This window comes from Chiloscyllium plagiosum, unplaced genomic scaffold (assembly GCF_037043375.1).
Source record: "Chiloscyllium plagiosum isolate Xiang-an unplaced genomic scaffold, Cpla_swu_hap1 HiC_scaffold_53X, whole genome shotgun sequence".
NCBI lineage: Eukaryota > Metazoa > Chordata > Chondrichthyes > Orectolobiformes > Hemiscylliidae > Chiloscyllium > Chiloscyllium plagiosum.
The window spans coordinates 21,262,787-21,389,167 of NW_028270191.1; the positions used below are offsets into that span (position 1 = coordinate 21,262,787).

At 42.9% G+C, this 126,381-nt stretch overlaps 3 protein-coding genes across 7 annotated transcripts; 1 reads left to right on the forward strand and 2 right to left on the reverse strand.

Moving 5' to 3' along the window:
* Positions 1–15,714: 15,714 nt before the first annotated feature.
* Positions 15,715–21,406, reverse strand: bcdin3d (BCDIN3 domain containing). The gene is made up of 2 exons (XM_087985465.1): positions 21,186–21,406; positions 15,715–16,376 (listed from the first exon to the last, which is right to left on the reverse strand). Exons 1-2 carry the CDS (start codon positions 21,393–21,395, stop codon positions 15,795–15,797), a joined length of 792 nt encoding a protein of 263 aa, XP_087841591.1. The 5' UTR covers positions 21,396–21,406; the 3' UTR covers positions 15,715–15,794.
* A 5,533-nt stretch (positions 21,407–26,939) lies between these two features.
* Positions 26,940–78,156, reverse strand: LOC122543297 (protein lifeguard 2-like). 4 transcript variants are annotated; one of them, XM_087985612.1, is made up of 12 exons: positions 77,694–78,146; positions 71,199–71,376; positions 60,504–60,607; positions 59,137–59,201; positions 53,474–53,527; positions 53,093–53,143; positions 50,373–50,412; positions 49,449–49,486; positions 46,723–46,810; positions 42,925–43,020; positions 42,327–42,380; positions 26,940–41,499 (listed from the first exon to the last, which is right to left on the reverse strand). In XM_087985612.1, the coding sequence occupies exons 1-12, from the start codon at positions 77,922–77,924 to the stop codon at positions 41,350–41,352; spliced, it is 1,149 nt and encodes a 382-aa protein (XP_087841738.1). In that variant the 5' UTR covers positions 77,925–78,146; the 3' UTR covers positions 26,940–41,349. The 4 variants fall into 4 exon arrangements, with proteins under 4 accessions (XP_087841738.1, XP_087841737.1, XP_087841740.1 ...); XM_087985611.1 differs by lacking the exon at positions 49,449–49,486 and adding an exon at positions 49,576–49,613 and having other exon boundaries at positions 77,694–78,145; XM_087985614.1 differs by lacking the exons at positions 49,449–49,486; positions 77,694–78,146 and adding exons at positions 49,576–49,613; positions 71,672–71,766.
* A 25,853-nt stretch (positions 78,157–104,009) lies between these two features.
* LOC122543419 (uncharacterized) lies at positions 104,010–120,625 on the forward strand. Of its 2 annotated transcripts, none has more exons than XM_087985635.1 (5): positions 104,010–104,148; positions 106,569–106,674; positions 108,190–108,296; positions 116,130–116,182; positions 117,565–120,625. In XM_087985635.1, exons 1-5 carry the CDS (start codon positions 104,043–104,045, stop codon positions 117,838–117,840), a joined length of 648 nt encoding a protein of 215 aa, XP_087841761.1. In that variant the 5' UTR covers positions 104,010–104,042; the 3' UTR covers positions 117,841–120,625. The 2 variants fall into 2 exon arrangements, with proteins under 2 accessions (XP_087841761.1, XP_087841760.1); XM_087985634.1 differs by having other exon boundaries at positions 116,010–116,182; positions 117,565–119,061.
* The last annotated feature ends 5,756 nt before the right edge of the window (positions 120,626–126,381 follow it).

The window sequence follows — 126,381 nt, forward strand, 5'->3', positions numbered from 1 at the left end:
TTCCAATCCAGGTGAAAGGAACACCATAAGAAATAACCTTGAGGCAGAGAGAGAACTCAAGCTTTTTGTTGCAGCAGAGTGCAAGCTTTGTATCTATCAACTTCAACAGCCAACTCCAAACTCCAACTAAATGCAAAGCTAAAATCCTGGGTCTGTTTGAGCCTGACTCCACCCAGACATGCTTCTTTTGTCTAATTTTTAAAAAACTCTTAAGGAGCTTAAAGCTGTTTACCCACTGCAGACATTCCAGCACCACTGGGCCAACACCTCTCTGCTAGAGAAACAACACAGAACAAATCACTTTTAAAGACACATCACACCTTCCCTCTTAAAAAAAGAAACATCAATATACAAAGATGGCTTTATTTTCAAAGACTTAGTCTCACACTATAAGTACTCTACATTACGTATTTACATTACACTAAACCTAAGCATGCAAACATTTAATACTATAGTCAATCTCAGTCCATTTCTTCTGCCACCGAACACTTCTGTCTTCCTTCATTAAAGTTGTGACAATGTGTCGCCAATTATGTTCTCTCCTACTGCCACATCTGTAATTTTCAAATTGAATGACTATAACAGTCCTTCTTAACTGTCATGTATTTTTATCCTTAAATTTATCCAGATATGTTTAGGGGTTATGATCTGAGAAATTGCCTCAGATACATTACTGGCAACATAAATGTTGAAATGTTGCAACGCCACCACCAAACTCAAGGTCTCTTTCTCAATGGTGAAACATTTCTTTTGATGAATATTCAACTTTCTGTAAAAATATCCAATAGGTCTCTCAATACTGTTGTTGTTTTCTTGCAAGGAACAGCATTGACCACCAAATACTCGTAGCAATAGCCACCTTGAACAACCTTGCATAAATAATTGTTAACACTGGAGCAGTGGTCAACACAGTTTTCAGTCTGTCAAATGCTTTCTGACACTGTTCCATTCACTGAAATTTTCTGCATTGTTTCAACAGGTCAGTCAGTGGAGTAACTGCCTTGTTAAAAGTCAGTATGCATTTTTGATAAAAACCATTCAGTCCCTGGAATTGTACGACTTCTCTCTTCGTTGACAGTACAGGAAATTCCTTAATAACCTTTATTTTCACATCCCATGGGACCATCTGTCAATATCCAATGGTATGGCCTAGGAATATGACTTGGACTTTTGCACACTCACTCTTAGCCAGGTTTATGATCAAGCCCACCTCCTGAAGTCGATTGAACAATTGCACTTGTTCTTCAAATGTTCCTTCCGTGTGTGGCTAAAAAATCAGCAGATCGTCTATGTGCACTGCAAAATTGGGTAGATTAGATTCCCTAGTGTGGAAACAGGCCCTTTGGCCTAACAAATCCACACCGGCCCTCCAAAGAGTAACCCACCCAGACCCATTTCCCTCTAACTAATGCACCAAACACTTTGGGCAATTTAGAATGGCCAATTCACCTGACACATCTTTGGACTGTGGGAGGAAACGAGAGCACCCAGAGGAAATCAACACAGACACAGGGAGAATGTGCAAACTCCACACAGACAGTCGCCCAAAGCTGGAATTGAACCTGGGTCTCTGGCACTGTGAGGCAGCAGTGCTAACCACCAAGCCACTGTGCCACCCCCCACACAGGGTAATGCAACTGTCGCATTAGAGCAGAATGACCTGTACAAATTTTTGATCTATCTGCTTCCTGTTTCATAATATGCTGTGCTACTTTTAAATGCTGTCTGAGCCAACTCACCCGCTCTATTTAATCTCTCCTTAACATTGACACATAGTCCAAATATGGACTCTGTGAACTCTACTCACCAATTTTTCTACAATTTATTTAAGTGGTCTTCTCTCCTCATGCCCAAAAACTCAGTCAAATGTACTAAATTTAGTTGTTTCACCCCTAATTGCAAAAAGTACAAATGGAATCCCTTTGTTCCAATCCTCTGGATACTCTTGACTGAAGATATAGAATGTAGGGATAGACAGTCACCTGAGGCTGGAATTGAACCTGGGTCCCTGGTGCTGTGAGGCAGCAGTGCTAACCACTGAGCCACTGTGCCACCCCAAGGCCACTGTGTGACCTTGTTACCACAAAGTCAGGAAAATGTCCCAGGGTATACTTCTTGTGACACCTCAGTTGTCTGATTTTCCACTGGCTTTTCAACCACAATAAGCATCACTCCCACCTGTGATCCAGCTATGTCATTCCCAAGGATAAATTCTATCTCCAGAACGGTAAATTTTTTTGTTACTCCTACTACTATTACATCACTTTTCATCAGACTCGCCAACCTCACTTTATATAATGGAACACTGCTCTTCTCACTTTCAATTCAACATATTCTCATCTTTTCTAGCAATACTCGTTCCGAAATATATATCTCCTCATCACTCACCAAATAAATTATTTAAAGAGAACTGGCACTTTCTTCTCAACCAACTCCTGACCAGGCTGTACATTCTTTTGCAGCTTTTTAGCTTCCACTGTGCTTTCCTTTACCACTTGAACAAAACTCACTGCTTATCCTGTTTTCTGACATGCATCTTCCCATGCTTTTTCTAAACCACCAACATTGCGACTTTGTGTGGCCTACATTATTATAGTGAAAACACCTAAAGTTTTTTTACTTCTCTTCCCCTCCCCCATTGATTTTTTAAAAATTTGTGGTAAACTATCTTTACTATCTTGAATGAGATCTCCTTTTATTTTACTACCTGAGGATTTCGCTTTTCCCTAATTTCTATCCCTCACAGATGGAAATTGGTGCTAGAAGCCAAACTTTGATTTATGAACTAACTCAAAATCATCTGCCATTTCTACTGCTAATCTTGCAGTTTGAACTCTCTGCTCTTCTCATAGAATTCTTACAGTATGAAAGCAGGACATTCGGCCCAACAAGTCCACACCAATGCTCCAAACAGCATCCCACCCAGACTCACACACCCCCCCCCACCTCACTGTAACCCCACGTTTCCCATAGCTAACCCAACTAACCTACACATCCTTGGACTTTATAGGCAATTTGGCATGGCCAATCCACCCAACCTGCACATCTTTGTGACTGTGGGAGGAAACCGGAGCACCCAGAGGAAATCCACGCAGACACAGGGAGAACATGTAAACTCCACACAGTCGCCCAAAGGTAGAATCAAAACTGGATCCCTGACGCTGAGAGGCAGCAGTGCTAACCACTGAGCCATCATGCTACATGAGTTCTCACTATTTCAGGAAGTGAATTTTTGAACTCCTCCAAAATAAGTCTCTCCACAACCGTCTGATCTATTTTCAATGTGCTTATCCAGCTATCAAAGTTACTTTGTTTGATCTTTTCAAATTCTTTGTATGTTTGATCAGGTTCCCTCCTTAGATTCCTGAAATGTTGTCTGTAGGTTTCTGGCACTAGTTCATAGATATTTAAGATGGCATTTTTCGCTCCATCATATTCCCTGGATACCTCCTCTGATAGTGACACCAACACCTCATTAGCTCTACCTGTCAACTTTGTTTCAATATCTACATGGCCAATGGCAATTTAATTTGTCTAGCCACTTTCTCAAACAAAATAAAAAAGGTTTCTACATCCTTCTTGTCGAACCTTGGCAATGCTTTGACATATTTAAACAGATCTCCACTAGGCCTTTGGCTGCGATGCGTTTGCTCTTCATCACTGTCCTCATCACCACTCCCACCTTCTACTTTTACTTCTGCCATTTTAAGTCGATTTTCACTTTTCACTTCTAACTTCTGAAGTTAAAAGTTCTCTCTTTATCCCTTTATTCTGCTAGGACTATTCTTTCCTTTTCTTTTGCCTCTAATGCAAGCTGCTCCATTTGCAGTTGAATTTTAGCCATTTCCAATGATTCTAATTGTATCCTGGCGATTGTAGATGCTGAGCTATTGCTACAATTACCTCCTCTTTTGTCATTGACATAGGCAACCTCAACTTCAGCTTGTCTGCCAATTCCGAAAGCTTTGCCCCAAATGAATTCTTCCATTCCCAGGAAACTCTTAGTGACTGAAAAAGCCATTACTACACAAGGCACACATTGTTTCAACCAACCAAATTCAACCAAAAAGAGAGCACCAACACTCACCACTCACTGTCTTCAAGTCCAATAATCCTAAACCCAACCTAGAATTAGAGATTTTTATCACAGATGGGCCCCCAGTTTGTTATTAATCAGACCAAATCCTCTCAAAATATATCAAGGAGATGGCCTAGATCCTAATGTTTTATTTTATTTATAGGCAAGTGTAAAGTGCTGTATTCCAGATATGATTTGATTGGTTCACCCCTAGGCTTTAAGCAAAACACACCTTATTCTTACAACACAGTTAAAGTACAAACAAAAAGAAGAATTGGCATAACTTTAACTCTGTTGAAATAGTTAATAAAATAATGTTATTTAACTACTAATCACCAACTGTTTCAATATAGCAGCATCCAATAAACACACCCTTGGCAAAGGCAAATTCAGCAACAGATTTTCCTCATATGCTATCTCCCTTCCAGTTCAGGAGGAAGCAACACCAAACTAAACAACCTATCAGCAGAGACAGAACTCAAGTATTTTGCTACAGCAGGGAAAGAGCTGTATCCATAAGCTTCAACAGCCAACTCCAAAACCCCAACTGAAGCAAAACTAAAACCCTGGGTCTGTATGAACCCACCCACTCATGCTTCTTTTGTCTCATTTAAAAACACTCAGGATGCTTAAAGCTGCAAGGTTTGTGAAGGTCTGTAGCTCAGGTTGAGATTTCGGGTGTAGGTTTGCTCGCTGAGCTGTAGGTTTGATATCCAGACGTTTCATTACCTGGCTAGGTAACATCATCAGTGGCGACTCGGAATCCTAGTAGTACACAAACCCACCAACACTCTCAAACAAAAACTAACAAACTTAAAAGACCCAGTACAACCCATGGACAAAACCAACGTCATCTACAAAATTCCATGCAAGGACTGCCACAAACACTAAGTAGGACAAATAGGAAGAAAGTTAGCCACCAGGATACACGAACACCAGCTAGCCACAAAAGGACGACCTTCTCTCCCTCGTAGCCCTACACACGGATTGAAAAAAACCACCAATTCGACTGGGACAACACATCTATCCTGGGACAGGCTAAACAAAGACATGCCAGAGAATTCCTAGAGGCCTGGCACTCCAACTACAACGCTATAAACAAACACATAGATCTAGATACCATCTATCAAACCCTCAGAAAACGAACAGGAAATGACATCACCACAAACCCCAGGAACCTCATCCAGGACAAACATATAAATAGAAAGCAGGAGACAACAGCTTCGCTTCACTTAGAGGTCGCCACTGATGATGTTACCTAGCCAGGTAATGAAACGTCTGGATATCAAACCTACAGCTCAGCGAGCAAACCTACACCCTAAATGCTTAAAGCTGTTTGCCCACTGCTTATGAAGCAGACATTCCATCTCCTATGGCAACACTTCTGCAAGAGAAACAGCACAGAACAAATCTCTCTTAAGGGCAAAATATTGTTACACCTAGCCATCAAGATTATGGAGCCAGAGGGTGAATCAGGTGATCAAAGGGATAAAATGATTTCAATACATGTTAAGAGTTAGATACTTCAATATACATTGTATTCTGAAACCAGAACAAAAAAGTGTGCAAATAAAAACAGAGATTGCTGGAAAAGCTCAGCAGGTCTGGCAGCATCTGTGAAGAAAAATCAGAGTTAACGTTTTAGGTCCGGTCACCAGACCTGAAATGTAACTCTTGATTTCTCTCCACAGATGCTGCCAGACCTACTGAGCTTTTCCAGCAATTTCTGTTTGTGTTTCTAATTTAGAGCATCCGCAATTCTTCAGTTTTTTAAAAAAAAAGTAAGCCTTGCTCCAAGTGAGTGCTAATGTCTTGATTACCTTTTCCAAGCGATACGATAGAAACAACCAGGGTGTGTGACTCAGGTCTTTTACCATAGCTGCCACAACAGCAGTGACAAGAGGGGAACTCAGAATACAGCAAAGGCGTGATACCTCTTGTGCCCCTATCAAGAATAGTCTGGCATTTTAATCTAATTCCTGCTTTCAGTGTGAAGAGGATTGAGAATCTTACACCTGAGGTTTGTCCAAAGGTGGCAGCTCTGACATTTTGTATCATTTTAAATGGAATTTAAAGAGCATTACAGAGTGAAAGAGGCCTTTGAGTTAAATCATCGTTCTAAAAGCTAAATCCTATTCAAAGATAGAGTACATCAGAACACTGCCAGTAAATCGAAATATACATTCTATGAGATAATATTTACTTTCCATTGAACTCTAAACATTACACAGGGATGTAAGAGATTATATAAACAAGGGTTGTATTGTCTGGAATTTAAAAGATGTTCTGATTGGCGACTTCAAGAACTAAAAGGAACTGATAGGGTAGATAGAGAGAAACTATCACTGCTAGTTTGGGAGTCTCAGACAAAATCTAAAAATAAGAACCATATTTTCGAGGAGCAAAATTCAGAAATATTTCTACATACAAAGGACACTCAAAGTTTGGAATTCTTTTCTGCAAACAAAATTAATGCGAGATCAATTGCTAATTAAAAAAAAGAATAGTTTTTTGTGAACTGCAGCTCTTAAGGGATAGGGAGTTGATCCCTGCATCTCAGACAAAATTGAGATTTTCATTCGAGGAGCACATCAGAATAAGATACAGGACTAACGCTGTTGAGGTGATGGAAGTGACATTGAGTCTAAAGTTTTTTTGTGTGTGAGAAATGATGGGGCCATTCCTTTTAATCCAACACTTCCTTTGCAACAACTCGATACCAAGAATGAGAATGAAAATTGAAAATGTTTCCAATGTAAATCTTATTCACTTTAAGGAACACCAAAATTTTATAGACTTAGCTGACAGTACATACCACACAGACTTTGGACAGGGTGGAACAAATTTATTTTTATCCAATGAAAGATTTGAAATTGTTTGAAAAATAAAAGAACTGTGTCTGCATCTTTCAGAATCAAGAATGAGGCAGGAATTGAACCAAGAGCCTTCTGATGTGTATGGTTAGTATCATTTTGCATCTCTTGTTGAAAATATTGAACTGGTTTAATTCATATTTCCCATCTCTATATAATTAAAATGGATCATGAAGATTGCTGATACAGATGTATATTAGAACTTTTAATCACTGTTTGAACCACATCAAATACTTGACTTGTGCCTAAACAATTACTGGCATATAAAATTTTAAGCTTGTCACTGATTATTATTTAGATTAAGGGCTGGCATTGTGTAGATTGTCCAAAATTTCACTCTGATACAATACAAAGTACTCCTCTAAATTTGGGATTTAGGGAGATTATTGGAATGGGATTACGGAACTGGAAATGAAAGGATAATGCTGTACAAGAAAAGCTGCTCTGATTCTGAGTAGACATAGAAAATTACCAGAATGCCTGATGGTGTACTGAGTATCAGGAAAAGTTGGCCCTGAAAGAGGCCATCATTGAATGCCAGTGAAGACTTGAGCTCATTTGGTAGCATTTTAGTTTCTGTGCTGTTCCTGCAAATATTTAGGTAATGATGATGCAGGGGCATCAATTTGGCAAAATACACTGTTTGGTCTATCTGAAGCTACCAGCGCAAATAGCTGGCGACAAGTGAATGCTACAGACTGGCAAGGTCAACAACTACATGCTACGGGATGCACTGAAGCTTGGGACATTTGCCATAAAGGCTCACTCAAAGGACCTTCTCGCCATAGTGCACTAAGGGGCTGTATACACCAGAGAACGTGTGACATGAAATGTATGTTATAAATATACCCTATAATTGTAATTGGTTGTAAAGTACTCTAGGACATCCTATGGTCATGAAAAGTTTTTCTCTTTAAAGCAAGAGACAGAGAGAAAGAGATTTGGAAAAGCAAAGGAGTTCCAGAGTTGACAGCCTAAGCAGTTGGGAGGCACATCTGCTAATCTCCCCTGTTCTCATTTGTCTCTATTCTTCCTCTCCAGCAATACTTTCATTTCAAAATATTTGTGTTAGTAGTGTTGTACTATTTTGAAATAACAGTTTGTATATAGTATTCACTTATAATTTCCATACAGAATACCAGATGAAGCTGTAACAGAAGCAAACAGAATATGTGGTGTAATTATTAATGAAAGTAGCCATTGTTCTTGTTTCTTTGTAGCTGTTTGTGTCCCAGGAACCTCGCAGTCCTCATGCAAACTTTGAATAGCCTCACAAGTGCCATCCACCTGTAACTCTCTTTTCCTCTGATTAGCACCTCGTGTGCATGCCCCTCTCTCCTCCACACCAACACAGGCAGCTGTGACTTCAGCCTCCTGGGCATCGTACTCTGATTTCTATTCTCATGTCTTTGGAGTGGGTCTAGAACCTATACCTTACCAAACCAAGACATCATATCCATTGAGCCATGCCTAACTTGGCAGCACAGTGCTCCTAATTAATGCTGAGCTGTTCCTCAGTTCATGCTGGCACACTTACTGAGTAATTTCTTCCAACTAATACAAGCACTCTCGGCATACACATGAAGAAAAGCCAAATTGGTCAGTTTAGGGAGAAAACAAGAGAACAGCAGCATATGACAAGATTTTGAGGCAGTGAAAAAAAATTAGTGGTGAAGAAGGAGAAGTAGATTAAAAAGTTAATGGCAATCTTTTTCTCTTTAACTCACTGGCCAGGACTTATTCCTATGAAATCCCACTAAAAATTAGTTAGGCGTGGGTTGAAAAGACCTTCCAAAAGCAGCCATAAGTCTGTCAAACAAAAAATAAATTAACAACCACTCCCCAGACTCCTGACAGACATCTCCTGACAGTTTCCTTGTTGTCACTGCAAAAGCTGTACACCTGTTTCAACAAATCAACAAAAGGTATTGCCTGTGATCAGCAAAAAACGCTGATCACAAATCTTGAAAAAGAAAATTAGTTTATGGATTAAGGGTGGCAACGAGAGAAAAGGCAAAAGCAGCAAAATCAAATTGAATGTTGAATCTAACAATAGTTTCCCATGTGAATAGCGAAGACAGTATCACATTTAGTCATCAATTATTCGATAACAAAGAGGTTGTGCATAAGATCTGACAGGTTGGTTTGGTGAAATTTGGCAGTGAACAAAGGCTTTGTGACAAGGATCTTTCCATGTATGACTCACCTTTTGAGACAAAAATGGCACATTGGTGACACCTTGTGGTGAGTAGTGGCTGCAGTTTTTGTATATATAGACTCCAGCATTGAGACGAAGTTGGGTCCAAATCATTTCATGAGATTGAATTTCTTGGTGTGCAGCAAAGTGATTGCATTAACCACTGCTCTTGAAGGAAGCTGCTTCCAAAAATCAAGCTACCTCTGCTACATGGTTTTCCCCTTGCCTGACATCAAGGGAATTTCTAAGCTTCTGATAGCAGGGTTAGCACTAGGCAGGGTAAGCAGCCAGTCACATTTATGTTTTCTTATAGAGAGCAAACCTGAAAGTTAAAAACTGACAAATTCTTCACATTTCATTTTTGAATTTTACACATTTTACAGTAAATTGAAACATACACAATGGAGTAAGGTGGAATCTAAAATATCAGGAACTTTAAAAAGATTAAAAATCACACAACACCAGGTTATTGTCCAATAGGTTTAATTGGAAGCACTAGCTTTCGGAGCGACGCTCCTTCATCAGGTGTGACAACCACCTAATGAAGGAGCGGCGCTCTGAAAGCTAGTGCTTCCAATTAAACCTGTTGGACTATAACTTGGTGTTGTGTGATTTTTAACTTTGTACACCCCAGTCCAACACCAGCATCTCCAAATCTTAAAAAAAGATTACTTTTATTCAATGTAATGCAGAAGTTTCATAAATATAAAATTAGTTTTGTGGGGTCAGTGAAGATATTTAGCAGTACTAATGCTGTTGAAATCCCAGTTACATCTCATTCGACAAGGTATAACTTTTTCAAGGGTGTTTACAGCGACAGTATGCAATTTCTAATTGATTGCAGTCTGGTGGACAATCTCAAAACTGCAGAGTGAAGCATAGAATCACTGGCAGCAATTTCTGGATTTGCCCATTTACTTGCACGTCAGAAATTCCGGACGTTACTGTCAATTTCAGACAGGTAAGGACAGCAAATGCTGACAGTTTGAATCTTTGCCACTCCAGAGTCCGGTGTTGTTGATGTGGACAAGAAGCTACAATTTTGATGAATAAAGACAGAACTGATCAGTTAAGCAAATACTACAATTATATTACTAGACCTTGGGTGGTTGTGAGGTGCCTTGGGACATTGCGCTATGTTAAAGTGTTATATAAATGTACGTTTTTTCTTTCAACTCAGTCAAACATCTTGATTCTCAAGCAACTTGCATTTAAAAATAAACTGACACATGGGAGAGACATGCTAGGGTAATGTAAACAAAACAAAAATCAGACATAGCCTGAGTAGGTCTATGGAAGTTTCAATTCTTACTAAGAATCAAATTTGGAATGTACAGACACTTAACAACAGAGCTAGGTCACCACTCTCAACAGCCGTTGTTAGGACTTTGACAGTCCAGTCTCCACAGCTGGTTTGTCCTCAAGGACATAGTTGCTAGAAAGGGTCCACAGCAGTTGCTGAGGGAAAAAAAAATACTTGACCTCACCTTTACCAATCTGCCAGCAGCAGATTGAAGCATTCTCAACAATTTTCAGCCAGAAATGCTCAGTGGATGATCTATCTCTGCCTCTTCCAGTGGTCCCCAGCATTACAGATACCAGTCTTCAGCCACTTTGATTCACTCCACATGATATCAAGAAATGGTTGGAGACACTGGATACCACAAAGGGTGCTGAGAACATTCCAGTAATAGGACTGAAGATTTGTGCTCCAGAACTTGTCACTCCCCTGGCCAATCTCTTCCAGTACAGTTACATTTCCATCTACCTGACAATGTGGAAAATTGTCCATGTATGCCTTGTACACGAAAAAAGTGCAGGACAAATCAAACCCGGCCAATTATCACCCTGTCAGTCTACCCTTGATCATGAGTAATGTGATGGAAGGTGTCATCCACAGTGCTATTAAGCAGCACCTGCTCAGCAATAACCTGCTCAGTGACACCCAGTTTGGGTTCCACCAGGGTCACTCAGCTCCTGACCTCATTACAGCCTTGGTTCAAACATGGACAAAAGAGCTGAATTCCAGAGGGGAGGGGAGTGACAGCCCTTGGCATCAAGGCTGCATTGACCAAGTGTGACATCAAGGAACCCGAGCAAAACTGGAATCAATGGGTATCAGGGGCAAGCTCTCCAGTGGTTGGAGTCATACCTGACACATACGAAGATGACTGTGGTTGTTGAAGGTCAGTCATCTCAGCTCCAGGACATCTCTGCAGGAGTTCCTCAGGGTAGTGTCCTAGGCCCAACCATCTTCAGCTGCTTCATCAATAACCTTCCCTCTATCATAAGGTCGGAAGTGGGGATGTTCGCTATTGATTGCACAATGTTCAGTACCATTCACAACTGCATAGATACTGAAGCAGTCCATGTTCAAATGCAACAAGATCTGGACAATATCCAGGCTTGGGCTGACAGTGGCAATTAACATTTGTGTCACATAAATGCTAGGCTATGAGTATCACCAATAAGACAGAATCTAAGCACTGCTCTATGAATTCAATGATGTTACATCACTGAATCCCGCACTATTAACATCTAGAAGTTACCCTTGACCAGAAGCTCAGCTGAACTTGCCATATAAACACAAGAGCTGGTCAGAAGCTAGGAATACTACAAGTAACTCACCTCTTGACTCCCTCAACTCATCCAAACCTTTGCTGTTTACATCCCAATTTGCAACAAGCCCCAGTCACACATTTATTTTTCCCTTGCTTGCTGACTAATATTGGCTCCTTGTCCACCAACACCTCAAATTTAAAATTCCCATCCCGTCTTCAAAGTCTTCCTGGCCTCATCAATCTCTCCTCTAGCTCTATAACCTATCAGGGAATGGGTAAGTTTGTCCTGTCAAACATCCAAAGTATACTTTACCCCACCACCGATAATCTTCAGCTGACTTAGGTCCCAAATTCTGGAACTCCCTTACTAAACCAGTCCACTGCTCTCTCCTCTTTTCAGATGCTCCTTAAAATCTCTTTGACCGAACCTATGGTATTCTAATGTCGCTTTTGTAAAGCTTTGTCCTATTAAGCATCTTAGAATGTTTTACTACATTGACAGTGTGATACAAGTGAAGTTGTTACCCCACAAACAGCAACATGTAAACTGAACAGGTAATCGGTTTCTATCCAACTCTAATTGGAGAAAAAACATTGCTCAGAACACCTGAAGCTTTTGCCAATCTTTGATTTTAACTTAAGTTCCCATCCAAAAGGGCAGATAGAGCCTCAGTTTAACATCTCTTTCAAAAGATGGCATCTTCAACAGTGCAGCTCTCCTTTACGGCACAGCAGTGACAACACAGATTTCTGTGCTGAACGGGTTTCAGTGAGACTCGAATCTATAAATCATCTGACTTAGAGAGAAGTGCCAATTATAGAAAAGATGTACACTAAAGAGATCAAAAGGTACAAAGAGATGGTTAGTCTAGTTGGGATTGTTCAAGAGCCATAGATTATGGGTGGGAAATTTGGATACAAATCAAGAGGAGTTGAAATATTATTGTTCTGAAAGATTTTAATTATCTGTTCATTGGTCGGGATTGGGAGTAAAGAGGGAAAAGGTAGCATGATTTCTAAAATTTGTGGAGGACAATTTCTTCCTCAGGCTTGCATCCACAAGCTCACAACAGATGTTGCTAGATTCAACCCTCACCAAGAGGTGTTGCTCACCCCCCAACAAGAAGTGACTAATTTAGAGAGTGACCCATGTACATCAGATCTAAGATGACACACAACTGCAGTCAAGTGCCTCGGTGGACCCCTGTGGTGTTAACTGATAAAATGTTTATACTGTTCAGTTTATCACAAGAAGAGCAAACAGAACAAATGATTTGGAGATGCCGGTGTTGGACTGGGGTGTACAAACTTAAAAATCATACAACACCAGGTTATAGTCTAACAGGTTTAATTGGAAGCACACTAGCTTTCGGAGCGCCGCTCCTTCATCAGTTGATAGTGGAGGACACAATTGTAAGGCACAGAATTTATAGCAAGAATTTACAGTGTGATGTAACTGAAATTACACATTGAAAAATACCTTGATTGTCTGTGGAGTCTTTCATCTGTTCGAATACCATGATAGTTTCACTTCTTTCATGTGTAAATCACAAAACTCTTTTTTTAAAAGTTGCATTCTCAGGTTAGTTGTAACAATTGATGTTAGCTAGACAATATGTTGAAGGTGTTAGCCCCCTGTGTTCTCTGTCTATGCCATGATGTTTAGATTGATTCTAATCTAAAAAGTGCGATTACAGAGTTGTACATAAATTCTTGCAGTTTTTGAGCAAAGTACAATGTAACTCTGCAAGTACAAATTCACCCCACGAAATATATGTTTGCATGTGGGTCTTTGTGTGTGTCTGTGTGTGTGTCTGTCTGTCTGGGTTGGGGGTTGTGAGTGTGAAAGAGTGTATATGTGTGTGTAGTGAGTGTACAGTATCTTAAGTCTGTGAGGGGGTGCATGTGAGAGTGTGGGAGTGTGTGTGTCGGTGTGGGTGTCTGTGTATAGGAGTGCCTATGTGTGAGTGTGTGTGTGTAGGAGTTTCTGTGTGGTCACCTGTAATGTGACATGAACCCAAGGTCCCGGTTGAGGCCCTCCCTATGGGTATCGAACTTAGCTATCAGCCTCTGCTCGGCCACTTTTCGCTACTGCCTGTCCCAAAGTCCACCTTGGAGGATGGTCACCCGAAGGTCCGAAGTCAAATATCCTGGACCACTGAAGTGTTCCCCAACTGAGGGGGAACACTCCTGTCTGTTGGTTGTTGTGCGGTGCTCATTCATCCGTTGTCGTAGCCTTTGCTCGGTTTCCCCAATGTACCATACCTCAGAGCATCCTCGCCTGCAACGTATAAGATAGACAACGTTGGCTGAGTCACATGAGTACCACCACGTACAAGGTGGGAGGTGTCCCCACGTGTAATGGTGGTATCCATGTCTCCACTCTGACACGTCTTGCAGCGCCTACCGTGACAGGGTTGTATGGAGTTGTCCTGAGAGCTGGGCAGCTTGCTATGAACAATGATCTGTTTGAGGTTTGGCAGTTGTTTAAAGGCAGGCAGTGGAGGTGTGGGGAAGGTCTTGGCGAGGTGCTTATCTTCATTGATAATGTGTTGCAGGTCACAAAGAACATGGCGTAGTTTTTCAGCTCCTGGGAAGTACTGAACAACGAAGGGTACCCTGTTGGTTGCAGCGCGTCTGTCTCCTAAGGTGGTCATTACGGTTCCTTGCTGTGTCATGTCGGAACTGGCAGTCGATGAGTTGAGCATTGTACCCTGTTCTTGTGAGGGCATCCCTGAGTACTTCCAGGTGCCCATCACGTTCCTCCTCATCTGAGCAGATGAGGAGGAACAGAACAAAGGTAGCTTTGTTTTTACCTACTAATAGCAGAGGAATCAAGTTTCTTCCAGTTCAGTTCAGTTTAGGAGATCCTAGCACTTCAGCAGAAGTGGTTTCTATTCTGTGGACGTTGTAAGCCAGGAGGGCTTAGATAGATAGTTCAAGTTGTTAGAACTGAAAATGTTTAGGCCTCAGAATTGTGAACTGTTTATGCCCGCAGACTGAGAAAGCAATCGTAAAATTATTCCTGCATTCCATGGAAGAGAAACTGGAAGGAGTCAGTACAGTAGATACTTTAAAGAGTCGAGATAACAATTTAGTTTTTCTGGACTGAAGTCTCTGTAATGGATTATGTTGTAAAACAGATTGAAACTTTATACTGAGATCTTTCGAAATTGCTTTATCTTTTGGTGTACTTTCTATTCTGTGTCATTAACTTATATTCTGATGTTAAAGAACATCTGCAAGCATCATGTGAATATGTTTCAGTAACTACCCACCATGCCAACTAACTAAAAAAAATTAAATATGTGACCTATCAAACCAGTTTCCAATCTGGGATCTGATTTGTCCAGTATTACTAACAGCTAGAATGAAAACAATAGGCACAAATACCAAAAGATAAAATTACTCTATATACTGAAGAGATCAGAGCCCCAACCAAATTAAATTAAAAAGAGAATAAGGGATGGGGAAAGAAGAGGTGACATGGGTCACACATTAACATAAAATGGACTGGTTGAGCCAAACACCCTGTTTCTGTAATTCCAATCTGCATTGCAGTGTCACACGCACACAGGTTGGTCAGCAAAACAAGAACAACACTGATGCAAGGAAGATAAATTGTGAAAATGACCAGGAGTCGGGCTGAGAGAAGTTAATTTTATGGGTTAATGCAGGAAAAACATTGTTATCCAGCCATACTGCACTATCACTAACCTGGAAATTGTGACACTTGAACCAGTGAGAATGAAGTAAATCAAGTTTTGCAGAAATTCAACAGTTCTTGCAACATCTGCAGAGAGAAACAGAGTTAACATTCAGTCTAATATGACTGTTTTGAACCAAGAAGTCTTGATGGGCTCAAAACATTAACTGCTTCTTTCGCCACTGATGCCAGGACTTTGTTTACATTTCAGATTTCCAACATCTGTGTACTTTACATACCAATGACAATGCTTAGCTTCATCGATAACAAATTCAGCCAAGACCATTAAAAACAGACTGTTTAGTGTAGTTTTATAAAAGATTTTAATTTTAAATGCAAAATAAAATGCTTCGTCAACTACTAGAAATATTTGGTTTATTCATTCTTGGCTCAAGGAACGTTTTTTAAAAAGCAGTAAACTCCTGTCCCAATTGGTGCTCCCAAAACACCTGACTAATTCCATATTGCAGTCAGTTGTCAGGAACTGCTGAATCTTGTGGGCCATATCCCCTTTAATAGAGAGTGTACTGAAGTGGTTAAATCTGCTTTTGCCCAGCTTGCGCAGCCTGCGGGCTGCAGTTCGGTAGCACTTCCAGGGTTGTGGTTCAATCAGTAAAGCTTTGCAAAGTCCTGAAACATACAGGAGGAAATCCAGTAGCCCCTGGTCACCGTGATTGAGATGGATCCACATTGTCACGGACATACAAAAGCAAATATCAAAAGAAGTACGGTCTAATTTCTCCAAGTAAGACTTTAATACGGCCTCGCGGGAAGCAGAATCCATGACATCCAGAGTAGCATACGAAATGGATTCAGGAAAGGAATTGGATTCAGTGGCTCTTCGAATCAGGTCAGGATCAATGTCACAACCAAGTAGCTTCAGGTCCAGTCTATCTGGGGAAATCCACATCCGGTTTTCCGTTAGATCATAAAGATGTTTGTACACGGCAACGCTGAAATCCTGAGGAAGACATTTGGACAGAGTTTGAAAAAACTTATAGATCTTAAAGCAAGAACGTCCACAAAAGGGCAACATTTAAAACTGAGTTTATGACTTATGAGCAAGTTGAATTTTAGTTACCTTCTTGGTGTCTCACATTACAAACAAGCACCGTTCACATAATAAAATGTTGCAGGCACTTCACAGGGGATATCAAACAATATTTAACACTAATGGAAATTGGTCAGAGTACAGGAGTCGGGATGTCATGTTACGGCTGTACAGGACGTCGGTTAGGTCGTTGGAATATTGCATGCAATTCTGGTCTTCTTCCTATCGGCAGGATGTTGTGAAACTTGAAAGGGCTCAGAAAACATTAACAAGGATGTTGCCAGGGTTGGAGGGTTTGAGCTATAGGGAGAGGCTGAATAGGCTGGGGCTGTTTTCCCTGGAATGTCGGAGGCTGAGGGGTGACCTTATAGAGGTTTACAAAATTATGAGGGGCATGGATAGGATAAATAGACAAGGTCTTTTCCCTGGGCTGGGGGAGTCCAGAACTAGAGGGCATAGGTTTAGGGTGAGGGGGAAAGATATAAAAGAGACCTAAGGGGCAACATTTTCATGCAGAGGGTGGTACATATATGGAATGAGCTGCCAGAGGAAGTGGTGGAGGCTGGTACAATTGCAACATTTAAAAGGCATCTGGATGGGTATATGATTAGGAAGGGTTGAGAGAGATATGGACCAAGTACTGGCAAATGGGACTCGATTAGTTTGGGATATCTGGTCGGCATGGACGAGTTGAACGTCTGGGTCTGTTTCCATGCTGTATATTTCTATGACTCTAAATGAAGAGATCATAAGATGGTGACCAAAAGTTTGGTTAATGAGATAGATCTAAAAAAGGTGAAAGGTGGAGAGGTTTAGAAAGGAAATGCACGTGCATATTGGCTGGTTTGCTGAAGACAGGCACTAATTAGATTAGATTACATTATTAGATTAGATTACATTACAGTGTGGAAACAGGCCCTTCGGCCCAACAAGTCCACACCGACCCGCCGAAGCGTAACCCACCCATACATTTACCCCTTACCTAACACTACGGGCAATTTAGCATGGCCAATTCACCTGACCTGCACATCTTTGGACTGTGGGAGGAAACCGGAGCACCCGGAGGAAACCCACGCAGACACGGGGAGAACATACAAACTCCACACAGTCAGTCGCCTGAGGCGGGAATTGAACCCGGGTCTCTGGCGCTGTGAGGCAGCAGTGCTAACCACTGTGCCACCATGCCGCCCACTAATGATGGAGCAGTTGAAATCAGAGGATGTGCAAAAGGCAAAAATAGAGAAGCGCAGAGATCTTGGAAAGTTGCAGGGCCACACAAGGTTAGAGAGAGATTTGACAACTAAAACAGAAGATTGCAGCAAGGACCAAAGACAATGACTTCAGAGTTCTCTAGTGTTGCATACGAAAGAAAATTCTGCTCATTCAGTGCAATCCAAGAGGTAGGACAAATCAGAAATAGTCGATGGACTGAGGAAAGTGATGGTGAAGTACAGGTAGGAGAAACATTGCAGTATAGCTGGATAGCCCTGGAGATGCATGGAGCCAACAGTGTTTTCAAATGTGGTTGAAGGGTGGCATGTAGCTTAAAAACAAAAGGAACTTAAAGGATAAATCCTTGGGGGACAGCAGAGAAAATGGTGCAGAAAGAGAAGCCATTGTAGATGATTGTCTGGCTATACCTAGATAACAGAATGGAACAAAGAAAAATTAATTCTACCTCAGGACAAAAAATGAATGTTGGAGCAGATGTTGTGGTTAGCTATGTCAAGTAGAGGCCAAGAGGAATGAGTGCATCAAGGTCTCATAAGTTGTCATTTGTGACTTTGATAACCATAGTTTCATAGCTGCAGAGTGGGCTGAAACCTGACTGAAAGATGCAAGTTGCAAGAAAGAAGGCATTAATTTCAGAGTAAACAGCACGTTCAGGGACTTGGCAGAAGAAAGGAAAGTTGGAGATGGGGTGATAAATTGCAAGGACAGAGGGGTTAATGCCAGCTCATGTGAAGAGAGGGGAGAGAATAGTTGAGGAGAGATAATGGCAGCTAACAAACGGGTGCGAGGACAAGAATCTGAGTGTTCAGCAATGTTTCTCCTTAGATGGACAGCAACTCCCCTCCCCCAATCCCACTTGCAGTGCCTTCTCTTTCCAGTCTGGCAGTTAGACACACCATTGTTCTGCCATTCTCACATTCTGATCACAAACTGAACTATCAAAATCTTTTCTCCACCACCGCCACCCCCCAACTATTGCATAAATGCTGCCCCCTCCACACTTCACTTCAACTCTGTTGAAGAGTCATCTACACTCGAAACGTTAGCTTGATCTCTCTCTCCAGGGAGGCTGCCTGACCTGCTGTGATCTCCAGTGTTTGTTGTTTTCAGTAAAAATTCCAGCATCTGTAGTAATTTACTCCTCCAATAGGTGTTTTAGGTGGTCAACCAAATCTGGCAGTGAATGGTTAAATCAATTGTCCACTATTAACCCTCAAATCTGAGCCCTCTGGATTTAAGTGAACTGTAACGGAAGATGTATCATGTGAACAATCAGTGCAAGAGAGCTAAAAGAAAAGTTGCTGGAAAAGCTCAGCAGGTCTGACAGCATCTGTGAAGAGCAATCAAAGTTAACATTTCAGGTCTGGGACCTTTTTCACGCAGAGGGTAGTTCTTGTATGGAATGAGCTGCCAGAGGAAGTGGTGGAGGCTGATACAATTACAACATTTAAAAGGCATCTGGATGTGTATATGAATAGGAAGGGTTTAGAGGGATATGGGCCAAGTGCTGGCAGGTGCGACTAGATTGGGTTGGGATATTCTGGTTGGCATGGACAAGTTGGACCAAAGGGTCTGCTTCCATGCTGTACATCTCCATGACTCTATGCTGCCAGGCCTACTGAACTTTTCCAGCAACTTCTGTTTTTGTTTTTGATTTACAGCATCTGTAATTCTTTTGGTTTTTATAGAGCAAGAGAGCTAATGGTTTTAATGGCTACTGAGACAAAAGATGAAGGAGTGAGAGATGAGCAGACTGGTAGCTACAGAAATGTTGCGGTGAATAATAGCACTGGAGCTAAAGTTAACTGCAAAATAGCAAACCTTCAGGAGAAAAGAAAATCCTAATATTTAAATGAAGGGAAAAGTACATCAGATGTCAGTGGCACTGAGATCATAGTGGGGCCTAATTTGGAACTCCAGTGGGCAAGGATGCCATGCCCTTAAATCAGTTAGAGACAAAAAAAAACTGCAGATGCTGGAATCCAAGGTAGACAAGCAGGAGGCTGGAAGAACACAGCAAGTCAGGCAGCATCAGGAGGTAAAGAAGTCAACGTTTCGGAAGTAACCCTTCTTCAGGACTGAAGAACGGTTACGCCTGAAACGTTGACTTCTCCACCTCCTGATGCTGCCTAGCTTGCTGTGTTCTTCCAGCCTCCTGCTTGTCTACCTTTGATGCCCTAAATCAGCAGTTTCATTCAGTTTATAGTAATCATGGAAGGAGCTGATTAGCTTGGGTATTGGAATTGGTAGTGGTTGGTTTTTTTTTCAGCATGAAGAATAACACATGCTTGCGACAGAGCAAGGGAATACTCTGCATTGATTTGTAATCCGGTATACCAGCACCTGATTCAAATAGTGTAAAACATTGACTAAGCAGTCTGCTTCCCAGAGTTGGCATTCTGCACCTGCAAAGGGGGAAAATAATAGTAAAATAAAGAAAACCTTTTTAAACACAATGAGTGTTTGGATTTGGAATGAACAGTCTGATTAAAAAAAAGGGAATTGGATTGAAACAGAAAAGCTCAAAGGGATGTCGGGAAAGAGTGGGAGAGCAGGACTAACTGGATTGAACTTCCTAAGAACGAGCATAGACTTTAACCAAATGGTCTCCATCTGTGCTGTATTATGCCCAATGGCATTAAACATCATTGAAATCTGCATTAAGTGCAGCCATATGAAAGTCATTTTGGAAACTAACACAACTTGCCAAATTTCCAGTAGAGCTAGACATGCTAGAATCTACGACAAAAACTTGAACTCCACTGTTATGTACAAAGTCTGTGTTCAAGCTTGACACTTTTACTGCCACTGAAGGATTAGTTAATTTTACCCAGAGCTCCTTCTGTACTTCGACAAATCCGATGTCAGTTTGCTACACTAAACATAGTACTGCTGCCAGGCTTTCAATGAAATATTGTACCAATTGTGGTGGTGAAGTTGTCCCACTTTTCCACTTGAAGTGCAAACATCCATCAGTACCCTAAAATGTGTTATTTGTAAAGTACAAGTCACTGATTGATAAAAGGATGGGAGTTGCGATGAATTATGCCAACACAACGTGGAAAGATTAAGAAAGGTAGAAATTATTGAAGAAACTCAGCAGGTCTGAAGAAGGGTCACTGGACCCGAAACGTTAACTTTGCTTTCTCTCTCTACAAATACTGCCAGACCTCTGAGTTTTGCCTACAATTTCTGTTTTCATTTCAAACTTCCAACATCTGGTTTATTCTGGAAGGATTAACCTCTGGGACACGAAATGGATCTGGCAACAGTATTAAAATGCAGAAAACATTAGTGAGTGCCTGTAACATTAGAAAATCAATCGTAGGAACAAGGGCTGAATAGCATTTTTAAAGCATATTGAAACTATCAAATGAGACAAAAGTCGACTTTTCATATTATGTGACATTATTTGAAGCAGTATGCTGGTGTCATTGCTGACTAGATTAAAACGAAACACTCAGGCCTATTAGAGTAGGCTCCTACCCCACAGTTACAGCCCACGTCCAGCGCCACCACTCTTCCTCCCGGGAACACTTCCAATAAATCGACGGCCGGAATGAGTCGTAGCCGCTCGCCTGGAGGGTTAAAACGATAATAGTTAGTGAAATTCCCATATAGTGCTGCTCCGGGTTCACACTGATAATTTTCCACCTTCACTTGTTCATGCCTCTCCTCGCGGGTGGAGGCTGCCATTTCTGTCCATCACAGAAACATGCTCTTCGCAACCAAAGCGGCCACGACGAAAGGTTCCGGGTCCGTTCCAACACAAATTAATTGATTTTGCCAGATAACTCTTGTTGTATTGAGAAATTATGGGAAGTGTTTGATTACAAGTTTGACAAAATTGGTTTCTACTAAAGTAAACTAATATAACTCTTCTGTTATTTTACGTTATAAAGTGCAAGAATTTCAATCTTACAGAAAACTATACGGCCACCCGTTTTAAAATGATTCCTCTCAGTTTTTACCTCAGTAAATAATGACAGAATTAATTAAATATCGATTCATTAACTTTATTCAGTAGACGTTGAAAATGCTAGCATTTAGTCAATTTCTCTAATAATTTGCTTTATAAATCATAATTTAGCTGTACATCAATGTTCTTCTCTCTTAACTGTCACACCATATTTCATGACAGTCCAATCCCTCACACAGTGACCGTTGACTGACTGACTGTTTAGTAGTTGCAGGATTCACAGCCAAATCCAATGTTATTCTGAATTAGTTGGAATCCTGACTGACCTATTTTGGGCCAAATATCAGAACCAATTCAAATGAGCTGTTGTGATATGGTGGCAGTGCCCCTACCTCTAGATCAGAAGACCCGGGTTCCAGTCTCACTTACTCCAGAGGTATTTCTGAAAAGGTTGGTTAAAAACATCAAGAAACAATTTAAGCACCAAGTATCTACATATATCATTTGTCATCCAGTATTAAATACACTTAAGTCATCAACCAAGTTATATTCATTTATTTACAGTAAACTTTGCATCAAACACTTTTCCCCTTGCTGGTTTTATTTCAATTCAATCATCTATTGATAATATATCTTAAAATAAAAGAAATTCCAGACCTTAAAACATAAACAGATACATTTCAAAAAATTACAAGCATTCAATTTAATAAACCATCCAGATAGTCTTCTCTGCAGTAGTGAAAATATTTCCCCATAAGTTTCATTTTGCACCAGCAAAAAACTTTGAAAAAGGTCAATGTGGGGAATATTGAATTTTCAGCAAATATAACACTGAATATTCAATGAATATGATATCTGAACAGGTTGATTAAAAATACTTCTTAAGCAGACCTCTGAGCCAGGAGACTTGGGTTCAAGTCCCACTTACTCCAGAGATGTGTAATAACATCTTTGAACAGGTTGATTAGAAGATATTTGTTTAGGGTTCTTGTGGTGCATTGGATCAGGACTCCTGTGTTCAAATCCTTCCTGCTCCGCAGCTGTATGATAACATCTCTGAACAGGTTTGTTAAGTAATAATTATAAAACAGACTTCTACCTCTAAGCCAGGAGGCCTGAGTTTGAGTCCTGCTGCTCCAATTGCATGTCATAGTGTCCATAAACAGGTTGATTAAAAATACCTTATAAAGTCGTCCCAGAGTTGGGTCTGCAGAACTGTCTGCCTTGGGCTGGGACTAGCCTATGTACACCATGAGTAGTGGCTCTATTTTGGTGTTCAGCAATAAACAATATTCCTTTCCAGTCAGGTTTCCTCAGTTATGACAATGGGATCAAACCATCAACATTTGGAGAGTTGAAACGTCAATAATTATAGTCATTATGGCACAGAAGGAGACCATTTAGCCCATTAAGTCCACGACAGTCACTATAGAACAACATATTCAGTCCCATTCACCATTTCGTCCTCGTGGCCTTGCAAGTTTATTTCTGTCAAGTAGTCATCCAAATTCTTTTTGAAGTCATTCATTGGCTCCATTTCCACCACCAGAGGTAGCAAATTCCATTAAAGTCCTAAATCGTCAATTGTATCTTCAATGGATACATTATGCATTGTCAACTGATATGAGTCCTGGATGGATATTATATTGGATTCTTTAATATTGAATCTTCAACAATCTGAATTTATAAAGCCTCTTTCGCATTGAAAAAAATTGACTCGAGCCACTTCACAGGAATGTTATTAAACAAAATTTGACACTGATCTGCACATTGATATATTTGGATAGGTGAACAAAAGATTAGTCAAAGCAGCAGGTATACGGAGTCTCTTAAATGAGGATGAGTAGATAGAGAGAAAGAATGTGGGACAAAAAAGAGGATTTACTTATAAAGACAGAAAGCATGGCTGATGTGTTAAACAAGTATGTTACAACTGTCTTTATCAATGAAGAAGATGGTACTCAGCCCATGGTGAAAGAGGAAGTAGTACAGACACTTGAAGGGTTTAAAATCAATGAAGAGGTGCTTCTGAATGGATGGTCTGTAATTGAAGTTGATAAGGTATCAGGATCAGATGAGATACATGACATGAGAAAGTGATGAAAATAAACCCAGCAATCAGTTAGGTTAATCTCAGTGGTTGGGAAACTTCTAGAAATTATAAGGTGGGACAAAATTAATATGTTAGATTGTCAAATGTGGATTAGGATTAGTTAACAAAAAAGCATGGATATCCTAAGGGAAAATCATATTTAACTAAGTTTTTGGAGTCTTTTGAAGTGAAAACCACGAGGGTTTAAGAGAGTAATGCTGTTAACATAGACTTCAAAAATGCATTTAATACAGTGCTAAAAGACACACTTGCAAGCATAGTTAGAGCTCATGGCATAAAAGGGACCATGGCAACAGGAGTACAAAATTGGCAGATCGTTAGGTAATGGATAATGGATTTTTCTTGGGCTGGAGGAAGGTTTGTAGTAGAGTTCCCCACGAGTCAGTGATGGGACTCTTGCTTTTCCTGATATGTATTATTGGAGTCATAGAGTCATACAGCACAGAAACAGACCCTTTGGTCCAACCAGTCCATGCCAAACATAATCTCAAACTAAACTAGTCCCACTTGTCTGCTGCTGGCCCATATATCTGCAAACCTTTCCTATTCAGGCACTTATAAAAATTTTGAGAAGATTTGTAGCTCAAATTAAGGTTCTGTATGTAAGTTTGCTCACTGAGCTGGAAAGTTCGTTTTCAGACGTTTCATCACCATACTAGGTAACATCATCAGTGAGCCTCTGATGAAGCACTGATAATAGTGACCCACTTTCTATTTATGTGTTTAGGTTTCCATGGGTTGGTAATGTTATTTCCTGTGGTGATGTCAGTTCCTGTTCTTTTTTTCAGAGGGTGGCAAATGGAGTTCAGGTCAATGTGTTTGTTGATAGAGTTCCAATTGGAATGCCATTCTTCTCGGAATTCTTGTAAGTAAGGATACATACAGATGAGGAAGGACACCACTTCAACTGGGACAACACATCCATCCTAGGGCAAGCCAAACAGAGACACACGAGAATTCCTAGAAGCATGGCATTCTAACTGTAACTCTATCAGCAAACATTTCAACTTGGACCCCATTTACCACCCTCTGAGAAAAAGAACAGGAACTGACATCACCACAGAAAATGACATTACCAACCCAAGGAAACCTAAACACATAAATAGAAAGCGGGTCACTAACACCAGTGCTTCGCCAGAGGCTCACTGAAGATGTTACTTAGTATGATGACGAAACATCTGAAAATGAACTTTCCAGCTCAGTGAGCAAACATACATACAATGTTTAAAACACATTTTGATAAGTGTGATTGTACCCACATCCACCACTTTCTCAGGAAGTTCAATCCACACTTGAATGTTACACCCTCTGTGTAAAAAAGGTGCCCCCCATGTCTTTTTTAAATCTCTCTCCTCTCACCTTAAATATCTGCCCCCTAGTCTGACCTAGACTTTGGTATACAGGGCACAATTTAAAAGTTTGCAGATGATACAAACCTTGGAAACATTGTAAACCATAAGGATTATGAAAAACTTCAAAAGGACATAGACAAACTGGTGGAATGGGCAAACAAGTGGCAGATGAGATTTAATCCACAGAAATATGAGGTGATACATTTTTGTAGGAAGAACATGGAGCCAATACAAAATAAAGGTGTAACTGTAAAGGAAAAGCAGGAGCAAAGGGACTTGGTGTGTATGTGCATTAGTCATTAAAGGTGATAGAACAGTTTGAGAGAGCAGTTAACTAAAAAAAAATGTAATATCCTAGGTTTTAATAACGGCATCATGTACAAGAACAAGCAGTTACTTGTATAGGATATTAATTTGATTTCAGTCCAACTGTGGGAATGACACTTCAGGAAAAATGTGAAGGCATGGGAGAGAGTACAGAGAAGATTCGTATGAATGGCTCAGGGATGAGTTACTTCAGTCATGAAGATAGATTAAATAAGTTAGCTCTGTTTTCCTTGGAGCTGAGAAAACAGAGAGATTTAATAGAAGCTTTGAAAATCATGGAGGGGTCTGGACAGAGAAGATTGGAAGAAACTGTTCCCACTCACAAAATGATCGAGAATCAAAGGACATAGATTTGAAATAATTGGCAAAAGAAGAAATGGAAAAAAAAACAATTTCTCATGCAGCTACTGGTTTAGTACTGGAATGCACTGCTTGAGAGTGTGCGGAGGCAGCTTGATTCAAAGCATTCAAAAGGGAATGAGACTGTTATCTGAAAAGAAAGAATGTTCAAGGTTACGGGGAGATGGCAGGAGAATGACACAAAGTGATTTGCACATTTGGAGAGCTGACACAGACACAATTGGCTGAATGGCTTCTGTCTGTAATTTCCCACAAACAGCAAAATGACCAGATTATCTGTTTTTGTGATGTCAATTGGAGGATAAATATTAATGAAGACACCAAGGATAGCTCCCCTGCTCTTCTTCAAAACAGTGCCTTAGGATTTTTTACAAATCACCCAAGAGGGCAGATAAATTCCATTTTGTTCAAAAAGCACACAATCTGTAGGCAGACAGTCCATGTGGTATTTTATAAATTCCAACTTTGGAAATAGAACCAGTCTGACTCAACATTGGGATACAGACAAACTGTAATCTCATACCTTTAATGCATTGTCTGAGCTGAGATGTCACCTTTGTTTTTATACTGATAAAGCCTTAAGTTGTCTCGAGAATGTGACTTGAAAGAAATCCTGGGATTTACATATTAATTAATCGAAGCCTGCATACCCATTCTAAGTGATTAAAGACTTAACAGCACTCTAGGTTTGTTCAATACATCACATCAGTTGTATGACACTTTGATCTTTTACTATAAATTATGTTCTATGATCCTGCCCCACTAGTTGCCTGACAAAGGAACAGCGCTCTAAAGGCTTGTACAGTACTTTCAAATAAACCTGTTGGACTATAACTTGGTGTTGTGTGATTGTTAACTCTCATTAAAAAGACAGCACCTTCAACAATGCAGCACTCCCTCGCTGTTCCAGTGTCAGCCTTGATTTTAATGCTGTTGCCCTGGAGGGAAACCTGAATCCAGAGTTTTTTTTAATACAACAGCAACCAAATTAGCCACAGCTGACATTGAAAGTGAGCTTCATTCTGCAACTGAAGCAGTATTCTATTCTCCCATAGAGACATGCTTCATTTTGATTAGTACGAAGTTTAGCTATTTCTGTTCTTTGTTTTACATCTCACAATCCAAAAATAATGAAACTATCACGACACTAAATAAATGCACCAGTTGCGATGAGTTTTGTTTGGTTCTTTATTAGCAATATGGAAATACAAAGTTTACAACAAAAAAGCCACAACATTCAAGCAAAGTAACAAAGTACACAGTCAAAACATAGCTAAGCAGGTGATAAAACCTATTACAGAAAAATATAATCTATATACCTCTCCTTAATTTAAAACAGTTCATTAGGCCACAGAATTGACCTTCCACAAGTAATGATTTGATACCACGTTAGGTGAAAAGATAACGAGTCAAGCTATGTTATTAAGAGATAGTGTAAATGCAGAGAAATTGAAATAAAACAAAACTGCTTGTATCACAGCACAAGTCTATCAGCATCTGAAGGGAAGAATGAAAAATAAATACTCTGGATAGGACTTTCCATAATAGAAAATAAATCAAATTATCAAAAAGATTTAGGTTAAAAATGTAGAATAAGAATACTTGTTTTTAAGCGCCAATGAGATGTTTCTGAAGTGTAGACATTTTAATAATGTAAGAAACATGGCAGTTTGCACACAGCAAGCTCCCACACACAGCAATTTGATAATAACCAGGTAATGCTTTTGCAGTGTTGATTGAGGAATAAATATTGGCCAAGTCACTGGACATAACTGCCCTGCTCTGCTTCAGAATACTGCTTCAGAATAGTGCCACTAGATTTTTTTCATGCTCACCTGAGAGGATAGACAAAGCCTATTTCAAATCTCGTTCAAAAGGTGGTACCTCAGGCAATGCAGCATTCCTTCAGAATGTCACTGGACTGTCAGTGTTGAATTGCGTGTTCAAATCTTGAGAATGGAACTTGAACCCACAACCTTTTGACCTTTGAACCTTTTAAAACAGTTTCTCCCTGTTTACTCTTATGATTTTGAACATGTCTGTCAAATCACCTCTCAATGTTCTTTTCTCCATGATATCAACCCAGCTGCTCTAATCCAGGGACATGACTAAAGTCTCTCATCCCTGGTGCCATTCTTGTTAAGGTGTTTTGTACCCTCTTGAAATCACATCTTTCCTAAATTGTTGGGTCCTGAATTGGACATAATACTCTAACTGAGGCCAAACCAATGTTTTATAGAAAACGGTTCACCATAACTCTCTTGCCTTTGTACTCTATGCCTCTATTTACAAAGCCTAGAATCCCATATGCTTTATTAACCATTTTTTCAATCTATCCTGGCACCTTCAATGATTTGGGCTCCTTCACCTACTTTAGAATTGTGCCATTTATTTTGTTGATATCTCTACTGACATCAATGATTGTATTTCAATGCTCACTTCCAATTTTTTATGTGCATGCACAGTATGAAACAGATTATTAAAAGTTTCGTATAATCCTACTTTCTTTAACTGTTCTTTTTCTATTCATCTATGTACATTTTCATTTTGTTTTAGTTTTCAGGTGTTTGTCAGGTTTTTAAATCACTCTATTTAAATATCTTTGAAAGATTTTGCCACAAGTGCACGTGGCTGGCAGCAACCACAGCCTTATTTTCTACGGCCTCTCTTCATTTCTCCTACCAAATATTATCACTTAATGCTTCTCTACAGTCATGTGTCTGCTATTCCATCAGCCCAAGTCCTCTTGATGCCATCACTATCCTTCCCAGCATTTGCAATACTCCCAATATAATATATGTGTGACAGACATATCAGAACAGACAATTACAGGTCAGAGACAATTAGCGTAAAGCATCGCTGCTTTAATAAATCTCAAAACTGAAGTTTCTGAGTAAATTGGGGAAGATCTCCAATTGTTTTTACTCGAGATTTTGCTGCAAATTGAAAACAGACACAAAACTCCAAGACTTAGCCAGGGCATTCATTATTCATTCCAACAGACATAATCCTAATGATACTTAAAGAAATAAGCCATTTTAACGCATATCTTGACAGCAGATTCTATTACTTTACACTTATTGTTTGGAGCTCAGAAATGTGGAACTCTTTACTTCTGCCAGACAATCCTCTCCTCCTAACATCAGTAAGCTTTCAAAACCCAAATTTGGTGTCATCTAAGTCTCAAATCAACCTAAACTTTTTTTTTCCCAACGTTGCTGGTGTAAGCCTTGGTTCTTCATGTAGTCTTTTCATTTTGATTATTCAGTCAGAAAGAGATTTTGAAAGGATAGGAGTGCAATGTCCAATTTCCATTACATCAACTTCAAGGACACAGGTCATTCGTTGCTCGTTACATAGTTGTGTTGTGCACTTGCAAACAAGTAACAGAAGGTTGGTGACCCACTCTAAGTAAAGTAATGCTGATTTAAGACTGTATTCAAGCTATTGGGTCAAGGTCACTAAAACCTCTTAAAAGGGGACCATGTTTCTTTTGTTCAACTATGAAGGCTGCAATGTAAATCAATTTAAATTAATGCACAGCAATTTCCTGTCTCAACAAGGTGCCCACCCATACAGATCTTTGAATACAGGGTAAAAACAATGACTGCAGATGCTGGAAACCAGATTCTGGATTAGTGGTGATGGAAGAGCACAGCAGTTCAGGCAGCATCCGAGGAGCAGTAAAATCGACGTTTCAGGCAAAAGCCCTTCTTCAGGAATACATCAGGATCTTTGAATATACTCAATCCAAGAAAATAATACCAGTATCAAAGAAACTCAAACCATTTGTTTACCCTAAGTTATATTACACAATCTGGCAATGGAAAAATACAATAAGGTCCCAGATCATTACTGAATTACTCCTCTGAATTATGGAGGCTCTTCTCTTACTCTCTCTCTCTCTCTTCCTCTTTTCATGATAGTAATTGTTTGAGTCGTGCTAATATTTCAGACCATACAATACTTAGCATAACTTAATTGTGAATCATTATTTTAAGTTTTCAATGCAACAAAAAAGCAGAATGACACCCATAGACTACCACCCTTAGCTTTACAATTATGCCAAAGATTTCATTTTTCCACTGCTTTTGGGCATGGCTGTGGCAGATAATGTGCACAAAAGGGGCATGGTTTCATTGAAAGTAAGAAGTTTTTCAGCTTGTAGGATATCAGGCAATGACAGACAAGCCAGAAGAAGAATCAGTCCATTAACATTTTAAAGAGTGTGGTTGAGGCTTTTGCAGTAGGCATGAGTTGAAAAATCCCACTCCAAACTGTAAAGGAAGGGGGAATTCTTTTAACTACACTGTGCGAGGCAATGCTGATGAAGAACAGAATGCTAAGGTATTTGGTATCACACTGATCTGAAACAGTGAGTGTTGCAATGGCCTAATAGGTGGAGATCGATGCACAAAATCACAAAGGCGGTGAATCAAATAGAAGAAAGAGAGGTAATTCAATCCTTCGACAGTTTGCTAGCTCTTTGAAAGTGTTATCTAATTAAAAGCGCTCTTTGTTTTCTCTTTCTACCACTACCCCAATACAATCTTAGCTTGTTTATCTTATTTTAGCTTCTATAAGCTTGAGGTCATCCAAAATTCTGTTGTTCACAGTTTAACTCGCACCAAGTTCTGTTCCCCTATCACCTATGTGCTCACAGGCCTACACAATGGCTCCTACATTGGCTCTTGTCATTAAATTTCATGTTCTGTATTTTTAAATCCCTCCTTGACCCCCAATCTCTGTCATGCCCATCAGGCCCATAACCCTCTGAGAGTTCTGCACTCCCCTAATTCTGGCCTCCTCAGTATCTCTGATTTTAATCCCTCCACTATTGGCAGCTGTGACCTCAGTTGCCTGGAATCCCAAATTCTGGAGTTCTCTCCTTCCACATCTTATTCTCATTCTCCTCATTAAATGCTCCTTAAAACTGACCAATGGGTGAAACATTGCTTCAATATGTTCCTGTGAAGCACCTTAGGACATTTCATTACGTAAAGCTATACAAATTATTGTATAGAGTTGCAAATCTTCCTCATAGTTCACCCAGAACTTGCATTCACTTAGCTAAATGAGCGGAGAGATTCGTGGTGCTGTCAGTCTCCAAGGTTCCCACTTTCAGAGTATGTTATATTGCACATATTATCACGACTACAATGAGGTCAAATCCAAGAGGAAAATGCAGTCATTTCTTCTATAGCACAATATTCGCATTCCTGTGCAACCCTGTGCTATATAAGAATCGCACATTACAAATAACACTGAAAGTGTTGGCGATATAATCGCATTATAGCCAACATACGTTTTAAAAGTTCACGCTTTAGAAACAGCTTCCCCAATTCATCAATCACTTTACAGCGAATTTGCATTGACAAAACATGGGTTATAGCAGAACGACCTGTACACAGTAAAATGACAGGATCCCTAGGAGCACTGATAGACAGAAGGATCTGAGGCTGCTGGTTCATAGCTCCTGAAAGCAGCAACGAAATGGATAAGGTGATAAAGAAGGCTTACGGCATGCATGCCTTCATCAGTCAGGGGATTGAGTATAAAATGTGGTAAATCATGTTGCACCTGTATAAAACTTTAGTTAGGTCACATTTGGAGTATTGCATGCAGTTTTGGTCCTCACACTATAGGAAGGATGTGGAGAGGGTATAAATTAGGTTTACCAGGAAGTTGCCTGGATTGGAGTGTATTCGCTATAAGGAGAAGTTGGACAAACTTGATTGTCGGAGCCTAAGGGGTGACCTGATAGCAGTATATAAAATTATGAGAGGCATGGATAGGGTGGATAGTTGGAGTCTTTTTCCCAGGGTGTAAACGTCAAAGACTAGGGGGCATAGGTTTAAGGTGAGAGGGGGAAAGTTTAAAGTAGATGTGCAAGGCATCACATGGTTTCCACAGACACAGTGGGCCAAAGGGCCTGTTTTGTTCTAATAATCATAGAACTCATGCAGTGCAGAAAGAATCCATTTGGCCCAACGAGTCCACAGCAACCCTCCAAAGAGCATCCCACCCAAACCCAACCCCCCACCGTATCCCATAATTCCACATTTCCCATGGCCAATCCACCTAACCTGCACATTTTTGGACTGTGGGAAGAAACTGGAGCACCCGGAGGAAACCCACAAAGACAGAGGGAGAACATGCAAACTCCACACAGACAGTCATTCAAGGCTGGAATCGAACCCGGGTTCTTGGTGCTGTGAGGCAGCAGTGCCATCTGCTGCGTAATAGGCCGATTAGTATCACAGCTAGTCAACCTAAATCCTAAGTCAAGAATATTCAGCAAACTGAACTGTTCAGAAAGAAAACAAATGTAAAAATGACTGAGCACTTGTTAAATAATCAAGGGGTTAACTGCAGTCATCCTAGCAACCTTTATCAAATGCAATTCACTCTGGTGCCGATTAGAGAATTGAAACATATACTTTAGACTGCTTTACCTCATCCTCCACATACAGGAATGCAAATGTTGCAACTGCTACAGACCTTAAGGCATTTTTGTTATCCACTTGTGGGATGGGTGTTGCTGGTTGGCCAGCATTTATTGCCCACCCCTAGCCGCCCTTGAACTGAGTGTCTTGCTCGGCCATTTCAGAGAGAAGTTAAGAGTGAACCACATTGCTGTTGGCCTGGAGTCACATGTAGGCCAGACCAGGTGAGGATGGCAGATTTCCTTCCCTAAAGGACAACAGTGAACCAGATAGTATTCCCAACAATCAACAATGATTTCATGGTCATCTGTAGAGTCTTAATTCTTTTAGCAGTGTCGCAATCTAAACTTTTTTAAGAGACTGATTACTTCATATCTCTAATTTGGTTTCACAGCCATTTGAGCATAGTTTAGGGCCATTTCATACATGATTAAACAAAGACAGATAAAATTCCCATGCGGATCTTCATCATTCGTGCCCTAATTTACTTTTCAAATTATCCATCATCTTCACTTGCACCACCATGATAGGCAGTGGGCTCCAGGTCATTGCCACTTGCTGTACGAAAGAAAGTTCTTTTGCACATCCCCTCTGCATCACTTGCCTAAAACCTTAAATCTATGTTCCCTAGTCCTTGCACAATCAGTTAATGGGAACAGCTTTTCTTTGCCTGTCTTATCTAAGCCTGTCATATTCTTGTTCACTGCTATTATATCTCCCCTCCTTTTTTGCAATCACAATCCCAGCTTCACCAATCTACTCAGAGTTAGTATTCATCATCTCTGGAATCAATATGACAAATCCTCTCTGCATCCAATTTAAGGACCATCATGTCCTTCTAAAGTGTAGTGATCACGGTGTCCCAAACACAAAATCTTTGAACTAGATTTTCATGGAGTTGGGAAGGCTCTGTGGAGTTTTAAAGATGGTGGATGGGTGGCTGGACACACATATGCTCCCCTTATTGTTGCTGGTAGGGAAACAAGGAGTAGTGAGATTCACACTGGAGGGAAGCCAAAACTCCAAGGGCCATTTCAACTTAGTGCTGAATTCAAACGTACCCTTTTTAGGCTGTTACAAGGGTGTTAACCGGCATTGTGGGAGTCACAAATGTATTGAGTAAACACAAAAGCTTGTAAAGGGCTGAGGTCTGTTTAACTGTCGTGAGCTGAAGTTGTTTTTAAATCTCCTTAAACTGTAAAAGGTAACTGCCTTAAGTTGTTTGTGAAACCTCTGGTGGAATGCTCTGATTGACAAGCCAGCTAGCGATATAAGAAAGCTTTTTTGTTAAAAGCAAACTGTTCGGACAGATCATGAGCTGCTTTTGTGGTGGGTGGGACTTCAACCAAAATCCTTTGGTTATTTGGTTATCCCTTTTGCAGGGATATTACCGCTGCATCACAGTATTCTTTCAATAGAGGTCTTTGTTGACATTTCTACAGCAGCTATTCATTATGAAGACTTGACTATTTTTCAAAGCTACAATTATATCAGCAGTGGGTTTTGAGTTCACCATTTGATTGACTACTTAAAAGAGGCTAGGGATATGAACACATATTTATTTGCTTTTATAAGAGATTAATCATAAGTAAATTTAAAAAGTTTGATGCTTTCAAGAATGAGTGTTTATTCTCACAATCAAGTATGTATTGCAGGATCTGGATTAGATTTTTTTTTAAGAGTACAGTATTTTTCCATCTCCACATGGCTCCTGAAGTCTGCCTATGATGGAAGCTGGGTGGGTTTGTGTTGAATTGGCATAGGGGTATGAGGGACTGTGTGGCGAGGTGGGAAAGGCATGCATTGGCATGGAGGAATTAATGTTGGGGGATAGTGGGATGGGGTTGAAGGCTAGAGAGCCTAAAATGTACTAAATCAACCATGACCATCCTTCGTCATTTGGAAAAGTGCAGGAACCAAAAGTAAAGGTATAATAAAAGCAAAGTTAAAACAGCAATGCAGATTTATAGACGGAAATAGTTTTCTTTTCAAAGTATAAATTTCTGAGCCAAGGGGCCTTTAAATAAGAAATATTGGAGGAGCAAATGACTGTGATGGTCCCATTGTTTTCCACTCCTTTTGTTGCCAAATTTCTCAGAAGAAGAAGATTTGTGCAAGATCTCATTGCAAAACTTCCGAAATGATCTTGATATTATCTCCCTTTTTGGAGAATAAAACAAAATTATTTTGTTATTTATTTTATAAAACTTAATAGCACTTGGTCCATGTGATCTCATTGACTGAGTCCTATTGTACAAAGATGTCAAAGAGGAATTTTCCAGAGTATTTGTTTCCTTGATTGACCCTGGGTTTTTACATGGCTTTAGGGGTTAAGGATGTGTTTAGTTGTAATGTTCTATCCAGCATCGTTTGTGGCAGGCTTAATAGCATCTAATCAAATCCTGTCCCTCAGTCTCTGAAATGTATATGTTTCCTTTCCATAGTCATTTTGATTCTTGGGTCAAGGATCGTTGTATAACTTGAAATTATGTGCTAATCTCCATTATCAAGACAAATCCTGAAATAACTCCACAAGTGACCCTTTATTTACACATGGAGAGTCCTTCAAACTGATCCAGCTCCCTCAGAGCCAGCTCTCAGAGTGAACAGAAGCTCTAATCCTCCTGTTTATATCTGTCAGCCAGGGCACCCTGATTGAGGCTGTTGATCTGGTCCAATCACGGAACTCATTCTATGAGGTCCACCAGGCTGACCTCGTTACAATCACGACATCCCCCTCCAAGTCCAGGGATGTAGGCCTGTTCTTTGTCTTGTAGCCTCTCCTGAGGCGTTTTTACACTGGGTCTGGTTCTTCTGACTCGGCCTTGGATATAGGCAGCATGTATCAGACCAGAGCCCGCCTCTTGTGCTCAGAGCATCTCGGAAGGAATTCATCCTCTTCTTCAGGTAGTAAAGGCATTGAGGCTGTGCCATCACTGTGTCCATTTCAGATTCCGAGGTCTCTTTGACGCTGGGCAGAGGGGGAGAACCCATGGTTATCAACAGCTTTCCAGGTGTTCTGAGGGGCCGGGTATGTTTTGCCCCTGTCCCGTTTGCAAATTTGCAGCTTTCAGGCAGTCCACATGCTTGTTCAGGATTACTTACTTTGTAGGTCACGGGACCTTACTTCATGTCGGCCATGCCCCTTACCCAGTCAGGCTATTTCCATGTTTTTGCCACCAGAGTTTGTCCCATGAAGTAAACTATCTCTCTCACTTAGCAGAGTCTTATGTCTGGCATTGGCGTTCCTGGTGCTGTTTCACCCTCACCTCCATCCCCCTCCCCCCAGGTCCGGGAAGATCAGACTTAACCTGGTGTGGAGTCTTCTCCCCATTAGCAACTGTGCTGGAGATATCTTTGTAGCTGCATGGGGGATGGTCCAATAATCAAATAGGAACTGGGACAGTTTGGTATCAAGTGAAGCTGTCGGCTGTTTCTTTAAGCCTGCTTTCAAAGTTTGAACTGCTCTTTCGGCCAGACCATTGGACAGTAAGAACTAGGAGCAGGAGTAGGCTGCCTGGCCCTTCAAGCCTGCTCTGCCATTCAATAAGATCATGGCTGATCTGTTTGTGGACTCAGATCCACTTACCCGCAAACTCACCATATCCATTAATTCCTTTATTGTTCAAAAAAAATCTATCTTAGCTTTAAAAACGTTGACTGAAGTAGCATCAACTACTTCACTGGGCAAGGAATTCCATAGATTCCTAGGTGAAGGAGTTCATTCTCAATTCAGTCCGCAATCTGCTCCCTCTAATCTTGAGGCTATGCCCTCTTGTCCTAGTTTCACCTGCCAGGTGAAATCTGGCAGGTGAATATCTTATCTATTCCCTTCATAATTGTATATGTTTCTATAAGATACACCCCTCATTCTTCTGAATTCCAATTAATATAATCCCAGTCTACTCAGTCCCTCCTCATGAGCCAACCCCTCAACTCCGGAAGCGACCTAGTGAACCTCCTCTGCACCCCCTCCAGTGCCAGTACATCCTTTCTCAAGTAAGGAGACCAGAACTGCACACATTACTCCAGGTGTGGACTCATCAGCACGCTATCCAGTTACAACATAACCTCCCTGTGTTTTTAAAATCAATCCCTTTCGCAAGGAAGGACAAAATTCCATTTGCCTTCCTAATTACTTGTTGTACCTGCAGACCAACCCTCTGTGATTCATGCACAAGGACACCCAGGTCCCTCTGATAGTAGCATGCTGCAACTTTTTACCATTCAAGTAATAATCCTTTTTACTGTTACTCCTACCAAAATGGATTTTACATTTATTAATATTGTATTCCATCTGCCAGACCTTTGCCCATTCACTCAAAGTATCTCCGTTCCTCTGCAAAGTTTCCCAGTCCTCTGCATACTTTGCTCTGCCACTTATTTTAGTCTCATCTGCAGACTTTGACACACTAGATGTGGTTCCCAACTCCCAAATCATTGCAATAAATTGTGAATGGATGGTATGGAGCTGTCAAATACCAACTGACTTCAGGAAATACTCCAATCCCCTGCTGGTAAATGTTCTGTTTTCTGTGACCAGCATGAGTCTGTATATTGCAAAAGATACTCGCAGCTTTTTTATTGTTGTCCCTGTTTGGCGAATGAATTCTATGCACATCCAACCACTGACTAAGAGCAATGAATCCAAGAAAGGACCAGCATGGTCAATGTGTAACCGAGTGCAGGGGTTACCCAGCCACTCCTACAAATGTGGGGGATCTGCTGGTGGTAATTCTTGTCCTTGTTGGCACTTTGGGTATTGCCCCACCAACGCAGCTATGTCTGCATCTAATCCTGGCCACCAGACATCACCAGACCCATCCAGGAGTGTCCAAACTGAAGATGTTGGCAAGAGGTTGGGTTCAGTCAGTATCTGGCAGTGAGCTTTACTCAGGACAATCACTCTTGTTCCCCATAATAATATGCTGTCCCCTACGGTGATCTGGTCTCTCTGGGTCCAGAAAAGCTTCAGTTCTGGTTGTTTTGACCCTTCTGTTTCCCCCATCAGCACCAGCTGTTTTAGTTTTGCCAGGACTGGATCTTTTTGTGTCCACAGTCTGATATTGTCAGTGGTGACGAGAAGGGTGTCCAGAAAGTTTAAAACCAGAATGGACTCTTACAGTGGCAGCACTACCGTTGGAGTATCTGCCAATGGGAGGCTGCTCAATGCATTCCCATTTGCTACTTGTCCTCCTGGATGGAGTTCCAATGTGTAATTGTATGCGCAGAGAATGAGAGCCCACTGCTGAATTCAACCTGAAGCAATGGGCAGCACGGCCTTGTCCTCTTTGAGTCACCCTCGCGGGTTTGTGGTCTGTTACTGTTACAAATTTATATCTGTAAGGGTATTGGTGGAACTTTCTCACAACAAAGATGAACATCAAATCTTCCTTTTCTATTTGGTTGTATTTGTGTTTTACATCAGCCAAAGTCCAGGAAGCATATAGTATTGGGCGTTCTTCTCCAGTGGGTCATCTGTGAGCCAGCACTATCCTGATACCGTATGGGGAGGCATCGCATGTCATAGTATGCTAACACCTTAAAGAATGACAGCTGCTTTTGTATTTCCCTGAAGGCTACATCTTGGCTACGAGACCATTTCCAAGGCTGAACTGTCTCAATAGCAGATGTAAGGCTTCCAGGGTGGAGGGAATGTTACATATGAACTTTCTGTAATAATTCATCAGCCCAAGGAAAGACTTAAGCTCTGGTACAGACATGGGAGCCGGGGCATCTTTGATAATCTTTATCTTCCAATGGGTGTAATCTGGTCTTGTTGACTCTTGAGCCCAAGAAGGTCATTTGGGGTGCCTGGAACACACATTTTCCACTTCTAAGGCAAACATCCGCCTGGGAGAAACATCTAAGGATTATGTCTAAGTTCTCCAAGTGCTCTTTGTTTTCTGTTATTAGCATGCCATCCAGATAAATGATGACATAGGGTACACCTTGTAAAGTGCTCTCCATCATCTGCTGAAAAATGGCACAGGCTGATGATACCACAAGTGGCAATCTCTTATATTGCTACAAACCCTTACAGGTACTTTGGGAATCTAACTGCAATTGCAGATACACATGGCTCATGTTCAGTTTTGTGAAGGACAGACCCCCCCTCGCCAGTTTTACGTACAAGTCATCGATGCAGTTTACCGTTTTTTAAAAATTCCCACAAAGGTGAACTGATCCATTAGGCTTCACAATCAGTAGGTCACTTGGTGTGTCCGGAACATGCAAGTTTCCCTTCTTAGGTGTGCGACCACCTGGGAGAGACATCTGAAGACTATGTCCAAGTTCTCTAAGTGCTCCTTATTGGTGTTCCCTGTTATTCGCACATCATCTAGATAAATGGTAACCTGAGGTAGACCTTGTAAAATGCTCTCCATCGTCCGCTGAAAAATTGCACAGGCTGATGTTACCCTAAATGGCAGTCTTGTATATTGGCACAAGCCCTTATGAGCATTTAGTTGTAGCATACCGCTGGGAATCCTCATCTAACTGCAATTGCAGGTACACATGGCTCATGTCCAGCTCTGTGAAGGACAGCTGCCCCCGCCCCCACTCCACCGGTTTTGTGTACAAACCCTCTATGTGAGGGATTGGATATTTATCCAGTTGTGATAAGTGGTTTACTGTTTGTATAAAATCCTCACAAAGGTGAACCAACCCATCGGGCTTCACAATCAGTACGCCTGGTGCTGCCCATTCCATAACCTGGACTGGTTTGATGATTCCTTCCCTTTCCAGCCTCCTGATTTCTGCCTCTGTTTTTGCCCATAAGGCATATGGCACTGGGTGGGCCTTAGAGAATCATGGAACTGTGTCCTGGTCAACATGCAAGGTAGCCTTGGCTCCTTTAACAATCTCTAGACCTTCCTGAAAATCTTCTGGGTATTTAATTAGGAGCTCACTCAGGCAGCCATTTTCTATTTGGAAAATGTTGAGCCAATCACCGTGAAACAGTTTCACCCCATCAAGCTTGGGCCCTGGTGGACTTTCCAGGGTGTGCACTCTCCTGGATTCTGGCCGATGTGTACTTTTACTCCATTTAGATCTGGTAGGACTCTTTAGTTGTCATGAATCTGCATACCAGCAGTAAATACAATGACTTGCTGGCCAGGATCTTGGAGATAATTTTAACCGTTTGGCCGAGGCTTGGCTTTGTTTTGGGGTTTTGCTGTGGGCTGGCCTCCAGTTCCTCTGTTCAGGATCTATCCTCAGTGAGGTTGTGCAATTGCCTTCACTCAAATGGTATTCCCCAAGCTCAGTTGGCCTGGTGTCAGTGTCCACGTCCATCGGAATACCCTATAACTCGTGTTCCATTTGCTGCATTTTTAGATTAGATTAGATTAGTCAGTTACAGTGTGGAAACAAGCCCTTCGGCCCAACAAGTCCACACCGATCCTCTGAAGAGTCCAAGGGGCACTGGAACCTATGAATCATGGCACCATTCCTCAAACTGGATTTTAAAAATTTTTGAATATAATTTTGGGACTGTGGGCATCACCGGCATTACATTTATTGCCCAACCCCAATTGTCCTTTTGCAAGTGGATAGTGAGTAAACTTCTTGAGTATGACTCAGTGGCTTGCTTGGCCATTGCAGGGGGCAATTAAGAGCCCACCACATTGCTGTGAGCTTGGAATCACGTATTGGCTAAACTGGGTAAGGATAGCAGATTTCCTTCCCTAAAAGACATTAGTGAATCAGGTGTGTTTTGTGTTCACTATTCCTGATACTAGTATTTTTAAAATTTCCAATTATTCATCTGAATTTATATTCCCAAACTATCACTGTGAGGTTTGAACTTATTTCTCAAGACCTTTAGACTAAGTCTAAATTACCGATCCAGTAGTATAACCAATATGCTACTTTTCCATTTATTTTACTAATTTCTTTATCTTTAATCTTAGTCCAGGTTTAGAATATGCAGCTCAAAACTTTTTAAACTGAATCTTGCATGTTACAGTACAGAGGGAAAGAAAGAATTTGCATTTATATTGTACATTTTACATGCCCCCCCCCATGCTTAAAATCTTTACTTTTCAAGTCACGTAGGCAAATGCAGCTAATTTGCGCACAGCAAGCTTCCACACAGAGGAAATGAAATAAATGATCTGACAATTCACTATTAAAATTGTGTTTGAGAGTTCACCTTTGGAACAGTACCATGGGAACATTTAACATCTGCTGTCTTTGGTCTTGGTTTTTCAGTCTCAACCAAAAAAAACCTGGCTAAGACAGCCAGTATTACCTCAGTCCAGGTCCAGGAGTATCATCCTAGACTTTGGAGTCAAATCTTGGTCTTGAACCTACAACCTCCTGAATCAGGAGCAAGAGTGCTGCCCAGTGAGCCACTAATACTGATGCTTAAAAGTGTGCAAAAATAAGATTAAAAGCAACTTTTCCCTTAACCCAAGTTGTGGAGAACATATCCCCCAGACTCCACGCACGTCTCAAAGGCTAGTTACAAAGCAGCCTCAGTCTCAAGAGAATTCTCAAAATGGGTAGCCAATGAATATTTGAAAATCCTTTGCAAGACATTTATAGATATTGTTTCTTCTTCAACTTTCTGCCTAGCGTCAAGTCTTTACTGATTATTTGCTGAACTACAGCAAAGTGCTGTGATTTTCCACCATGGGTAGGGCAAGGAAGCAGGCCAGAATCTACTTCAACTCAAAAGGGGAAATCAAACACCATGCTGTTGCTAATCCACATGCCCAGGAGCCTAGCCAACTGAGCTACTGGCTTCCCAGATAGCACTAGATGTCTGTCAAAAATTGATACAAATTTGACAAAAGGACAGGAAGCTAAGCTTAGATCACTGGTTAACTGACTTTAATACAAGGAAGCTCATAATTCGAGTGGAGGAAGTATGCACAGAGAAAGCTCAAAATGTGCAAGTATATGTATTGTGGTTATGCTTCTACTTATAAGCTTGTGCAGTTCCACCTTATACTAGATTGACACTATGTTAACACAAAAGAATTCTAATATCAATGAGTTACTGGACAAGATGGAGTGAATGGATTCTCTCAGCAACTCTACTTGCTTGTAACTTTAGGTGCTCCTGTGGCTGATATTCTTGCGGCTGGTGGTCTTTGTTGAACAGAGACCATTCATTCTGACTGACTTATTCTCTGTTGGAGCCAAAAATCTGCAGCATGAAGGTGAAGATGTAAATGATGTCCAGGTAGATATTCAGTGCCCCGAAGATGTACTCCTCAGGGCTGATTGCGTACCGGCGATTCCCTATTAGCAGCTGTGTGTCAAAGGCCAGGAACTGGAGGAGAATAAGCACAATGCACGTGGTATTTGAATGGGCTTTCTCCATGGAGTTAAAGTTATTACAGGTTTGCATGCAGATTATATTGAAGAAAATGGAAGATTTGCGTTCACAACTATAGGCTGTCTCAAAGCATTTTATGGCCAATGACGTAATTTTGGAATGTGTGTAGTCACTGCTCTAATGGAGGAAATGCAGCTGCCAATTTGCGCACAGCAAGATCCCACAAACAGCAATTGATGACAATTGGGTCATCTTGATGCATAAATATTTGCCTGCTCTCATTGGAGGAGTGTCAGGAGATATTTTACTCAGAGGGGCTTTAATGTCATATCCAAAAGAGAGCACAGTCAGTACTGCACTGGTAGCATCAGCGTCCATTTTGGGCACCAATCTTTAGAGTAGATGGTGAACCCACAACCTTCCAACTCAGAGGCAAGAATGCTATCCACTGAACCACAGCTGACACTTAACAGGTCAGTCCAGCACTTCCAGTCAATAGTCTACCTGACCTTAAAACTGATGGTGTACTCTTGGAGAAGATGCCCAGGATAACGTTTTAAAAACTGCAGCCAGCAACACACACAGGCCATTCCGTGATCATCAGCTGCACTGGAAGGTGAAAACACTAAACTTACCTTGTAGCAGCAGTAAGGGAGACCCACTTTTCTTAAACCCTGGGAAACATGTCAAATTTCCCAATGGAAACAGCACCAAATGGGAATTTTGCAGTGACAGAAGAGTGGTAGGACAGTCAGTGAGCGAGAATGGGCTTGCATCCAAAATCTTAATAGCAAACTAAAAATGCTCCGTGAACCACTCACCATTGTAAAAATGATTGCGCCAAGCACTGCATACACAGCATGAAGCCAAGGAACCTGAAACACAAGACAAGAACAGTATCAACCATGACCTCTTGCTTTCTAAAATAGGTGCATTTTGTGACAGTGACAGCGGCTACTGCCATTTGCCCACATTATCAACAATGGTAACACCTATTGACCCATATTGTCAATAATAGTGGCAACCACTGGCCAACACTTTCAATAATAGTGGCAGCTATTGGTCCATATAGTCAAATCATCTCAATCATTTCCGTGTTGTCAGTATTTCTTTTGCCATTGGCAAATGAGTGTTGTAGTGGCACCTACAAAGTTGAAAGCTCAGATCTCACGCAATAGAAATTAATAATACCCATATTTCTGAAACCCTAACCCCTTCCAACAGCAATTCCTAACCTTTGCACATTAGCTCAACTCTCAGGTCTGTAATAGAGGACAACTGCGATGTCAGCTCCACTCTGTTTTGAAATATCTCATTTCTGTGAGGCTTAGACAGAGTTGATTGTGGATTACGTCATGGGCCCTCAGTTAAAAGGTGTGTTTGAAAGAATTAATGGAAATGGTGGAGAAGTTTACGTACATACTGAAATGGTAACACAATCGCCAGGACCAAGCCACTGATGCAAAGGACTATCAGCAGCACAAACAGAACCCCATGGCACGAAGTAAAGTCAAACTGAAAAAAAAAGAGAAAAGTTGGTCATCAGATCTGTGGTTAGATTCAGAGCAAAGTAAAATTAACTTGAAGAAGCAACATAAAAAAGAACTTAAGTTTATTTCTCTTCCACCCCCACTATGTAATATTTGTCCACCATGCAACATTTCTGGGCAATATCTAAACTAGTCTCAAGCCTCTGCTGTTCACTCAGTTAACACTGAGTGGCACCCTGGAATGGAAAAGCAAACATGGCATGGTGACTCAGTGGTCAGCACTGTTGCCTCACAGCGCCAGCAACCTGGATTCAATTACAGCCTCGAGTGACTATCTGTGTGCCTCCCACAGTCCAAAGAGGTTAGGTAGATGGGTAATTTAGCATGGCCATAGTGTCCAGGGGTGTGCAGGCTGGGTGGATTAGCCATGGGAAATGCAGGGTTATAAGGATAGAGTAGGGGGCGTGGGTCTGGGTGGGATGTACTTTGGAGGATCGGTTTAATGCCCTGCTTCCTCACTGTAGGGATTCTATTATTCTCTCTAATTTTCATTTCCCCTGTATGGAAATGCCTGGCTTCCATAATGACAAAGTTCAGCACCTGTTCAGGTGTACAATCCCATTGTAGCAAAAGTGAAGTATTTTGGGTTATACATTATTTATTATAGGATTCACTTTTCTAACCTTTACAAGATTAAACAACACTAACTTCCATTTGTAAACACTTTAATGAAAAACAATCAGTCGATCAGTTTGATGCCAAATAATGTAAGAGGATATCAGACCAAATGGTCTAACATCTGTCAACAAGAATTGCAGGAATACAGAGACCTTGCACGGTCTTGGAACTGGGGGTCGTTGCAGGGACAGGTAGACAAAATGGCTTTGAAAACAAGGCTGAAAATTTTAACTGCAAGATTCAATTCAAGTAATGGCTCAGTCTGGTTGATAGGGAAGAACAGAGATGATAGTGACTGTTGGTATAGTTTTGATATATAAACATTCATTACTACTTTTGGAGGTTTAGATGAGGTTACACCTGATAATTCATCCAAAAGGTTATGCCCAGGAAGAGACTTTGCTGTTCAGCTTAAACACAAGCAGCTTCTACATTGATTGAGAGATACAGTTCTTATCTCATTTGTTTCAGTCAAAGAATTTTCAAAGTAGATCTCAGGGAATCTCAGGCTTCTTTCTCGTTTTTTTGAAGTTGTCAGGTTAGAGAGAAAAGGAGATCCTTCTAAGGCTTGGCAGTGAACTTCCAGGTGAGGCTACAGGTAGGAAGCACAGTTCAACTCCAGTTCTACACAGACGTTTAGACAGCTCTTTGCTATTTTCTATATTCAAATGAATGATGTTTGTATGTTATTGTAAATATGCTGTCCACCTTTGCTGAAGTTTATTGATCTATTCAGTGTTTTCAAACTCTTTGGTAATAAATAGATGAAGTCACTGTCTCCTAAAGCCAAGGAAATCATGTGTGGTCTGTAATATATCCAATGTCAAGAGTTCAGTTTCAAGGAGCAGATCAAAAAGAGTCAACACAGACAGGAAGGGTCATGCTGTCCTGCGTCGCAAAAAGTCCAAAAACCATAGCTCACACTCTCAACCAGTCTGTAATCCAGCATCTCAAACTCAGATACAATTTGCAACAAGTGTCATTTTATGGCAGGCACATTGTGTTATACCCTTCCCCACACAGAAAAGGTGAAACAATGTAAGCTGAGCTTACATTAGCCACAGTACATGTAGTGTCAAGATGCAATTCCATTCCACATTTAGCAATGGTTTATTAATGGTGAGATATGGAAAGATTGGTCTTCAAAAAACCAGAAGAGGTGCAGAAGGCTAGGAGTTGACAGATCTCACCAAATGGACCATCAATGAAAATCTGCCATGTTGCATTCAATGGTGGTGGGGTGTACACATGTGTGTGTGTGCATGTGCATGTGAGATTGCGACTAGATGGGACAGGCAAGGACTTTTGCAGCACTGCTTGTGTCCAGGTGGAGCTTTCTGCTGGCTCCCCAAGCAAACCTGTTTCCCATTTTGTATGATTGAATATGTCCCTCCTTACTTTAGGACACCCACAATTGTCAACACCATCTTTGCCTATTTCTCCATCTCACCCCAACACCCCCTGTGATTCAGCCCAGTTCTCCAAACCACACTGTAACGATGCACAATCTTTAAACAGAGCAGAACCATCTTGCCTGTTCCTATCCTTCAGTCTCTTCTGTCGTATTCCTTGCTTGACAGGGAGTTAAGCAGGGAACCCATTAAAAAAAAATAAATGTATGCCATGAAGTTAGCACTCAACTAGAACTCTATCCCTCTCCCAGTTTGGAAACTCCAGCTTAGTAAGTATCAGAGCCAACATCTTGCTAGCTCATTCACATTCAGGATACTGGAGAAACTGACCTACCTGGATTACACCTCTTCCCATCCTACCTCCTGCAAAAACGCCATCCCGTATTCCCAATTCCACCGTCTCCGCCGTATCTGCTCCCAGGAGGACCAGTTCCACCACAGAACACACCAGATGGCCTCCTTCTTTCGAGACCGCAATTTCCCTTCCCACGTGCTTAAAGATGCCCTCCAATGCATCTTGTCCACATCCCGCACCTCCGCCCTCAGACTCCACCCCTCCAACAGTAACAAGGACAGAACCCCCCTGGTGCTCACCCTACCAACCTTCGCATAAACCAAATCATCTGCCGACATTTCCGCCACCTCCAAACAGACCCCACCACCAGGGATATATTTCCCTCCCCACCCCTTTCCGCCTTCCGCAAAGACCGTTCCCTCCGTGACTACCTGGTCAGGTCCACGCCCCCCAACAACCCACCCTCCTGTCCTGGCACCTTCCCCTGCCACCGCAGGAATTGCAAAACCTGCACCCACACCTCCTCCCTCACCTCCATCCAAGGCCCTAAAGGAGCCTTCCACATCCATCAAAGTTTTACCTGCACATCCACCAATATCAGTTATTGTATCCGTTGCTCCCGATGCAGTCTCCTCTACACTGGGGAGACTGGGCGCCTCCTAGCAGAGCGCTTTAGGGAATATCTCCGGGACACCCGCACCAATCAACCACACCGCTCTGTGGCCCAACATTTCAACTCCCCCTCCCACTCAGCCAAGGACATGGAGGTCCTGGGCCTCCTTCACTGCCGCTCCCTCACCACCCGACACCTGGAGGAAGAACGCCTCATCTTCCGCCTCGGAACACTTCAACCCCAGGGCATCAATGTGGATTTCACCAGTTTCCTCATTTCCCCTTCCCCCACCTCACCCTAGTTCCAAGCTTCCAGCTCAGCACTGTCCCAATGACCTGTCCTACCTGTCTATCTTCTTTTCCACCGATCCACTCCACCCTCCTCTCCAACCTATCACCTTCATCCCACCCCCATCCACCCATTGTACTCTTTGCTACGTTCCCCCACCCTCTCCTCCCTGACCTATCACCTTCATCCCCACCCCCACTCACCTATTGTACTCTATGCTACTTTCTCCCCACCCCCACCCTCCTCTCATTTATCTCTCCACCCTGCAGGCACTCTGCCTGTATTCCTGATGAAGGGCTTTTGCCCAAAACGTTGATTTTCCTGCTCCTTGGATGCTGCCTGAACTGCTGTGCTTTTCCAGCACCGCTCTACTCCAGAATCTAGTTTCCAGCATCTGCAGTCATTGTTTTTACCTACCATGGTCCAATGAGCCCAGCTTACCTTGGTTTGAAAGCTGAATATTGTAACTGCCAAACACACAAGTGCCGTAATGGTGAAGCAAAGCAGAACCGATTTCGTATTGTAGAAGCTGGAGATTTGAAGATAAAAAATAATCAGGACTGTTTTTTTTATTGTGGCCAATGACTCTTGTTTTACACTTCTTTCAATAAAACATCCATTTGAAGTGGTAGTTTTGCATTTTGACCATTGCTTGAGCGAATAGCCTTAGAAATAATCTCCATAGCCCTTCCCTACCATTCATTCAGAAACTCAAATTGAAAGATCAAGGAGCCACATATGAAACAGGAAATGAGGAAGCAGAAGTAAGGTGTGGATTTTAAAAGCCTGAGCATTGTTTAAGGGACAAAGGCCAAGGGAGGACAGGATTCCATAGCACATAAGCTGCAGGATGGTGTGAAGGAGGGAGGGCAGGACCCACAGAGGAAGAAAAGAAAACTGGTCAACTAGCAGACAGACAATCTGGAGGGATTGAAGAACAATATGGAACAGAAAGATGCAATTTCCAAAATGGTGATCGTAAAATACAAGATAGTAGAAGTTAGTACTGAGAACAGGATGACCACTGCTGGTACCTTGTGGTATTTGCCATTTTTATCAGTGTGAACTACTAGGTAAGGACTGTTTGATGTAGGTCACTGTCACCAATCCTTCTTTGTCTTTCCTTCATCTCAGGCCTATCTAGTGATTAGTGCTACTAAGGCGGACATTTCTAACATCAGACCCAGCTCAGTAGGAAGTGCAGTGTCAGGCTGAGTTTCCACTGTTGTGTGGGCCAGTGTGGGGCAGAATCGGGCCTGCCACCCCAGAAGAAGTTTGGAGGAGGACACAGGATGGCCAAGTGCTGAGGCAAGCTGTTTAAAAGACCCGCATTACTTCTCTGGACATTTGTCCCAGTTGCTTGCTTATATATTAAGTTCTATAGCACTCATTCACACTCCCACCTACTGCCCATGCCACCTCCCTGTCAATTCAAGCAAAATTCTGTTCCCCACAAATACTTCATACCTAGTCATATTCCATGCCTGCTCGTGGTACTTCCATTGCCATTCATTCATATATACTTTGCACAGAGGGGTCTGGAGTGGTGCAGTGATAGTGATAGTGTCCCTGTACTTGACCTAGGAGATCCAGGATTTCAGGCCCACCTGCTCCAGATGTGTATAATAACATCTGTGAATAGGGTTATTAAAAATATCTGGCACTCTATACTGAACCAATGAATGCAATAGTAACAATGGCATGTACAGAACTGCTTAAAAACACCCAATAATAATTTTCTTTTTAAAAGCTTCACCTGATACACCCCTAAAAAAGTGTCGATCAATCAGACCTTTAAAGTATCAATAAGAAAAGCTATAAACATCTCTTTAACTTCTATAAAATTGCTTTTTATAACACCATTAACCTGTCAATTGGGCAGAGTTTTCCCTTCTCCTCAAATGTATCAGAGAGATATTCTTTTTATGGAAGTCTGGGCTCTCAGTCAAGTCTCACTCCGTATACGTTTTGGCAACAATAACTGCATTTCTGAAGGCAGTTTTAACACAAAAGAAAACCTGACCCAAGGTCCTTCACCTTGGAAATAGATTGAATTGGGCCCCAAATCACACAGAGATTAAAGCTTACTCTAAAAGATGCGCCTTTACTTCTGAAAAATAGAGAAAGGAGAGATTGATGAGATTTAGGGAGAGAGTCCCAGAGTGTGAAGCTCAGACAGCTGAAGATTCTGTCATCAATGATTATGGCAAAGGGTTAAGTGGGGGTAGTGACAAAGGGCTGAGGAGATAAATGGTATACTGAGCATAGGCAGCTGGGTAGGAGTTCTAGAACTGGAATTGAGCAAAACCTTGGAGCAATTGGTAGACTAGGATCAGGATTTTAAATTCAATGGGGTTACTAGGCAATCAATGTAGATTAAGCATCCTGCATCCCAACAATTAAGTGGCACGGTGGCTCCGTGGTGTGTGTGTGTGTGGAGTTTGCACATTCTCCCCATGTCTGAGTGGGTTTCCTCCAGGTGCTTTGGTTTCCTCCCACAATCCTAAGATGCACAGGTCAGGTGAATTGGTCATGTTAAATTGCCCCATAGTATTAGGCACATTAGTCAGAGGTAAATATGGGGTCGGGAAATGGGTCTGGGTGGGTTACTCTTCAGAGGGTCAGTGTGGACTTGTTGGGCCAAAGGGCCTGTTTCCATATTGTAGAGAATCTAATCTAATCTAAAGTCTCCTAATCATTTGCTGTTGATTTTATATCAATCCCCTCTAATTCTCAATTCAAAGATTAGTGGGAATAGCAGATCACCTCTATTTATTCTCACTATGAGGCGTATTCAAAAATGCTTGATCAGAACTGTGTGCTTTGTGCTTTTAGGACTACCTCCTCCTGCATAGAATCAAGTGAATATTCGCTGTATTATCAAAAGCATTATCTGATTTTGAAAACTTGCAATGGTGTATGGTCCCTTTAAGAAAGAGCGCTTAATTCTGCTATGAATTGTTCAGCTAGCTTCTATCCAAATTTCTGAGAACTGCCTGCTCTTTACTGAAATGGAAAAGGCACCAGAATTCCCAACGCTGACTGCTATTAATTTTAGATTTCACAGTGAGTTAAGCCAAGGCAGGATGGAAAGTAAAATAGAGCAAAAGATATCCTGATCAATGAGCATTCACTTCAAAGCACAAATCATTTTAAAAAAACAATACCTTGAAAGAAATCCAAGCATGCATGCAAAACTGCCAGTCTTTGGAGAGGTTAAACACAAACAAAGGAAAGCAGTTAATGACAAGCCACAGAGAGTGGAATGTGTGGCATGGCTAATTATTGTAATACCTTGACATCATTCCTGTCATGTAAGACATGGCCAGAGTCTGCAGAGAGTGATTAGAAACATTGTTGGTTAATGCTATACAGGCACCACATGAACATTCCCAAAGAGGTCTGCTTTGATCAGTCATGTCACCACATAAGTTAGTCCTAAAATATTGACACAAAACAGCAAAGACTGTGGCAACCGTAGCTTAGTGGTAATGTTAGTAGACCAAGTAATCTAAACCTGAATGATTGCTGTGGGGGTGTGGGTTCAAATCTCCGCCCAACGGGGGGAAATTAAATCAATCTACAGTATCATGTTTGTCTCTTTAATAATGCTGGTGAATATACTGCATTGTTGACATGTTTTTAAGAGAGACACCTGGTGCCTTTGAAAGGTCTGACCAGTATGTAACTATAATCGTGCACCCACTTTAAAGTGGCCAAGCAAGCCACTCAGTTGCATCAAACCACAGCAGCAGAATAATTAAGAATTGATTTAAAGAGGCAGCCTAGAGCCCCTCTCTCAACAGCACCTTGGGATGGTGGCCTACAAACCCATTGGAATGGAAGAATTTGAAGAGTGAGGCTCAAGCAAAGGTCAACGAAGGGGTAATAGTTACCCATTTGATCAGCACCTTTGACAAATGTAGGTCTCCAATGCAAGTGGTTTCAATACTTCTTCCATATTATATGCTTTCTTGTGGACTATTGATACATTTAATAATACAAAACAAGTTATTAGTAATACAGATGTGATTAACTGTAAAGGAAGGAAAGCACACAAACAAGGTTTCTTCTCTCCTTCTCCTACTTACAAAAATGCCGAGCAGGATCAGATTCCATGGAAAATACCTCCTGCAACACACAATAGCATAAGTTAAGGTTAACCATTATGGTTTGTCAGTTGTTTCCTGGGAATTCATAAAGGTCCGCTATAAGTTGGCAAACTTTTTTCTACTGTCAAAAAGTGTGGTACCAGAAAAGCACAGCCGGTCAGGCAGCATCTGAGCAGCAGGAGAGTCAACGTTTTGAGCATAAGCTCTGCATCTAGGTGTGTTTAACGCTCTTTTTTTATATCTAGGTTTCCTTATGAAGAGCTTATGCTCAAAACATTGACTCTCCTGCTCCATGGATGCTGCCTGACCAGCTGTGCTTTTCCGGCACCACACATTTTGACTCTGATCTCCAGCATCTGCCACCCTCACTTTCTCCTAACTTTATTCCACTGGTCTGCAAATTTGTAAAGCAACAAATCTTCCACTCAGTGTGCATAACATAAAACATAATGGGCTCAGGGTGCTGGTGTGGGTGGGTAACAGGGGCCTCTTAAGTTCATGATCCTGGGACAATCCCCTTTAAGAACAATAGAAGTTTGGCTTGTTAGAATTACTGCGCAGGGACCAGGATATTTTACTAGCGTACTGAAGAACACACTTGTGGCACAGTGGTAGTGTTCCTACCTCTGGGCTAGGTGGTCCAGGTTCAAATCCTACCTGCCCCAGAGCAGAGTAACAGCATTCCTGATCAGGTTGTTTTGAGAATATAAAAAAAAAGGTTGATCTCGTGACATAGTGCTTAGTGTTCCTGCTTCTGAGCAATAGGCTCTCAGCTCAAGTCTGAGTATCTGGAACCCTCTCCCTGCAAAGCTATCGAGGCCAAGGGTCAAAGCTTTGAAAACCGAGATCAATTGACTTTTGTTCATCAAGTCTCAAGGGATATATGGAACCAAGGTGGGTAGATGGAGTTAAAATACAGACCCTCCATTGGTTTAGTGACCTGACCCAATATTTATCCCTTAACCACCAACTGAAAACAGATTATCTGCTTGTAATCAATTTGCTATTTGTGGGAGTTCCCTGTGCACAAAATTAGCTTCTGTGTTTCCTATAATACAACAATGGTGACACTTCAAAAAACTTTGTTGCTTGTAAACTGACCCCCTGAGGTTCTGATAGGTTCTTTATTAACGCAAATCTTCCTTTCATGGAAAATAACTAACTACTGAGGCAAGAGGTAGCATGGGCAATTTTCCTAAATTAGGTCCCAGGCACGTTGGAATACCTGAGCCAAAGGAATATCAGAAAATTGGGGATGTTTCTTTGCTCCATGTAGCTTTACTAATTTCCACACTAAACGTCTGCACACTAAACCTGTCCCACAAAAAAGGAACAAGTTCACCAATCCTCCACTCTCAATGGACAGCAATCTCTTGACTCAAGTGGATCAAATAACATGTCCTGGAGGTGGGCGGAATTAATGAAGAACTCTCTATTTAGGAATCGGCTCTCAACTCCGAAGTCTGCTACACAGGCAAACTTCTCCCAAGCTTCATGATGCTTACAAATACCTGGAGTAGTAATTCAAATCAAGGTTCATTCAAGTTTGGGATAGTCCATCACTTCCAATGTAAAACTTCCACAAAGCCATGTGGTGATACAAAATGTCTTCCATGTAGGAAAGAACTAAACTTGTGTTACAATTATTATACGATTCATATATTATATATAATATACTTATATTATTCAGGAGTATCATTCTTGGATTCTCTGCCCAAAGGCAGGTCCTGCTGTATAAGGCAGTTTGCAATTGAAAGGGTTAACTGACCATCCATGATAAGCTGTGCCCATCATGATATGAAGTTCTCTTCCTGGAAGAGCCAACCAGATTTCAGTTCCAGTTGCAAGTTCAGTTCTAGGTTTTATGTAGCTAGCAGTAATGTATACTTAATCTGGAGTCAAGCCTGAAACTTACAGGAGACTATCATGTAATGCAGAGAAAATGCAATGAAATATTATGTAATCTGTAATAAAAGTACACTGTGGGCTTCCTTCCCCACTTGGTATCAAGATCAATACTGATAAGAAGGGTTGTTGGGCAGTGAAACTACCCAAACATCTCAGATGGTACAAGTGGACGTGACCACGACATGCTTCAGGCCCAACTGACACTGCAATATTCACTGTGGGCAGGGTGAGGAGGTAGGTTCCGAATCCACCACAGACAGAATGGGGACTGAACCTTGTGCTGTAGGCACCAATGTGATCCACACTGATCAGCCAGCCCCAGAGTCCACGCTGCTGTGGCAACAAACAGTTTTTCCATGCATGCTGTAGCCTGGAGCTATGGATAGTGATGAGAGAGGCTCCAACCTTCTCTCTGTCACATGCTGACCCAGAATCTTTTCCATTCTCACCTCCTGCCATTGGAGTGTGTCAAACAGTTTAGAGTTTGGGCAGAATTCAGATGACACCAGGTTACAGTCCAACAGGTTTATTTCAAATCACAAATTTTCGAAGCGTCAGGTGAAGTGTTCAGAGTTTGATGCTTAATCTGTTTGGCCACATTCTGAATGTGTCTTCCTAAATTATCTAGTCCTGAAGTGAGATAGAACCTGTAATGTGTAGTTCGGTTGGAGTGGGGCTATACCTACTACACCATAAAGCCACCCATCACTGCTTTACCAATTTTAATAGCTAAATAAGTAGAATAAGCCATCAAATAGTGCACAGTTTCACTTATGCCTAAATATAATTACCTTGGTCCAGGGCAGCAGGCCAGGGTCATATAGGTAACAAAGAAGACAGCACTGTGAATAGAAAAAGAGATATTAAAGAGACTGCAGTGAGTGCTGGTACTGGTTTCTGTGGTATTTCCAGCACCAAAAAACACACCCTTCAACCCAACTGGTCTACATTGATATTTACACTCTACACAGTTCTCCTTCTATCTTATACTGTCAGTACTATCCATCTATTTCTTTCTCCATGTAAGTCTCTAGGTCTCTCTTAAACAGAGTTCGGCAATAACACCTGTCCCTTTGGCTCATACAAGGATGTGACCATTTAGACTACCTCACACACGGACGGACATACATACACACAATCTAGTTTTTGGGACACTATTAATTCACACTTACTATGAAGCCCAGTACCAGCCAGGACGTGCCTGAATGTAAATCTTGACAGGGTCACTGTACAGAAACAGAGGGGGAGAAAGAACATGATTGAATACAATTTCAGAATGAACAAATTGAACTGAAAACACAGGAGAAAATCATGCTTTGATGACTTGACTCACATTCCAAAAGGAGAGCTGTCCCTCACTGACAGAAGAGTTGAAATGAGAAGGTCATCAGGCCAGAACATCAATTATCTGTCAGCTCATGACATCATTAAGCCAGAGGCAAACTGGAGGCAGCAAACTACCTGGCATCTAACCCAACAGTGTAGGTGCCACACAGATCTTACCCAGCAAGGGTACTGATATTCAGTGCACAGTGGCTTGTTGAGTCTTAATTTTAAGAAGAAATTGTCCATTTATTTATCTCTTTTTACCCAGACATAAATGCCACTTCCATGACTGATCCATTTCCTCCCCTTTTCCCCATTTTTTTCCCCCTGTGGCAAAGAGTGAAGAGCGAGAAGAGCAGGCCATAGACTTGGCATTTTAATGACTATTTGGTACAGGGCACTGGCGTCCTCAAATGCCTAAGGGAAGAATTCAAAATCTCGGCACTAAGTGTTCAAATAGGAAGGCAGCGCAAGTGCGGATTAGAACCTTCTCAAGAAGGAAACAGTAAGTGAGACAGGCTGTTTGTATACTGCTGCTGAAACATAGCTGGATGAGCTGTAGGAGCAAATATTTGATAGAAGGCTCCTGCTGAACCACCTGAGAGGACATTTCAATGTACTGTGGAGGCAGGAGTGGAGAATAAAGCACAGAAGTTGAAGGCTTTGCCAAAAATAACACAATGAATACGTAGAGTCAATGCACAGAAACTCATCCATGGTCCAACTCATCCATGCCGACCAGATATCCTAAATTATTCTAGTCCCATTTGCCAGCACTTGGCCCATATCCCTCTAAACCCTTTCTAAACATATACCCATCCAGTTGCCTTTTAAATGCTGTAATTGTAACAGCTTTCACCACTTCCTCTGGCAGCTTACTCCATACACTCGCCACCCTCTGTGTGAAAAGTTACCCCTCTTTCTAAACCTATGCCTTCGTCTACCCCACGGAAAAGACCTTATCTATTTACCTTATCCATGCCTCTCATGATTTTATAAACCTTTATAATGTCACCCCTCAGCCTCTGACACTCCAGAGAAAACAGCTCCAGCTTTTTCAGCCTTTCCCGATAGCTCAAACCCTCCAACCCTGGCAACATCCTTGTAAATCTTTTCTGAATCCTTTCAGGTTTCACAATATCCTTCTGATAGGAGGGAGACCAGAATTGCACACAGTATTCCAAAAGTGGCCTAACCAATGTTCTGTACAGCAGCAACATGACCTTCCAATTCCTATACCCAATGCTCTGACCAATAAAGGAAAGCATACTGAATGCCTTCTTCACTATCCTATCTAACTGCAACTCCAATTTCAAGGAGCTATGAACCTGCACTGCAAGGTCTCTTTGTTCAGCAACACTCCCTCGGACCTTACCATTAAGTGTGTAAGTCCTGCCCTGATTTGCTTTCCAAAATGCAGCACCTCACATTTATTTAAATCAAACTCCATCTGCCACTCCTCAGCCCATTGGCCCATCTGATCAAGATCCTGTTGTAATCTGAGGTAACCTTCTTCGCTGTCCACTACACCTCCAATATTGGTGACATCTGCAAACTTACTAACTATGCCTCTTATGCTCACATCCAAATCATTTATATAAATGACAAAAAGTAGTGGGACCCAGCACCGATCCTTGTGGCACTCCACTGCTTACAGGCCTCCAGTCTGAAAAACAACCCTCCACCACCACCCTCTGTCTTCTACCTTTGAGCCAGTTCTGTATCCAAATGGCTAGTTCTCCCTGTATTCAATGAGACCTAAGTTTGCCAACCAGTCTACCATAAGGAACCTTGATGAATGCCTGACTGAACGCTATACAGATCGCGTCCACCACTCTGCCCTCATCAATCCTCTTTATTACTTCTTCAAAAAACTCAACCAAGTTTGTGAGACATGATTTCCCACGCACAAAGCCATGTTGACTCTCCCTCATCAGTCCTTGCCTTTCCAAATACGTGTAAATCCTGTTTCTGAGGATTCTCTCCAACAACTTATCCACCACTAATGTCAGGCTCACTGGTCTATAGTTCCCTGGCTTGTCCTTACCTCCTTTCTTATATAGTGGCACCACATTAGCCAACCTCCAGTCTTCCAGCACCTCACCTGTGACTATCGATGATACAAATATCTCAGCAAGGGGCCCAGCAATCACTTCTCTAGTTTCCCACAGAGTTCTCAGCAATTCCCAACTAAAGAGTTGGTGAAGGCCACTTAAATCCTGCCCTGAGGGAGGGACGAACTGATCTCATCAAACAGTTGGAAGGCAGTTCACTAAAATGAGACCAGCATGGTGGCTCAGTAGTTAGCACTGTTGCCTCACAGCTCCTCAGGTGACTGTCTGTGTGGAGTTTGCACATTCTCCCCGTGTCTGCATGGGCTTCCTCTGGGGGCTCCAGTTTCCTTCTACAGTCCAAAGATGTGCAGGTTAGTGAATTGGCCGTGCTAAATTACCCACAGTGTTCAGGGGTATGTTGGTTAGGTGAGTTCACCATAAAAAATACAGGGACAGGCTGGAGGATGGGTTTGGGTAGGATGCTCTTTGAAGGGTTGGTGTGGACTTGATGGGTCAAACGGTCTGTTTCCGCACTGTAGGAATTCTATAGAAAAGCAGTTCAACACTTTCTGTTTCATTTGGAGGCTAGATGAATTCAGAGTTGTAGCCTTTGAAAGCGAAAGCTGCTCAAAAGATAACTGGTCACACGTACAAAAGATGGCAAAGGCCAAAGAATTGTTGGATGGCAAAGTGATACTCTTGTTTGCACGCTGCTGGAGTGCCAGCTGAGAGGATCATGGCAACAGCTCAGGAGCTATTGGCCAGACATGATCATGTCCACAGATGGCATATGTTTAGGAACCAGGCAAGGTGAGGCTATGCAATGATACCATGCACCAAGCATTCCGTCCAAGACTATAAATAACACAAAATGTTGCCTATCACACAGTCTAATGTCTTATGCTGCTCAAAATTAGACAGATCAGTCATTGATTGTGTGGCACATTGTGTCCCGTGAAAATCCATATTTAAATAGAGTTAACATCTCAGCTTCAACCCACAGTTTAAAACCCATATAAAAGCTCACAATTCCGAAGAGATTCACATTGAAGCACACTGTTCCTCACTGACACCAAAGGTTGGATGCAAGTCGAGAATGTCCTGGCTGCTGGTGATCCCTATTATTTGGGAATTGTGGCAATTATGCAGTGAGAAACTGGAGGAAAGTTCTGCCCATATGGTTCGATGTATTGGTTTTGTCTAGGTGCTGGCAGACTGTCAAGATGTATTGCAGTGTTGATCATTGATAATGCCACAGGAATAATGGTTTGGAAAAGTTGCAGTGCCATCCCAATGTTGACAATTGGCTTGTTCCCTTTCTACAGATGGCAAAGCTCTGCCCTATTGACTCAGAGCAAATTGCCATAATTTGCACTGTTGCCACTTGCCAGATGCACAGACATGGTTTGTAGATAGAATAACTGAACTTCATGAAATGTCTTCATTTATTTCACACCACCTAAATTGTAAAATACTGACCTGATATGCTACAATAACAAGCCTTGCATTTAGAAAGTGCATAAAAATTTCAGAAATACAGAAATTGTTCAAAAACCACTGAAAAAGGTGAGAATTACATCCAGAAACAGAAGTGTCAAATATACAGCCATATTTGTCCCGGCACCTTCCTTATACCCATTTGAAAGGGATGCACAAGGGGAAGGAAAGGGAAAAATAAACTTTAGATAAGTAAATGCTTTCTACAGTTCCACAGTTTTGCGATAGAGCTGAGGCCTGAGCAAGGTGTGTGCACAAAATGGGAGCACAAAAAGCAAGACAGCAAAATGCAGAGCAGGGCTCAGGTTGTGTTCTCCCGCTCCCATGCTCCCTTGGCACCAGTTTCTCACTTGCTCACTCAGCCCATGGACAAGATGAGTGCTTGATGTCTGAATATTGTTAAGCTAAAAGTGGAAAGAATATTGGCCTGAACATTCTGAGCGAAGCACCGTTCAGTAAGCTAACTATCACAGTAGGGTGGGTACGGCTGTGTAAGGTTTGGCAGCAGACAATTGGCAGCCTGGTTTGTGACAGGCTGAGCCAGTTCAGTGAAGTAACTTCTAGCAACCAACTCCAGATCCATTGAGAGAAGATTGGGAGCAAGCCAAGTCTGTGCCATCTTCACAAGGTGTCAAGAAATCCAAAAGAAAGGGACGGGAGAACAAACATGTACAAAAACATGGTCAATAAATGCTTTCCTTTTCAAAGACGCACTTAGAATAGAACCCTTACAGTGCAGAAAGAGGCCTTTTCGCCCATTGAGTCTACACTGACTCTTCAAAGTGCATCCCACCCAGGCGCACCCCCCTACTCTATGCCTGTAACCCTGCATTTTTCATAGTTAATCCTCCTAGCCTGCACATCCCTGACACTGTGGAAAATTTCCCATGGCTAATCCATCTAACCTACACATCCCTGGACACTATTGATGATTTAGCATGGTCAACCCACCTACCCTACACATCTTTGGACTGTGGGAGGAAACTGGAGCACCCGGAGGATATCCACACAGGCACAAAGAGAACATGCAAACTCTACACAGACAGTTCTGAGGCTAGAATCAGACTTGGGTCTCTGGCTCTGTGAGGCAGCAGTGCTAACCAATAAGTCACCATGCCACCCAGAACTTAAGTATTGCTGAAAGAAAGTCACCTGCTGTTAACAGGATAGATGCAAAAATGCCAAATTTTAAAGGAAGCAACATGCACAGAACTTGGAGGTAAAAACAAATATGTCCAGACAATGTGCTTTTTCCAAATGAAAGAAAAGCCTTGGGGCCAATACCTCCCCTGCGCGATCTCTATGTCAATGCCTTTCCCCCACACCATAAAAATCATTGCCTTCTTTTGAAATTTGGAATTTATTGTTGGCCTTGATGAGTGCAAAACAAAAACCATTGATAGCATCTTATTTTGTTGCAAAAATCTCCTTTTCCTTCTGGAGTTTGAGGTTGAATCAGATTGGACAAAGCAAATGAAGTTCCTCTCACTATTTGCCCAATGCCAAGTGAGCATGGGATTATTCCAAGCCCAGTTCCCAGTGGGTTCAGGCTCAAAACCCACGTCACTTCAGATTTTGCACTTGACTCAATCATCAAAACTGCCACAAGGACACATTGGTTTAAATTGAGAGGCATTACATGACTGCACTGTTGTGCCACTTTGTTGGAGAGGGCACTGGCACCCTGCTACTTAAAATAGAAAATATTTGCCGGGCCTTAATGGATTGAAGAGCACAAAATTTAAGAAAAAATATTCAATATGGGAGGAAACAATCTATAATTGAAAAGCTCCAATTCAAACCAGAAGCAATTCACCTTCTGATCCCCTATTGACTCCCAGAAGATCATTCAATATTCAATAGTTACATTGATGGATTCCCCCCCATGTTGGTGCAATCAATCAGACTAGTTTAACCTGTAAAGTGACATTGTTAAAACAGAACCAATAGTCTCCTACCAGAAGGTGAACAGAGCAATAACACCAGCCGTGAAGGAGAGTTGAATCATCAGGATGATGTAGACCTTCAGAAAAAAAGAACAAGCCATCAACCACTGACAAAGGGTACTGAAACAGCAAAGAAACATGGCTTTTAAAATGATTCTCAGCCAACAAATGTTAAATGCAACTGACAAAAGAACAAGAGACAACAAGTTACACAGCAAGTTATGATGATTTAGAATCCATTACCTGAAAGGGGGGTGAGTTTGATTTGATTGATTTAGTGTCACATGTACAGAGGTACAGTGAAAACCTTTGTTTACGAGCAACAGAGGTAGATCATAGTAAGCAAGAATGTATAGATCAAAAAGACTTAGACAGAGGGATGGAAGCAGAATACATTACAAAAGGGCATTGCATAAATTCTTTAAGGAAAAAGATTTAAAAGCTCTGGGGAAAGAGCAGAGGTGTAGGAGTGCTCTTTAAAAAATACAATACTGTACTTTGTATCATTCCATGTTACCTCAAATGATTCCTTTACTTCATAATATCATAGAATCCCTACAGTATGGAAGCAGGCTATTCAGCCCATCAAGTCCACACCATCCCTCCAAAGAGCATCCCCCAGACCGACCCCCCTACCTTATCCCTGTAAACCTGCATTTCCCACAGCTAACCTACCTAGCCTGCACATTCTTGGATACTATAGCATGGCCAATCCACCCTAACTTGCACATCTTTGGACTGTGGAGGAAACCGGAACACCCGGAGGAAATCCACGCAGACATGGGGCGAATGTGGAAACTCCACACAGACAGTTACCCGAGGCTGGAATTAAACCCGGGACCCTGGCACCGTGAGGCAGCAGTGCTAACTTCTAAGCCACCGTGCCACCCACCTACTGTGGAATAACAGTTTTAACTAACTTAAACCATCCTTCATGCACACTCATGTTTAATCAAGAAAACTTTGTAGTGTTTGATATGCCAGGAAATTGCATTCAAAGGAAACAAAAAAAAGGAAAATACAAAGCCGAGTTTGATAAGGATAGATTTGATAAAAGTAAACACATAAGAAATTCCAACAAGAGATCAGCAAAGCTATCCTCTTGCACCCAGACATTTAGTCACAATTTGCAGAGAACAATAGCACAGAAAACAGGCTGTTCAGCCCCTCTAGTCTGTGCGCTACTGAAGCCCCCTCCCATCTGCAAAAATGAACACAAGAAAACAGGAGGGTATTGTAAAAGGGAGACTAAGAGAGAAACTGAGAATGTTTAAAAAATATGACAATAATGGAAGGGGAATCCCAACAAGCAAAGGCAAGTTCAACATGTGACACTTAGTAATGAGGGCAACTGTGAAAATTCAGGCTCGACTATTTACCTTCCTAATGAAAACCCGCCGAACATTCTTATCATCCCAGCTGAATGAGGAAAACAGCTCACTCTCACCAGAGAAACTTGCACTTCCATAACTTGGGCTGCGGCCTGAACAAAATGAGAGATGGAAAACATTTGTCAATCCAGCACCAGGACAAACACCTTTAAAAACAAAACTGAAATCCTGGTGCCCAGCTGTCACTCCGACCCTGGGGTTTGTGGGTTTATGTCTCACTCCAAAATCTTTAGTGCAATGTTCTAGGCCTCCACACACCCATCTGATTCAATGTCACCTTCCCACAGGTTGCACTTTGCCCATTGGAGATGTCCTAACAATCTTCACAAGACAGCCCAACTGAACTGGCTAACCATCTGCAGTCAGTTGTATATTCCCATCCTTAGACAATACAGGCAGTGACTTTGTTTCCATGCTATTGCAAATCAGTGACATTTGAAAGTGAAAAACAAACTGGTATTTCTTTGGCATCATTCAGGACATTACAAAGTGATTTACAGCAAATGAAATACTTACTTTGAAGGATATTATGTCTTATTACGGTAGCACACTGGAAATCAAGCACCGATATTCACAAAAGAACAAGAGACAACAAGTTACACAGCAAGTTATGACCGATTTTGTCACAAAACAAAAAGACTTTATAAAAGTACATAAAATTCCCAATTTACATGTCTTTTAGACCCAGGTTGACAGAGACCATGGACCAGATTTCTGTACTTAACAAGAATGACTATTTATTACAAATAAATAGTCTAGCTGTAACTAAACAAATGAACTGTTAACATATAACTCTACTAGATAAAACTCTAACTTGCTTATAAAACGTCCCCTCCACAAACACTCAACATCCATGACTTTATCTTTTTGAGTGCAAGGAAAGACTGAGAAGGCAGTTCAATGGTCACTGTCCACAAAGTTCTCTGTGATGATCCTTTTGTCTCATCAGGACTTGCTGCTCCTCAATCTTCTTTTCCCAGGTCCTTTCGCTTGCTTGCATGTGGCACTGAGTGACTGGTTCCCATTTAAAGTCTTTGACTTATTGGTTAAGAGCCATGGCTTACAGCAACTTATGAGGTGAAATAAACTGACTTCTGTCAGGCTTGAGACTTTTTTTTCTCTGTAGAGAAAAGGACCACCTGCTTTTTTAGATGTCCAGTTAGCTTCTGATCAAGCAGTCACAGCCACAAGCTATTCTTCTACCTGGTAACAAATCACATTGTTGGCAGCCAAATGATCTTTGTCATTGACAACTTGTCACCACCCATGTTTTCTGTTCAGTGAGCACTCGCTCTTCTTTCTTTTGCATCTTCCTGCGACAGTGCGTCTGCTGTTGAATCGTCCTGTTGGCTGTCTCTGGTGTTATGGACCAGACCAAACCCCTTCAAAATATATTAAGGAGATAGCCGAGATCCTAAATTTTACTTATTTAAAAGACAAGTGGTGCTAGCACCTGAAGAAGAAGTGAGGCTCTGAAAGCTTGTGTTTTCAAATAAACCTTTTTCACTATAACCTAGTGTTGTGTGATTTTTGACTTTGTCCACCCCAGTCCAACATCGGCTCCTCCACATCATTTGAACATGGATTGCTTCAGTATCTGAGGATTGGCTGGGTTGGATTTGTCCTGCTTTTTATGTACAGGACATACCTGGGCAATTTCCTACATTGTTGGATAAATGCCAGTGTTGTAACTGATAATGCATTGGTTAGAGTCATAGTCATACAGATGTACAGCATGGAAACAGACCCTTCAGGCCAGCACTTTACTGAATATTCTTAATTGCTCTTGAGAAGTGGTAATGAATTGCCTTCTTGAATTCAACTGAGGGACGTTAAGAATGGGCCTGGAGTCACATGTAGGCTGGACCATCTAAAGATAGCAGATTACCTTCCATAACGGGCACGAGTGAAGCAGCGTTTTTTTTACAGCAATCTATTTCTTTCATTGTCATAAGTACTGAGATTGGTATTTTTAACTCTAGATTTATTTAACCAGTTAAACTTGAATTTCCCCGCTGCTGTGGGATTTATTTGAACTTAAGTCACCAGTGCACCAGCTTATGGCATCATTCAGCTGATCACTGTGCTCTCGCTACCCTGTAACCAGTTCATCACCGTGTCGCAGTGTTAACTTTCATAGACACGCGTTATAGAGCCACACTGTGGTGAAACAGATTTACTGCAGCTATTGCAAAGCAATAAAAGACTGGCACACAGCGCCGCTGGTGGCCAATAATCGCTACTTCAACAAGCTGCATTTGTTTCAGAACTGGTTACACGGCCACCTTGTGGCGAACTGTACGTCATGAATGTAATGCACAGTATTTGTAAAGATCTGGGAACGTATTAGAACTCGATGTGGACTTGTAAAGTGTCTCTTCATATGCCATGATTGGCAATCGATCTGTAGTTGCTTATTCCTCAACAATTTTCGAAAGTCAAATCAAGGTAGGAGTTTCATGGTGAATAATTGGTCCTTAAGGAGTGTAGTGGAACAGAGTTCAGGTGCATTGTTCCCTGAAAGTGGAGCCACAGGTAGACAGGGCAGCAAAGAAGGCTTTTGGCACACTGGCCTTCATCAGTCAGAGTATGGAAGGTGGGAAATTATGTTGCAGTTATACAGCACATTGGTGAGGCTGCACTTGGAGTATTATATTAGATTAGATTACATTACATAACAGTGTGGAAACAGGCCCTTTGGCCCAACAAGTCCACATCGACCCACCACCCACCCCGACATTTACCCCTTACCTAACTTGTGTTCAGTTTTAGTCACCTTGCTATGGGAAGGATGTAATTAAACTGGAAAGAGTGCAGAAGAAATTTACAAGGATGTTGCCAGCACTTAATGGTCTGAGTTACAGGGAGAGGTTGGACAAGCTAGGACTTTTTTCCATTAGAGCGTAGGAGATTGAGGGGGGACCCTATAGAAGTGTATAAGATCATGAGAGGCATGGATAGGGTGAATGCACTGTCTTTTTCCCAGGTTGGGGAAACAAGGACTAGAGGGCATCAGTTTAAGGTTAGCAGGGAAAGAACAAAAGGGAATCGGAAGGGCAACCTTTTTACACAGAAGGTTTTACGCTTATAGAATGAGCTGCCAGCGGAAGTGGTTGAGGCGGGTACATGAACAACATTTAAAAGGCATTTGGACAAATACATGGATAGGAAAGGAATGGAAGGATATGGGCCAAGTGCAGGGAAATTGAGTTAGCGTGGATGGACATTTTGGTCAGAATGGACCAGTTTGGCCCAAAGGATCTATCTCCGTGCTATAGGACTCTATAACTCTAATTGCATTTATATAACACTTTTAACATGCCATAGGCACCTCATAGGATTAATATCAAATCAAATTCAAAACTGAGCCAGATAAAGAGAATTTTCGATAGGTGACCAAAAGATTTGTCAAAGAGATAGTTTTTAATATGTCTTTTGGAAGAGGAGAGGGAGGTGATGAGGTCAAGAGATTTAGCAAGGAAATCCAGAGCTTGGAACCAAGTTAACTGAAGGCACTGCTGCAAATAGAAAGGGATTTTCTTTTCCATTTAATTCAGACATGGATGTAGGGAGGGAGCATTTTAAAAATCTATTCATTCATAGAATGCAGCCATCACTGACAAAGCGTACATGTATTTTCCACTGTCAAGGTGAACTGCCTTCTCGAATACATCAGACAGGTTTGTCCTGCCATTTCAGAGGACAGCTAAAATTCAACCACATTGCTGTGAGTCTGGAGTCACATGCAGACTAGACAGGATCAGGATAGCAGATTTCCTTCCCTTAAGGACATTAGTGAGTCAGATGGGTTTATACAACAATCTGGTAGTTTCATAGTCACCATTCTTGATACTAATTTTTTTTATTCTCGATTTATTTATTTGCTTCAATGTATATTCCCCAGCTGCCAAGAGGGAATTTAAATGCATGTGTCTGGACCAGTCAATGATAAGAATGAAGCATTTGCAAGGCCCTTCAGCCAGAGTGGATGATCTATCTCGGATTTCTCTAGAGGTCCCCACCATCATAGATGCCAGTTCTCAGCCAATTCGATTCACTGCATGTGTCATCAAGAAACGGTTGGAGGCAATGGATATTGCAATGGCTATGGGTCCTGACAACATTCTGGTAATAGTACTGAAGAATTGTCCTTTAGAACTTGCCACTCCTCTAGCCAAGCTATTCCAGTACAGTTACAAGACTGTGGAAAGTTGCCCAAGTATGTCCTGTACATAAAAGCAAGACAAATCCAACCCGGCTGCATCAGTCTACTCTCGATCATCAGTAAAATGATGGAAGGTGCCACCCACAGTGCTATCAAGCAGCACCTGCTCAGCAATAACCTGCTCAGTGACGCCCAGTTTGGGTTCCACCAGGGTCACTCAGCTCCTGACCTCATTACAGCCTTGGTTCAAACATGGACAAAAGAGCTGAATTCCAGAGGGGAGGGGAGAGGGACAGCCCTTGACATCAAGGCTGCATTCGACCGAGTGTAGCATCAAGGAGCCCGAGCAAAACTGGAATCAATGGGTATCGGGGGCAAGCTCGCCGCTGGTTGGAGTCATACCTGACACATAGGAAGATGTTGTGGTTGTTGGAGGTCAGTCATCTCAGCTCCAAGACATGTCTGCAGGAGTTCCTCAGGATAATGTCCTTGGCCTAACCGTTCTCATCTGCATCAAAGATCCTCCCTTTATCATAAGGTCAGAAGTGGGGATGTTCACTGATGACTTCACAACATTCCAATACCATTCACCACTCCGCAGACATCAAGACTATCTGGGTGGCACAGTGGCTCAGTGGTTAGCATAAATACCTCACAGTGTCAGGGATCTGCGATTGATTCCAGCCTTGGACAACTGGCTGTGTAGAGTGTGCACATTCTCCCATGTCTTTGTGGGTCTCCTCTGGGTGCTCCAGTTTCCTCCCACAGTTCAAAGATGTGCAACTTAGGTGGATTGACATTGGGAAATGCAGGATTGCACAGATAGGGTGTGCTTGGGTGGCATGTTCTTCAGAGTATTGATGTAGACTTGATGGGTCAAATGGTCTCTTTCTGCATTGCAGGGATTCTATTATTCTGTATCCAAAAGCAACAAGATTTGGACAATATCCTGGTTTGGGCTGACAATTGGCAAGTAACATTCATACTACACAAGTGGCACACAATTACCATTGTGAACAAGAGACAGTCTAATCATTGCTCCTTGACGTTCAATGACATCCCTATTACTGAATCCCCCACTACCAAAATCCTGTTGGTTACCACTGACCAGAAACTAAACTGGACTAGCCAAATAATACATTGGCTACAAGAGCAGGTGAAAGGCTAGGAATAATGCAGCGAGTAACTCACCTCCTGACTCCCCAAAGCCTGTTCATTATCTATGAAGCACAAGTCAGGAGTGTGATGGAATACTCTCCATTTTCCTGAATGATTGCAGCTCCAATAACACTCAAGAAGCTTGACACCATCCAAGCCCACTTGATTGGCACCACATCCACTCCCACTACCACCAACACTCATTAGTATCAGTGTGTCTATCTACAAGATTCACTGCAGAAATTCACCAAAGATCCTTAGACAGCACATTCTAAACCCACAACCATTTCCATCTAGAAGGACAAGGGCAACAGAAACATGGCAACACCATCACCTTCAAGTTCCCCTCCAAACCACTCACCATCCTGACTTGGAAATATATCACTGTGCCTTCACTGTCACTGGGTGAATATCCTGGGAATTCCCTCCCTAACAGCATGTTGGGTGTATCTACAGCATATAGGCCACTGTGGTTCAAGAAGGCAGCTCACCACCTTCTCAAGAGCAGCTAGGGATGGGCAATAATTGCTGGCCCAGCCAGTGACAATCACATCCCATGAATGAATCATAAACATATTCTATTTGCCTGGATTCCTAGACAAGTAAGTTGAGCACTATGTTGTCAAACCCCACTAGGAGTCTGTGGAGGAGCTTGAAAACAAGATGAGAATAATAAACTTCAGGTATTGTTGGACTGGGAATGGATGCCAATTAGTGTGCACAGTGAATGATGTGTGGATACAAAATTGACTGAGTGATAGGAAATAGAGAGCAGATCAATCTGTACTTTTCCAGCTAGAGCAAGGTTTGTAGTGGAGATCCCCGGGGGTTGGTATGGGGACCCTTGCTTTTCCTGATTAATATTAATGATCTGGACCTTGGTGTGCAGGGGACAGTTTGCAGAAGACGTGAAATGTGGAAGAATTGTAAACCGCAAGGAGGACAGTGTGGAGCTCCAAAAGGACATTGACAATTTGGTGGAGTAGGTGGAGAGGCTGCAGATGAGGTTCAATGTACTACGATAGTAAAGATCTTGTGAAACTTGAGAGGGTATAAAGATTTACAAAGATGTTGCTGTGGTAGCAGGGTTTGAGCTATGGGGAGAGGCTAAATAGACTGAGGCTGTATTCCCTGGAGTGTCGGAGGCTGAGGGGTATAGAGGTTTATAAAATCATGAGGGGCATGGATAGGATGAATAGCAGGGGAGTCTAGAACTGGAGGGCATAGGTTTAAGGTGAGAGGGGAAAGATTTAAAAGGAACCTAAGGGGAAATATTTTCATACAGAGGGTGGTGCGTGTATGGGATGAGCTGCCAGAGGAAGTGATGGAGGCTGATACAATTACAACACTTAAAAGGCATCTGGATGGGTATATGAATAGGAAGGGTTTAGGGGGATAGCTGGCAGGTGGGACTAGATCAGTTTAGTCACGGTGGCTCAGTGGTTAGCACTGCTGCCTCACAGCGCTGGGGACCCAGGTTCAATCCCAGCTTCGGGCAACTGTCTGTGTGGAGTATGTACATTCTTCTGTGTCTGCGTGGGTTTCCTTTGGCTGCTCCAGTTTCTTCCTACAGTCCAAAGGTGTGCAGGTCAGATGGATTGGCCGTGTTAAATTGCCCATAATGTTCAGGGATGTGTAGGTTAGGTACCTTAGTCAGGGATAATAGGGTAGGGGAATGGGTCTGGGTGGGTTACTCTTCAGAGGGTTGGTGTGGACTTGTTGGGCTGAATGGCCTGTTTCCACACTGTAAGGATTCTATTATTCTATGATATCAGGTTGGCACAGGTGAGTTGGACTGAAGGATCTGTTTCCATGCTGTATGATTCTATGTCTCTCTAAGTATGAGGTAATGCAGTTTGGTAGGAAGAACATTGAAAGGCAATGCAAAAGACAGAATACAATTTGAACTGGGTGCAGGAGCAGAGGGAGCTGGGTGTATCTGTGCACAGATCATCGAAGGTGGCAGGACAGGTGGCGAGAGCAGTTAATAAAACACACAGTGTCCTCAGCTTTATTAATAGGGACATAGAGAACAAGAGCAGGGAGGTGATGTTGAACTTGTACAAGACCCTTGTTAGACCTCAGCTGGAGGGTTGTGTCCAGTTGTGGGCCCCACACTATAGGAAAGATGTGAAAACATTGGAGAGAGAGGGCAGAAGGGATTTATCAGAATGGTTCCAGAGATGAGAAACTTCAGTGAGGAGGAGAGATTGAAGACATTGGGACTGTTCTCCTTGGGGAGAAGGAGGCTGAGAGGGAGATCTGAGAGAGGGTTCCAACATCATGGGGGGAGGGGGCTGGACAGAGTAGATCAGGAGAAGCTGTTCCCACATGGAAAAAGAACAGGAACGAGGGGGACAGAGATTGAAGGGGATGAAGTGAGGGAGAGGTGAGGAAAACCTTTCTCCCCCAGCGAGTAGTTAGGGTCTGGAATGTACTGCCTGGGAATGTGGGGGAGGCAGATTCCATTGAGGTATTTGATGGATTGAATGATTTTTTGGGAGAAAAATGGTGTGGAAAGGCATGGGGACAAGACAGAAAATCAGCTCTAGGTAGTGATACTTGTTTAACAAGCTGGTGCAGATCCAATGGGTCGAATGGCCTCCTTCTGCACCGTAACAATTCTGTGATTCTGTGAATAAGACTTGATGAATTAGTACATAGGCTGCAAAGTTTTGGATGAGTTCAGGCTTACGGAGGTTGGAAGGCAGCTGGCTGACCAGACCCCATTTTCTAGGCACAAGAAAGTCCAATGACAGAGGCCATGCATCACCTGAGTATAGGGGAGCTGACACTCCTCCAGCACTACTGACAGCCCATACTCTGATTGGTGAAAGATGGAAAAGTCGGGAAAAGCCAAGAGTGACTGAGGGAGGAGGTGGCAGAAAGAGAGAGAGAGCGCAATACAGAGTTAGAGTTGTCGACACACAGATCTGGAAGAGAGATGGAAAGAGGGAGGGAATAAAAGAGAGAAAGAGGGAAGGAAAGAGAGGGAAGGATGAAGAGAGAAAGAGAGGGGGCGAAATGGAGAGGCATAGAGGAGGAGAGACAGAGAGAAGAGGAAGAGGGATGGAGAGGAGAGGAAGAAAGATGGAGAGGAGGAGATCCCAAGTAAGGTTTGAGCCCACAAACTTCATGGTAAGAGTGTAACCACTGAAACAAGCTGGCACTCAGGCAACATTGTAATATTAATGCTTAACAAATAAGTTATTGATAAATGCTACAACTTTAGTGTTGCAGAGAAAGAAGACACATTTTGTCAAAGCTTTTCATCTTGTACTTGTCAGGACAATTTGCAATTGGGGCAGCACGGTGGCTCAGTGGTTAGCACGGCTGCCTCACAGCACCAGGGACCTGGGTTTGATTCCAGCCTCGGGACCGTTTGGAGTTTGCACATTCTCCTGGTGTCTGTGTGGGTTTCCTCCCACAGTCCAAAGTCGTGCATGTTAGATAAATTGGCCGTGCTGAATTGCCCATTGTGTTCAGGGATGTGTAGGCTAGGTGTATTAGTTAGGGGGAAATGTAGAGTCTAGGGTAGGGGAATAGGCCTGGGTGGGATACTCTTTGGAGGGTCGGTGTGGATTTTGTTGGGCCGAATAGCCTGTTTCCATATTGTAGGGACTCTGTGAATACCAATTCAAGGGGAAACCAACATTAATATTGCATGAGAACAGATGGGTTAGCAAGCATTTGTAAGTTCAGCCCCTCCCCAGCTAGCTAGGTTAAAGTTACCATTGGATGTCTGTTACACGTCTGCCATAGTAATGTCAACCAAGTGGCAGAGGGTCTGAGGGACATTTGGGAACAATGTATACATAGTTTCCAAAGCCTATCTCATGGTCATGTACTGAATAAGCAGGGGAACAGGATTATTAATTCACACAGCCATCCTCTGCTATGATTTGGAGATGCCGGTGTTGGACTGGGGTGGACAAAGTTAAAAATCCCACAACACCAGGTTATAGTCCAACAGGTTTAATTGGAAGCACTAGCTTTTGGAGTGTTGGTCATTAGGTGATTGTGGATGAAGGAGCTGCGCTCCGAAAGCTAGAGTGCTTCCAATTAAATCTGTTGGAGTATAACCAGGTGTTGTGTGATTTTTAACCATCTGCTATGATCACCTTATAAACCCTGTTTCTCTGCTCCATGCAATGAATCGCCTGTCAGCTGAACAAAACAGATTGCACCGCAGGTGATCTTCACATCCAGGTCATTGCCACAGCAACCTCCCCAGAACTGCACTTCTCATTAGCTTAGCAGGAGTTAACAGGTCAGAGTGCTAAAAGACTGTTAAAAAGAGCATGTAAAAATAACAATCTTGCATTTCTAAAGCACCTTTTACAACAACCAAATGCCTCAAAGCACTTTACATGCAATATTTGAAGTGTAGTCGCTGTTGGAGGAGGGAAAACAACAGCCAATTTGCACACAGCAAGCTCCCACCAAAAGCAATGTGATAATGACCAGATGATCTTATCAAGGACAACTAGGGATGGGCAATAAATGCTGGCCAGCCAGCAATACCCCCATCCCACAAATGAATAATAAAAAAGCCTGAATTACTACCCCAGTAACATTGCCCCAAGGCTACCAGCCTCTTACGAGGAATGATGACAGAAATTGGATGATGTGGTTTGGAAAGAAGATAATTAAGAGGGTTCCTTGATACATACATGAATGTTATGGATAAAGTTAACTTGGAGCATTGCTTCAGCATGAGTTATGGCAGTCAATATTTCAGACCTAAAAGTCATCCTCAGTTCATTCAAACCATAAGCATGACTGAAGAAAGTTGGTCAAATGGTAAGACCATTTTTATTGTACAGTGAATCCTGAGTACATACACAGTACAAGGTAAAAGGAAAGCTCTTTCCCAAGCTCTTAGAGAATCCCAATACTTGTCCTTCTTTAAGTATCAGTGTAAAAGGTAGATTACAGAAAAATCAATGCAGCAATGTGCTAGGCTACTGAATAGCACAAGGAGCATTTTATACTTGCAGTGACATCCCCCTGTACAAATGCCATCTTACCTATTTCAATCATACCCAAAGAAAAGCAAGCAGGGTTTGAGTAGACTCTAGTTGCTGTCCCATATACGAGGTTTAAAAACCAAATCCAAATGGGCAAGTCATGCCAGCTAAGTCATGCAAGTAGGCCTCCTCGCAACAGATTTCAAGAAGAGCAGAGGGTCTTTCAGAAGGCCTCTTACCTGCTGTCACAGAAAGGTTACAGAACTCACCAGTTGGAGATCCAACATACAAGGCAGTAAAAATGGAAGCAAAACACAAGCCTGACAATAAAAGCTACCAATAAAGGTACAATGCAATCTTTCCAGTGATTTTTCAAAAGGTTTGACTTACTTGGATCTACATAGGCCCAGCTGGGGTGCATAGGTGCCGATGGCGATGGACTGTTATTCTTAGCCCCCAAGGTTGCCTCCTCATAAGTGGGAGGAGCAGTTGATGCTGACATGGGTTCTCTTTTCTCAGGCCCTCGCTGTTCGCCTTCTGGATTTGAGGTTTTACTTGTGGAAAAAAGCTGCAAAGAAACAAAGATAATATACATTGATCTGGTGGATCTTAGTGACACAAATTGAAAAAAAAATGCCTCCACTTCTTCTTATTTGGGAGTTTTTGATTCATTTTTTCCCATATTTATGGGGATATCAGTGATTTGGATAGAGTTTACAAAAGGATGGATTGTGCCAATTGGACTCTCTTCGATGTAACAAAAGCATTAGGCCTCCAACAGAATAGGTCAGAGTTTGAAAATCAGAACTGGTTTACCCTCTACACAAATATATCAGCTGCTGGTTGTTGCAAAATGTCCTTACCTTTTTACTTCTCAGCTAAAGTTACCATTGTATATCAAGCTCAAATTATTTTGAATTTGAGCTTCCAAAAGCCAAGAGCCACACAGGGATCCTGAAACTGTAGTCTTACCTTTCCTTCTGAGTTACATACAGAAAAAGTATTAGTGAAGAGGATTAGACCACATGATGCTGATAATTCCCATCACTAGAGATTACTAACACACTAATACTAATACTCAAGCACTGTTTCTGTCAGCTTCCTTCTCAGGAGATCATTGCATTGGGGAAATGCAATTAATTGAAAGGTATTGAGATAGATTCTGAATGATTTTAAAGTCCAGCTATTGGTCTTACATGATTCAGAGATTTAACTTCTTCCCCACATTGAACTCAATGGGGAAATAAATACCAGTAACATACATCTTCAAATAATGCTGATCCTGTTAACGCTGATCTTGCCTCACGTAAATCCTGTGCAGTGTAACCTGTATACCTTATTCTGTCCAAGTTTTTTTTCACTGTATGATCTGTATGTGCTTGATTACTATGATCTGCTTGTACTGCTCACAAACGCAGCTTTACACTGTACAGTGTACTTAGATACACGTGACAATAAATCAAATCAAATCTACCAATTATCATTCAGGGGATGTGGCTTGGCCAGCATCCCTTATTGGAGAAAGTGGTAGTGAGCTGCTTTCTTGAACCACCTCAGTCCTTTGTATAGGACACCCACAGTGATGTTTGAAAGAGAGTAGCAGGATTTTGACCCAGCAACACTGAAGAAGGAAATGTTTAGTTTAAAAACAAACTGTAAAAAGCAAAGTGATGACAGATTGAAGCATCTATCTTTATCCTCAACTATCAGAACAATTCCTGAAGAAGGGCTCATGCCTGAAACGTCGATTCTCCTTCTACTTTGATGCTGCCTGACCTGCTGCGCTTTTCCAGCAACACATTTTCAGCTTGTATCAGAACAATGAACTGACTGTGTTCAGCACATATCAGGGAGTGCAACTCACTGTCATATAACTGAGAAATCACAGCAAGGCAACCAATTAAAATGGCACCATTTATCTCATGCTGATGGTATAAACCTGCACAAAAAGTTGCCGGCAAACTCTCCCCAGTGTCCTGGCCAGTATTTATCCTTCAACTAAAATCACTAAGGCAGACGATCTGCTCATGATCACATTGTGGTTTGTGGGATCTTGCTGTGTAAACATTGGCTGCTGTGTTTCCCATGCAACAGTAGTGACTGCACTTTAGGATGTTTTAGGATTTAAGTATTTTAGGATGTTTGAGGTACGAAAGGTGCATTGGACATGCAAGCTCTTTCTTTCACCGCACAAATGTGAAATTTGTGAAACTTGACTTTCTACTTGATTAAGAGTTTTTCATCCTATTCCTTCCCTTTATCTTGCTGGAGTGGATAAGACAGCAGTATTGCAACTCTCTCCCCAAAATAAAACAGAATAAGGCAAGTAATGGCTGGTTAAGTATGAAGACTGGAGATGGGGCATTCGGAATAATGGAGAATTTGTCCAACCCAAATGGATTGCAGGAGCCAAGAGGGTGATGGAACTAGTGTATGCAAACATAGAATGGGACCATTGGTGGTTCTGAGACCCTGAATCTTTGTGCAATCAGTGAGCTCGATTTGTATACAGGTTGAGATGAAGCAAACTCACTTGATGCACATCAAAGAGAAATATTTCCCCCAGTAGAGATTCAAACATAATGGTGGCACAGGAGGAGGGCACAACACACAGCCCATTTGCCCCTCATTTATTGGGATAGCACTTTGCAATGTGTACAAACTCTCTAACCAATGTGTATTGCTGCATGGAGCAATTCAAATCCTTTGCTAATCCCTCTCTTATTCCACTGTCAAACTTGTGAAATTGCCTGATACCAAATTATCCAACCAACCTGTTGCCAGCTGATATATTGTCAGTGCACAGAATTAGCCAGCATTGTGACAGCCAGCAGCTCAATCACATGGCCCTGTTGTCAAGCTTCCAGTCAAATCCTACACACAAGTGACTTTTTGTCCCAAATCCCACATCCTGATAAGCAAAAGCAAACCTCAGAGCAAATGCAATTAGCACAAACTGGAAATCAATAGAACAGAACTTAAAGCATTTTACAATCAAATGCAATTCTGAGGAAAGGCCAATCATCCCAAAACGTTAACTGATTTCTCTCCACAGATACTGCCAGACCTGCTGAGCTTTTCCAGCAACTTCTATTTGTGTCCCTGATTGACAGCTTCTGCAGTTCTTTCAAGCTTTAAAAACATCTCTTGTTTGCTTCTGCACGTATCCACCTCTCTACCAGCTCCAACCCCACATCACCAGGGTGAACTGCTATCAGGCTGTTTCTGACAGGTATTAGCTCCATGATTGGCATGGCATTCTTCAGACAAACTATTTGCTGTCAGCAATCAGAGAGGCAGGCTGCTGATAGAGTCTACACTCTTCACCACTCTGACATCCCATCTTCTGTCTGCCCCTGTAAGAAAGACTAACTTACACCTTTCTTCACTTTAGGATGTCCCAAATTTGCAGTCAGTTAAATTTTTTTGAGGTCATGATTTGGAGATGCCGGTGTTGGACTGGGGTGTACAAAGTTAAAAATCACACAACACCAGGTTATAGTCCAACAGGTTTAATTGGAAGCACTAGCTTTCGGAGCGCTGCTCCTTCATCAGGTGGTTGTCATCAGGTGGTTGACCACCTGATGAAGGAGCGTCGCTCCGAAAGCTAGTGCTTCCAATTAAACCTGTTGGACTATAACCTGGTGTTGTGTGATTTTTAATTTTTTGAGGTGTAATCATTTGTTGTAATGTGAAAGTTTTAGCAGCTAATTAGCACACAGCAAGCTCCCACAAACAGTGATGTGATAATAATCAGATAATCTGTTCTTGTGAAGTTGATTGAAGAACAAATATCAACCAGGACACCAGTGCTGACACTTCAGCTCTTCCTTTAAACAGTGTCATGTGATCTTTTACATCCATTTGAGACTGCAGACAAAATGTTGCTTTAACATTTATCTGGAATAAGACTCCTCTGACAGTGCACCACTCCTTCAGTACTGCATAGAGAGTGACGTCCTAGGTTTTGTATTTGAGTTTTCGGAGTGGAACCTCTGACTGTGAGGTGAAAGTGTTGTCAGCTAAGACACCTGACTCGGTCCATTGTTCCCACCTCAGTTCTGGCCTTTAAAGGTGACTCGTCCTCTATCATACAGGCTGCAATCTCTGCCCTTTGCAATCCTTTGTTGCGATACACTCTTAACAGAGGCCATTCTTCAATATATTTTTGATTTTCTCCTTGCTAAACAACTCAACACCATCATGGCACTGTAGTTTACAAACAAATTCAGCCTCTGCTCGTATGCCTTTGTCAGAGCATGTAAGTCTCAATGCTACTCAGAAGTGATGATTCACAGTATCTTACTTCAGCTCTCCTACTGTATTTCTGCCCACCTCCAGAATGCTTTCCGTCACAAACAATTCCAGCCAAAGTATTTCATATTCCCCCTCATGCTGTGCTATTGCCTGGCTATCCAAGCTCATCCACAATATCACCATCCATGGGCAAAGTTGAAATTGGGAAATATCAAAGGGAATCTACCCCACATCTCTGCCTCACATAGATCTGCAACAAATGAACAATGTGATGTTACAATCTGACAGCTTTTAATGTTACCATCCTGTAATGATGACACAAATGTAGGGATTGCTCGCAGGAGTGTGCAGGACTTTGTGTGGAAATTGAAGGCTCTCGGTGGATTGAGTATGATAAATGTTAGGAACTTCTTCACAGAAGAACCAAAAAATGGTCGATGATTTACCTTCTGGCCGCTCCTGTGCATTTACAAGGAGCTGGCTCAATAGGGTCCTTGCCACCAACTTGGCAGGAGATAATTTCCCTGTCCCCAGCTCAACAAAGATGGAAAGCATTGCACTGGAATTTGTTGGGATCTCAACAGGAAGAAAATACTTCTTACACATTAAATAAAAATAGTCTTTCGGATTTTCCTACAGGCTGCTATACTATTCTCTGCCATGCATTCCCTCAAGCCTGACTGTACCATTCTGTTAGATCATGGCTAATCTCTCAAACCCATTCACCAGCTTTTGTCTCCATATCCTGTGATTCCCGAATCCATCAAAAATCTGTCCACTTCAGATTTGAAGGCTCCAACTAACCCCCAGCAAATATTTCTCATACTCATAAATCTTACCAAGATACATTAAGGCTCTCAGTTGCTGATGAGAAGCAGAGCATTTTGGTTTTTAACTATGACTTACTACAGAGGGGCAATGGCTTTGGTGAACAAATGCCTCATGGTGAGTGCTGCAGATTTTCCCTCTCAGATCTATGTGGAGTTACACTGGCTTCTATATGTTTCACAGATTTTACTTACAATGTTTTAAAATGTCTAATCCATGCTCCTGCTCTGGCTTCCAGGTATTTGCACAGTTTGTGTATCTTCCTCTGAATCCACACTCAGAGCTTAACCAATCAAGCACAGTCAGCATCAGGAATAAACAGATTTACATAATCAAACACAAACAATTGAACCATTGAACACTAAGGTGAAGTCTGACATTGAAACAGGTACATCTCCAATGTGGTGACCAGAGGAGTTCTCAATTCCCAAGTGACAGGGAGGGAGAATCAGTGATGAAGTACAACTACTCCAAAGTAGGTAACTTTAGGCAGGTATGAAACAATGACTCCAATGTTTTTTGTTTGGGGGAGTGGGGGTTCCTGGCAATGAAGTAGATTGCAGTTTGACATCAAGGATCATAGCTATGAATGCACTGCATATCCCATTGCATTCCTCTCCATGTAACTGCCCTGTGTATACTGATGCCTGTGCTACCTGCTGCCAGTGACCTTTTCCAAAACATTTTTCCTTCCCTGCCCAACCCCAACCACCTGCCTAGCCTCCAATTCATTGCTGTAAATATGGTGTGCAAGCAACATTATCAAGTAACTGGATATCACAATTCACTAACTGTCAAAAACTCCAGGAATGAGACAAAAAGAGAATGATTGGGCCAAGTGTGTGCAGTATATAACCACAATACACCTGCATACAGACTGCATTAACAACTCCAAGTTACCTTCATAGTGAAAAGCCCCACTCACTAACGTACAAGGTGAAATTATAATCCCAACCTCGTGAGGAGTTGCTTTGTCTTAACTAGAGTTACTTATCAGTTTAGGGAGGGGAAAGGGGAAACCAGTTTTATTTCCACAATAATGCAAAGTGCATGTGTGTTGGATAGGTTGCTCTTTCTGACACATAAGCTTGCTGGTAAGGAAGGATGCTGATAACCAAGGCACCATAGCTCAGGATGAGTCAGAGCCTCCAAAACAGGAGAGGGAGGGAAATTAATTATTGGTGGCTCAGATACACGTTCAGCTTCAGCACAACAGCTGCAAAGGAATCTGACGCTGCACCTTTTGGGGTGATATCCATGGCTGAATGAACAATAGTATGCACACTGCACCACAGCAATGAACAGAGACACAGGTAGCTTGGAGTGCACACCACCCTCAATCACTCAAATGCTCTGAAGCACCGTTATGGAGGGGAAAAAAAGGCTGAACCAACAGTTTAAGATTCAACACTTAACACTCGAAAACTCCTTTCCCTACTGGACTAATAGAATGTTACATTCCATCACAAACTGAGTTTCTAACACTGGTTTAACAATTGATTTCCAAGGATTTCAAAATAAAGCTGGACGGAGGAGTGGGAGTCCAATTTTCCACGAAGATGCCCTATTTTAGCACCAATATTCACACTAATATCTATTTCCTATGAAACTGAAGAATGAAGTTCAGAAAAGAAAGCCTGAGGTTCTCAGGCACGTATTGTTTAAGTGTATAAAATTAGACAATAAAATGCTTGGGGAGATCCATGACTAGATTGGTCGCACCATAGCAACGCTCTTGGAAATACAACGAATCTGTCATACTATAATTGAAAAGGAACTGAACGATATAGATGTACTTACTTTTCCTTGTGTCATTCTGAGGAGCTCACTTGCACTGCGGATGACAGACAGTGTCAAACACCTGTGCTCCTGCTCGTTAATTTCCAGTGAAACTGACCCAGCCGCCTGTTGTGACTGCAGTAAATCTGGGATAATACAGTTTCTAGCAATATCCACGGGCATGCACACAGGCAGGCTGGAAGATACCAAGCGAGTGTAGCAGCCAGGGGAGGCTCGCATCAGATTACACATCAGGATCTCGGGCACAGCCCTGAACAATTGGCGAGTACCGCTGCGGTGGGCATCTCCGCAGTGCCCCGAAAGTGGCCAAGGTGCCTTTCTCCTTTTCACCTGGACATCGCAGCGAATGGTGCTGGCGTTTGCTCTAATGGTTGAGTCCTGTCATTCAAGTTGGGTTGGTGGAGGGGGCAGTGGGATTGGGGTGTTGTAGTGTTGCGTTTCACAAAAAGGACCTTGTGTTTTGAGAGCAATGGAAGGAAGACTAGCATTTCTCTAGCGCCGTTCACGACCTCAGTGACTGTCGCAGACTGCTTTGTAGCCAATGAAGAGAGGTTTATAAAATCATGAGGGGCATGGATAGGATAAACAGAGAAAGTCTTTTCCCGGTGTGGGGGAGTCCAGAACTAGAGGGCATAGGTTAAGGGTGAGAGGGGAAAGATATAAAAGGGACTTAAGGGGCAACCTTTTCTCACAGAGGGTGGTACGTGTATGGAATGAGCTGCCAGAGGAAGTGGTGGAGGCTGGTACAATTTAAAAGGCATCTGGATGGGTGTATGAATAGGAAGGGTTTAGAGGGATATGGGCCAAGTGCTGGCAAATGGGACTCGATTGGGTTGGGATATCTTGTCGGCATGGACAAGTTGGACCGAAGGATCTGTTTCCGTGCTGTACACCTCTATGACTCTAAGTACTTTTGAAGTGTAGACACAGTGTCAGCAAGTTCTCATACAGTAAGATCCCACAGATTGCAACATGAAAAGGACCAGATAAACCATTTTGAGTGATGTTGATTGAGGGATAAATACTGGTCTGGTCTCCAGGGTGAATCCCAGAACAGAAACAGAAATTGTAGGAGAAACAGGTCTAGCAGCATCTGTGGAGAGAATGCAGAGTTAACGTTTCAAGTCCAGTGACCCTTCTTCAGAACTGATGGTAGCTAGGAAAAAAGGTTGACCATGTGCGGAAGATGGGATGGGGGTGATTGTGAGTGATGGAGCCCAGAGAAAGAGAGAACCACAATTAGGCAAAGGCTTGAAGAACAGCATCTCATTTTCCACCTGGGGACCCCCACAGCCATTAGGACTTAGTATGGAGTTCGATAATTTTAGAGCCTGAATACTTTCCTCTATGTCCTTTACCTATTCCCCTACACCTCAGGCCTTGTCATGACATGAGCTGCTTTCAGCATAGCTCACCCATTGTCATCTACTCATTGTCCCATTATCAGCTTTTCTTTCTCCATTATCCATCCCTGTTTAACTGTCATTCTGTCTTTCAGAGTGACAGCCCTTGACATCAAGCTCGCATTCAACTGCTGTGACATCAAGGAGCCCTAGAGTCATAGAGATGTACAGCAGGGCAACAGAGCCTTCAGTCCAACTCATCCATGCTGACTAGATAACCGACATGAATTAATTCTAAAACCCTTCCAATTAATATTCCCATCCAGATGCCTTTTAAATGTTGTCATTGTACCAGCCTCCACTGCTTCCTCTGGCACCTCATTCAACACACACACCACCCTCTGCGTGAAAAATTTCCCCTTAGGTCCCTTTTATATCTTTCCCCTTTCTCCCTAAACCTATGCCCTCTAGTTTTGGACTCCCCTACCCTGGGAAAAAGACCTTGGCTATTCACCTCATGATTTTATAAACCTCTATAAAGTCACCCCTCAGCCTCCGATGCTCCAGGGAAAACAGCCCCAGCCTATTCAACTTCTCCCTGTAGCTCAAACCCTCCAACCCTGGCAACATCCTTGTAAATCTTTTCTGAACCCTTTCAAGTTTAACAACATCTTTCCCATAGCAGGGAGACTAGAATTGAATGCAGTTCTCCAAAAGTGGAAAGTCAAATCAAGATAAGAGTTTCATGGTGCATGGTAGGGCCTTCAGGAGTGTTGTGGAACAGAGGAATCTTGGAGTTCAGGTGCACGGTTCTCTGAAAGTGGAGTCAGGGCAGGGCAGTGAAGAAGGTAGGCAGGGCAGTGAAGAAGGCTTTTGGCACACTGGCCTTCATCAGTCAGGCATTGAGTATAGAGGTTGGGAAGTTATGTTGCGCTTATACAGGACATTGGTGAGGCCTCACTTAGAGTATTGTATTCAGTTTTGGTCACCTTGTTATAGGACGGATGTTATTAAAGTGGAGAGAGTGCAGAAGGAATTTACAAGGATTTTGCCTTGACTCAATGATCTGAGTTATAGGGAGAGGTTGGACAAGCTAGGATGTAGGAGACTGAGGGGAGGGAACCTTATAGAGGTGTATAAGATCATGAGAAGCATGGATAGGGTGAATGCACTCAGTCTTTTTCCCAGTGTTGGGGAAGTGAGGACTAGAGGGCATCAGTTGAAGGTTAGAGGGGAAAGAATAAAAGGGAACCCAAGGGGCAACATTTTAAATATAGGGTGGTACACATATGGAATGAGCGGTCAGGGGAAGTAGTTGAGATGGGTAATAGCATTTAAAAGGTATTTGGACAAATACGTGGATAGGAAAGGATTAAAAGGATTAGAAAGGATTATGGACCAAGTGCAGGGAAATGGGTATTTTGGTCAGCATAGACCAGTTTGGACCAAAGGGCCTGTCTCCATGCTGTAGGACTCTATGACTCTAAGTGGCCTAATCAATGTCCTATATAGGTGCAACATGACCTCCCAACTCCTATACTCAATGCTCTATCCAATCCAGCATACTAAGCGTCTTCTTCACCACCCTGTCTACCTGCGAGTCCATTGCATTCCAAGGTCTCTTTGTTCGGCAACATTCTCCAGGACCCTACCATTAAATGTATACACCCTGCTCTGATTTGCTTTTCCAAAATGCAACACCTCACATTTATTTAATCTGCCACTCCTTGATCCATTGGCCCATCTGATCAAGATCCCATTGTACTCTGAGATAACCTTCTTTGCTGTTCACTACACCTCCAATTTTGATGTCATCTACAAACGTACTTACTATAGCCCTTGCAAAACTGGAGTCAATGGATATCCAGGGGAAAACTCTCCTGGCAAAAAGACGGATGGTTATTTGGTGGTCATTCATCTCAACTCCAGGACATCTCTGCAGGAGTTCTTCAGGGGTGTGTCCTAGGCTCAACCATCTTCAGCTACTTCATCAGTTACTTCATCAATGACCTCCCTTCCTTCATAAAATCAAAAGTAGGAATGTTTGCCAATGATTGCAAAATGTTCAGCACCATTTGCAGCTCCTCAGATACTGAAACAGTCCATGTCTAACTGCAGTAGGACCTCAACAATATCCAGGTTCCAACTAATAAGTGGCAAATAACATTCACACCACACAATGACCATCTCCAATACGAAACAATCTTGATCTTCAGTGGTGTTACCATCACTGAATTCCCCCATTTATCAACATCCTTATTGACCAGAAACTCAAATGGGCTAGCCACATAAACACAGTGGCTACAAGAGCAGGCCAGAGGGTAGGAATACTGTGGCAAGTAACTCACCTCCTGACTCCCCAAAGCCTGTCCACCATCTACAAGGCATAAATCATGAGTGTTTTGGAATACTCCCCACTTGCCTGATGAGTGCAACTCCAACAACACTTGAGAAGCTTGACACCATCCAGGACAAAGTAGCTCACTTGATTCGCACTCCATCACAAACATCCACTCCTTCCACCACTGATGCACAGTAGCAGTGTGTACTATCTGTAAGATCTACTGCAGAAATTCACCATCCTCTCCCTCCTTCATCCACCCTCCTCGCCAACCTACACCATCACCCCACCACCTCCATTTACCTATCGCATTCCCAGCTACCTTCTCCCCAGCCATTTATCTCTCAGGCCCCTTGGGCCAACCCCTCATTCCTGATTAAGAGCTCATGCTTGAAACGTCGACTCTCCTGCTCCTCGGACGCCGACTGACCAACTGATAAGAATAGCAAAGATTCTTATTGCGCAAATGCCATTAGAAACCAGAATAAGACAGTACTCAGAAAGACAGAGAAATAAAACATCTTTACTGATAAATCTTTAATGAAGGATGTTTTTAAGCCTAAAATAAGATGGGACAAATGAAGGGAGTATAAAAATATTGACAAGATAAAAGCTCACAAATTCATTAACAGCCTGTTAATTTCTGTTAATAAAGTTGTAACATCAGTAAATTGTCTCATTTAAGTTTATTTTCTGTTACAATTGTAACAAACTTTAATGTTTTATTTACTTCCTTAAGTTGGAAATGTATTTTCTGAAGAGAGAAATCTCAGAGCCATAAAATAGCTTAGACATTTATAGCAGAGCTAAGGATTATTAAACGTAAGCAGGCTATTTAGAACATGGCAACATTCACAAGTAGTTTCTTATCCAGGGAAAGTTAATCTTACAGTCCCAAAACTTTAAGTATTTATGAAATTGACTAGTTTGAACTCAATAGACAGAAATTACCAGGAATATACTCCTGATTTAAGTTTGCTCTTAAAAAAAAGGAGGTAGAAGCGAGAAATCACTTTGGGGTAAGGGGTACCTGGGGATTAGCTGGATCAGGTTGGAGGTTGGTCAGGTGGTGTTTGAGACAGGACTTGGGTTCAGTCAGTGATTGGGTGGGGGGTTGTCCATTGTGTATTACCAAGAAGTTAGACTTGGTCTAACCTGTCTAACATTTCCTTGGTATCTATCCAGGTAACTACTTTGGAACTGCAGGAGGTTTCTGACTCCAGCTTTAACTGCGATGGAAGTTTGAACCTGGTGGACAATTCCCATGTGGATTAGCATATTGGAACCTATAAAGGATCCCAAAATACATTTTGGGTTGTATATCTGGTCTGCAAATTCCAGAAACCGAAACACCCGGACCATAATTTTAACAGCAGTGTTAAACCATGTATTTCAAACTGATTAATACTGTTACGAAGACGTGGGTGTACTGTACCTTTAAGAGAGTTAAAAGCTAGCAGAACTACCTGACACAGCACCAAGTGTTCTGAATAAGGTAACAATGTGACACTTGGTCAAAAGCTAGATTAGCTGGTTGCCTGGAAATGACAAAACAGATTCGAATTAGGCCAATCGGTTTAAATTATATTCTGAAAAATATCAAATTCCAATCAAGTTTGAATTTAGTATATTGACAATCTTAAAAGCCAATGACACAATCCGATTTTTGGGGGGTATAAGACCGGGAAAAATTGAACAGTTGGGAGGAGAACTGCCAAGCTAATGATATCTGTAGGCTTCCCAGAGAATAGCTCTCTTAAAGCTACCTTTATTGATCAGTAACCTGTGAAGCAGAGATCCCTAAGAGGAAGAAAAGAAGATTCGACGTCCGGCTGGTTTTTGAAAAGTTGAATGTTGGTAAATCTTAATTGAGTGGTTTTATTGGACTAGTAGAAGGGGAAGGTAAAAAATAGGTTAGAGGAAGGAGTTGTGAATAGTTTTAGTTAATTATTCTCTGTTATACTTTAAGAAATGAAGTTATTACTTTTACTTTAACTAGTTCTCGGCCTCTCGAAATTTCACAGGTTACTGCATGGGATAAATCTTTTCTGTGTTGCTGGTTTAAATTAAGCAGGAGGGTTTACCCCGTGTCGTAACAATACTTCACTGCAATAGTGTAGGAGGGTGAAACTAACAAGGTTGCCAATCCTCCCAGATTGTCTGGGAGTTTCCCAGTACCTCTTGACATGCTGCTGCTGCCAAAGACAAACAGCAACAGGGGACCCAGCTGTTATATGTAAGCGCAAATAAAATTTGCAAATTATGGGCCAGTATTTCCTAAACAAATATCCAGTGATCAAACCTCCAGGAATATGTCCAACCAGAGTTGGCAAACAATTAAATGCAAGATATTAGTGTTGCACACTGCAATTTGAACCATTTGTTTTCTACTTCTTTATACTAAGAAATGTGAAGGTTTAGTGAAAGGTCTTTCTTCATATTAGACATTCAGGTCTTTGACATCTACAACTGAGAAGGATAACAGCAACAAAGTAATTGAAAATCTACTAGTCCAAATCACACACCATCAGTGTGGCTGTCCCACAGGGTGAGTTGCAATGCTCCTTGTTTGAATAACTTTACAGGTGGGACAGTAGGGAGCTTGCAGCAGCCATCTAACTGTGAATAGGAGGAGTTGTCATCATGAGGACAACATATGAGAAAGGGGAGAAAATAATGCAAGATATAAATATTAGTTCAGTGTGAGTGAATTAGGTGTTGGGTGTGGTTTAGTAATAAATACTGTCAGTCTGGCTCAGACAGTAGTAGATTTATATCCCATCCCAAAGACTTAAGAACATTATCCAGACTGATTGGTCATTATCACATTGCTGTTTATGGAACATTGCTATGTGCAAATGGACTTAAAACTTTCCTACATAACAACAGTAGCTAACTACAAAAGTACATAACTGACTGAAGCCCTCTGAGATGTCATCAAAAATGCAATAAAATGCAGGTTTTAAAAAAAATAATGTTCTTTTCTCATCAGCTTCTTAGAACTCCAATCCATTGACTCCCACAAAATATTTGCATGGAGATTGGAATTCAAACGATCTCAGCGCCAGTAAATTGGATTCACAGAAATAAAACTGAAATGTTGATTAACTTGTTATACAATCCCAAAGACAGTGATGGTTTTCCCTGTAATTAATCCCTCTTAGCGTTATCTTTTATAATGTATGTAACAACATTAGTTTGAAACAATAGCAAGGTTAAACCTGGCCTCCATCTGCTGTCTCACCATGTGAGCAAAATGATTGTACCTCTGATGGCACTTCTGATCTGTCTATGCTGTTTCACTCTGTGTTCATCACAATTTCTGCGTTCATTAAAATTTCTGTACTCACCTAGAGACTGGAACACTCAATTGTGGGGAGATGGTGGTGTAGTGGTAATGCTATCCTTACCCGAACTGGCCTACATGTGACTCTAAATTCAAAGCAAAGTAGTTGACTCCTAACCATTCTCTGGAATGCCAATCAGTTCAAGGGAAATTAGGGATGGGCAGCAAATACTCACCTTACCAGCAATGCCCATATCTTATCAAAAAATATCTTTAATAACCAGGTTGCAGTCTCCCTCCGCAAAGCATGTGTAAAGTCGTCAAGAGAATACAGACTGGACATGATGTACAAGAGGCTCCTCAAAACATTGCATGGCTGTAACTTTAGAAATCCTGACCAAAGTGTGGAGTGAATGATGACGTTTTGTCCGACCCAAGTTTGAAGGAGACTTCCTAGAGATGCACTTGTTCTTCAGTGGGACATTGGATTGGTGAGGGAAATGTGATGCCAGCTTCTGCTCCAAAAGCCAGATGAAAGAAAAAGAAGAAGATCCAAGAATTTAAAAGAAAATTAATCATAGCAAAATACCCCAAGATGCTTAATAAAGGGGGAGGCGAAAGAGAATAAAATTGTGGAAGAAAAAAGCAAGGGAAGGCATGGAAGGTTCACTCCCAAGGAAACCAATAGAGAGTGGAAAAGAAGGAGCATGTTTTTTGGAAGAGGACTCCAAAATGCTGGGGAATGATGACTGAAGGAGGGAATATACAGCAGATTAGAATCAAAGAGTAGAGTTTGTTGCGTGGGATACAGGCTTCAATGCTAAGTGATCCAGCAGGGACCTGAAACTGATAGGAACCATGCACATAATGCATTCATTGATAAATTAAATAGGTAATTCAGGAGACATTTCTTTACTGAGAGGGTAATTAAAAAGTGGAACTTGCTGCCACAAGGAGTGCCTCAAGTGCTAGCTTAAATGCATTTAAAGGAAAACTAGATAAGTTAACACAGGAGGTAGGAGTAGAGGAATATGTTGGTGTGTTTCAATGACGTAGGCTAGGAGAAGGTTCACATGGAGCACACCAGTATGGGCCAACGAAAAAGTGGCTGCTTTGTATTGTAGGCTAGTGGGAGCTGGACAATGGATGCACAAACTGAGTTCACATTTCAGTTGACAATGGGAGCTATTACAGGTGATCATTAATCCAAGTAACTATCTCATCCCAAATAAAAGCAAAATACCACTGATACTGGAAATCTGAAAGAAACACAGAAAATGCTGGAAGAAACTCAACAGGGCTTTCCAACCCACTAGTCTCCACATTCAAAGGATCATCTTTCACCATTTTTGCCACTCCCAAACACATCTTCCCCTCCCCTCCCCTCCATTGTCAGTAATCTGCAGGGATCATTCTCTTCATGACTCCCTAGTCCATAACTCCATCAATCCTAATGCTTCCTCACTCCCCATGGCATCTTCCCACACTAGTGTAACACTTGCCCATTCACCTTCTCCTGCCTCACTGCCCAAGGCCCCAAACACATCTTCCGGGTGAAGCAGTGTTTCATTTGTACTTCTTTCAAGCTAGTCTACTGCATTCACTGCTCGCAAAACAGTCTTCTTTAACAAATGCAGACTGGGTAACTGTTTTGTGGAACACTTCCGCTCTGTCCATAGGCGTGGCCCTGACTCCCAATTATTTGCTATTTCAATAAACCACCTTGGAGTCATACGAGTCATAGAGGTGTACAGCATGGAAACAGACCCTTTGGTCCAACCTGTCCATGCCGACCAGATATCCCAACCCAATCTAGTCCCACCTGCCAGCACCCCTCCCATATCCCTCCAAACTCTTCCTATTCATATACCCATCCAAATCCCACTTAAATGTTGCAATTGTACCAGCCTCCACCACATCCTCTGGCAGCTCATTCCATACATGTGCCACCCTCTGCGTGAAAAAGTTTCCCCTCTCACCCTAAACCTATGCCCTCTAGTTCTGGACTCCCCGACCCCAGGGAAAAGACTTTGCCTATTTATCCTATCCATGCCCCTCATAATTTTATAAACCTCTATAAAGTCACCCCTCAGCCTCCGATGCTCCAGGGAAAACAGCCCAGCCTGTTCAGCCTCTCCCTATAGCTCAAATCCTCCAACCCTGGCAGCATCCTTGTCAATCTTTTCAGAACCCTTTCAGGTTTCACAACACCTTTCCGATAGGAAGGAGACCAGAATTGCACGCAAAATTCCAACAGTGGCCTAACCAATGTCCTGTACAGCCGCAACATGACCACCCAACTCTTGTACTCAATACTCTGACCAATAAAGGAAAGCATACCAAACACCTTCATTATCCTATCCACCTGCGACTCCACTTTCAAGGAGTTAGGAACCTGCAATCCAAGATCTCTTAGTTCAGCAACACTTCCTAGGACCATACCATTAAGTGTATAAGTCCTGCTAAGATTTGCTTTCCCAAAATGCAGCACCTCGCATTTATCTGAATTAAACTCCATCTGCCACTTCTCAGCCCATTGGCCCATCTGGTCAGATCCTGTTGTAATCTGAGATAACCCTCTTCGCTGTCCACTACACCTCCAATTTTGGTGTCTTCTGCAAAATTACTAACTATACTGCTTATGCTCGCATCCAAATCATTTATGTAAATGACAAAAAAGTAGAGGGCCCAGCACCAATCCTTGTGGCACTTCACTGGTCACAGGCCTCCAGTCTGAAAAACAACCCTCCACCACCACCCTCTGTCTTCTACCTTTGAGCCAGTTCTGTATCCAAATGGCTAGTTCTCCCTGTATTCCATGAGATCTAACCTTGCTAATCAGTCTCCCATGGGGAACCTTGTTGAATGCCTTTCTGAAGTCCATATAGATCACATCTACTGCTCTGCCCTCATCCATCTTCTTTGTTACTTCTTCAAAAAATTCAATCAAGTTTGTGAGACATGATTTCCCATACACAAAGCCATGTTGACTATCCCTAATCAGTCCTTGCCTTTCCAAATGCATGTACATCCTGTCCCTCAGGATTCCCTCCAACAACTTGCCCACCAGTGAGGTCAGGCTCACCGGTCTATAGTTCCCTGGCTTGTCTTTACCGCCCTTCTTAAACAGTGGCACCACGTTTGCCAACCTCCAGTCTTCTGGCACCTCACCTGTGACTATCGATGATACAAATATCTCAGTCAGAGGCCCAGCAATCACTTCTCTAGCTTCCCACAGAGTTCTCGGGTACACCTGATCAGGTCCTGGGGATTTATCCACCTTTAATCGTTTCAAGACATTCAGCACTTCCTCCTCTGTAATCTGGACATTTTTCAAGATGTCACCATCTATTTCCCTACTGTCTATATCTTCCATATCCTTTTCCACAGTAAATACTGATGCAAAGTATTCATTTAGTATCTCACCCATTTTCTGTGGCTCCACATAAAGGCCACCTTGCTGATCTTTGAGGGGCCCTATTCTCTCCCTAGTTACCCTTTTGTCCTTAATATATTTATAAAAACCCTTTGGATTCTCCTAAACTCTATTTGCCAAAGCTATCTCATGTTCCCTGTTTGCCCTCCTGATTTCACTCTTAAATATACTCCTACTTCCTTTATACTCTTGTAAGGATTAACTCGATCTATCCTGTCTATACCTGACATATGCTTCCTTCTTTTTCTTAACCAAACCCTCAATTTCTTTAGTCATCCAGCATTCCCTATACCTACCAACCTTCCCTTTCACCCTGACAGGAATATACTTTCTCTGGATTCTTGTCATTTCTGAAGGCTTCCCATTTTCCAGCCGTCCCTTTACCTGCGAACATCTGCCTCCAATCAGCTTTTGAAAGTTCATGCTAACATTTTTATCCCGTGCCTTCTACAGTTTTCCAACAAAACTCAGTGCCAGTTTGAGGAACAACACCTTATTTGCCTTGGACACTTTATAGTCTATCGGACCTAATATTGAATGCCACAAATATCAGACCCTGAGCCCATTACATTTGTCCTCCATTTTTCATACATTCTCCTCTGTATCTCCCCTCCCTCCACTCCAAGCACTTGTACTGTTTGTGTTTCGTTTATTTTTCTCTCAGCTGAGAGGATGCATTTACACCCTTCTCAACCTTAGTTTACATCCATTTTTGCATCTGTATTTCTCTTTTATCCCAAATGGTAACCCCTTTGTCTTTGGCACCAGGCCTCCACACCATCTGTTCCCTTTGCCGTTTCTTTGCCTCTGTCCAAAGTATGAAAATCACCATTTTCCCATTCTTCTCAATTCTGAAGAAGAGTCATACTGGACTCCAAATGTTAACACTTCATTGGGAGTTTTCTACAGACCCCCTAATAGCAACAAAGAAACAGAGGAGCAGATTGGGAGGGTTTTTTGGAAAGGTCACCCAATACTGAAGCAAAGTATACATTAAGGACATCCCCTACCTCCTCCAACTCCAGGCACAAGTTCCCTCCTGATCAGCCCTACTCTCACTCTGGCCATCCTCTTGTTTCTCACATAAATGTAGAATGCCTTTGGGTTTTCCTTAATCCTACCCACTAAAGCTCCTTCATGTAAGAGGGTTGTTGTCACGGGTGGCTTTAACTTTGCTAATATTGATTGGAACCTCCTTAGTTCAAATAAATTGGATGAAGCAGTTTTTATCGAGTGTGTCCAGGAAGGATTCCTGACTTAATATGCAGATAAGCCAACTAGAGGGCCGACTAGATTTGGTGCTTGGCAACGAACCAGGCCAAGTGTCTGATCTTTCGGTGGGAGAGCATTTTGGTGATAGTGATCACACCTCCCTGACCTTTACTATAGTCATGGAGAGGGATAGGAGCAGACGGTATGGGAAAGTATTTAATTGGTGGAGCGGGAATTATGATGTTATTAGGCAGGAACTGGGGCACCTGAATTGGGAACAAATTGTTCTCAGGGAAATGTACGACAGAAATGTGGAGATTAATTAGGAAGCACTTGCTAATAGTGCTGGATAGGTTTGTCCCACTGAGGCAAGGAAGGGATGGTAGGGTGAAGGAACCTTGGGTGACAAGGGATGTGGAACATCCAGTCAAGAGGAAGAAGGAAGCTTACTTAAGGTTGAGGAGGCAAGGATCAGATCGGGCTCTAGAAGGTTACAAGATAGCCAGGAAGGAACTGAAGAAGGGATTTAGGACAGCTAGAAGGGGGCATGAAAAGGCTTTAGTGGGTAGGATTAAGGAAAACCCAAAGGCATTCTACACTTATGTGAGGAACAAGAGGATGGCCAGAGTCAGGGTAGGGCTGATCAGGAGGGAACTTGTACCTGGAGTCGGAGGAGGTAGGGGCTGTCCTTAATGAATACTTTGCCTCAGTATTCACTACTGAGAGGGATCTTGACGTTTGTGAGGACAGTGTAAAATAGACTGATACGCTCAAACAGGTTGATGTTGAGAAGAAGGATGTGCTGAAAACTTTGAAAAGCATAAGGATAGATAAGTGTCCTGGGCCAGATGGGATATATCCAAGGTTCCTACAGGAAATGAGGGAAGAGATTGCTGCACCTTTGGTGATGATCTTTGCATCCTCACTGTCCACTGGAGTAGTGCCAAAAGATTAGAGGGTGGTAAATGTTATTCCCTTGTTCAAGAAAGGGATAATCCAGGGAACTACAAACCAGTCAGTCTTATGTCAGTGGTGGGCAAATTATTGGAGAGGAATCTGACAGACAGGATTTAGGATTACTTGGAAAACTATAGCTTGATTAGAAATAGTCCACAAGGCTTTGTAAGGGGCAGGTCATGCCTCACAAACCTTATTGAATTCTTTGAGGATGTGACAAAACATGTTGATGAAGGTAGAGTAGTGGATGTGGTGTACATGGATTTTAGCAAGTCATTTGATAAGGTATGGTCATTCAGAAAGTAAGGAGGCATGGGTTACGGAAAGTTTGGCTGTCTGGATACAGAATTGGTTGGCTTATAAAAGACAGAGGGTGATGTAGATGGAAAGTATTCAGCCTGGAGCTTGGTGACGAGTGGTGTTCCGCAGGGATCCGTTCTGGGAACTCTGCTCTTTGTGATTTTTATAAATGACTTGGATGAGGAAATGGAAGGGTGGGTTAGTAAGTTTGCCAATGACACGAAGATTGGTGGAGTGGTGAATAGTGTGGAAGGCTGTTGTAGGTTGCAATGGGACATTGACAGGATGCAGAACTGGGCTGATAAGTGGCAGATGGAATTCAACCTGGAAAAGTGTGAAGTGATTCATTTTGGAAGGTTGAATTTGAATACAGTATACAAGATTAAAGGCCAGACGTTTGGCAGTGTGGAGAAACAGTGAGATCATAAGGTCCATGTCCATGGATCCCTCAAATTTGCTATCCAAGCTGATAGGGATGTCAAGAAAGCGTATGGTGTGTTGGCTTTCATTAGTAGGGGGATTGAGTTTAAGAGCTGTTTGGTTATGCTGCAGCTCTTTAGAGCCCTGCTTAGGCCACTCTTGGAATATTGTATTCGGTTCAGGGCGCCTCATTATAGCAAGGATGTGGAAGTTTTCGAGAGGGTGCAGAGGAGACTTACCAGGACGCTGCCTGGACTGGAGGGCAGGTCTTATGAAGTAAGGTTGAGGGAGCTAGGGCTTTTCTCATTGGAGCGAAGAAGGATGAGAGGTGACTTGATAGAGGTGTACAAGACGATGAGAAGCTTAGACAGAGTGGATAGCCAGAGACTTTTTTCCGAGGGCAGAAATGTCTATCACGAGGAGGCATAATTTTAAGGTGATTGCAGGAAAGATTGGGGGAGATGTCAGAGGTTGGTTCTTTACACAGAGTGGTGGGTCCGTGGAATGCACCGCCAGCGTTGGTAGTAGAGTCAGATACATTACGGATATTTAAGCAACTCTTGGATAGGCACAATGAAGTGTATGTAGATTAGTTTGATCTTAGAGTCGGATAAAAGGTCGGCACAACATCAAGGGCCGAAGGGCCTGTACTGTGCTGTACATTTCTATGTTCTATGTAACTGTTTCTTTCTCCATAGATGCTGCCGGATCTGCTGAATTTCTCCAGCGTTCTCTGTGTTTGTTAATTATTTATTCTGCAGTGTCAGATCAGGGTTAGGCAGGTTTCTGATTTTTTTTAGTCTTGATGTTGAAAAATTTGGGGAAACTGTACAAATTACCAATTTGGCTCGATGTTATTTAAGCATTTGGCACTTCTATACTAATTTCTAGGAGGTCATCATTCCTGGGTTAATTGCAAGATACTCTATATGACCTTACAAACTCTGGTACCACCAAGCATTTAATTACCTCTGTATGTATGCAGCACAAATACCTTTATTTGATTTGATTTGATTTGATTTGATTTGATTTATTTGTTGACAGTTTTATTTTGTTACAAAATACAGCGAAAAGTGTTGTATAGTGTCACCACTCTCCAGTGCCATTTTAAAACACAAAAATAAATTACCTTTCCAAAAATATTTAGCTAGTTCTTTCTTCAAAAAAAATCTATTAAGTAACATTCGCTGTGTGTTAGTGTCAGTTGAGGCTCAGTTGATTGCACTTTCTTCTCTGTGACAGAAGGTAGTGAGTTCATAATCCTATCCAGAGAGTTGAGCTGATAATCTGGACTGACACTCCAATCTGGTGCACAGTCAGAGGTATGGTATTTCAGACAAGACACTAAATTATGGCCCTATCTGACCTCTTAGGTGGGTGTAAAATATTCTATAGCAATTTTTGCACAACAGCCTGGGAGTTCTCTTTGGTGCCCTGGCCAATATTTATCCTTCAAGCAGTACTGTTAAAAACAGATTATCGGGACACCTACCTCATTGCTGTTTCTTGGAGCTTCTCATAAATTGGCTGCTGTGTTGCCTATCTTACAGCAACAACCACACTTCAAAAATACTTTATTGGCAATAAATCCTGAGGATGAGAAAAATGCTATGTAAATGTAAGCTTATGTACTGATTTGATTTCAGTTTGATTTATTATTGTCACATGTACCTAGGTACAGTGAAAAGTTTTGTTTTGCGTGCAGTACAGGGGCAGATCATACCGTACAAAGTGCATTAGGGTGATAGAACAGAGCGAGGAATACAGTGTTATGGCTGCAGAGAAAATGCACAAAGTTCGAGATCAACATTAAATGTGAAATTTGAGAGGTCCATTCAGAAGTCTAATAACAGCAGGGAAGAAGCTGTTCTTCAATCTGTTGGTCCATGTGTTTAAGTTTTTATATCTTCTCCCTGATGTAAGAGGTTGGAAGAGATTATAAGTGGGGTGGGAGGGGTCTTTGATTATGTTGTCTGGCTTTGCAAGGCAGCGGGAAGTAATATAATTGGAATATAGTAAATGCAATGTAATTTTATGCTGATACAGAGTGATTAAAGGGTTTGATTTCCCAGCATATTTCACTTTCACAAATGCCATTCAGTTGAAAAGGCCTCCTCGCCTAGAATTCTAAATTGAAAAAAAACTTGAGCAAAAAAACCATTCAAAATAACATTGATCAAACAATTTTGACTTCTGTGTTTAAATATTTCTTTATGGAAATTCATAAGATTGTGGCTACAACTTTTCAAAAATCCATTCAGTTAATCTTTTGTTAACCCTGATGGTAAGACTGTTCAAGTCGGATTCAAAAGTGAAACCTGACTTGATAGACCATAAGTTTTACTTTTTGCAATTTTGTTTCTGTGGTAGTCACTCACTGAACACACTCACGAATGGCTGTCAATACACTTTTATCGAACAAACACAAGTTTATTATACAAAAGAGAAAATAAACTAAATGTGTGTATGACAATTTGGAAAAATCATATATAAACAGCAAAAACAAAGATTCAATCCTTTTACACAGCAATATCCTTTACAAACACTCAGTCCCAGTGAAGTGTCACTCCTGTCTTCACTTTCAATTTTTTTTAACTTAACTGATGAGGTTGACTTTTTGCACATTCACAAGATATACTTTTCTCCCTGAGACATAAAGACAGGTTACCTCACTGATAGGAAGTGGATGCTGTACCCAATAGAGTCAGCGTCATAGAGCTGTATAGCAAGGAAACAGACCCATCGCTCCAACTCGTCCATGCCAACCAATTATCCTAAATTAATTTCGTCCCATTTGCCAGCATTTGGCCCATATCCTTTGTAAATCGTTTCTGCACCCTCTCAAGTTTAACAATACCAGGGAAACCAGAATCACACACAATGTTCCAAAAGTGGCCTAACCAATGTTCTGTACAGCCACAACATGACGGCCCAACTCCTATACTCAATACACTGACCAATGAAGGCAAGCGTATCAAATGCTGCCCTTACACCCTGTCTACCTGCGACTCCACCTACGAGGAACTATGAGCCTGCTGCCAAACCTGCTGAGTTTCTCCAGCAGACTCTGTTTTCTGTTATTTTCATGCACAAGCATTGTATATCCCACTGGGGGTTTGGAGGGGGGGAGCAGATAGCTGCAATGCTGTTGAGGTTGTCATCAGTGCCTGCACCTTCCCCAGCAGCAATAAAACCCACACAGCAAAAATATATTGGACTGACCTTGAGGTTCAACACTGGGGCTGTCTCAAATTCAAGTTGTGCTGTGTTTGTATTACAGCTTTCCTCGACAGGACCTGCACTTATGTGCTGAGCATGGTGTTTGTCAAGGTGAGGGAGAGAAAGAAAGGCTTTTTAAATCATGGTCAGCAGTAAACGTCTTGCAGGTCAGATAATGATGGAGCCAGCTAGCTGCAACTTCAGACCTCTGCTCCCAGACCTACAGTTCCACTTGCTGATTCAGCACCAGCCATATCCCCCATCCCAATGCCATGTCCCACAATCACCAACTTGAATCAGAATCACTGCAGCATAGAAGGGGGCGATTCAGCCCATCATGTCTGTGCTGGCTTGCCAAACAAGCATCAGAAGGGAAGGTGATGGCCTGGTGGTATTATCGCTAAGCTATTAAGACCCAGATAATGTCCTGGAGAACCTGGGTTCAAATCCTGCCATGATGGAATTGGAATTCAACAATAAACATCTGAAATTAAGAGTCTAATGATGACCATGAAACTGTTGCCAATTGTCAGGGAAAGGAGAAAGTGAGCACTGCAGATGCAGGAGAGTCAGAGTTGAAAAGTGTGGCGCTGTAAAAAGCACAGCAGGTCAGGCAGCATCTGAGGAGCAGGAGAGTCAATGTTTCGGACATAGGCCCTTCATCAGGGATTCTGGTGGAGGGCTTATCTCTGGACGCTGCCCAACCCTCCAGCGCCACACCTTTTGACAATTGTCAGGAAAAGCCCATCTGGTTCATGTAGTCTGGCAATTAGACTAGATTCCCTACAGTATGGAAACAGGCCCTTCGGCCCAACAAATCCACATCGGCCCTCTGAAGAGTAACCCACCCAGAGCCATTCCCCTACCCTATGTTTACCCCTGATTAATGCACCTAACACTACGGGCAATTTAGCACGGCCAATTCACCTGGCCTGCACATCCTTGGATTGTGGGAGGAACCTGGAGCACCCAGAGGAAACCCACACAGACACAGGGAGAACGTGCAAACTCCACACAGTCACCCAAAGTGGGAATCGAACCCAGGTCCCTGGCGCTGTGAGGGAGCAGTGCTAACCAGTGAGCCATCGTGCCGCCCATTAGGGCCAGACCATTTAGATGTTAAAGATTGAGAACCAGAAGGACAGATTTAAGGTAATTGGCAAAAGAAGCAATAGTGGCATTGTAGAAATTTGAATGAGGTCAGCCAGGTGAACCTCATAGAATCGTGCGTTCCCTGATTGGGGGCTGTTCACCTGGTCCAATCAGGGAGCCCTGGCTGACAGATAGAAACAGGAGATTCAGAGGTCTTCTCAGTTTAGGGGATTGACTCTGTGCTGGCTGGTACTATAGTCAGCATGTTACTGTTAGTTTTTGCTTCCCTTCTTTTTTTTTGGAGGGGGAGACCTGATTCCTGAACTGGCTGAACTATTTAGCCAGTTTGTTAACTGGCATTCCTTTTAGTGAGGACTTATTGTTAAACTCCTGATGCACATAATGTGTTTCAGGTGTAACTCAGTTCTCATTAGGGGGTTGTTGTTTCACTGGCTGGTTACAGCCTGTGTGTTACTCTCTCCTCTTTCTGAGAAAAGGATAATGTTAATTTATGGTAGGGCTTAGGCCTTGGACTGTAGTTTTCTTTGTTTTTTTTTGTATGTGTCTTCACTTTCTATTGGTGTTTTGGACTGAGTCCTGTGGAAGACATGCATTTTACCAAAGGAGCTGTTCCTGTGGGGAGGCCTAGCCCTGGACTGGGCCTCTGAAGATTGAACACCTGTATGTGTGCTGGGAGGTGAGCAGTTGCTGTATCCTGGAGTTTGGGAGAAGACCTTTCCTTCAGGAGTGGACCAAACCCCTGTGAGTTAACTGCACCTGTACTATGTACTGTGTTCTTGTGAGTGGGCCTGGCTCTCCAAGGCTGGACCAGGACTCTGTTGAGACTGAACATCTGTGCTATGGGGTGTGCATTTGCTGCCTCCAGGAGTGGACTCTGCCCTTGATTGTGGACTGTTTTTTTAACAATGGATTCTGCAGTTTGGAGCGGCCTCTAATTCTGACATTGCACATTGTATACTGGAGTGGACTCTTTCTGGAAATGGATTCCATATCTTGAAGACTGTATAAATTTGGACTGTGTACCAGAAGGGAGTTTTTTTTTTTGGGTAACTAACTGTATTGTGGTGTTTCCTGGGTCTATCACCCGCACTGTCTTGCGTGTCCCTGGGTCTGGCAGGCCTTGCTGTGAGCTGGGAGGCTCATGGGTCGTCCTGAAAGCTGTCACCCCGAGAGCCGAAGGGTGGGTAGGCCATGCTGTGAATCTGAAGGTTGGTAGGCTGTCCTAAAAGCCGGAGGGTGGGTAGGTCACCCTGATGCCAGTCACCCCGAGAGCTAGATGGTGGGTAGGCTGTTCTGAGCACTGTCGTCCCGATAAGGGGTAATCGGGACGGGCTGTCCTAGAGGTGGTCGAAAGGTGTCAGAGCAGCCGAGAGCCAGAAGGCAGGTAGGGGTGGGCTGAGATCCGGAAGGCTTGTGGGCTACCCTACACGCTGTCGTCCCAGGGAAGGGGACGGGCTGTCCTAGAGGTGGCCGAAAGGTGTGCCAGGATAGCCCACTGGTCGGAGGTGCAACGAGGTGGGTGAGAGCCCAATGGTACCTAGGGGCAGACCGAGAGCCAGAAGGCGGGTAGCCGTCCTCGGCGCTGTCACCCCGGGCAGGTACCGGGGCGGGCTGCCCCAGAGGTGGTCGAAAGGTGCTGAGGGTGGTTAGTGAAGCCGAAAGGTGGGTAGGCCGTCCTGACTACTGTCACCCTGGGCGGGTACCGGGGCGGGCTGTCCTAGAGGTGGTCGAAAGGTGTGTCAGGGCGGACCGAGAGCTGGAAGGGGCATGGGGTGGACCGAGAACCGGAAGGTGGGTAGGGGCGGGCTGCCTTAGAGCGGTCGGAAGGTGGGAGGGGCGGGGACTTGCTGGGTCTGTATTGTCTGCACTTTTGTATGTAACGGTATTGTCTAATGTATAAATGTCATTGTCATTGTCTTGTCACACGTGGAACTGGGATTTGAGGTTTGTCCTCCTCCCTGTAAAATGGTTGAACGGTAGGGTTCGGGGCCTAGCTTTGCTGCTCCCCTCCCTTGTAAAACTGCTGTCTTTCGTGTACAGCTGTCAATGTTTTTTGTAAATTGTTTTGTAACTTGTTTAATAAAATAAAAAAAAAAAAAAAAAAAAGAAACAGGAGATTCAGAGGTCTTCTCAGTTTAGGGGACTGACTCTGTGCTGGCTGGTGTTACAGTTAATATGTTATTGTTAGTTTCTGCTTCCCTTTTTTGGAGGGGGAAACCTGACTTCTGAACTGGCTGAATTATTTGGCCAGTTTGTTAACTGGCATTCCTTTTAGTGAGGACTGATTGTTAAACTCCTGATGCACATAATGTGTTTCAGGTGTAACTCAGTTCTCATTAGGGGGTTGTTGTTTCACTGGTTGGTTACAGCCTGTGTGTTACTCTTTTCTCTCCTTTTTTCTCTTTCTGAGAAAAGGACAATGTTAATTTTGTGGTAGGGCATAGCCCTTGGACTGTAGTTTTTTGTTTTTTGTATGTGTCTTCACTTTTTATTGGTGTTTTGGACTGAGTCCTGTGGAAGACATACATTTTACCAGAGGAGCTGTTCCTGTGGGGAGGCCTAGCCCTGGACTGGGCCTCTGAAGATTGAACACCTGTATGTGCGCTGGGAGGTGAGCAGTTGCTGTATCCTGGAGTTTGGGAGAAGACCTTTCCTTCAGGAGTGGACCAAACCCCTGTGAGTTAACTGCACCTGTACTATGTACTGTGTTCTTGTGAGTGGGCCTGGCTCTCCAAGGCTGGACCAGGACTCTGTTGAGACTGAACATCTGTGCTATGGGGTGTGCATTTGCTGCCTCCAGGAGTGGACTCTGCCCTTGATTGTGGACTGTTTTTTAACAACGGATTCTGCAGTTTGGAGCGGCCTCTAATTCTGACATTGCACATTGTATACTGGAGTGGACTCTTCCTGGAAATGGATTCTATATCTTGAAGACTGTATAAATTTGGACTGTGTACCAGAAGGGAGTTTTTTTTTGGGTAACTAATTGTATTGTGGTGTTTCCTGGGTCTATCACCCGCACTGTCTTGCGTGTCCCTGGGTCTGGCAGGCCTTGCTGTGAGCTGGGAGGCTCATGGGTTGTCCTGAAAGCTGTCACCCCGAGAGCCGGAGGGTGGGTAGGCCATGCTGTGAATCTGAAGGTTGGTAGGCTGTCCTAAAAGCCGGAGGGTGGGTAGGTCACCCTGATGCCAGTCACCCCGAGAGCTAGATGGTGGGTAGGCTGTTCTGAGCACTGTCGTCCCGATAAGGGGTAATCGGGACGGGCTGTCCTAGAGGTGGTCGAAAGGTGTCAGAGCAGCCGAGAGCCAGAAGGCAGGTAGGGGTGGGCTGAGATCCGGAAGGCTTGTGGGCTACCCTACACGCTGTCGTCCCAGGGAAGGGGACGGGCTGTCCTAGAGGTGGCCGAAAGGTGTGCCAGGATAGCCCACTGGTCGGAGGTGCAACGAGGTGGGTGAGAGCCCAATGGTACCTAGGGGCAGACCGAGAGCCAGAAGGCGGGTAGCCGTCCTCGGCGCTGTCACCCCGGGCAGGTACCGGGGCGGGCTGCCCCAGAGGTGGTCGAAAGGTGCTGAGGGTGGTTAGTGAAGCCGGAAGGTGGGTAGGCCGTCCTGACTGCTGTCACCCTGGGCGGGTACCAGGGCGGGCTGTCCTAGAGGTGGTCGAAAGGTGTGTCAGGGCGGACCGAGAACTGGAAGGGGCATGGGGTGGACCGAGAGCCGGAAGGTGCGTAGGGGCGGGCTGCCTTAGAGTGGTCGGAAGGTGGGAGGGGCGGGGGCTTGCTGGGTCTGTATTGTCTGCACTTTTGTATGTAACGGTATCGTCTAATGTATAAATGTCATTGTCATTGTCTTGTCACACGTGGAACTGGGATTTGAGGTTTGTCCTCCTCTCCCTGTAAAATGGTTGAACGGTAGGGTTCGGGGCCTAGCTTTGCTGCTCCTCTCCCTTGTAAAACTGCTGTCTTTTGTGTACAGCTGTCAATGTTTTTTGTAAACTGTTTTGTAATTTGTTTAATAAAATAAAAAAAAATATAAAAAAAAAAAAAAAAGAAACAGGAGATTCAGAGGTCTTCTCAGTTTAGGGGACTGACTCTGTGCTGGCTGGTGCTATAGTCAGTATGTTACTGTTTATTTCTGCTTCCCTCCTTTTCTGGAAGGGGAAAACCTGGTTCCTGAACTGGCTGAATTATTTAGCCAGTTTGTTAACTGGCATTCCTTTTAGTGAGGACTGATTGTTAAACTCCTGATGCACATAATGTGTTTTGGGTGTAACTCAGTTCTCATTAGGGGGTTGTTGTTTCACTGGTTGGTTACAGCCTGTGTGTTACTCTTTTCCTTTCTGAGAAAAGGACCATGTTAATTTTATGGTAGGGCTTAGCCCTTGGACTGTAGTTTTGTTTTTTGTATGTGTCTTCACTTTTTATTGGTGTTTTGGACTGAGTCCTGTGGAAGACATACATTTTACCAGAGGAGCTGTTCCTGTGGGGAGGCCTAGCCCTGGACTGGGCCTCTGAAGATTGAACACCTGTATGTGTGCTGGGAGGTGAGCAGTTGCTGTATCCTGGAGTTTGGGAGAAGACCTTTCCTTCAGGAGCAGACCAAACCCCTGAGTTAACTGCACCTGTACTATGTACTGTGTTCTTGTGAGTCGACCTGGCTCTCCAAGGCTGGACCAGGACTCTGTTGAGACTGAACTGTGGGGTGTGCATTTGCTGCCTCCAGGAGTGGACTCTGCCCTTGATTGTGGACTGTTTTTCAACAATGGATTCTGCAGTTTGGAGTGGCCTCTAATTCTGACACTGCACATTGTATACTGGAGTGGACTCTTCCTGGAAATGGATTCCATATCTTGAAGACTGTATAAATTTGGACTGTGTACCAGAAGGGAGTTTTTTTTTTTGGGTAACTAACTGTATTGTGGTGTTTCCTGGGTCTATCACCTGCACTGTCTTGTGTGTCCCTGGGTCTGGCAGGCCTTGCTGTGAGCTGGGAGGCTCATGGGTTGTCCTGAAAGCTGTCACCCCGAGAACCGGAGGGTGGGTAGGCCATGCTGTGAATCTGAAGGTTGGTAGGCTGTCCTAAAAGCCAGAGGGTGGGTAGGCCACCCTGATGCCAGTCACCCCGAGAGCTAGATGCTTGGTAAGCTGTTCTGAGCACTGTCGTCCCGATAAGGGGTAATCGGGACGGGCTGTCCTAGAGGTGGTCGAAAGGTGTCAGAGCAGCCGAGAGCCAGAAGGCTCGTAGGGGCGGGCTGAGATCCGGAAGGCTTGTGGGCTACCCTACACGCTGTCGTCCCAGGAAAGGGGACGGGCTGTCCTAGAGGTGGCCGAAAGGTGTGCCAGGATAGCCCACTGGTCGGAGGTGCAACGAGGTGGGTGAGAGCCCAATGGTACCTAGGGGCAGACCGAGAGCCAGAAGGCGGGTAGCCGTCCTCGGCACTGTCACCCCGGGCAGGTACCAGGGCGGGCTGCCCCAGAGGTGGTCGAAAGGTGCTGAGGGTGGTTGGTGAAGCCGGAAGGTGGGTAGGCTGTCCTGACTGCTGTCACCCTGGGCGGGTACCGGGGCGGGCTGTCCTAGAGGTGGTCGAAAGGTGTGTCAGGGCGGACCGAGAACTGGAAGGGGCATGGGGTGGACCGAGAACCGGAAGGTGGGTAGGGGCGGGGGCTTGCTGGGTCTGTATTGTCTGCACTTTTGTATGTAACGGTATTGTCTAATGTACAAATGTCATTGTCACTGTCTTATCATATGTGGAACTGGGATTTGAGGTTTGTCCTCCTCTCCCTGTAAAATGGTTGAACGGTAGGGTTTGGGGTCTAGCTTTGCTGCTCCTCTCCCTTGTAAAATTGCTGTCTCTTATGTACAGCTGTAAATGTTTTTTTGTAAACTGTTTGTTTGTAATTTGTTTAATAAAATATAAACTGGAAAAAAAAAAATAAATAAACAGGAGATTCAGAGGTCTTCTCAGTTTAGGGGACTGACTCTGTGCTGGCTGGTGCTATAGTCAGTATGTTACTGTTAGCTTCTGCTTCCTTTTTTGGAGGGGGAAACCTGATTCCTGAACTGGCTGAATTATTTAGCCAGTTTGTTAACTGGCATTCCTTTTAGTGAGGACTGATTTGTTAAACTCCTGATGCACATAATGTGTTTCAGGTGTAACTCCGTTCTCATTAGGGGATTGTTGTTTCACTGGTTGGTTACAGCCTGTGTGTTACTCTCTCCTCTTTCTGAGAAAAGGACAATGTTAATTTATGGTAGGGCTTAGGCCTTGGACTGTAGTTTTCTTTGTTTTTTGTATGTGTCTTCACTTTTTATTGGTGTTTTGGACTGAGTCCTGTGGAAGACATGCATTTTACCAGAGGAGCTGTTCCTGTGGGGAGGCCTAGCCCTGGACTGGGCCTCTGAAGATTGAACACCTGTATGCGTGCTGGGAGGTGAGCAGTTGCTGTATCCTGGAGTTTGGGAGAAGACCTTTCCTTCAGGAGCGGACCAAACCCCTGAGTTAACTGCACCTGTACTATCTACTGTGTTCTTGTGAGTCGGCCTGGCTCTCCAAGGCTGGACCAGGACTCCGTTGAGACTGAACATCTGTGCTATGGGGTGTGCATTTGCTGCCTCCAGGAGTGGACTCTGCCCTTGATTGTGGACTGTTTTTTAACAACGGACTCTGCAGTTTGGAGCGGCCTCTAATTCTGACATTGCACGTTGTATACTGGAGTGGACTCTTTCTGGAAATGGATTCCATATCTTGAAGACTGTATAAATTTGGACTGTGTACCAGAAGGGAGTTTTTTTTTTGGGTAACTAACTGTATTGTGGTGTTTCTTGGGTCTATCACCCGCACTGTCTTGCGTGTTCCTGGGTCTGGCAGGCCTTGCTGTGAGCTGGGAAGCTCATGGGTCGTCCTGAAAGCTGTCACCCCGAGAACCGGAGGGTGGGTAGGCCACGCTGTGAATCTGAAGGTTGGTAGGCTGTCCTAAAAGCCGGAGGGTGGGTAGGCCACCCTGATGCCAGTCACCCCGAGAGCTAGATGGTTGGTAGGCTGTTCTGAGCACTGTCGTCCCGATAAGGGGTAATCGGGACGGGCTGTCCTAGAGGTGGTCGAAAGGTGTCAGAGCAGCCGAGAGCCAGAAGGCACGTAGGGGCGGGCTGAGATCCGGAAGGCTTGTGGGCTACCCTACACGCTGTCGTCCCAGGGAAGGGGACGGGCTGTCCTAGAGGTGGCCGAAAGGTGTGCCAGGATAGCCCACTGGTCGGAGGTGCAACGGGGTGGGTGAGAGCCCAATGGTACGTAGGGGCAGACCGAGAGCCAGAAGGTGGGTAGCCGTCCCAGAGGTGGTCAAAAGGTGCTGAGGGTGGTTACTGAAGCCGGAAGGTGGGTAGGCCGTCCTGACTGCTGTCACCCTGGGTGGGTACCGGGGCGGGCATGTCCTAGAGGTGGTCGAAAGGTGTGTCAGGGCGAACCGAGAACTGGAAGGGGCATGGGGTGGACCGAGAGCCGGAAGGTGCGTAGGGGTAGGCTGCCTTAGAGTGGTCGGAAGGTGGGAGGGGCGGGGGCTTGCTGAGTCTATATTGTCTGCACTTTTTTATGTAACTGGATTAGCTTTTTATGTACAAATGTCATTGTCACTGTCTTGTCATATGTGAAACTGGGATTTGAGGTTTGTCCTCATCTCTCTCTGTAAACCGGTTGAACGGTAGGGTTTGGGGCCTAGCTTTGCTGCTCCTCTCCCTTGTAAAATTGCTGTTGTATACAGCCGTAAATGTTAACTGTTTTTCTGTAAACTGTTTTGTAATTGTTTAATAAAATAAAAAATGTAAACAGGAGAGTCAGAGGCTCTGTTTACTCTAAAAGAGCTGGATCAGTGTCAGCGACTCTCCAGAGGAAGTGATGGAGGCTGGTACAATTGCAACATTTTAAAAGGCTTCTGGATGGGTACATGGATAGGAAGGGTTTGGAGGGATATGGGCTGGGTGCTGGCAGGTGGGACTAGATTGGGTTGGGATATCTGGTCGGCATGGACGGGTTGGACTGAAGGGTCTGTTTCTGTGCTGTACAGCTCTAGGACTCTGTGTAAATAAAGGAGGACTTGGTGAGGGGATACCAGCCTCTGGGGAGTTATTTCAGTAGTGATGAAAACCTTTTTCATCCAGTGTGGTAGAGGGAGGGGCAAAGGAGGATTTCAAAAGCAAATTGGATTATCTTAAAAAAAGGAAAAACAAACGCAGGACTATAGGGAAAAGACTGGGAAGAGGGCACTGTGTGACTTGCTCCATCATCAGAGGGCGAGTACAGGCTCGATGGGCCGAATGAGCTGTATCCGTGCTATGAGCATTCTGTATGCTTGCCAAATGTTCAGCTGCCTCTCCTCCAAACCATCAGTGAAACGCTGTATTATACGCTCTCTTTTCTTTTCGCTTTTGAATTCGGGTTGCGGTGCTAAAATATATTTTACAGAGCTGCATGAATCGGTTACCTTCCTGCAATTGCAGACAAGAAATTGTAGTATAATTCTGCAGGGAAGACCAGAATATTTAACCTCAAAGGGCACTATTTTCTTCCCTGTATTCTAATATACTACAACGCATACAATATCAACCTATTAGACTATACAGGAAAAGCACTACTCCCTTTCCCAGCACCCGAATCGCTGGAGCAGTACTTCCGCTCTGTGAGTGACAGCTGCTTGACACAGCCTGAACTTTCAGTTTTGTGCCGCACAACGATGGGTTCAATCCTGGTGAAATGTGCGATGATCGATTTGACCATTCAATGGGTTCTCTGGGCTGCAGCGAGCATTCTGCAAACCGAGAAGTTTTATGACTTGGCTGGTTAGTGCTTCGTGGAGAGTGTGGAAAGAAATTTACAAACGATAACAATGTGGGGTCGGGGGAAATTGAGTGAAAGTTCAGTTTCCAGTGTTTTTTTTCCTTGGCCACTTCTTACTGCATCTTTTTCCTTTAATCTTATTTATCTTGAAATGCCTGGCCAACTACATAATGTGAGTGCTGTGAAACATTCTTCCGAGTTGGTCATTGCATAACTTTTGTAACGCAAAACTTTTCTAGCCATAGAACACACTAGTTTTCCATTGAGTTATGTTTTTAGAAAATTGATAATTATACTTATCCTTTAACTTATGCAAACAAATCATATTTGAGTGCTTTGTAATAATCTAACGAGCACATTAGACAAAGAAGAGACAGTGGATATAATCTAGTTGGATTTCCAGAAGGCCTTTGACAAGGTGCCGCACAGGAGGTTTCTAAATAAAATAAGAGCCCATGGTGTTAGGGGAAAGGTACTGGCATGGATAGAGGATTGGCAGACTGGTAGAAGGCTGACAGTAGGGATAAATGGGCTTTTTCAGGATGGCAGCCGGTGACTAGTGCAGTTCCGCAGGGTTCAGTGTTGGCACCACAATTATTATACATTAATAATGTTATACATTAATGATCTGGACAAAGGAACTGAGGGCGTTGTTGCTAAGTTTGCAGTTAACACAAAGATAGGTGGAGGAACAGGTAGTGTTGAGGAAGTGGGGAGGCTGCAGAAGGATTTGTCGAGAGTGTGGTCCATCAAGCAGGAGAGTCGATGTCTCGGGCAAAATGTCAACTCACCTGCTCCTTGGATGCTACCTGACCTGCTGTGCTTTTCCAGCACTACAGTCTCAACTCTGATCTCCAGCATCTGCAGTCCTCACTTTCACCTGCAGAAGGACTTGGACAGGTCAGGAGAGTGGGCAGAGAAGTGGCAGATGGAATACAACGTGGGAAAGTGTGAGATTATGCACTTAGAGTACACCTCTCTTTTTTTCTACCTATTTTCTAAACAGGGAACGGCTTTGGAAATCTGAAGCACAAAGGGACTTGGGAGTCCTAGCTCAGGATTCTCTTCAGATTAACATACAAGTTCAGTTGGCAGTTTGGAAGGCAAAAACAATGACTGCAGATGCTGGAAACCAGATTCTGGATTAGTGGTGCTGGAAGAGCACAGCAGTTCAGGCAGCAGAGATGTACTGCTGAGGCTGTTTAAGGCTCTGGTCAGACTGCGTTTGGAATATTTTAAGCAATTTTGGGTCCTGTATCTAAGGAAGAATGTGCTGGCCTTGGAGGGGGTCCAGAGGAGATTTACAAAAATCCTGAGGATGAAGAGTTTGTCATATGGGTCTGTACTCAGTGGAGTTTAGAAGAATGAAGGGGAGATCTGATTAAAACTTACAGATTACTGAGGCCTGGATACAGTGGATGTGGAGAAGATGGTTTCACTAGTTAGGAGAGACTAGGAACCAAGACTAGCAGCCTCAGAGTGAAGGAACAATCCTTTAGAACTGAGGTGAGGAGGAATTTCTTCAGCTAGAGGGAGGTGAATCTGTGGAACACTTTTTGCTGCAGAGGCCAAGTCATTAACTGTATTTAACACAGAGATAGATAAGTTCTTGATTGGTAAGGGGATCAAGGATTATGGGGAGAAGCAGGAGAATGGAGTTCAGAAACATATCAGCCATGATCGAATGGGACAGCACACTCAATGGGCCGAATGGCCTAATTGTGTTCCTATATCTTATGGTCATATGGGATGATTTAGCAGTTTTCAATTATGTATGGGACTGTGGCTTGGAACCAAGGTGCAAAGGTATAGGATTTTAGGCTGCAGCAAGGAAGAGTTACTAATTGAAGACAAAATTATGGTGAAAGAATCAATAACAGAAATTAGATTTCTTTTTCACCCAGGAGGTGGCTTTGATCTGAAACGCACAGTCCAAAAGGGCAGTGGCAGCAGTTTAGATGGTAACTTTTAAAAGGGACTTGGATTACACTTAATGGGGAAAAGAGGGAAGAGCTCTTGGGGGATAACTGCAGGGAAGTAGGACTAAATGGATGGCCACGCTAAGGATGGGGATGACAGACTGAATCCAGCTGTTCTGTAAGATTGTATATTGATGTTTAAAGGATAGGTTAGATCAGTAGTTGAAGGAAAGAAGATATGGGAAGAGAGCAGGTACATGGTATGAGGATACTGCTGTGTAGAGGATAAACTTAAACAGTATGCAACTCAATTCTCAGTTACAATTTTGAAGAAAAATGAACAGACACTAATAAAGAACAAATCTCAATGTTGAAGTGGACTTTTCCATTCTCTTGCTCAAATCACAAAGCATCTGCAGGCTATTCCCTGTGTTTCTCCTTTTTAAATATCTGTTTCACATTTTGCATTTCCATTCTGTAACATACAGTTCACCTGTTTACAGGGTCAGGGACATTCATCTTCTTGACTCACCTGAGTTACAGGTGGAATGGCACCAGCTACCACCGACAGAAAATACAGAGCACCTTGGTAACCGTGTGGGGCTTGAGGTGAGAATGCAGAAGAGCAGGATTCAGCAGATAAACTTGAGCTGGTATCTGCATGCTTTGTTTTGACTCCAAAAGTATTCCAGGTTGATTAAGAAACTGGATTGATTCATACTTATAAGAACATTTTTCAAAAGCTGGCATTTGTTTGGCATTAAATTTTTTATCCAAGCTGTTTTCTTGCCTGCACTTTTCCAACTATTGGCACTGGCTAAGTTGGCAAAGGAGTGACCTGCTCCCAACTTGACAGGAAGAGTTTGATGTTAATCGTGCGCAAAATCCATTGAGGTGGGGGTACAGAGGGATAAAACTAAGACCCTTGCTGAGTACAGAATGTTCAGCATCAGAGAGCGGGAGGTCAGAAGGGATGGTGCAGGCACAACAAGTGGTGGGATCAGGAGAAAGGATGGACGTTCAAGAGGGGTGTGGGTATCTCAGAGTTGTTCCAGTTTACATTGCTAAAGCCGAAGTTAGGGTAGGTGGGGGACACAGTGGGAGAGCTGAACAAATAGTTGGAGATGGAACCAAAAGAGAGAGAGAGAGAGAGAGAGAGAGACAGAGAGAGACCTGCTGCAGTGTTCCCACACCAACATTCCTGTCCTAGGCCTGCTGCAGTGTTCCCACACCAACATTCCTGTCCTAGGCCTGCTGCAGTGTTCCCACACCAACATTCCTGTCCTAGGCCTGCTGCAGTGTTCCCACACCAACATTCCTGTCCTAGGCCTGCTGCAGTGTTCCATTGAGCCTCAGCATGAGCTGGAAGAACAACATCTCATTTTCCACTTGGGGATCCTGCACCCTCTAGGATTCAACATTCAGTTCAGTAACGTTACAGCGTGATTCCATCCTTTCGTGTTACTTACTCACCTCCACACCCAGTCCATCAGGTTGCTTTTAGCACTGTCAGCCATTCTCACCTACTCCTGGGCCCATTCGATGGGTCACATTCAGTACAGCTCACCCATTCTCTCCTACCCTGAGCTCTTGTTATCACTTATTCGGCTTTTTTTCTGTCCTTAATCTCCTTGTTTCTCTCTCCCTTTCATATCTCATTGTGGGCTCCATCTCCACCTGTCCACTCGCCTCACCCTCTCCAACTTTCTCTTCAGAATAAATACCACGTTTTCCAAGCTGCTAACAGTTCTGATGAAGAGTCAGATTGGAAACATTAGCTCTGCTTTCTCCTCAAAGGTGCTGCCAGACCTGCTAAGTTGTGACAGCAATTTCTGTTTTTGTTTCTTCACGGGAGTTTTGCTGTACCTCACTCTGGATCTGGTTGGTCCCAGACTTCCTCTTCAGATTTTATTAAAACTTTTTATCGGTGGTGTCAGGGCAAACATTTTCCCCTCACTATTGATGCTAGAACTCTAGTCAAGAGTGCCTCCCCCTTAGGACCAATAACAAAATGTACAGAACACTTTAAACAGTTATGCAACAACTTAATAGAGAGAAATGAACTGTAAAGACAAAACTGGTGACATGTCTAAGACATAATAGAGAGTCTTTTCTCAATTCCAGGCTAGGCTTGTTTCTGTTCTTAAGAGTGTTAAAGGAAGGTCGTGATAGACGGTTTAATGAAGTTCGCACCAGCCCAAAGCTATTCTTTGTTTATTGGACACTTCAAGGTAAGCTTCCTGAAAATTCTGGACTTCCTTTCTTTTTTCAAAGTATCAGTTTATTCCCTGTATGTTTTCCCCATTCATCTGTATTTGAATGGCCTTCCGTTGCTAACTGGGTGGGTAGCAGGGTCTTGCAGCCAGTCACTAGGGTGAACCAAGGATTGGCCACTCATGGCCCTTTTCCCCTACAGGTACTTCGGGAAGGGAACAGCCGGAGTCTCTGTACAGTAGAACTCTGGTCACGGACTCAGCAGAAATTGAATTTTGCCTCTTTAAGAGTGGGGCTTCTGTTCAATAAAAGAAAATCACTCCTGGAGAAATGGAACAAGTTTGATTTTTAGAAACGTTTCTTACATTGGAGATGCATCACATAGTCAATGTTCCATTCTGCCAGGACTGGCTAACACCAACAACCTGCATTCGTGTAGCATCTCTAATATAGCGTATTCTTAGGCTGAAAGTACCTAACTGGTTCTTCAAGCTCTGATCAAAATGAATACGAGAAGAAACGTGTGCTTTAATATTAAGCAAATTTATTAGGGATCATTCGGGAGGCTGAGGGGGTAATTGAGAGGAGTTGGTCACTCCTAAGGCTCAGGACAAGGATAAATGGGTTACAGTTAGGGGGAGGAAAGGGGACAGACAGACAGTGCAGAGATCCCCTGTGGACATTCCCCTCAGCAATAAGTATACGGTTTTGGATACTGCTGGCGGGGGGGTGACCTACCAGAGGAAAACCATAGCAGTCAGTTCTCTGGCACTGAGCCTGACACTGTGGCAAAGAAGGGAAGAGGGCAGAATAGAAAAGTACTCTTGGTAGGCAACTTGATAGTTAGGGGAATCGATAGGAGATTTTGTGGTCAGGATCGGGATTCCCGGAAGGTATGTTGACTCCCTGGTGCCGGGGTCTGGGACGTCTCTGATCGGGTGTATAAGGTTTTAAAAGGGGAGGGCGAACAGCCAGAAATCGTGTTACATATTGGCACTAATGATATAGCCAGGAAAAGGATCGAGGATATAAAAAGTGATTTCAGGGAGTTAGGATGGAAGCTGCAAAGCAGGACGAACAGAGTAGTGTTCTCTAGTTTACTACCGGTGCCACGAGATAGCGAGGTGAGGAACAGGGAGCGGGCACAGCTTAATACGTGGCTGTGCAGCTGGTGTAGGAGGGAGGGCTTCAGATATGTAGACAATTGGGATGCCTTCTGGGAAAGATGGGACCTGTACAAGAAGGACGGGTTGCATCTGAACTGGAAGGGGACCAATGTCCTGGGTGGAAGGTTTGCTCGAGTAGTTCGAGAGGGTTTAAACTAGTATGGCAGGGGGGTGGGAACCTGAGCTGTCTACCGGAGGTGAGAGTTGATGCAGATGAGGCAATAGCAAGAGGTAGACCAGAGACCAGCTAATGGGAAGGATTTTCCTGGGAAGGAACCAAGGGATCAGTTAAAGTGTGTTTGCTTTAACGCAAGGAGTATCAGGAATAAAAGTGATGAACTTAGAGCATTGATCAGTACCTGGTGCTATGATGTTGTGGCCATAACAGAGACCTGGGTTTCTCAGGGGCAGGAATGGTTGCTGGATGTTCCAGGGTTTAGAGCATTTAAAAAGAATAGGGAGGGGGGAAAAAGAGGAGGGGTGTAGCACTACTAATCAGAGAGGGTATCACAGCTACAGAAGCTTCCATTGTCGAGGAAGATCTGCCTACCGAGTCAGTATGGGTGGAAATTAGGAACAGCAAGGGAGCAGTCACTTCGTTAGGGGTTTACTACAGGCCCCTCAATAGCAGCAGGGAGATGGAAGAGAGCATAGGTCGGCAGATTTTGGAAAAGTGTGGACGTAGTCGGGTTGTTGTAATGGGTGACTTTAACCTTTCCAATATTGGTTGGAACCTCCTTCGAGCAGAAGATTTGAATGGAGCTGTTTTTGTAAGGTGTGTTCTGGAGGGTTTCCTAACTCAGTACGTTGACAGGCCGACGAGGGGAGAGGCCATTCTAGACTTGGTGCTCGGAAACGAGCCGGGGCAGGTATCAGATCTTGTGGTGGGAGAGCATTTTGGTGATAGTGACCACAACTGCCTCACATTCTACATTGCTATGGAGAAGGAGAGGATTAGGCAAAATGGGAGGATATTTAATTGGGGAAGAGGAAACTATGATGCGATTAGACATGAGTTAGGAAGCATGGATTGGGAGCAATTGTTCCATGGTAAAGGCACTATAGACATGTGGAGACTGTTTAAGGAACAGTTGTTGCAAGTGATGAATAAATATGTCCCTCTGAGACAGGCAAGAAGTGGTAAGATAAAGGAACCTTGGATGACGAGTGCAGTGGAGCTTCTCATCAAAAGAAAAAAGGTAGCTTACGTAAGGTGGAGGAAGCTAGGGTCAAGCTCAGCTCTAGAGGATTACAGGCAGGCGAGGAAGGAGCTCAAAAATGGTCTGAGGAGAGCCAGGAGGGGGCACGAGAAAGGCTTGGCAGAACGGATTAGGGAGAACACAAGGCATTTTACACTTATGTGAGGAATAAGAGAATGGTCAAAGAAAGAGTAGGGCCGATCAGGGATAGCAGAGGGAATTTGTGTGTAGAGTCCGAGGAGGTAGGGGAAGCCCTAAATGAGTTTTTTGCTTCTGTTTTTACGAAAGAAACGAACTTTGTAGTGAATGAAACCTTTGAAGAGCAGGTGTGCATGCTGGAATGGATAGATATAGAGGAAGCTGATGTGCTGAAGATTTTGTCAAACATTAAGATTGACAAGTTGCCAAGCCTGGACCAGATTTGTCCTCGGCTGCTTTGGGAAATGAGAAATGCAATTGCTTCGCCACTTGCGAAGATCTTTGCATCCTCGCTCTCCACTGGAGTCATACCTGAGGACTGGAGAGAGGCAAATGTAATTCCTCTCTTCAAGAAAGGAAATAGGGAAATCCCCGGCAATTACAGACCAGTAAGTCTCACGCCTGTCGTCCGCAAGGTGTTAGAAAGGATTCTGAGGGATAGGATTTATGACCATCTGAAAGAGCATGACTTGATTAAATGAAGTCAACACGGCTTTGTGAGGGGCAGATCATGCCTCACAAACCTTATCGAGTTCTTTGAGGATGTGACTAGAAAAGTTGATGAGGGTCGAGCTGTGGATGTGGTGTATATGGACTTCAGCAAGGCATTTGATAAGGTTCCTCATGGTAGGCTCATTCAGAAGGTGAGGAGGAATGGGATACAGGGGAACTTAGCTGTCTGGATACAGAATTGGCTGGCCAACAGAAGACAGCGAGTGGTAGTAGAAGGAAAATATTCTGCCTGGAAGTCTGTGGTGAGTGGTGTTCCACAGGGCTCTGTCCTTGGGCCTCTACTGTTTGTAATTTTTATTAATGACTTGGATGAGGGGATTGAAGGATGGGTCAGCAAGTTTGCAGAAGACACAAAGGTTGGAGGTGTCGTTGACAGTACAGAGGGCTGTTGTAGGCTGCAGCGGGACATTGACAGGATGCAGAGATGGGCTGAGAGGTGGCAGATGGAGTTCAACCTGGATAAATGCGAGGTGATGCATTTTGGAAGGTCGAATATGAAAACTAAGTACAGGATTAAGGATAGGATTCTTGGCAGTGTGGAGGAACAGAGGGATCTTGGTGTGCATGTACATAGATCCCTTAAAATGGCCACCCAAGTGGACAGGGTTGTTAAGAAAGCATATGGTGTTTTGGCTTTCATTAACATAGGGATTGAGTTTAAGAGTCGTGAGATCTTGTTGCAGCTCTATAAAACTTTGGTTAGACCGCACTTGGAATACTGCGTCCAGTTCTGGTCACCCTATTATAGGAAAGATATGGATGCTTTGGAGAGGGTTCAGAAGAGGTTTACCAGGATGCTGCCTGGAATGGAGGGCTTATCTTATGAAGAGAGGTTGACTGAGCTCGGACTTTTTTCATTGGAGAAAAGGAGGAGGCGAGGGGACCTAATTGAGGTATACAAGATAATGAGAGGCATAGATAGAGTCGATAGCCAGAGACTATTTCCCAGGGCAGGAATGACTAACACGAGGGGTCATAGTTTTAAGCTGGTTGGAGGAAAGTATAGAGGGGATGTCAGAGGCAGGTTCTTTACACAGAGAGTTGTGAGAGCATGGAATGCGTTGCCAGCAGCAGTTGTGGAAGCAAGGTCATTGGGGACATTTAAGAGACTACTGGACATGCATATGGTCACAGAAATTTGAGGGTGCATACATGAGGATCAGTGGTCGGCACAACATCGTGGGCTGAAGGGCCTGTTCTGTGCTGTACTGTTCAATGTTCTATGAGCTTAATCTACTGGGCATGGACTAGTTGGACTGAAGGGTCTATTTCCATGCTGTATGACTCTTAGCTCAAATGTTAGATTCACTTGTTAGTTTGCATGTTATCTATCAGTTAAACTCCATGACATACATATCTATACAAGCAAGTCTGTCTCACATTGCCTTCTACCCATTGGAGACTTTGGTGATGATATCACTCAGAGCTCTGTCTCAGATTTCATGGCACTGATATTGAAAACCACAACCTGATGATGAGTGGGGCAAAGTCCTTGATATTAATACTATTCTGAGTCTAAGATTACGTGCTGAATCCCCATTTTGTAATGACTGTAGTACTTTTCCAAGTTTCAAAACAAGCTGAGAAACAAATCCAGGTGGCCCTATGTAACTACACAACAAGACAAATCTCATAGACAATTCGGTGTTACCTGCTGATGAAGGGCTTTTGCCTGAAACATCGATTTTCCTGCTCCTTGGATGCGGCCTGACCTGCTGTGCTTTCCCAGCACCACTCTAATCTTGACTCTAATCTCCAACATTTGCAGTCCTCACTTTCGCCCAATTCGATGTTACCTCCCAGTCAAAACCGGCTATTGTTGCATTAGGCCTGTTTTGTTGTACTTTTTCCACTTTCCTTCAATTGCTCATTGCCATGACAATTAACCCTTAATAGTCAAGTTTGAAGATATCAATTTTAAGCCTACCACTATGCGTATTAAAACATGCCAAGGTACCTCACAAAAATATTTATGAAGAAATTTGACACTGAGTCACTAAAGGAGATAATGAGACAGGTGACCAAAAGCTTGACCAAAGAGATTGGTTTTAAGAAGGGTCTGAAAAGGAGGGGATTGAGAGTTGGAGAGATTTCAGGAAGCAATTTCAGAGCTCAGTAGTGAGGCAGCTGAAGGTCCAACTACCAATGGTCGAGCGATTAAAATTGGGGATGTGCAAGCGACTAAAATTGAACAAGTGCCGAGATATCTGAGAGCTGTGACAACTGGAAGAATTTAGACAAACAGAGCAAGGTCATGAAAGAATTTGAATATGAGGATGAGAATTTTCAAATACAGCATTGCCAGACTAGGAACTGCTGTAGATCCGCAAGGACAGGGTGATGGATGAGCAAGACATGATTAGAGTTAGGATATGATTAGCACCTCTGGGTTAACTTACCTCACAACTCCTATTTTAACAAAAATCAGACTTTCCCTGGACTCCAAAACAGTATAAGTTGATTCTTTAAGCAAGGTTGTCAACTACAAGTACCCATAGATTTTCTTTCTTCCAACTGGTAATCATTGCAAATCCCCTGGCATTGTTTCAGCAAGAGCAGAGACTTCTGATCTCCAAGCCAATTGCCAATTGAAATCCAGTTTATCGCTTGGTCATGCTGGTAAGTATGATGTGGAAGTGCTGGTGTTGGACTGGGGTGGACAAAGTTAAAAATCACACAACACCAGGTTATAGTCCAACAGGTTTATTTGGAAGTACTAGCTTTCTGAGCACTGCTCCTTCATCAGGTAGTATGGAAGTTACTACGGCAGTAATGTAGTTAACTTAGTGTTGCAATGTATGCTCAGGATCATGTTACAGGGCTCCAGTAACAGGTAATGATAGTGCATTGTGATAGGTTAGTTAAATCACTGGGAGATGAGCTAATGCTGAAGATGATGGTGTTGTGCTATGATACGTTAAGTGTGATGGAGGGAACCAGCGTAGCAGACGGTGATTAGTTTAGAAAGACAAAACAAGCCAGCATGAGGGTTATGCTAATGTTATCTGAAAAGCGCAGGAAGAACAACTGTATAAGTAGCACAAGAACAAGTTGTTTTGAGGAGTCAGGGAAGACATTTTGCTGGCTCCCACAGCTTCGATTTTGCAAGATTAAAGTTTAATTTCATGGACTATTTTCTGCGCCTCCTGGTAATTATTTTATAGAACATTGAGTAATTCTTCCACAACAATAGCTGTGGAGCAGGATCATAAGACACAGAATTTATAGCAAAAGATCACAATGTCGTGCATGCAATTGATACGATATATTGAACAAACTGAGATTGCTGTTAAGTTTGTTCTAGGTTTGTTAGTACTTCCATATAAACCTGTTAGACTATAACTTGGTGTTGTGTGATTTTTATGCTGGTAAGTAGCAGGGCAGAAATATTGTTGAGTCCAAAAAGGAAAATTTAATAGTATTCCCATCTGGAGATGCATTATTTGTATGGTAGTAGTCGTATGCAGAACACATGAGTTAATGTACATAGAACATTACAGCATGGTACAGGCCCTTCGGCCCTCAATGTTGCGCTGACCTGTGGAACCAATCTGAAGCCCATTTAACCTACACTATTCCATTTTCATCCATATGTTAATCCAATGACCATTTAAATGCCCTTAAAGTTGGCGAATCTACTACTGTTCAGGCAGGGCATTCCACACCCCTACTACTCTCTAAGTTAAGAAACTACCTCTGACATCTGTCCTGTGGGCTCAGTGGTTAGCACTGCTGCCTTACAGCACCAGAGACCCAGGTTCGATTCCACCCTTGGGCGACTGTGTGGAGGTTGCACATTCTCCCCGTGTCTGTGTGGGTTTCCTCCGGGTGCTCCGGTTTCCTCCCACAATCCAAAGATGTGCAGGTTAGGTGAATTGGCCAAGCTAAATTGCCCATAGTGTTCAGGGATGTGTAGGTTATGTGCATTAGCTAGGGGAGATGTAGAGTCATGAGGAATAGGTTTGGGTGGGATTCTCTTCAGAGGGTCAGCGTGGACTTGCTGGGCCGAAGGCCCTGTTTCCGCACTGTAGGGATTCTATGATATCTATCACCTCTCAATTTAAAGCTATGTCCCCTTGTGCTAGCCATCACCATCCGAGGAAAAAGGCTCTCACTGTCCACCCTATCTAACCCTCTGATTATCTTATATGTTTCAATTAAATCACCTCTCAACCTTCTCTCTAACAAAAACATCCTCAAGTCCCTCAGCCTTTCCTCATAAGACCTTCCCTCCATACCAGGCAACATCCTAGTAAATCTCCACTGTACTCTTTCAAAGCTTCCACATCCTTCCTATAATGCAGTGACCAGAACTGTACGCAACACTCCAAGTGCGGCCGCACTAGAGTTTTGTAAAGCTGCAGCATGATGATAGCACAGAAGCCATATCTCTGCACTACTGTAGTTGTGATCATACCAGTTCCTACTGATTTTCTTGGATTCACCTTTAAATGTACATAGGCAGACAAATTGATCCATTTCCCCATCCCACAACGTCAGCATTGTAAAACAAATTTGTAATCTGGGCTACAGTGTACGACAAAAAATGCTGTACAGTGAAACAACATTAGATGGCGCTAAAATGCTGTAACTAAGAGACTCTTGAATGGTTCAGTTGTGCCAGTTCAACAGAAGTTTTCTTCCTGTTTTTTAGGTATTTGGATCTTTGTAACACTTCTTCCTACACTAATTCTAAACACTCGGGGAAAGGACAGGCCTTTGTGTGTCCGAGATTATACTGGATGGATAATCTGGGTTTTGGGCTTTGTTACAGAAACAATTGCAGACCAGCAGAAGTGGAATTTCAAAAGTCATCCTGATAATGTTGTAAGTGAATTATACTATACTTTTAATGACCCTGCCTCACTCATTTATTCCCATGGTGCTAGGAGCAAGGGATCACAGTGACATAATTTACAGTGCAATCCCCAAGATATTTGGATTATTATTTTCTTAACTTTTTTTCATGGGATGTGTTACAATTTATTAATTAATTGACTATGTCAACATTTATTGCCCATCCCTAACTGCCCTTGAAGTTGCCTTCTTGAACCCCATCAGCCCATGCGGTGCTGGTGCCTACACAGTGCTGTTAGAAAGGGACTTGATGTTTGAGGCAGTAACAGTGAAGGAACAGTGCTTTTAGCTCCAAGTCAGGATGGTGTGTGGCTTAGAGGGGAACTTGTAGGTGGTGGTGTTCCTGTGCATTTGTTGTCCTTGTCTTTCAAGTTGGTAGAGGTCGTGGGTTTGGAAGGTGCTGTCAAAGAAGGGGGCTGGGTGAGGTGCTGCAGTGAACCTTGTAGATGGTATTCACTGCTGCCACTGTGCATCAGTGGTGATGGGAGTGAATGTTAAAGGTGATGGATAAGGATCAGTTAAATGGGTTGCTTTGTCCTGGATGGTGTTGAGCTTCTTAAGTGTTGTTGGAGCTGCTCTCATCCAGGTGTGTGTGGAAAATTCCCTCACACTCCTGACTTGTGCCTTGTCGATGGTGGACAGCCTTTGGGGGCCTGGGTGGGGTCAGTAGGTGAGTTACTCACCATGATTCTTTCCAAGAACACACCTTTCAATGGCTACGGAGTCCTCATGATTGTGATGTTATACAAATAATACAATATTACCTGGTAATGAACTAGAAATATCAGCAAAATTGCCACAATTACTGTCCATCTTTATGTTAGTCATGTCGGAGCATTAAACACAGGCAGATGGTTACAATGCTGACAGCCGGTTTGAGTTTTAAGAAAAATACGGCTCAATCATCGAATTAAGTTTCTGACAAAGGGACCAATTGTCACCTGGTTAAATTACTTCTAAGTAGCTATTGCAACAGGGCTCCATGATATAAGATTTACGAACAGAGTACTTGGAAAATAGTGACAGCATGGGTTTACGACAGAGAAATCATGCTTGATGAATCTACTGGAATTTTTACAGGATGTAACTAGTACAACTGACATACTTTTGAAATCTGCTCGGTTGCAAATGGTTTAAAAACTGTAGCAAAGATTTTTAGTTTCATTAACCTATATTAATTTTCTCATCATAAGCTGTCTCTCAGGTCAGGACACAGTAGCATTAAGGTCTTTGCAAATAAAAATAGCTGTCACTAACTTGCATTTTGTTCAGTGTGGCAGGGTTAATGGGGAAGACAAACAAAAAGACATGTTCTTCAGGAGTTCACAATGTTGTTTTTTCCCCCCAATCAGGGCAAATTCATTCAGACTGGACTCTGGGCTTATAGTCGCCATCCAAACTACTTGGGAGAAATACTTCAATGGACTGGCCTGTTCATCTCAGCTTCTTCAGTTATGAAGGGAGTGGACTATTTCAGTGTGCTGTCCCCAATATTTCTGTGGTACTTGCTTACCCATGTCAGTGGAATTCCAATACTAGAAAAGCAAGCAATGTCAAGGTGGGGACGTGATCCCACTTACCTTCAGTATGTCAGGAATACACCAGCTCTGTGGCCATTTACATTTTAATACAAGTTTCCCTCTTTTCCACATTCAATGAGAAATGACTAGATTTTCAGGTAGAACTGGAGGCCTTTTACAATTTTACTGTCATTTAAAATTAAATTTGTTTCAAGTATTCCTGTCATTTAGTTGGTGATCCAAGTATTTTACTCAAAACTTGTATTACGGTTAATGTATAATTTTGTAACCTGGTGTGAGAAACAACATGATAGTTAATGCGATTATGGGAGGTGAGGTGTTGTAACTACAGGAAGATTTTTTTTTTGCTTGATTTCAAATCTCTTTGGGGGAACAGAATTAAATGATTGAGTAATTTTAATTTTGCAATTTCAGCTACGCAAACAAATATAGACGCAAATGCCATGTGCAATCTGATTTGTGAGCCACTAGCTTGTAATTATAACAAACCCTTTTGCATTCCCTGGAGTGATGATAGCAGAGGTGACGAAGAGAAATGAAATGAAGACAAGTAATAGAATAAAGACCACATGGAGAACGAAGAAGTGAATTTAATGACTCTGATCTGCAATGAGGAATTCATACAAGCTGGCTCTATGAATCATTCTGTATCTCAGCTACTTTTAGGCTATTGTTCTCTTTTGTAATTGAGAAACTTTTGCAAATAATGACGTAGCCCCATTCAGTTAGTTGTGCTCAATGCAAAATGTCAGCAAATGTTTCCACTTATGGGGCGAGGCCGAGGGCGGTTCAGAACGAGAGATGATAAATATAAGAGAGACGCTCATAAATCTAATTGACAATTCAGAAGAAACCTCTTTACACAGGGTGGTTTGATTGTCAGTGATGGCTCAGAGTAGCGCATGCATCTCCAGGTCAGAACATCATGGATTTCAGACCCATTCCAGAGACTGCAGGGCAAAAATCAAGGCTGAAGCTCCAAACTGTCAGAGGTCCCATCTTTCAGGTGAACATGTTCAGCCAAGGCCCTGGCTGCCCTCTCGGGTAGATGTTCATTTTCTGTACCCAATAAAACTTCTTAAAAATTCAGTTGTGGGATGAGGTCGTCGTGGCTGAGTCCAGCATTTATTGCTCTTTCCCAGTTGCCCCTTGAGAAGGTGGGGGTGAGCTGCCTTTTAGAATCACTGCAGTCCACATGCTGTGGGTTGACCCACAATGCCCTGAGGGAGGGAGTTTGACTGAGCGACACTGAAGGGACAGTGATAGATTTCCAAGTCAGGATGGTGAGTGGCTTGGAGGGGAACTTGCGGATGATGGTGTTGCCATGTAGCTGCTGCCTTTGTCCTTCTAAGTGGAAGTGGTTGTGGGTTTGAAAGGTGCTCTCTGAGGATCTGGTGAATTTCTGCAGTGAGTCTTGTAGTTAGTACACACTGTTGCTACTGAGCGTCAGTGATGGAGGGAGTGGATGTTTGTGGATGTGGGGCTAATCACGCGAACTACTTTGTCCTGGATGGTGTTGAGCTTCTTGAGTGTTGTTGGAGCTGCCCCCATCCAGGCAAGTGGGGAGTATTCCATCACACTCCTGACTTGGGCCTTGTAGATGGTGGACAGGCTTTGGGGAATCAAGTGGGAATGCATTGAGCGGCCTCCCATTGGCAGATACTCCAACGGTAGTGCTGCCACTGTAAGAGTCCATTCTGGTTTTAAACTTTCTGGACACCCTTCTCGTCCCTGCTGACAATATCAGACTGTGGACACAAAAAGATCCAGTCCTGGCAAAACTAAAACAGCTGGTGCTGATGGGGGAAACAGAAGGGTCAAAACAACCAGAACTGAAGCTTTTCTGGACCCAGAGAGACCAGATCACCGTAGGGGACAGCATATTATTACGGGGAACAAGAGTGATTGTCCTGAGTAAAGCTCACTGCCAGATACTGACTGAACCCAACCTCTTGCCAACATCTTCAGTTTGGACACTCCTGGATGGGTCTGGTGATGTCTGGTGGCCAGGATTAGATGCAGACATAGCTGCATTGGTGGGGCAATACCCAAAGTGCAGATCCCCCACATTTGTAGGAGTGGCTGGGTAACCCCTGCACTCGGTTACACATTGACCATGCTGGTCCTTTCTTGGATTCATTGCTCTTAGTCAGTGGTTGGACGTGCATAGAATTCATTCGCCAAACAGGGACAACAATAAAAAAGGTGCAAGTATCTTTTGCAATATACAGACTCCTGGAAGTGCTGGTCACAGAAAACAGAACATTTACCAGCAGGAGATTGGAGTATTTCCTGAAGTCAGTTGGTATTTGACAGCTCCATATCATCCATTCACAATTTATTGCAATGATTTGGGAGTTGGGAACCACATCTAGTGTGTCAAAGTCTGCAGATGAGACTAAAATAAGTGGCAGAGCAAAGTATGCAGAGGACTGGGAAACTTTGAGATGAAATACAATGTTGTGGTTCTGTTCGCCGAGCTGGGAATTTGTCTTGCAAACGTTTCGTCCCCTGTCTAGGTGACATCCTAAGTGCTTGGGAGCCTCCTGTGAAGCGCTTCTGTGATGTTTCCTCCGGCATTTATAGTGGCCTGTCTCTGCCGCTTCCGGTTGTCAGTTCCAGCTGTCCGCTGTAGTGGCCGGTATATTGGGTCCAGGTCGATGTGTTTGTTGATAGAGTCTGTGGATGAGTGCCATGCCTCGGCAAACAGAACCACAACAACGAGCACCCGAGCTACAAATCTTCTCCCAAACCATGGAATACAATATTAATAAATGTAAAATCGTCCATTATTGTAGGAGTAACAGTAAAAAGGATTATTACTTGAATGGTAAAAAGTTGCAGCATGCGACTATCAGGGGGACCTGGGTGTCCTTGTGCATGAATCACAGAGGGCTGGTCTGCAGGTACAACAAGTAATTAGCTGGAAATGTGTTGCTGGTAAAGTGCAGCAGGTCAGGCAGCATCCAGGGAACAGGAGAATCGACGTTTCGAGCATAAGCCCTTCTTCAGGCTTATGCCCGAAACGTCGATTCTCCTGTTCCCTGGATGCTGCCTGACCTGCTGCGCTTTTCCAGCAACACATTTCCAGCTCTGATCTCCAGCATCTGCAGACCTCACTTTCTCCAACAAGTAATTAGGAAGGCAAATGGAATTTTATCCTTCATTGCGAAAGGGATTGATTTTAAAAACACAGGGAGGTTATGTTGTAGCTGGATAGCGTGCTGATGAGTCCTAGAGTACTGTGTGCAGTTCTGGTCTCCTTACTTGAGAAAGGATGTACTGGCACTGGAGGGGGTGCAGAGGAGGTTCACTAGGTTGATTCCGGAGTTGAGGGGGTTGGTTCATGAGGAGGGACTGAGTAGATTGAGATTATATTAATTGGAATTCAGAAGAATGAGGGGCATATTTTATGGAAACCTATACAATTATGAAGAGAATTGATAAGATAGAAGTAGAGAGGATGTTTCCACTGATGGGTGAAACTGGGACAAGAGGGCATAGCCTCAAGATAAGGGGGAGCAGATTTCGGACTGAATTGAGAATGAACTCCTTCACCCAGAGGGTTGCTAATCTATGGAATTCCTTGCCCAGTGAAGTAGTTGATGCTACTTCAGTCAACGTTTTTAAAGCTAAGATAGATTTTTTTTGAACAATAAAGGAATTAATGGATATGGTGAGTTTGCGGGTAAGTGGATCTGAGTCCACAAACAGATCAGCCATGACCTTATTGAATGGCAGAGCAGGCTTGAAGGGCCAGGCAGCCTACTCCTGCTCCTAGTTCTTACTGTCCAATGGTCTGGCCGAAAGAGCAGTTCAAACTTTGAAAGCAGGCTTAAAGAAACAGCCGACAGCTTCACTTGATACCAAACTGTCCCAGTTCCTATTTGATTATTGGACCATCCCCCATGCAGCTACAAGGATACCTCCAGCACCAGGTTAAGTCTGATCTTCCCGGACCTGGGGGGAGGGGGATGGAGGTGAGGGTGAAACAGCACCAGGAACGCCAATGCCAGACATAAGACTCTGCTAAGTGAGAGAGATAGTTTACGTCATGGGACAAACTCTGGTGGCAAAAACATGGAAATAGCCTGACTGGGTAAGGGGCATGGCCGACATGAGGTAAGGTCCAGTGACCTACAAAGTAAGTAATCCTGAACAAGCATGTGGACCGCATGGAAGCTGTAAATTTGCAAACGGGACAGGGGCAAAACATACCCGGCCCCTCAGAACACCTGGAAAGCTGTTGAAAACCATGGATTCTCCCCCTCTGCCCAGCGTCAAAAAGACCTCAGAATCTGAAATGGACACAGTGATGGCACAGCCTCAATGCCTTTACTACCTGAAGAAGAGGATGAATTCCTTCCGAGATGCTCTGAGCACAAGAGGCGGGCTCTGGTCTGGATTTATTTATCTTCTTGGCTGGAAAAATCATTTCATACTGGGATATTATTCCCTACTTAGTATGCACCCACCAGCACCTCATCCAAGTTGCTATATTTCCACCTTGGTCTCAACGAGAGTACACACAGGATAACCTTGGAAACAAGAGGCTGCTTCAGAGAGACATCATTTCCATTTCCTTACAGTAAACCTGGCTGGGTGTTTTTTTTAAATTCCACTCTCGCTGAGGGATACAATTGTTAATAGTAGCAATGGTTAGACTGAGCAGAGACAATGGACCCAACTCAATCTTCTTGCTTTGTATGGTTCAGGACTACACAATGGTGCATTTACAGAGTCATTATAATTTTAATGTCATGTATATATTACAGTTCTACAAGAGTGAAAAGTTTAGTTTGTTGCCATGAAACAGCACCATTTTGAATAATTTAAGATATAGCTTGCAGAGAGTCCATAAACCCTGAGCCAACTCATCACAACCAACTTCACCTGCACCACCATCCCAATCCACACTGGACACAACCAATATTTATGTTGCTGATCCTCAGGCACCATCTTTGCCATTGGTCTGATGCTCCTCCACCACTGCCTTGCTGCCACCTGCACCAGACCCAACAGGAGTCTCATCTCTTGGCACTGGGCCCACCTCATTGATGTTGTCATGAAGCCCTTCCACTACCGCTCCACTGTCAGCACCAGACCCAACCAATGAAGTTGTCAATCCTCAGGTGCCATCTTTTGCCACTGGGCCTACTTCACCAACATCACCTCTGCCAATGGAGCAGCTGCACAAGTCCAGTGCTTGCTCACTCGCCTCTGTGCTCAGCCCACTTGAGGTCCATTGTAATCCCACACCCTGGGCCTGGCTTAGGATATGTGCTGTGGGCCCAGCTCAAGGTCTGTGGTAGGCTCACCAGACGTTTGTATCCTGGGCCCAGCTTGAGATCATTCAAGTTCCACATGCTGGGCTTTCGCTGCTGCTGTCCAATCTCAGGACAAGTAAGGAGGAGGGGGAAAAAAAGGCAAGGAAGGAAAAAAAAAAGGAATAGCAAAACAGTCGGAGTGGACAAGCTCCAAAGCAGGAACCCTATCTCACTGCCATGTTGGACTGAAACTGTTAAGTAGTTCACCAAAAAAACCTTTTAATAGAAATCACTTTAAGATGTCTATTGCTGCTAAAGAGGTGTACATTGAGCACACATAATATTATATGAGTTTATAATATCTATGATTACATTTCAAAGAGGTGTTATGGCATAGAAGACTCCTCAGGGCGTTAAATGAGCATTATTCTTAATCTCCTTTTGCCCCATTCTCTTGGGCATTACTTTGATCCAAGTAACCATATAGTGCCCCACTTGAATGCCTTGATTGAACTGGCCTCCACTATATATCCAGCCAGTGCATTCTATACCCCAACTACTCACTGGGTGAAAAAGATTTTCCTTACTTCCCACTTGCTTTGTGCATTTTTCTATAATGGTGGTCTTACTTTAAACATCATGGGTTGAGTTACCATGTTCTGAAATGTTTGCTGGATTTAAGGCTGGGTCACATTTTTGTAACTGAGCAAGTTACTGGAAAAGCATATCTGAGAACACAAGCCAGTATTTGGTTCACGGCACCCCTTCCCCCTTCAAGAAAAATGTGAGAAAAGGATCATAATAAAATTACCCCAGCCTTACAGGACTATCCTCCAAGGGTGCTATCACCTGAATTAATACCAAACCACAAACTGCTCAAGTTGCAGTCCTACATATCTACCTTTACCTACTTCTTTTGTGAAGTGTTGTGGTTCTGTTCGCCGAGCTGGGAATTTGTGTTGCAGAGGTTTCGTCCCCTGTCTAGGTGACATCCTCCTGTGAAGCGCTTCTGTGATCTTTCCTCTGGCATTTGTAGTGGTTTGAATCTGCCACTTCCGGTTGTCAGTTCCAGCTGTCCGCTACAGTGGTCGGTATATTGGGTCCAGGTCGATGTGCTTATTGATTGAATCTGTGGATGAGTGCCATGCCTCGAGGAATTCCCTGGTTGTTCTCTGTTTGGCTTGTCCTATAATAGTAGTGTTGTCCCAGTCAAACTCATGTTGTTTGTCATCTGCGTGTGTGGCTACTAAGGATAGCTGGTCGTGTCGTTTCGTGGCTAGTTGGTGTTCATGGATGCGGATCGTTAGCTGTCTTCACAGGAGGTTCCCAAGCACTGAGGATGTCACCTTGACAGGGGACAAAACATCTGCAACACAAATTCCCAGCTCGGCGACCAGAACCACAACAACGAGCACCCGAGCTACAAATCTTCTCACAATCTTTTGTTAAGTTTATCCATAAAGAACAACTATTACAAAGCAGTTGCATTTCAATATGGGTAAGTGGTTTTATAGTGATTAATAAGAAAACATACTCCTTGGAGTCTAAGTGCCCAAATAGGGGAGCAAGGGAATTTAAGGAGAGATTCACAAATTATCAAATGTAGCAATAAAAGCAAACAAAACATTTGGGTTGATTTCAGGACAAAGAGGGGCACTTGAAGGTGCAAAAACTTCCACATGGACACCAGAATGGAGAGCCTGTATCCATCAAGCTTGGCTGAACAGCTTGATACTTTTCTGACATACGGGGTGACCTAATGGAATGGGTTTGACAAGGTAGATACTTTCATTTACTGGGAATGGAACATGGGGAAGGAGTGCAATATGAGAGGACACAATAATAAGTCTCGATCCTGAATTCCTCATTGGATTTATTTAGCTTCTTTACTGTGGTGATCAAAGTCTGACAACCTCATACAGTGCAAATAGAACGGATGCATTGAAGGGAAAGCCAAGGCCGTGAAGAGGTTCAATGACATGAGTGGTGGGGGGTCTTGTGGAACATAATTGTCAGTTTCGATCTCCTGGGCAGAATAGCCCTTTGATGTATCTAAAGACCTTGCCTTTCCTAATAAATAATTTCAGCACAAGGACAACAATTTAAAAAAAAAAACAGAAATTTGAAGTTTGGACAAACATTTTGTACATCTTGATCCACTGCGTGAGTGGGCTATCTGGGCTGCTATTGTATACATACCTTACAATATTAATTCAAATATCATTCATCCATTGATTTTAGACTACAAGGGAGTTAAGCGTTACAGGCAGCTGACAGAAAAGTATAATTAAAGTCACAATCAGATCAGCCACGATTGCACTGAATGGTAAAGCAGGCACAAGTGGCTGAATGACCTAACCCTACTCAGATTTTGTTTTTATGGTTGGAAATACTGTAGAACTTTTTGGCGCTGCAAGATGGAGGCATCTACAACTCCCTGTAAGCATTTAAATTCTGTATGCATTGTGTGGGGCTTTTAAAACTAATTAGGAAAACTGTATGTTAAGGGTGAAGTAGTTAGGATCAGTGAAGAATTGTGAATAGCCACATGTAAACATTCAATACGTACCAACAGCAGAGACATGTCAGTGCATTTGCTTAAGGTGAGGAGAAACAATATCATTTTACATAAAGGAAACCATGACAGTTCACTGATGAGAGGTCATTTTTCCCCTCCACCTATTCAAGGGATGTGGGTATTGCTGGTTAGCATTTATTGTCCATCCCTGATTGTCCTAGAGAAAGTGCGAGTGAGTTACCTTCTTGGACTATTGCAGTCCACCTGATGAAGATATACCCACAGTACTCTTTGGAAAGGAATTCAAAGATTTCGTCCTCATGATGACAAAGCAACAGAGATAGAGTTCCAAGTCAGCATGGTACATGGACCCATAGGGATTCACACAAACAGTTTATAAAAAAAACACACAAAACACCAGAGAGTTGATCACTGCACTTATTTAACTGAAGCTACTGAAACAGAGGAGCATGTATTACACAACAATACAGTGAAAACAACTTACAATATATTGTGCAATATGCATCAATAAAGCTGCAGCAATTTGGTAACTGACATATCCTTAAACAGTTGCAAGCACTTCAAAAAGACTACAGTTCAAACAAACATTCTCTGGTATTCGGGGTTTCAATTTTGAGAAATACAAAAACAAAAATAAAGCTGCATATTGACAACTTGCATCAGTTTTCACTTCAATTTAGTGCCTAATACACAGGTTTCACTGCAGTTGTGTAGCAGACAGCTGAAGCAAGGATTTTATAGCTGAAGTCAAATTTGAGAGGCGCAGACAAGTCTTTGGTACAGATATTTTACAATAGTTACCACTTAAATGCATAAAAAGGG

Bases quoted from the DNA above. Each gene is read 5' to 3' on its own strand.
- bcdin3d (XM_087985465.1), bottom strand. From the start codon at position 21,395: ATGGCAGCCTCCACCCGCGAGGAGAGGCATGAACAAGTGAAGGTGGAA. The intron at 16,377-21,185 runs GTAGGAGCCTAC...TGTCTTCCTCAG, and splicing joins ACGTGGGCTGTAACTGTGGG to GATTTCAGCGTTGCCGTGTA.
- LOC122543419 (XM_087985634.1), top strand. From the start codon at position 104,043: ATGGGTTCAATCCTGGTGAAATGTGCGATGATCGATTTGACCATTCAA. The intron at 104,149-106,568 runs GTTAGTGCTTCG...ACCTGTTTACAG, and splicing joins GAAGTTTTATGACTTGGCTG to GGTCAGGGACATTCATCTTC. The intron at 106,675-108,189 runs GTGAGAATGCAG...TCTCAATTCCAG, and splicing joins GTAACCGTGTGGGGCTTGAG to GCTAGGCTTGTTTCTGTTCT.
- LOC122543297 (XM_087985612.1), bottom strand. From the start codon at position 77,924: ATGTGTAATCTGATGCGAGCCTCCCCTGGCTGCTACACTCGCTTGGTA. The intron at 71,377-77,693 runs GTAAGTACATCT...GTTTCTTTGCAG, and splicing joins TCAGAATGACACAAGGAAAA to CTTTTTTCCACAAGTAAAAC. The intron at 41,500-42,326 runs GTGAGTGGTTCA...ATTCTCCTCCAG, and splicing joins GCGCAATCATTTTTACAATG to TTCCTGGCCTTTGACACACA.